General features: G+C 44.6%; 6 protein-coding genes and 3 long non-coding RNA genes across 18 annotated transcripts; 6 read left to right on the forward strand and 3 right to left on the reverse strand.

The window, feature by feature from the left end:
* Nucleotides 1–3,376: 3,376 nt before the first annotated feature.
* On the forward strand, nt 3,377–37,621 carry LOC133469136 (gamma-secretase subunit Aph-1b-like). Of its 3 annotated transcripts, XM_061755847.1 has the most exons (7): nt 3,377–3,650; nt 6,858–6,918; nt 6,994–7,028; nt 12,143–12,216; nt 12,620–12,742; nt 14,801–14,928; nt 36,958–37,621. In XM_061755847.1, exons 1-7 carry the CDS (start codon nt 3,538–3,540, stop codon nt 37,096–37,098), a joined length of 675 nt encoding a protein of 224 aa, XP_061611831.1. In that variant the 5' UTR covers nt 3,377–3,537; the 3' UTR covers nt 37,099–37,621. The 3 variants fall into 3 exon arrangements, with proteins under 3 accessions (XP_061611831.1, XP_061611811.1, XP_061611821.1); XM_061755827.1 differs by having other exon boundaries at nt 6,858–7,028; nt 36,958–37,583; XM_061755837.1 differs by lacking the exon at nt 36,958–37,621 and having other exon boundaries at nt 6,858–7,028; nt 14,801–16,114.
* LOC133469219 (uncharacterized) lies at nt 27,299–31,858 on the reverse strand. 2 transcript variants are annotated; one of them, XR_009785659.1, is made up of 3 exons: nt 30,562–31,858; nt 29,865–30,123; nt 27,299–28,574 (listed from the first exon to the last, which is right to left on the reverse strand). It is a non-coding gene; the product is annotated as an uncharacterized LOC133469219 (long non-coding RNA). The 2 variants fall into 2 exon arrangements; XR_009785656.1 differs by lacking the exon at nt 27,299–28,574 and adding an exon at nt 29,472–29,792.
* On the reverse strand, nt 34,414–41,891 carry LOC133469210 (uncharacterized). The gene is made up of 4 exons (XR_009785638.1): nt 41,501–41,891; nt 38,891–39,320; nt 38,463–38,543; nt 34,414–36,075 (listed from the first exon to the last, which is right to left on the reverse strand). It is a non-coding gene; the product is annotated as an uncharacterized LOC133469210 (long non-coding RNA).
* A 9,590-nt stretch (nt 41,892–51,481) lies between these two features.
* On the forward strand, nt 51,482–52,232 carry LOC133469226 (uncharacterized). The gene is made up of 2 exons (XR_009785660.1): nt 51,482–51,867; nt 52,193–52,232. It is a non-coding gene; the product is annotated as an uncharacterized LOC133469226 (long non-coding RNA).
* A 3,351-nt stretch (nt 52,233–55,583) lies between these two features.
* On the forward strand, nt 55,584–84,602 carry gpn1 (GPN-loop GTPase 1). 3 transcript variants are annotated; one of them, XM_061755591.1, is made up of 13 exons: nt 55,584–55,774; nt 58,490–58,583; nt 58,655–58,761; nt 59,748–59,785; nt 61,231–61,309; nt 61,382–61,476; nt 62,448–62,493; nt 67,924–68,070; nt 74,110–74,192; nt 76,135–76,174; nt 76,287–76,377; nt 80,471–80,572; nt 83,607–84,602. In XM_061755591.1, exons 1-13 carry the CDS (start codon nt 55,640–55,642, stop codon nt 83,711–83,713), a joined length of 1,164 nt encoding a protein of 387 aa, XP_061611575.1. In that variant the 5' UTR covers nt 55,584–55,639; the 3' UTR covers nt 83,714–84,602. The 3 variants fall into 3 exon arrangements, with proteins under 3 accessions (XP_061611575.1, XP_061611567.1, XP_061611585.1); XM_061755583.1 differs by having other exon boundaries at nt 55,586–55,774; nt 80,468–80,572; XM_061755601.1 differs by lacking the exon at nt 55,584–55,774 and adding an exon at nt 57,290–57,445 and having other exon boundaries at nt 80,468–80,572.
* A 3,620-nt stretch (nt 84,603–88,222) lies between these two features.
* Nucleotides 88,223–92,687, forward strand: LOC133469194 (stathmin-4-like). 2 transcript variants are annotated; one of them, XM_061755969.1, is made up of 6 exons: nt 88,223–88,471; nt 89,688–89,749; nt 89,820–89,936; nt 90,977–91,179; nt 91,259–91,363; nt 92,445–92,687. In XM_061755969.1, exons 2-6 carry the CDS (start codon nt 89,737–89,739, stop codon nt 92,451–92,453), a joined length of 447 nt encoding a protein of 148 aa, XP_061611953.1. In that variant the 5' UTR covers nt 88,223–88,471; nt 89,688–89,736; the 3' UTR covers nt 92,454–92,687. The 2 variants fall into 2 exon arrangements, with proteins under 2 accessions (XP_061611953.1, XP_061611962.1); XM_061755978.1 differs by having other exon boundaries at nt 89,820–89,924.
* Nucleotides 92,688–93,092: 405 nt separating this feature from the next.
* On the reverse strand, nt 93,093–104,255 carry LOC133469160 (interleukin-17F-like). 4 transcript variants are annotated; one of them, XM_061755902.1, is made up of 3 exons: nt 104,159–104,255; nt 94,798–95,000; nt 93,093–93,382 (listed from the first exon to the last, which is right to left on the reverse strand). In XM_061755902.1, exons 2-3 carry the CDS (start codon nt 94,992–94,994, stop codon nt 93,118–93,120), a joined length of 462 nt encoding a protein of 153 aa, XP_061611886.1. In that variant the 5' UTR covers nt 94,995–95,000; nt 104,159–104,255; the 3' UTR covers nt 93,093–93,117. The 4 variants fall into 4 exon arrangements, with proteins under 4 accessions (XP_061611886.1, XP_061611868.1, XP_061611895.1 ...); XM_061755884.1 differs by lacking the exon at nt 104,159–104,255 and adding an exon at nt 97,117–97,736; XM_061755911.1 differs by lacking the exon at nt 104,159–104,255 and adding an exon at nt 95,643–96,156.
* Nucleotides 104,256–104,413: 158 nt separating this feature from the next.
* gtf2a2 (general transcription factor IIA, 2) lies at nt 104,414–108,331 on the forward strand. The gene is made up of 4 exons (XM_061755990.1): nt 104,414–104,548; nt 105,311–105,415; nt 107,919–108,045; nt 108,135–108,331. Exons 1-4 carry the CDS (start codon nt 104,477–104,479, stop codon nt 108,158–108,160), a joined length of 330 nt encoding a protein of 109 aa, XP_061611974.1. The 5' UTR covers nt 104,414–104,476; the 3' UTR covers nt 108,161–108,331.
* Nucleotides 108,332–119,450: 11,119 nt separating this feature from the next.
* LOC133474497 (forkhead box protein B1-like) lies at nt 119,451–120,164 on the forward strand. Its single transcript, XM_061766288.1, has one exon. The coding sequence runs from the start codon at nt 119,451–119,453 to the stop codon at nt 120,162–120,164; it is 714 nt and encodes a 237-aa protein (XP_061622272.1).
* Nucleotides 120,165–126,880: the final 6,716 nt, after the last annotated feature.

Raw genomic sequence — 126,880 nt, forward strand, 5'->3', positions numbered from 1 at the left:
CCCTAACCCTAACCTAACCCTAACCTAACCCTAACCCTAACCCTAACCCTAACTAACCCTAACCCTAACCCTAACCCTAACCCTAACCCTAACTAACCCTAACCTAACCCTAACCCTAACCCTAACCCTAACCTAACCCTAACCCTAACCCTAACCACTAACCCTAACCCTAACCCTAACCCTAACCCTAACCCTAACCTACTAACCCTAACCCTAACCCTAACCCTAACCCTAACCCTAACCCTAACCCTAACCCTAACCCTAACCCTACCTAACTAACCTACTAACCCTAACCCTAACCCTAACCCTAACCCTAACTAACCCTAACCCTAACCACTAACCCTAACTAACCCTAACCCTAACCCTAACCCTAACCCTAACCCTAACCCTAACCCTAACCCTAACCCTAACCCTAACCCTAACCCTAACCCTAAACCCTAACCCTAACCTAACCCTAACCCTAACCCTAACCCTAACCCTAACCCTAACCCTAACCCTAACCCTAACCCTAAACCCTAACCCTAACCCTAACCCTAACCCTAACTAACCCTAACCCTAACCCTAACCCTAACCCTAACCACTAACCCTAACCCTAACCCTAACCCTAAACCCTAAACCCTAACCCTACCCTAACCCTAACCCTAACCCAACTAACCCTAACCCTAACCCTAACCCTAACCCTAACCCTAACCCTAACCCTAACCCTAACCCTAACCCTCGCCCCGGGCCCTAACAAATAACAACTTATCCTAACCTCTTCCTAAACTTAACCAATTTGAAAATGGACTATCTCAAACCGAGGGTCCTAATCCTAAAATTGATATTTGGAATACTTACCTGTTTGGATTTAAAAACAAGAGCTGACGTCATCGCAAAAGGATGGTGAAGGACCGCCTCCCCAAAAAACTAAGATCAGCCATTGGATCATTGACCCGGAAGCGTAGTCACGTGGTCTAAAAATAAAAGTAGGCGGAGACTCGGCCGCCCCCACCATTTTGCCCAGCTGCTCGACGAGAGAGAAAAACATCTCCTTAGCCGCTGAAGCCAACATAAACAGTAAGACGGTTAATTAACCACTTCACTAATAATAATTATTCGCTTCTTTACTTATTTTTCATGGTGCCCAAGCCTGAGGAAGACCCTAGAAGGTCGAAACGTCGCGACGGGCACTTTATAGCGCTTCCTTTTTTTTCCTTTTTTTCTCCGTTTGGAAATGACCTCATTTGGTTACTTCTCGCCACTAGAGGGCAATACAGCCCCGTACATTACACAGGACACACATAGGCCAAGAAGGGCACTCACACAAAAAGACAACACGTCGTTCTTTCTCTCTCTCTCTTTTTTCTTTCTTTAATCAAAAACTAAGAAAAGTGGATAACAGTAATAAAAATAAGAATACATTTATAGAAAAGAAAAACACAAAACAGCCTAAACAAAGGAGGTGACTCAAAAAAAGCAAAAACGTGCTGAATAAATAAATAAATAAATAAACAAAAAACCAAAAACAGCGTAACCAAAGGAGGTGACTCAAAAAAAAGCAAAAACGTGCCGAATAAACAAATAAGTCAATAAACAACAAACCAAGCTTGGGAATGATGAAAGGACAAGTGGTTCGCTGTGGGCGAAGACACGCCCGGACTGACCCTAAAGCCAAGAGGTGCAGATTCGGGGACCAACCGCCTCGGCACCGGGAGGGACGAGAACACTGGGGGATGGACTGTGCATTACCTCCTCCCAACATAACGGGAGGAGAGATCTTATCGCTCGCCCTAACCCTGGACCTTTACGTGGCTGAAGACAGTCGCAACCCTCCCTTGTACCCCCCTACCCACCCTTGAGGACTTGCAAGCTGCCAGAACTAAGACAAGAGCGTGCAAAATCCTCTCGGACCCTGCGCACCCCGGTCACCGGCTCTTCCGGCTCCTTCCCTCAGGTAGGCGCTACCGATCAATGCAAACTAGAACTAGTAGACATTCCAACAGCTTCTTCCCTCTTGCAATCAACTTCTTGAACAGCTAACTTACAATTCCATTACAACAAGCTGGCAATTTTTGGACTTGAGTTCGTTGTCACATTTCTGTATTATGTATTACTCGTGCACTCACTGTAGTTGTCTCGCCGTGCTGCACTATTTGCATATAGTGGCCACTCATGCCAGAGTAGCATCTGCTCCATTTGCACACTGATTGAGGAGTATCTGTAACATTTGCACAACCATTGTCCCAGATTATCGCACTACTCGTCACTTTAAACCGCATACACTCCTTGAAGTCTCAGTGCCCTTTGCACAATGGTCATTGCACCGGACTATTGCGATATTAGCCATTCGAACTGAGGACTCTGCATCTTTTTGCACAATTGTTGTTTGTTGTTGTTTTTTGTTAATGTCTTTATGTCTCCAAAGTGTTCTGTAAATTGACTGTCTGTTGTACTAGAGCGGCTCCAACTACCGGAGACAAATTCCTTGTGTGTTTTGGACATACTTGGCAAATAAAGATGATTCTGATTCTGTACGGAGGACCGCGTTTGAGGTGGACCCCGGCATCCCCAGGCAAGGACAGTTGAGGCGTGTGGGGTTACTTCAGTTGCTCTGATTTCTTGAATAGTTAAGTGGAGGCTCGTTCTGAAGTGGGAATGTTATTTTGTGTTTATGCTTACAATTATTTGTTTGTTATCCTGGGTTTGTTTCTTGTTTAATAAAGTGTTTGTTCAGTATTATAAATTTCAAATCAAATTACACACAGTCACACAGGCGCACACACTCGCGCACACACACACACACACACGCACACACCAAGGTTAGGATAATATACGAAAAGGAACTATATATTTTTTTTAAAACCCAAATTGAAAAAAACATTTTCGTCCGTAAACAAAATAAAAACGAGTCTTTTTAAATAAACAATAACTAAGTGAAACGGAATTCAAGGTCCCCTTCCCCAAATTTCCTGAAATTTCAAAATAAAAGCCTGAAATGGAATTTTCTTTTTTACCAATTTAGCTATAACTTCCTTATTTCTCAATGGATTTTCACCGTTCCTACTTCTACGTGTTCAACTCATTTCACTTCATTCACTACCATTCCATCTTACTGAACGTCATTCTACATCATTCAATAAGATTCAATAACATTCCATGTTATTTCTACCAGCATTTCAGCATTCACACACAATTTCTTCAGGAATTGCCCTTTCTCGTATAATATAATATAATATAATTAATACAATATATAATATAAAGAAATTGGTTCTCAATGTCTCAAAATATATATGGACAATATCTTGGAAACAAAAACACAGATCAACGCACTGCTGACGCAGACATTTACTAATAAAGTTTTGGTGTTTTTTTTTTTGTTTTTTTTTAAAACCTTCGGTCATGTGACATCATCACGAGCGAAGCCCCTGAAACTAGCGGAAGCAGAGGGACTTTTCGCTTCCCACCATCTACAATCAAAGCAGGCCGCTATTAATTAAATATCCGACAGAGCGCTCTGAGTCGCGCGGTTTTCTGCACAGTCATCAAGAATCACCGAAAATGACGGTGGCAGTGTTTTTTGGCTGTACCTTCATTGCCTTCGGCCCTGCAATCGCTCTGTTCCTGTTTACCATCGCCCGGGAGCCTCTGCGGGTCATCTTCCTCATAGCAGGGTAAGACCTGATGAATCAGCGTGGCATATTTCATGCATCGCTTGTCATTATTGGGACAAAAACACGTTTACACGGTTGTGCTTCGATCGATAAACTCCAGTCGCTGTGCAGCTAGCATGCTAGCCGAACGCACCATTAGCTTTCTCTGTTTTGATTAAAAAAAACACCTACCCTTCCGTTTCCAGTGATTACTTAGCTCGTCAGTTTAGTCATTCTCTTTGTATAGAGGAGCTGGACTAAATAGAGACTAACAAAGGTGTCTTGATGATTGTAAAGGGTGCGTGTCAGGTTTCCGCTCTTCTGTGAAAAGCACCCATTTAAGGCGGGGCGAATTTTACAATTGAAGGTTTCTTGACACATTTCTCACTGCGGTCAAGCCAGCCGCCCCTCATTTTGTTCATACAAGGCATTACGGCAATAGGTCGCCAACGAGCGGCGAAAGCCACCTTCAAAATAAAAGCCTCCCAATAATACGGATGTCAGTGCTCTTCGGTTAAGGAATGGAACCGGCAAAGTTAATTTGAATCTTGAGATGCATTAAAAAATCTACTTTAGTCGATATCTTAGGAAAAATACATTTGTTATGGACTGCACTTATATAGCGCTTTATCTACATCATCACAGTGCCCAAAGCGCTTTACAAAGCCTCTCATTCACACACACATTCATCAACCGATGGGCGACTGCTGCCATGCAAGGCGCTGCCAGGCCCACTGGGAGTAAATTAGGGTTCAGTGTCTTGCCCAAGGACACTTCGACATGCGGACAGTCGTAGCAGGGATTCGAACCTGAGCTGAACCTGAACTGAGCCAAAGCCACCCTAAAATAATCCCATTGCTATCGCAAGACAAGTCCAGATCCGTGTGACAGACCACCAAAAGAGGTGTGATGAAGATCTGATATTGTATTTCAAAATAAGTCTCTGAAAACTGCATATTTTGCTGTCATTCCCCCTGACTGGAAATATCTGTTAAGTCTTTTTAATGAGCTATAGTAACACCGGTCCAGTTCTCGGGGGCACTACACCACTCCAGGTCTCCAACAAAAGAGGTCCCATTCAAATCTGATGTGGCATTTCAAAATAAAAGTCCCATGAAATTGGTATATTTCAATGTCACTACCACGGATTAAAGAAATTCATTAAAAAAATCTATGCGTTATCGCAAAAAAAACCGATCGAAGCCACATGGCCAGCTTCTTTGATCGAAAGCGCCGCCGTTTGGGTTCCGGCGGTCGCCCGTGCACGTGGTGGCCAGAGGACAAAGGAAGGGGGAGGGGGTTGGCCGAAGCCACTCCGCAGCTGGAGCGCTGTTAGCAAAACACAAGAGAGCACGACCCAAGAGCCAGAGAAGAGGCGGGAGTCGACGGTAAAATACCCAGGAGGTGTGTCTATGAGACGGGGAGACTGAAGACCACGCCCGTCGACTAGAATTTTAGTCTACAATTTAGCCATAAAAATAGTGTAAAAATCATATATTAATATAAAATACTCCAAACCTTGTACTCTTACTCATAAATCAAGCACATAGAATGATTGTTTAAACTTCAGTTTTGGCAGATCAACTGCTTATTGTTTGGCTTCAAATCAAGACGAACAGTTCTCAAAATCTCACAGCTGGTCCCGCAAAGCCGACACAGTGACGTAGACATCAAGGCATGCATTTAGAATTTTTCTGCAGAGTTCGTGAAATATCAAAACAGACATTTATCTTCAGTTAAAGAAACCTTGAATGAGTCCCCACACATTGCAGTAACTCTCAAACGCCAGCAGGTGTCATCTGCATTCCAGCAATGTTCCCAGTGGTTGAGAGAGAGTCCAACCTTTTGGTCACTCTGTCACTTCAAAAGGAGGAAAGGAGTCTTTGATGACTGGAATCCAGATTTGACGTCAAGCTGCTCATTAGTTTAAGATCCGGGTGAGATGCCCAGGCGTCCTTTGGTGGCCGGCTCGCACAGCGGGGCGGCTTGGGAGAATGCAGTTTATCAAGTTGTTGGGGGGGGGGGGGGCGCAGTGACAACCGGGTCAGAGTCGCTACACTATTGACCTGAAAATTTCACCAGATGTTGGGGACAACCCAAGTAATCCATACATACAAATAAAGTAGAAAAGATAAGATCAGAAATTAATTTAAATTAAGTTAACTATTAGTGGAAGAGAGTGTTTTTTTTTTTTGTGATTTAGTTTTCATTTTTGTACATTCCATAAACCTGCCATTTGAACAGGGATGTGCAGACTTTTTATATTCACTATAGCTTCCTTTCACCTCCTTTAATAGTTGTATTACTGACTTTGTTTATTGTGTTAACAGAAATAATTACAGCGGTTGAAATAAGTATTTAACACGTCACCATAGAGTCATAGTGACAGACAGAACAAATGAATGGTCTTCCATTAGATGGCAGGAAGTACATACGGTCATTAAAGTATCCACTTTTTGTGACTTTTTTGTTTTTTTGGTGTGCCGTGAGATTTTTCAATTGTAAAATATGTGCCTTGGCGCCATAAAGGTTGGAAATCACGGCTCTCGTCTGATCGTGTATTCTAATCAGTCAGCTCAAACCAACATTACAACATGACAGAAATAATGGGTGCTATCTTACTGAAATGAAATTACTTTCTTGTAATTAAATCACCTACACCGAAAGTTTAGAGCAAGATTGGACAGAACGCTGGCATATTTACGTACAACCATTCACCGTGCGCTAGCTTGCTAGGCTGCATACCGTTTTGTTGCCTGCTTGCGAGACGTATCGGAGTACAAGATTTTATTGCAATAGTCTGACAATTGAAACAAGAAATGTGTCTTCTCGTCTGATGCGGGCATCACGTGTTGTCTGTCGGGGCACTGCTCACGTGTTTTCCACGGAAATCGTTCGATCGTGTTGGGTGGCTGAGCGATTGGAGCGCCGCAATTGACCGGGGATCTGTCCGGAGTGTGCCCCTCTTCTCACCCGAAGTCAGCTGGGTAATGTCAGCACACCTCTGAGTCTGTGACCCAAGGCACATGCTCAAAAGAAAATGTCTGGACCACTTCAATGGTTTCTAAAATAAACGCATCCACTTTCAAAGCTATGATTTCCTCCAAACGTCCAGTGTAATTGTTCAGGAACATCTCTGAAAATACACAATCTTCAACTCTAGGAGGAAAGTCCACCATGTTTTTACATTCTTTCACCTGTTTTTTTTGTGTGCTTGTTTGCTTCCAGAGCGTTTTTCTGGCTTGTCTCTCTCCTATTGTCCTCTCTGGTTTGGTTTATCTCCGTTCAGGTAAGTAATAAGGACAGTGCGGTTCAGCAGAAAGGACTCCTCATATTTGGCGTGGTGCTGTCCGTCCTCCTGCAGGAGACCTTCCGCTTCGCTTATTATAAACTGCTGAAGTAAGCTATCCCACACAGTTGTTATGTTTTTCCATAGTGCTGCAACAATACATGTCGTGGAAACCCGAAATATCAATGCCCGTTATGTCGTACAACTTGTAATCCACCAATATTTCTGGAAAAATACTTGAACGATAAAACTGCTGACATCCTGTGTGTCAGTCAGCATATTGTGTGAGTGAGGCTTCAATTCAGTGAGCTTCTTAAAGATCCTGTTCCATCAGAATCATTTTTTTTCTACTGTTTTATGCATGAGTCTGTGATGTGGTTTAAGTTGACATCGATGCAGTTTGTCGTTTGAATGCAAAAACCTTTGAATACCAAAACCTTTGAATACCAAAACCTCTTGCAGGTGACAGGATTTGAAATCGCTGACAGTGTTATGCAGTTTTGGTAATTAGTATTCCTATATTCATCTGCAGGGTTGGCACTGGGTCATGAAACAACGTGGCTAAACGGTATTAAAAAATCTCCTAGCCACACTTGTGTGTACTTAGCCACAACATCCCGTGTGTTTATGTGGCCGAACCTTCACACCTATCCAGTCCTCGCCACTGGGAGGTCTGTAAGCTTTTAACCATGTGGGCCCAATTGAAACTACCTCGTCATCAATCAAGACTAGGACTTTATGATTTGGGGAAAATAATTAGACTTTACACAGATCTTATCGGCCTAATCGGTATCGGCCGATAATTAGCATTTTATACTGATCGTTTTTTTTGTTTGTTTAAACTAACAACGTTTTTATGCTGTATGCATTCACGGTTCGCTAATTTTTTTTTAGATAGTGCTTTTTTGAAACGCATTTGATTGATTTCTTGAGCTCTCAGTACCATGAGGCACATTAGGCTGCAATTGTCGTTTCTGTTTTTCAGAAGTTACTGGCAAGGTGGAAGAAGCAGTTTTTTTTTTTTCTGCTGTTTTTAGTTTGCATTGATCGTTAGCGCCTACCTGAGGGAAAGAGCTGGAAGAGGTGGTGACAAGGATATGGAGGCTGCAAGAGGATACTGCATGCGTTTGTCTTAGTTCTGGGAGCATTCAAGTCCTCAAGGGAGGGTAGGGGGGGGGGTACCGAGGATTTTTTTCGGCAGTCCTGATTGTCCGTCGCAGTCGGAGTTTGCCCTTTTTTGTGGCAGGACCAAACCAGACTGTGATGGATGAACACAGGACTGATTCGATGACTGCTGTGGAGAACTGCCACAACAGCTCCTGTGGCGGGCTGTGCTTCCTCAGAAGCTGCAGGAATGACATCCTCTGCTGGGCCTTTTTGAGGACGGAGTTTATGGATCCCACTTCAGGTCCTGATAGATTGTAATTCCCAGGAAGTTTGTCTCGACAGTTGACACAGGGCAGATGGACAGTGTGAGAGGCAGCTGTGGTGAAGGATACTTCCTGAAGTCCACGAACATCTCGAGACTTTTGAGCGTGTACAGCTCCAGGTTGTGTTGGTCGCACCAAAGCTCCAGAAAAACAGACCTGTCACTGTCTTTGATGAGGCCAATGGCTGTGGTGTCACCTGCAAATTTCAGGAGTTTGACAGCTTGAAATTGTACTTTTCAAATCTGCAGTAGAAGGTGTTGAAGTCGTCAGCCAGTTATTTATTGTGCTCCACTTGGGGGTTGATGGTCGCTTGTTGTTGGTTAGTGAGGTCCTCCATTCGCAGAAGACTATTTTTCATCTTTTCTGCATAATTTCTCTTTGCGATGTTCATTTCTTTTGTGAGCTGGCTTCTAGCCTGATTGTACGAGGCTCTGTCCCCACTTGGATCGCTCTTTAGCCTGGCGAAGTTGCTGAAGTTTGGCAGTGCGCCACGGCTTGTCACTGAACGTCCGAAATGTCTTTGTTGCTACACGCATCTTTACAGACAGTACGATAGGATGTGACTGGCTGCCAGTTGAAGTTTCAAAGGCACTCCAATCTGTGCAGTCTCCATTGTTGCTTCATTGGTCCACTTCTTCACTGTTTTCACCACAGGCTTCACACATTGAAGTTGTGGCCGTATTAAGTGAATGAAACGGTGATCAGACGAGCCCAGGGATGCATGGGGAATAGCACCATGTGCGCCATTTACCCTTGTGCCCCTCTGGAATAAGTAGCGATATGAAAAAAAAATGCACAGGCTCTTAAAAGTGTCCTAAGTCGGTCATATATGAATATTTTTTTCTTTTCAACCTCTCAAAATGTTCAGCAGCTTCAGACCTATCCATCATTTTTTTTTATGCCCTCTATGAACAATAAAAGCATGATTGTGTTTTGACCCTAACCCTAAATATGCCATATTTTCATCCATCCATTTTCTGTCGCGCTTCTCCAAACGCGGGTCGCGGGCGTGCTGGAGCCCATCCCAGCTGCCATCGGGCAGGAGGCGGGGTACACCCTGAACCGGTCGCCGGCCAATCGCAGGGCACAAACAAACAAACAACCTTCCGCACTCACAGTCACACCTACGGGCAATTTAGAGTCTCCAATGAATGCATGTTTTTGGGATGTGGGAGGAAAGCGGAGTGCCCGGAGAAAAGCCACGCAGGCGCGGGGAGAACGTGCGAACTCCACACAGGCGAGGGCGGGATTTGAACCCGGTCCTCAGAACTGTGAGGCAGATGTGCAAACCAGTCCCCCACCGTGCCGCTATCCTCCCTGCTGTTTCCATATTTTCAAATAATAATAATAATTTAAAAGTGGAATATTTGATGTGAGGTAATTCGAGCCTCGAATAAGTCATAACAACATAGATTTGGATGCAATAAGAATTAATCTAACAAACCAAGTAACAAAAAACACCAACCAACTACAATGAAACAATAATAAAAAAAACAAAACAATGAACAACAGGGAATTGACTATTTCAACTATTTTAGGGTTTCTCAAAACAATCACCACATACACCTGTTGTGTTTTTTCTCAATTTTGAGCACTGATTAAACGAACGCGGTGGTCTTGTGCACATGACGCACTGCTTGCGCTTGCCGCTGCTGGATCAGCGTCTCATGCTACAATGCATACGTACTATTCACGTCGGTGGACCCTGGATGGCAGGAGAGCAAAAAATACAGGGGACGACAATTTTTGGACAAGTTGGGGAAGGCCCTCATCGCGCCTGCAATCGTACGGAGAAAGCATCTCCCCGGGCAAGAGGCTGCAGCCAGCCTGGTGGAGCAAGCTTACCGTGGGGGGGGGAGCAGAGCGATGAGGAGGAGCATATGGTAAAACGGGTCAAGGGCCACCTGAGGGACCACCGGCGGCAGGAGTAGGTGCCACAAACCTCCAAATAAATAAATCAGATGACCTCAGGTGACAACTACTCCAAGAAAGCTTTGACGGAACAAACAAATAATTGAAGCATAATTGTGCTTACTTGGTCCAGGTGATCGATAGCGCCTTTGCAGGCATTAGAGTCTAGGAGGATCTGGGGCGGTTTCTTCCCCTTTTCCGCTACCTTCGGCTCACCATGCTCAAAACGAGTGCATTTCCCCCCTTCTTAAGGACATAGGATACCAATGTCCTGTTTTTTGTGAACGCAAATCAGAATCCGAATCATCTTTATTTGCCAAGTATGTCCAAAAAAACACACAAGGAATTTGTCTCCGGTAATTGGAGCCGCTCTAGTACGACAACACTTTGGAGACAGAAAGACATTGAGAAAAAAAAAAACAGTCACTGAGCATTAAAGGGTTGCCAGTTATCTGGTAATGACAGTACATTATTATTATTTATTTTTTTGACAATTGTGCAAAAAGATGCAGAGTCCTCTAGCACTTAGAGCAAAGGGCGCCGAGACTTCAAGCGAGTAGTACGATAGTCTGGGACAATGTTGATTGTGCAAATGGAGCAGATGCTACTCTGGCATGAGTGGCCGGTATTGGTCAACAACAGATACGCAAATAGTGCAGCGTGGCGAGACGACGACAGTGAGTGCACGAGTCATGTAGAATTGGCCCCACAGAAATTTGACAACAAACTCAAGACAAAAAATTGCCAGCATGTTGCAATGGAATTGTAGGTTAGCTGTTTAAGAAGTTGATTGCAAGAGGGAAGAAGCTGTTGGAATGTCTGCTAGTTCTAGTTTGCATTGATCGGTAGCGCCTACCTGAGGGAAGGAGCCGGAAGAGCCGGTTTTGATTGTCCGTTGCAGTCGGAGTTTGTCCTTTTTTGTAGCAGCGCCAAACCAGACTGAGATGGAAGAACACAGGACTGATTCGATGACCGCTGTATGAACTGCCTCAGCATCTCCTGTGGCAGGCCGTGCTTTCCCAGAAGCCACAGGAAGTACATCCTCTGCTGGGCCTTTTTGAGGACGGAGTTGATGTTGATCGCCCGCTTCAGGTCCTGAGAGGCTGAGTAGCTGCTGAGGATGCTCGGGCTTGTTTCTTCGCACTGTACCGACCAGCGCCACCGTTTTCTACTGCAGCTCCGCAGCTAAAGTGAAGGATGTAAAAAAATAAAGAAAGAAATAAATACAAAATCTATGGTAACAGTGTGGCCCTCAAGTCAATTGTAGAGCTCCAGGACCACCCACATTCCCTGTTTTTTCTCCCTCTGCAGGTCTCCCCTGTGTAGACCTGAACTCCAGGGTCTTCATTTTGTGCTTTATCTTGGTGTCACCAACACCCTCATTGGAAACTTTACACTCCCACCTCTGGTGTGTAGTGGCAATGAAAATGCATTCTATGATAGGACCAGTTTAATCGAAAACAATTAGAGACAATGTACATAAGTAGGGGGTCTCCGCTCCAGCTTTCCATCAGTTTGGGGTCCTTTGTCTGGAACTTGGTAAAGACCCATGACGTAAACTATTAAAAAAAATAGATTGGGTATCGGTGGGGGGTGTTATCGTGCATTCCCTACTTTCTGTCCATAAGGCGTATTTAGGTGGAAGAAAATAACCTGAATGAATGAAAAAAAAATCGGGAAATGTTCTAATTGCATGGACAAAAGCCCCCCCCCCTCCGAAATGATATGATAACACTTTAGTTTATCTGCTGTGTCTGTTCCATTTTTCCACCTTCCCTCTTTTCGAGTAAAGGCTAATTGTCCCAGCGCATATCTTCAGCAACTGACATGCAAACAGTTGCTGCTTCTTGTTAACAATGTTGTTGTATGGCGTCTGTCTGCAGGAAAGCAAACGAAGGCCTCCTCACCCTCAGTCAGGAGGAAACCATGCCCATCTCTATCCGACAACTGGCCTACGGTATACTTCCAAAAATAACGAGATAACGGATTCAAAATCTGAGCTCAATTGAACAACCATGTTTTTGTTCAACTAATATGTTAGGCTATACTGTAAATTGCTTTCCATTGATTTAACTGTTGAAATCACTTCATGCTAATTCAGCTATGCAAAATCAAGACTTGGCCATTGAACTCTCACTGTACAAAATTATACAAAGATCATTATATTTATATTGGACAGATGTTTGATAACACATTATTTTGTCCTTAAAACAATACACCTCAGTAGTTACCTTTCAGAAATGATTTTGATTGTGTGACATATTTGAAATCTTCCCCATTGTGCGACTAATAAAGGTCCTTCTAAGTACAAACTCACCTGCCTGTCATACAGATGTTCCTTTACTTGTGATCTGTCTCAGTGTCTGGCCTTGGCTTTGGATTCATGAGTGGCGCGTTCTCCGTGGTGAACATTCTGGCTGACTCTGTTGGCCCGGGCACCATCGGGATCCATGGAGACTCGCAGCACTACTTTTTGTCTTCAGGTACCACTTCATTCTCCGCTGCATGGCCATATTATATGGAGACGCTTGTAATTCTTCCGTAACAACTCACTTACACTTGAAGACAGAATTACCAGACCCGCCCCCGACCCCATTAAAATTTCAGTTAAAGTATTTGCCAAGTGCTGTTAGAGAGCCCAATGCATTTTTAACACAGGTTTTCCAAGCATCCCACTTTCATTTTGGATTTTATACAGCGATTGTGTACCAATGTTCATTATCATTTTGAGATACAAGTACCGTAATTTCCTGTGTATAATGCGCATCTTCCTCCCCCCCCCCCCCCAAAATTGTCAAAAGTCAATAGTGTGCATTATATATAGGTATAGGGGAAAATGTTAAAAAAAAATTTTTTTAAAAAAAACCTTCACATTTTAGAAATGTGTGACGCCATCTAGTGGTTTTGAAAAAGCTGTACACTTTCATTCCAAAATGCCACCGCCACCTAGTGGTTATAAAAAAGGTATAGCCTTTAACCTGATGAATGAACAACCATCATTAATTCCTTTATGGTTATGTTTTGTTTAATGATAATGCCTTTCTAAAATGCGTGACCGTTTAATTTGAATCCCATTAAAATTAATTTAAATGTTTTTCGCCTGGTCCTTCATGTTTTAAGAATTGCATCCATCTTACAAATTCTTCCTAGGTAATCAAACATATGAGTACAACGTGCTTAACTTCAGAATAATTCTTTGGAAAAAAACTAACAAAATACAGATAATACTTCATGTTTTGATCATACGGGTAGAAGCAAAATCATGCATTGTAAAAATTCACTATACATAGGTAGAAGGGTTTTACAGAATTTTGAGGTCAACTTTGGGGGTGCGTATTATCCATGGCACCCATGGATAATACGCACCGCATTATACACGAGAAATTATGGTATGTGCCGTGAGTTCAATGGTAACTTTTATTAGCTCGTCAGTGTTGGTTTTCATTCATTGTGTGTTAGCGTTTAGCTAACGATTTTTGTAAACAAAAGCGAAGAACATTGACCATTCAGTAGGTGTAATTCTTTTGTTATGCAAGTTTAGTTTTGCAGTGAACTTTAAGTGAAGTGTCGGTAAACAACTAAGCAAGCAACAGTCACACTTACTCCCTGCTACCATGTTAGCACATGAGCAACCTGTTGTTGTGATCATGTGGGCTCTGCATGGCATCCTGGCGCCGCTGGATGGAAGTGCTGGAGCGGCGCATGGAATGGACTGCTTGTATAAAGGCTTCGTTATACTCGCGCGGATGGCGACCACGCTGACGTCACTGCGGCTGTCCCTCGCGTAGTTTGCCTTTATACTCGAGCGCAAGTCGAGCGCGCTGTTTTGAAAGTGTGCTGCAGTTTGACTCCAAGTTGGGGGTGTCGCTACGGCTGGTATTGGATAGGACACAACAGGCTGGAGTTTCCTCTGGATTTTTTTTGTCCATTTCCGGTAGCCGTTTTTACTTTCCTTTCAGTAGCAAGGAACAAAGCAACAATGGCGACCGCGACAGAACAAATGGACCTAGACGACCAGATGATACGTTTAGTTATGCTACAAAATCGATCGAGAAAGCGGCGACGTAGATGGTATGTAGAACCAAGGGGCACGCGGGTACGTCATCACAGCATGTGACTAAAACGGACCAATCATGAGAGATGATCTCCGCGGCGTTTGAAGCGCAGCAACTATTTTTGTCCGGTGCGTGGCAAGCTATGCAGAGGTTCTGCACGGGGCAATTCGTCTGTCACGTGATGCGATGCGGGCGTATAAAGAGGCCTAAGAGTGGTAAAATCAGAGATTTTAGTAAGATCCTGTATGCTTTTTTTAAATCAAGGACATCAGCGCGATTTACGATCTCAAAGATCAGATCGGGACAGCCCTACTCTTCATATGACAAATATCACAAAACTCACAAATCAGTTGAAATCACAAAAATCTCCCCGTTCTCCTGATTTATGTTTGACTGAGGCAAACTTCATAGTGTACGACAAACGGGTGAATGATGTGAGAAACGGTGAAATGTCCAGTATCATTTCAACTCTTTTCTCTTCCTTAGCATTCATGACGATGGCCATTATCCTTCTCCACATGTTCTGGGGTGTGGTCTTCTTTGATGCCTGTGAAAAGCAGCAATGGTGGGCAGTTGCTACCGTTGTCATCAGTCACTTGGTCGTTTCCTGTCTGGTGAGTGATGTGCGAGGGGAAGGCGGGTTGGTGGCTCACGCTGAGAAAACGCAAGATCGCCTACGCCGGCCGCTTTGCGATCATGTATCCAGTTCACATACTGAAAACCGAAAACTATCAAACAAGTGAAGCGTGTTTGTTAATAGCGGCACGGTGATGCACATTCACTCACAATGTATGTGAACCTGAAGAAGCACATTAAGCTGCAGTACAGTGGGTACGGAAAGTATTCCATTTTTCACTCTTTGTTATATTGCAGCCCCTTATTCAGACCCTTTACTGTGACACTCATTGAGTCCAGCTGTGTTTGATGATACTGGTTGGACTGGGATGTCACTTGATTACACACGCCACAGGGCCATCAATCGACCATATACAGCGGCTGAAACAACTTCATTTCTGACCTTATTTGTTCTACTTTCTCTGTCTGTATGGATTACTTGGGTTGTTCCCAACATCTGGTGAATTCTCCACGTCAATAGCACCGTTGGAAATATATTTAGTGATAAAAATGGTGACGTGTTAAATTGATTTCAGCCGCGCTATGTGAAATAAGCGTAAATGTTAACGCATGCATTGAACAAACTACTGGTAACAAACACATTAATAGCAAAGGTGAATATATTATATATATTTTTTTTTTTTGACTATAATAATTCAAATGAGGATAAGACGAGAGAGATGGGAACGCCACGCTAATCGCTAAGCTATCACATGACATCGCAAAACCCCCAAATTGATAGCATGCTACAGTACACTTGTCACCTCGGTCTGGCTGAAACCACATTGCAGCAGAGATGAGCCAACTGTGAAGAGCAAAATAGTGCATGTATATGGAGGGAAACCGTTCCATACAACGCTAGGCTGTACAGAGACGAATTGGTAAGTCACTTGAGAAAGCGAACCCATCATTTCAAAGTACATAACCTTTATTAGTCCCACCACGGGGAAATTTGCATCATTTGAGCAACAATACTGGATCCCGAAAATACAAAAAGAGCATGCAAGAGAAGACACTTGGCTCCAAATGTTTCCGGCATTACAAGGTTGATACAATAAATATATATAAAAATAAATGTTGAAGCCGTAATTTATGAATGATTATGGATTAATAATTATGTCGTGAAATGTAACATGTTCTTGTATGAGAAGCGCTAACGAATAAAGTTGGATTGATTTGATTGATGATCTTGTTCGGTGTTTGAACTTTCGGCCTTGGGCTCCTCGGTTGCAGTTTCAGTTTATTTTTTGAAAGGGGACAATGCAATTTCATAAAACACATGAAGTACACATGGTTAAAAAAGCCAGAATTAGCCAGAAGGCTAGTTTTCATCTGTAGTCCCCTGGCCATGATGTCAAAAAGCAGTCAAATACATCTACAAGACAATATTATACAGGATACATCATCAAACTATACTATTAAGAGAGAATAAAACCATCATTTTTTGGATCATAACAAAAAGACAACATAACATTCTTGTCTTTTAGTGTTGCCAGCTATATGTGTTAACTAGCCACATTTTCAGTTTTTTTGTGAAGGCCTTGTATGTTGTAAGCAGTTTAACCTCCTTAGGTACTGAGTTCCTCTCACCAGCGCTCCTCACTGACCAGGCTGACTTACTGAAAGTGCTCCTGCGCAGAGGAATGAGACAGTCAGCTCTGACAGAGCCTCGAGTGACACGCTCAGAGCTGTTTCTTTGGCTGATGAACTCAGCCAGAGGAGCTGGGGCCAGATCATGCAGTACTTTATAAATCAAATTTAAATCTGCAAATATGTGAAGACGGTCCCAGTTTAAAAGACTATTTTTTTAAAATTGCACAGTGATGATAGTGCCTTGGTTTTTTATCCATCACTTTAATGACTTGTTTGTACAAAACTTCCAATGTTTTTTTTGCATTCTTACCAGCCTGGGACCAACTGGTTATGCAATAGTTAAAGTGACTAAGAATCATCGAATGCAGGTAAATTTTTGCAGCTTCAGTTGACATTTCATTCCGAATTGCACGAAAATTTGCGAGGTTTAATTTGATATTTTTACACAATTTGTCAATATGGGCTTTAAAGGAAAGCTGTGAATCAATTATTAACCCAAGATATTTGTATTGGCTGACAATTTGCATTTTTTCTCCATTAACAAGTATGTCGGGGTCAGGTGATACTCTATTTTTTTAAATTAAATACATGCCTACAGTTTTAGAAACGTTTAGCTGTAGACAGCACTCCTGCAACCAAGTTGTGACACAGGACATTGTATGAGTGAGTTTAGCAGCAACAGTATCTTTGGAGCAACCATGAACAAAGAAAACTGTCATCTGCATACATTACACACTCTGTTTCTGAACAAACCGTGGGCAAATAGTTGATATAAAGACTAAATAAAAGGGGGCCTAATATAGATCCCTTGGGACTCCAGAGGTTAGCCAAAGAGACTCTGATCTGCAGTTAACGGATACAGATTGTGTTCGGTCATGCAGATATGATTCAATCCAGCTCACAGCTTTGCGAGATAAGTTAAATTTTGAGAGCTTGGTAAGAACAACAGAGTGATTTACTGTATCGAAAGCTTTCCTGAGGTCCACCCTTGTCGAGAGAAGATTTTATTTTCTCAATGAAGAGGCATGTAGCCATTTCAGTAGAATGCTTGGATCTGAAACCAAACTGCATGGCTTGGAGAGAGGGGGAGCTGCTGTTTAAATAATGGACAATCTAAGTTACAGCAACGTTTTGCATTTCGGCCTTATATTTTGAAATTTAATCAAATTTGGGGAACAGGAGTCATTAACACTGATAACTGTTGCTACTTCTGCGTGTTGAGGTCGTTTAAACCAAGCTTTTAATGACTCCTGTTCCCCACATTTGATTAAATTTCAAAATAAAGGGCCGAAATACAAAATGTTGCCGTAACTTGCTTATTTTTCAACGGATTATTACTGTTGCTACTTCGGTGTGTTGAGGTCGTTTAAACAAGCTGTTAATGACTCCTGTTCCCCAAATTTGATACAATTTCAAAATAAAAGGCCGAAATGCAGTTACGGCACAGCTTGGTTAAAACGACCTCAACAGGCAGAAGTAGCAAGTTATAATCCGTTGAAAATTAAGGAAGTTACGGGAACATTTTGCATTTCGGCCTTTTATTTTTAAATTTAATCAAATTTGGGGAACAGGAGTCATTAACAGCTTGGTTAAAACGACCTCAACACGCAGAAGTAGCAAGTTATAGTCTGTTGAAAAATAAGGAACTGATGGCAACACATTGCATTTCGGCCTTTTATTTTTAAATTTAATCAAATTTGGGGAACAGGAGTCATGAACAGCTTGGTTAAAACGACCTCAACATGCAGAAGTAGCAACAGTTATAATCCGTTGAAAAATAAGGAAGTTACGGCAACATTTTGCATTTCACGCTTTATTTTTTTTTTTTGAAATTTTATAAAATTTCTAGAGCATGAGTCATTTACAGCTTGGTTTAAACAACCTCAACATGCAGAAGTAGCAACAGTTATAATCCGTTGAAAAATGAAGTTACGCCAACATTTTGCATGTCGGCCTTTTATTTTTAAATTTAATCAAATTTGGGGAACAGGAGTCATTAACGCGGATTATAACTGTTGCTACTTCTGCATGTTGAGGTCGTTTAAACCAAGCTGTTAATGACTCCCGTTACCCAAATTTGATTAAATTTCTAATTAAAAGGCCGAAATGCAAAATGTTGCCGTAACTTCCTTATTTTTCAACGGATAACTGTTGCTACTTCTGCATGTTGAGGTCGTTTAAACCAAGCTGTTAATGACTCCTGTTACCCAAATTTGATTAAATTTCTAATTAAAAGGCCGAAATGCAAAATGTTGCCGTAACTTCCTTATTTTTCAACTTCTGCGTGTTGAGGTCGTTTTAACCAAGCTGTAAATGACTCCTGCTCTCGAAATTTAATAAAATAAAAAAATAAAAAGGCCGAAATGCAAAAATGTTGCCGTAATTTCCTTATTTTTCAACGGATAACTGTTGCTACTTCTGCATGTTGATGTCGTTTAAACCAAGCTGTTAATGACTGCTGTTACCCAAATTTGATTAAATTTCTAATTAAAAGGCCGAAATGCAAAATGTTGCTGTAACTTCCTTATTTTTCAACGGATTATAACTTGCTACTTCTGTGTGTTGAGGTCGTTTTAACCAAGCTGTTAATGACTCCTGTTCCCCAAATTTGATAAAATTTCAAAATAAAAGGCCGAAATGCAGTTACGGCACAGCTTGGTTAAAACGACCTCAACATGCAGAAGTAGCAACAGTTATAATCCGTAGAAAAATAAGGAAGTTACGGCAACATTTTGCATTTCGGCCTTTTATTTTGAAATTTAATCAAATTTGGGGAACAGGAGTCATTAACAGCTTGGTTAAAACGACCTCAACACGCAGAAGTAGCAAGTTATAATCAGTTGAAAAATAAGGAAGTTACGGCAACATTTTGCATTTCGGCCTTTTATTTTTAAATTTAATCAAATTTGGGGAACAGGAGTCATTAACACGGATTATAACTGTTGCTACTTCTGCGTGTTGAGGTAGTTTTAACCAAGCTGTTAATGACTCCTGTTCCCCAAATTTTATTAAATTTCTAAATAAAGGGCCGAAATGCAAAATGTTGCCATAACTTCCTTATTTGTCAACGGATAACTGTTGCTACTTCTGCATGTTGAGGTTGTTTTAACCAAGCTGTTAATGACTCCTTTTCCCCAAATTGGTAACATTTCTAAATAAAAGGCCGAAATGCAGTTACGGCACAGCTTGGTTAAAACGACCTCAACATGCAGAAGTAGCAACAGTTATAATCCGTTGAAAAATAAGGAAGTTACGGCAACATTTTGCATTTCGGCCTTTTAATTAGAAATTTAATCAAATTTGGGTAACGGGAGTCATTAACAGCTTGGTTTAAACAACCTCAACACGCCGAAGTAGCAAGTTAGAATCCGTTGAAAAATAAGGAAATTACAGCAAAATTTGGAAGTTTAGGCTTTTATTTTGAAATTTCATTAAATTTGGGGAGCGGGACTTGTTCACAGCTTGGTTTGAGTGAGCTCAACACGTCGCAGTTTGAACAGTGTAAAACACCAAGCCAGCGACGCCTATTATACATTTGGGCGTCGAATAAAGCGCAAAGTTTGCTAAACAATTGCGACCGCGGAGCAGCAACGCTGCCGCAGACGTCATATTTAAGAGACAGCCCCGCCACGAGGACGACGGCAATTGTGCGTTACAACACCGAAAAAAAACTCGAAACGCATTCGCACCGCTCGGGCAATGTGTAAAATGCCACGCCAGTGACGCCAGGAAGCCTATTGTGCATTTGGTCGTTAAGTAAAGTTCAAACTTTGCGCTACAAAATGGCGACCCCGCAAATACACTGAGCTGTATAAGCACAAACTAACCCTAACCCTAACCACTCACAAGACACTATCAGACTCCGGGTGGGTGCCCGAGTCAAACATGTCAAGAACGCGCTCAAATAAGTCAAGATACAGCAAAAACAACATTAATTGCTAGAGAGCGTGAAGCAGCACCCTCAACTTGACTGGAACAAATGAAAGAGAAAGTCACGCCACTCACCTCAGGCGTTTAAGCGATCCAAATGGAAATTGGTTTACTGCATTAACCAATCAGCTTAGTTTGCGTACCTTTTGGCGCCAAATGCGACCAAACAGATGACTAATTCCTAATTATTTCCGAGAACGGTCCAGTTCTCGTGCTTGATTGAAGTCATTCACGTGATGCCCAAGTCTGCTCGGAGGAAAGGTTGTCAAATGTGTTTCAGTTGCATCACAGTTATTATTTTTGAAATAACTCAATGGTTCAGGGTCACTACACACAATGGAAGTCTTTCATTCGAATGTTATATTTTCAAAGAAATTTAGAAAACAAATATTCCCCAAAAAGTTTGGATTCTGCAGCTTTTGCCATAAATGTAGTACAATTTTTACATAGTTGTTTAGTTTGCATTGATTCTCATGAGGCCACAATTTGGGTATAAGTGCATTAGTTTTCTATTTACAAGTGGAGGTATTTTTTACTTTATTTGCACAATGCACTGCAACAATCACTTAGTTTTCCAATACGGTATATTCCTTATTGGATGGATTCACAAACATACAAAACACACTGAGGCATTTGACACGCACACCTGTCATGCAATAGTCCAGCTGAAATGGATGGATAGACGGACCAAATTTGGCCCGATGCCCACAATATGTACTCTATATACACGTGCGCACAAAAGTTCTTCGAAAAACAGTACATCTTTAACACCTGGCCACACCTTCAGGACCAATCATCATGTATAAAATACTTTTTGGATTGAAAATGTCAGAGAGGTATTCATTTATTTTATTTTTTTTAAATCACTACGCATGCTACTTTGTGTTGAAAACAATCGGAGCTGGCACGCTGACATCTAATTATGTTAATGTTGCAACCTACATCGGCAGTGTGCAAGCACACATGTTCTCAAGACAAAGGCTATTTCGGTGGGTGAGGCTCTCAAAAAGGAAAGGAGAATAACTTGGTGGACAATATGGAAAGGGGGGCGGGGAAAGGAATGCTGTGTGAAAGCAACTTCAAGTAGACGGCCATGCAGCTGCAAATTTTACCTCACCAGGCCACGAGAGGGAAGCAAAGTAACCTGCTCAAAACAGTCCACGTTCCAATTTGTCTGCTAGATGACTTCGGGTGTGTTTTATCGGATGTTCCAACCTGAGAGCGAGCTGTTTGACTTCTGCTTGTGGAGCTTTTCCTTCTCCCTCTTCACCTTGGGCATGATCTTAAGCTTCATGCTGCTTTTGCTACTGGGACGCAAAGACCCCTGGATGCACACACAATCACGTGTGGCACAACGCACACAAGCACTTTGCACATATTCTTTTAAAAGATCTTTTTAAACATCGGACAAAAAAACAGTGGGTATAAAAGGGAAGAACGTTTTTACTAACTCAGTTTGGTTTCGATGTTTGGACAGTTAACATCACTTTTTTTGTACAAGTGCATTTATTTAATTCAGTGTGCCAAGACCTGAGGAAGGCTCCTTAGAGCCGAAACGTTGACGTTTGTTTTTTTTGTGGGTTTTGGTTGTTATGATTAGAAATATATTACAAATGTATACCTATTAATAAATAGCACATCTAAAACAAAAAATATTACATAAATAACAAAGACGACTCTATACAATTCATTTGGAAAAAGAAAAAAGAAAATTGGAACAAGGATGACTGGGGGAGAGTGGAAAGTGGTCCACTATGACCGGCGGGGCCAGCAGGCACGCCGCCAGGAATGGGGAAATGGAGACGGGAGATGGCGCAGGGGGATGACCGTGCATCTCCCCCCTGATCCCGGAAGGGGAATTATTTCCCCTATACTGGGAGAGGGAGGGTTCGGTTCCCCTCACCTAACCCTAACCCTAGCATAGAAATAAATAAATAAAGATATCATTGGGTAAAACAGAGATAAAAACCATTAAAATACTTTAACTACACATGGAAAACAATTAAAACACCAATACATTCGAACAAACTTTAGATAAAAAGTAAAAAAATCAAAAGTGGTATAAGGATTAAAAACAATTAAAAAATAAGGAATATAGTTAAAATACATTATAGGTGTAGTTTTCCAATAGGGAAACTCATTAAAACTAAATGGCATGGGGGGATTATAGGGTTAATGGAAAAAGTGAAAAATAAATTCGGTTCATTGTTGGGAGAAAAATTTATGCAAATGAGGGAGTATATAAAAGCCAGCGCACACTAAGAGCCTCAGTTCGTTTTTGACCAGTGTAGTGTGAACATCTATAGCTGTGCTTGGGGAATCTGTGTGCCAGGGACCTGAAGAAGGCTCACAAGAGCCGAAACGTCGTCCAGGCACACGGGGATACAATTCTTGGGGGGGTTTTTTTTGGTTGTTGTTGTGTTTTGGTTTTTTTCAATTGTTTTTGGTCTTTTGGTTGGTTATTATAAAAATACATTACAAATTGATACCTTGGCTAATAGATACAAAACAAAGCAAGCAATTCATTACTTATATAACCAAGGCGAATTCATTAATTATATAACCAAGGCGAACTCAGAATTGGTGGACCAATAATAAAAAAGTAAAAAATACAAAAAAATAAATAAATAAATAAATACTTACATCATAAGTGACAGAGCATGGGTTGGGATGGCCAGTGGACTACGGTCCGCTATGGAGGACGTGGCCGGATGGATCGTCAACAACAGGGGCGGCGGGAGGACGGGTATTGGCGCGGGGGGATGGACCGTGCACTTCCTTCCCAATCCCGGAGTGGGGATTATATCCCCAACCCCGGGAGAGGGAGGGATCGGTTTCATTCCCCTAACCTAACCCTAACCACACACGCAAAGGGTAAAACGCCAAGCCATCGACGCCACGAAGTCAATTATTCATTTGGCCGTCGAGTAAAGTTCAAACTTTGCTCAACAAAATGGCGACCACGTCGCTGCAGCGGCGACGTCATATTCAAGCGACACTCCCGCCACGACGACAATTGTGCATAACACCGCTAAAACACCACAAACACTCAAACTGCTTCGCGCCACACGCAAAGTGTAAAACGCCAAGCCAGCGACGCCATGATGTCCATTATTCATTTGGCCGTCGAGTAAAGTTCAAACTTTGCTCAACAAAATGGCGACCACGTCGCAGCAGCGGCGACGTCATATTCAAGCGACACTCACGCCACGACGACAATTGTGCATAACACCGCTAAAACACCACGTAAACACTCAAACTGCTTCGCGCCACTCGCAAAGTGTAAAACGCCAAGCCAGCGACGCCACGATGTCCATTATTCATTTGGCCGTCGAGTAAAGTTCAAACTTTGCTCAACAAAATGGCGACCACGTCGCAGCAGCGCCGACGTCATATTCAAGCGACACTCTCGCCACGAGGACGATGGTCAATTGTGCATTACAACACCGCTAAAACCACAAAAACGCTCGAGACTCATTCGCGCAAAGTGTAAACCCCCAAGCCAGCGACGCCACGAAGCCAATTATGCACTCAGGCGTCGAACAAAGTTCAAACTTTGCTAAACAATGACGAACGCGGAGCTGCAGCGCTGCCGCGGTGACGTCATGTTTAAGCTCCAGTCCCGCCACGAGGACGACGGCAATTGTACGTTACAACACCGCTGAAACACTCAAAACGCCTTCACACCACTCACTGAAACGTGTAAAACGCCAAGCCCGGGACGCCACGGAGGCTATTACGCATCTGGCCGTCGAGTAAAGTTCAAACTTTGCGCTACAAAATGGCGACCCCGCATGTTCACTCAGCTGTATAAGCACAAATTAACGCATGTCAAATCACTCACAAGACGAATCAAACATGTCAAAAACACGCTCAAATAAATCAACACACAGCAAAAACAACATTAATTGCTAGTGCTTGAAGCAGCGTGCTTACCTTGGCTGGAACAAATGAAGTCGAAAGTAACGTCACTCGCCTCACCCGTTTAAGCGATCCAAACCGGAAATAGATGTTTTGCATTAACCAATCATAGATGTGTTGCATTAACCAATCAGCTTAGTCTGCGTATATTTTGGCGCCAAATGCGACCAATCAGATGACCAAGTCCTAATTATGTCCTACAACTGTCCATTTCTCGTGCTTGATTGAAGTCATTCACGTGATGCCCAAGTCTGCTGTACTAGTACTAGTACTAGGAGGAAAGGTTGTCGAATATGTTTCATTTGCATCACAGTTTTTATTTTTTAAATAACTCAATGGTTCAGGGTCACTACACACAATGGAAGTCTTTCATTCGAATGTTATATTTTCAAAAAAAATTTGAAAACAAATATTCCCCAAAAAGTTTGGATTCTGCAGCGTTTGCCATAAATGTAGTAGAATTTTTACATAGTTGTTGAATTAGTTTACATTGATTCTCATGAGGCCACAATTGGGGTATGAGTGCATTACTTTTCTATTTAGAAGTGGAGGTATTTTTCACTTTATTTGCACAATGCACTGCAACAATCACTTAGTTTTCCAATACACTTTATTCCTTACTGGATGGATTCACAAACAACATACAGCACACACTGAGGCATTTGACACGCACGCCTGTCATGCAATAGTCCAGCTGAAAGCAAAGTTGTGTTGGGAAAAGACGCAAAGTCTGTTTATGACAGAACACCTTTATAGCTCCTCACTCTAAACATTTCAATAATCAACAATTAAGAGAAATGACAACTTCATGTTGTGTCAGCTTTGTTGCTCACAATGTATGTAAGGAGAAGCTGCGGCAAGCATTTTCATACAAACCGTACAAACTTACATGCAGGTATTAATAAAACTTACTTTTAAGTCAGACACGTTGGAAGCAGCAGCACATTTATCACACCATCAAGTCATTTTAATTTCCTAAGCTTATCTTTGTTACATGACGGAAAAACTGGCAACAAGCACACACTCGTGCAAACACCCAGCATTGCGGAATCATTGTTAACCCCATTAAATTACGTTCAAACAATCATTGATCAAATTAAATATACATGAGCTTTCTTTTTAAAACCCATATACACGTTGCAATCATATATTCAGAACAAGTTGATGATACAATTTCAAAAAGTTACACATTGTGCACAAACATTTTATCTTCATCAATAAGTGATTCATGAGTTGACTTAAGCTTTGGCTTTAAGCTTCAAATGGATAACGTGGTTACCATGGTAACACGTTGGCCCAGCGCATCAGTGGACACGGGAGCAGGAACGCCACAGCCATGGATCGCATCGATGGGCGTGCATTTTTACATTATATATTTAATAGTTCATCACAAATAAAAATTCATATTCTTCACCTAATTTGACGTAAACGCGTGTACACGCACATTTCCCCCATCAAGGAGTCTGTAAAGTGCGAGCCCAGACACAGTAAACTTGAAATGAACGCCACATTGCACACACCACTGGAGTGTGTCGCTCTACTTGGCACAACACCACAAAAGCCATGAAGGCAAAAAGGCAGCAGCGCACACTGACCAGCACCCGACGACAGTGGAGCTTGGCAATGCTCGACCGTGAGCGGAAACAAGCATGTTCCTGCACACGCTATCAGAATCAGAATCAGAATCATCTTTATTTGCCAAGTATGTCCAAAACACACAAGGAATTTGTCTCCGGTAGTTGGAGCCGCTCTAGTACAACAGACAGTCAATTTACAGAACACTTTGGAGACATAAAGACATTAACAAAAAACAACAACAAACAACAATTGTGCAAAAAGATGCAGAGTCCTCAGTTCGAATGGCTAATATCGCAATAGTCCGGTGCAATGACCATTGTGCAAAGGGCACTGAGACTTCAAGGAGTGTATGCGGTTTAAAGTGACGAGTAGTGCGATAATCTGGGACAATGGTTGTGCAAATGTTACAGATACTCCTCAATCAGTGTGCAAATGGAGCAGATGCTACTCTGGCATGAGTGGCCACTATATGCAAATAGTGCAGCACGGCGAGACAACTACAGTGAGTGCACGAGTAATACATAATACAGAAATGTGACAACGAACTCAAGTCCAAAAATTGCCAGCTTGTTGTAATGGAATTGTAGGTGAGCTGTTCAAGAAGTTGATTGCAAGAGGGAAGAAGCTGTTGGAATGTCTACTAGTTCTAGTTTGCATTGATCGGTAGCGCCTACCTGAGGGAAGGAGCTGGAAGAGCTGGTGACCAGGGTGGGGAGGGTCCGAGAGGATTTTGCACGCCCTTGTCTTAGTTCTGGCAACGTGCAAGTCCTCAAGGGTGGGTAGGGGGGTACCGACAATCCTTTCAGCAGTTTGGATTGTCCGTTGCAGTCGGAGTTTGTCCTTTTTTGTAGCAGCACCAAACCAGACTGTGATGGAAGAACACAGGACTGATTCGATGACCGCTGTGTAGAACTGTCTCAGCAGCTCCGGTGGCAGGCCGTGCTTTCTCAGAAGCCGCAGGAAGTACATCCTCTGCTGGGCCTTTTTGAGGACGGAGTTGATGTTGGTCGCCCACTTCAGGTCCTGGGAGATTGTAATTCCCAGGAACTTGAAGGTCTCGACGGTTGACACAAGGCAGCTGGACAGCGTGAGGGGCAGCTGTGGCGAAGGATGCCTCCTGAAGTCCACGATCATCTCTACAGTCTTGAGCGTGTTCAGCTCCAGGTTGTGTCGGCCGCACCACAGCTCCGGCCGCTCCGCTTCCTGTCGATATGCAGACTCGTCACCGTCCTTGATGAGGCCGATGACAGTGGTGTCTTCTGCAAACTTCAGGAGTTTGACAGTCGGGTTCGCTGAGGTGCAGTCGTTCGTGTAGAGAGAGAAGAGCAGCGGAGAGAGGACACGACCTTGGGGCGCCCCAGTGCTGATGCTGCGTGTGGATGAGGTGGCCTCCCCCAGCCTGACCTGCTGTGTCCTGCCCGTCAGAAAGCTGTAAATCCACTGGCAGATGGCAGGTGAGACGCTGAGCTGGAGAAGCTTGGATGAAAGGAGTTCAGGGATGATGATGTTGAACGCTGAGCTGAAGTCCACGAACAGGATCCTCGCGTAGGTCCCTGCACTGTCGAGGTGTTCTAGGATGAAGTGCAGTCCCATGTTGACTGCATCATCCGCAGATCTGTTCGCTTGGTAGGCAAACTGCAGGGGGTCCAGCAGGGGACCTGTGACACTCTTGAGGTGGTCCAGCACAAGACGTTCAAAGGACTTCATGACCACAGATGTCAAAGCGACAGGCCTGTAGTCATTCAGACCCGAGATTGCAGGTTTCATCATCATACTATCATTTAGTATGCCCCTCACAGCAAGCATCAGCTTAGACTAAACATGCTTATGCAAACTACAAATTTTTGGCCAACTTGATTTCTTGATTGATCCTATCGTGTTTATGAACGCACGGGGGGGATGGTTGGGAGGACCTGGGGGATTGGACAGCAAACCCGCGAGAGCAAGACGATAACAACAATTGGGAACTACTGGCAAAGCAAACATTCACATTGGTGCATTACATCTCGAGTCAGCTGATCATGAACCACCCCCATGACCTCTTTAGTGGAGGTCACGACAAGCCAAATAAAGTCAAAACCACTTGAGCACCTTGCATGTGCACATCATTATCAGTATTATTATCAGTAGTATTATTAACAGCTCAACACACAAATACAGTCAATGTTTTTCTTTTCTGTTCAAAATCCAAGATTTCTGCACATCGGCTTCTGGTGCCATTGAAGGTTGCGTGATGTAGAAACAAGGTGTCCCCGAAAAGTCTCATTTCAGTCTGAAGGCGGTTTCCATCGTGTCGTTTCTAAAAGATGTTCTGTACTCTGCTGCATGCGAGCAACGTGTAGACACTGTTTATGACAAAATGACAGAATTGTAGGCTCTTTCATTAGCACAGCAGGCCAGTGGAGGAGCAATGCGAGTGACCCTGCTTCCAAAAAAAAAATGCACAGTAAGGAAACGCAAAACAGCTAATCCTTGCCGCCTACGCCGCAGTCAGGACAGCGGGTGCCGGCAGATAAGAGCACGGCATCTCCTCACTCGCGGCGGTCAAGGTTAGGGGCCGGAAAAGATCATCAGTTGCCTGGCGATTCTGCTTCAGGAGTCGTACACTTGGCATCCCATGTTCCTAAAGCGACACGACAGCAAGCGATTACAAACTCCAAATGCGCGCTCATACAAAAACCACGCTGTATGCTATAGGTTGGATATCATTGGCGTTGGGTGGAATACTTGCATGTCCAAAACCATTACTTTTCAGGAAAACAAAATAACGACGTCTTTATTAACGCTGCATCATCAAAGAGCAAGCAATTTACAACGCTCAGTCATTTGGAAGAATAACAATCCCACGCGTGCTGAACAACAGTATCAATTGGTGAAAAAATAGGAAATTGAACAGATTTGGGTAAGTCACTGATGGTGTAGTGGTGTACTCGCCAGACTTTGGTGCGGGCAGCGTGGGTTCAGTTCCCACTCAGTGACAGTGTGAGTGTGAGTGCGAATGGTTGTCCCTGTCTTTATGTGCCCTGTGACTGACTGGCGACCGGTTCAGAATCAGAATCAGAATCATCTAATCAGAATCAGAATTCAGGGCGTAGTCCGCCTTTCGCCCAAAATCAGATGGGATAGGCTCCGGCGCAGCGCCCCGCAACCTTTACCGGGATAAGCGGTGTTGAAAATGGATGGATAGACGGACCAAATTTGGCCCGATGCCCACAATATGTACTCTATATACACATGCGCACAAAAATGATTTTCAAAAGTTCTTCTAAAAACAGTACATCTTTAACAACTGGCCACAACTTTAGGACCAATTATCATTTTAAAATACTTTCTGGATTGAAAATTTCAGAGAGCTATTCATTTAAAAAAAAAAAAAAAAAAATCACTACACATGCTACTTTGTGTTGAAAACAATCAGAGCTGGCACGCTGACATCTAATTATGTTAATGTTGCAACCTACATCAGCAGTGTGCAAGCACGCATGTTCTCAGGGCAAAGGCTATTTCGGTAGGTGAGGCTCTCAAAAAGGAAAGGAGAATACATTTGTGGACAATATGGAAAGGGGGGAAAAGGAATGCTGTGTGAAAGCAGCTTCAAGTAGCTGGCCATGCAGCTGCAAATCTTACCTCACCAGGCCACTAGAGGGAAGCAAAGTACCCTGCTCAAAACAACAGTCCAAATTCCAATTTGTCTGCTAGATGACTTTGGGTGTGTTTTATCGGCTGTTCCAACCTGAGAGCGAGCGGTTTGACTTCTGCTTGTGGAGCTTTTCCTTCTCCCTCTTCACCTTGGCATGATCTTAAGAGTTATGCTGCTTTTACTACTGGGACGCACCAACCCCTGAATGCACACACAATCACACGTGGCACAACGCACACAAGCACGCACGCCAGGGTGTTTCGCAATCCTTACCTCCTCAGCACAGTGCGTTAGTGGACAGATCCAGTGGATGTCATCCAGTTTGTGGAGGTCAGCACTCAGGCTGTTCAGGGTTAAGCGGAGCCCCTCTTCCTCAAGGAACTCAGACTGAGGAGGATCAGATGGCCAAAAAGTGGCAGCAGCTAGTGGCGAGAGAGGTTACCGGATGTTTTCCATCCAGAAGCAGGGTTGTCTCAGCCTGGAGAACTTTGCTGCTGTTGACAATTTCCACAGCTGTGCTGCGACTCCAAAACTGAAAATTAACAACACTGGTTTGAGTGATTTATCCAAAACCTACAAAACATGTATTTTTGGGAATTCAAGTCAAACATTTGGGGTTAGTGCTACATCAAAAGCAGAGTTGTGGCGCACTTTTCTTTTTAAATCCATGACATGTCAGGCCACATGTTCTCTGGACGACAGTAGAGTAGTCCTGTAACATTAGTCGAGCCCTGCACTCACTTTATCCGCGTACATCAGAATATGGTACAAAAATGGTATGAAATTCACACAACACACCGCGCTGTAAAAGCTGTATCACGGGTAATTTGCATTGATGCACTCTGGGATGGTTTGGGGTTGACACGTAACAGCGTCCCCGCACATCTCATGTACAAATGTGCTTTGAGTGGGTCCAACGGGCCGTCTGTAGTCCCGTCTGGACCCATCTGCCTACACCTGGTGTCCCTACCTCAGGGCTGGACAGCTTGGCCTCAGTCAGCACCGTGGCGCTGGCGTTGACGGCGTGTGCCAGCTCCTGCTCCACCAGCTTGTGGGTCTTGGCGGCCTCGCGGATCTTGGGGAGGAGTGAAAACAGGAAGCGATGATATATCAAGTGTTATAATAAAAACAATGGTATGTCAATGTCATGGGTGTGTGTTCCGGTTTTGGTCTTCCCCCTGTTTCACACACACCTGCTCCTGAGAGCATCTTCACCACCTGTGCCTCGTTCACCCTAATTACCCCTTGTATTTAACCGCGTGTCTCAATCCCTCTCGTCGCCAGTTCGTTGTACCTTGTCGTCGTGTTCCAGCATTCCTTGTTTCCACGTCACAGACTCACAGTTAGACTAGACCCTGTTCCGATTATCGACCTCGCCTCTTTGCCTCGTGGTTTTGGATACTGCTGTCTTTTTTGGATTGCCTGCCTGTGTACCGACCTATACCCGTATACTAAACCCCTCTCTTTTGAAACTGTCCGTTTGTTTTGGAGTCGTGCATTTTTGGGTCCTATCCTCTGTTCCGTTAATGACAGTCAAGTTAGGACATCATTCTGTTGGATATACGTTGATTTATATGGACATTACAAAACATTTGGCCAATATGTGGTTAATTTCTACATTGAAGCACTAAATGTTAGTGGTGTAAAAAGAAAAGCAAATACAAGGACAGCAGAGGTTATATAGGGAGGTGCACTTACTTGGGCTCAGTTCGAGTTGGTTCACCGGAGTGCGAACATCACAAACCTGCTGTGCTGTGACTGTGTGCCAGTAGACCTGAAGAAGGCTCAAGGAGCCGAAACGTTGTCTGAGAGCACACACAATTGGACCGAAAGTCGCAGCTTATTTCAGATTTGGCCATTTTTTTTGTTTTTTTGGGGTTTTGTAAAAAATAGGTTTTTGTGTTTTTTTTTGGCAATTATATAAAAATACATTATCAATACAGATCTAACCTAATAAATAGCATCATTGAAAACAACCATTATTATTTATATAGCAAAGGCGAATCCACCACAATAAATAAATAAATAAATACATATTACTGGATAAAAGATAAATAGACACACAAATTAAAAACACAAAAATGTGGAAAGGACAGTGGACCCAAGTCCACTATGGACGACGACGCCAACAGGCGCGTCACCAGGAACGGGAACGGGAGGACGGAGGGGAGCGTTGGGGGAAGGACCGTGCACCCCCCTCCCGATCCTGGAAAGGGGACTACGTCCCTGTGTCCGGGAGAGGGAGGGCTCGGTTCCCCTCGCCTAACCCTAACCCTAACCCTATTAAAAAACTAAATAATAATCACTAACATACTATACACAGGATTAAATTAATTAAAAACATATATATACACTATTTATACTAATTACATAAGAATAAGACTGGTGAATGAAGGGCATTGGAATAAATACGCTGGTAAAGACGAAGGAGGAGTCACTGAGACAGAGGCTATAAATAGGGAACCAGCCAAATCCGGTCATTTCATGTTTGTTTTTGAACGAGTAACAGCTCTTGCTACAACAGTAGGATCATAGAAATTGTGTGCTAAAACCTGAAGAAGGCTTGACATAAGCCGAAACGTTGTTGTTGGCACACACAAACATATAATTGGATAAAAACAAGTACAATTGAATAAAAACAACATTTGTTTGATAGTTTCTTTATTTTTTATTAAAATAAATTTTTGGGGAAAAATATTTTTTTTGGCATCTTTACAATAACAATCCATACATTATCAATACTATACCTGATAATTCATTGTAGAACATACAATTTATAAACTAGACAATAGAACATTATATAGCAAAGGCGACAGGAAAATCAGTAACTTAATGACAAAGACAGAAAACTAAGAAACAGATACAAAAACAATAAAAACTGAAAAATAACAATATACAAAAACATTACAAAAATATATACTAAAACAACAAAAAAAATTACAAAAATAAAAGTATAAAAAAAACAAAAAAAAAGTTCATAAAAATAAAAATTATACAAATCTACAACAAAATGATGGATGAGGGATGGACAGTGGCCCGGTATGGTCGCCGAGGCCAAAATAGATAGACAGGAGTTGGGAATCAAGGTGGAGGGAGATTCCAGGGGTGGAAGGCCAGTGCACCTCCCTTTCGCTCCGGCGGTCGGCCGGAGGCTTTTAACCATCGGGGTGGAAGGGTTCAGCCTCAATTTCCTAACCACTAACCTTATTTAATACGCAAAACTTATGCATTCATAAAATCAGTGCATCACCTCCAAAATGTGACCCCAAAACAGGATACAGCAGAACCCAGGATGATTACTAGAATGGTAGACAATTTGTCCAGCATGATCAAACCAGCTTTTCCAAATGCAGAAACACTGGATTTGATCATGGGCAATGCCAAAAATTGGGGGTACACCACTCTAATTATCCTAGAGAAACATTACACTGAGACTCTCAATGATGTGTTGGAGAACCTGTTTGAGAATAGGATTCCCAATTGGAAGGAACCTTTTGCAGTGGCCACTAGACGGGCCTATAAAAACTTGCCCTACATCAAACAAGAGGTCATTGACCATGCCAAAGCTGTGCTCACTGCAAGTGCTGCAGCACGCAACAACCAAGACGCAAACCCAACAGACCAACAGGAAGATGAGTCAACAATCGCAACACCCACATCAGAACTGACTATGAGGGACGAAGAGAACACAAACACAGTGACCTCATTACAAGTCGCAAGACCAGCTTCAATTGTACAACAGGATCCACCATCACAGCGCAAAAACACCACTACAACTACACGAACATCGTAAGCCTCTCCCTCCACTGCAGCAATGAGGAATGAAGCTCCCGGATCCAGTGCAACCCAGGACAACCGAACCGCCACCACAGTGGACATCCACCGCAACGATGAGAACACAAGTAATCTGACACTAACAACAACAACAACAACAACAACAACAAGGGGCACAATGACTGAAAGAAACTCTGACTGGTCCCCAATGCTGAAATCGGAGGATGGAGATCAACCAAGGGATTCAGCACCAGCCTCCCCCGTACCTGTGAAACCGAAGGAACAGAGCCACCCACGCTCCTCTGAAAACAACGCCTGCGTGATTCCGAAGGAGAGTTCGCTTCTGGAGATCTCCCTGGAGCTGGAGGAAGAGGCACCTCTGATTGACTTTGACCCGCAATCAACGGGGGATGATAGCTTCGAAAAGACACTACTCGACCTCACCGGGGAAAACACATCACCACCGACCCCCATACTCGAACCGCTTCCACCTAATTTGGGAAGTCAGGAACGTCCTACTACAACAACAACTGGAACTGCAGATTGTAGCTCTCACGCAAAAAATGTTTACTCCTACCCCTTCCACTCCTCAAAGGGATACCACCCAAGCGGCATCATTACAACCAACCCTCATAAAGGTCAAAGGACATTTGAACACAAAACAAAAAATGAGGGATTGGAATTTAACAATAACAAAAAGATACCTCATCATGGGAGATTCCAACCTAGCAAGGATACCTCCTTTCTCCAATCCTGATCTCCAGATAGAGAGCTACCCAGGCGGCAACCTTCGCCACGCAGCATCCATTCTCTCCAAAACGAAACATCTAACCCTGCTCAAAAAATTGGTCCTCTCCTTTGGCAGAAACTGCAGAGAACAGAAAATTAAACAAACGACAATAAAACAGATACAAACAGCAATCCGCGTGGCGAAACAGCAATTCCCAGCGGCAACCAAATAAACTTTTCCCACGAGCTCGCAAAACGCACACAATTACACCTCCGAAGGCTCAACAACTACATAACGACCAACACAAATTTTATTCCAAAAATTCACTATTTGGACTTCTCCACGGAGAAAGATGGAATACATTGGTCGAAGTCCACAGCAGCAGCTCTACTCGACCACATACTTAAACTTGTGAGTCCCCTTACTCCCAGGACAGAAGGGATCAAACCTACAACTGTTCGGAATGTGATCGTACTGGCAAAAGATGCGACTTTGTCTACAGCTCAATTGAGTCTTTTAGACAATGGGCTTAACTTCATTCCAACCTTAAACCCCCGAAACAAACAGAATATGATATCCAAAATTACCACAGAAGATTGATGTTGGCCTCCCATTTTAAAGGGACAAATAAAAAACAACACTACCCTTTAAACCTCCATCAACATGGACTCCAGCCATCAGTTCCTTATCAGACTCCATAAAAGACCTGTTCGAACAAGACAGAAGACACTTCCTCAGATTTTTCCGAACCAAACAAGAAAAAAAAGAACCTAACACAACAAGAAATCTCGGCACTCCGGGAACTACGCCAAAACAACCAAATTGTAATAAAACCAGCAGACAAAGGAAGTGCGGTAGTGGTCCTCAGCCCAAAACAATACACAACAGAAGCCTACAAACAATTGAATGACACCAACTATTACCGAAAATTGGAAAGACCAATCTTTCCCCAAACAATTCCAATGGTCAAGAAGATTTTACAAAAACTCTATGAAAAGAAATTTATTAATGCACAACAAAAGAAATACCTAAAAGGAGACACAGAACCGGGGACCAGGAGATTCTACATTCTTCCCAAAATTCACAAAGACCCACAACACTGGACTGTCCCTTTTAGCGTCCCCCCTGGCAGACCAATCGTGTCCGACTATAGTAGTGAGACGTACTACACGCCAGAATTCTTGGACTGCTACCTGAATCCACTCTCCACCAAACATGTCTTATATAAAGGATACATATCACTTTATTGAAAAGATTAAAACAATGGAAGTTCCCCATGATGCTACATTTTGACTATCCACATAAACAGTCTCTACACATGCTCAAGATTCGATGCCGTAAAAAAACATTTTTCAAAAAGGCATCCAGACGACCGGACAAAGAACTACTACAACTACTGGAAATAAATTTAACAAGAACCGACTTTGAATTCGACGGCCATGACTACCTGCAAACCAAGGGCACAACCACGGGCAAGAAATTCGCACCAGACTATGCCAACATATTTATGGCTGTTTGGGAAGAGAGAGTCCTCCCAAAATGCCCACAGAAACTTCTTCAATTCCTCAGATATCTGGATGACATTTGGGGAATATGGAATGGCCCACAAAAGGAATTGGAGACTTTTTTTAACATGCCGTCTATTGGAATAAAATTCATATTTGACAAACAGAAAATAGATTTTTTTTGGACACAACCACTTCCAAAGGACCAGGATTTAAGGAACAAAAAAAGTTGGACATCAAAGTTTTTTTGAAACAAACGGACACACATGCACTATTACATAGAGATAGCTTTCATCCAAAACACACATTTACAGGGGTAATCAAATCGCAATTATTGCGGTTTAAACACATCTGTACACAGGATGGGGACTTTCATCAGCGGTGAGGGTCCTCTTTACGGCACTCCGTGACAGGGGCTACTCCCGCTCATCCCTGAGGAGATGTCTTAAGGATTTTCAGAATCCGAGTCGACCACCTGGAAAAACTTTGATACCGTTAATTACCACATTTTCATCAAATAACAATTTCAAAAAAATGTTAAAAGATACAGCACTTGCAAATACTTAGCAGATCATCTCAGCCTACAGAAAAAACAAAAATCTTCAGGACCTCATGGTCACAGACAAAAATTTAAACCGTTGCAACCTAGCACGTCAAAACGTCCACGACCGACTTATTTCCAAAAACTAAATTACGTCTGTAACCGGACTAACAAAACTATTTTTCCTGTCCCTCAGACGTCCGATACCAGCACCTCTAATTGTGTGTACATCATCATCTGTGATTCATGCCACAAACAATATATTGGAGAAACCAAAAAATCAATTGCCACAAGAAAGGCACAACATCACTAACCCGACACCAGAAGAAGGCATACGCAACATTAGTCAGACACTTTATGGAACAAGGACTAGAGGCCTTAAAGGTCTCAGGCCTTGAACATAACACCTACTGGACAGACCAGGAAAGGGGGGGAAAAAAAGCAGAAAGCAAGTGGATACGACAATGAAGCACTTTGGATCCCTTGGGCTTGAATGAAAAATACAACAACTGATGAGTCCGTCTCGTGAACTCGGCTCGGATTTGACCTTATCTCCTTTGGGCCTGAACCAGGTTTCACTGACTACGCGGGGCAATTCGTCGGTCACGTGATGCAATTCAGGCGTTGTCGACCGCGGGAGTATAAAGAGGCCTTTATACATAATTGCTGGCCATCTGACCCTCAAGGGGGGGAGGGGGTTACGTCACAGTCTCCAGATCAGTGACTTTTTCAAACCACTACATCAAAATTGTTCAACTGTACAAGTGCCCGAGTTTTCAATTAATGTGTAACACAATGTTGTTCTGTCTGTTACAGAGGACTTGCTTCTACTGCTGTTTACATGTTTTGAGCAAATGCCGTACTGAACCAAGTGACTTCACACGATGCAGGATCAATCGACTGGGATTATATCATGATTTTGACAGGAATAAACACATTTTCACATTTCTGCATTGAACCCGTGTTGACAGTCATGCACGTGAGAATGGCGACTCCAAGCGGACCACGATAATACTGCAATGCACTTGATATACACACACTGGCAGCTGTATTCATTCATTACATTATTTGAAAGCATATTTATCTAACTTAATCATGTGACAACTTTGAGACCCAAAAAAATCTGTGTAGGTATTTGAAGAGGCGACAGATCACAGCAGTGTGCAAGACCGTACAACGGCCACAGCTAGAGTCAGTAAGCGGTTGATCTGTGAGACTGATGGAAACCAAGTACAGTAGCTGTGCTTGTGAATTAATTCAACCGCGACTGCCAAGTGACAGAACTTTTTCAGACAAAAAGCGTGACCAAAAAAGAAATAAAAGGTGTGACCTCAGTTGGGTGAGAGTATTTTTTTAAACAGATTTTTGCTCAAGAAAAGAGTATTTTTTCGTTGTTACATATTTTGTTATTTAATTTACGGGATTCGTATCGTATTGTATTTGACCACCAATGATTGAATCAATTCGATCTCTTACTCCTTGTACTAATTCCAAAACAATAGTCTAATCAGCTGAGATTGGCGCCACCACACACGTGACCAAAGTGACAATAAGTGGTTCAGAAAATGGATGGATAGATATTTTTAATATATATATTATAACCATCTATGCAAGTGTTCTGAATAAATAAATAAATAAATACATAATTGAAAAAATCTCTTCTAACCCTTCCCAAAATGTATTCAAACTTGGGTCAGAAACCATGATGCGTATCGAATCATTGACTGTGTATCATTACAGCCCAAGTGTGTGCGTGTGTGCATCGTAAGTCTTTAAGCTGGGAGATTCCTACCTCCTTGAATCACTGAAAGCGAGCCGGAAGTTGTGATCACGCAGCCATACTAAGGAGCGTCTAAACTGTTTGAAAGTCCAACCTCAAGCATCGACAAGCTTCCGCGGGCTAGCTTAAATTGAAAGACGTCTGATGATTCCTCAGCGGAAGACTTCAAATTGCACTTTAATGGTTTGTTTTTCTCATTCCTTGTTTTTTTACAAGTTGGTATTTCATACCAAAATGACCTAATTACTCTGGCTCATGGTTACTTACTCTGCCTCACCAACCACCTATTTCTAAGGTTTATGTATTATTTTGCCTGTCATTTTGTGAAATGTATTTGGGCACATTAAAAAAAAAATTAAACTGTCTGTTCTGGTGACCAGTTCAGGGTGTACCCTGCCTGGAGCCCAAAGATAGCGGAGATAGGCTCCAGCACGCCCGCGACAGTGAGGATAAGCGGAACGGAAGATGAATGAATGTTGTACACTCTTTTTGGATTCAACATAATTCATAAGCATATTATCAATACTTTACATATACTTACAAGTCACTCCAAATATGCGCTGCGGCAGGGGTGAGGGGTGGAGACTAGCTTGGGATAGACATATCAGGATCATCATTGCATCTGCAAAGTTGTGAAGAGCAACAGTGTTACTTGATATATAAAGCATTAAGTGGAGGAGTGGACATTTGTGGTGATCGTAACAATACAGCCACTCGAAGAATTCATTTGTGACGCATCAAAGACATGAAGGCATTTTTAGCATACGTCTCCATCAAATGACGACAATGAGCGATTGTCTCATTTATCACAAACATTTCTACCTCCTTCCGCCACGCTCCATCAATTTTCTCGCTTCTAAATGTAATTTATGGTGGGAGGCGCTAATATGTTAACAGAGGCGCGAAGAGCGAGGTTCCAGGAAGTTACAATTAGAGAAATGAGCTGAGCCTTGTGTGCAATAAACTCACATCGGTTAAATGTCCCTTCAATGTCACCAATGAATCGGGCATTTTGCCAACCACATCGGGAACAGATGAGGAGATAGACCAAGAAAAAAGTACATCCCTTCCTCCCTTCTCCAGCTCTGCTGAGACAGTAACATTTGGCCCTGTATTCACTTTCGTGTTCGGCCTGGTCAGCAGCAGTTTGGCTTTCAGACCCAACATCGTAATTGGTGAAGAAATAACTTCTTCCCTCTTCAAGGTTGAGGCCAGCCCTCCAAACATGATCATTTTATAATGTATTTTCCCATCTGAAATGGCGACTGCTGTATTTAGATGGCTGCCATCCATCTCCACAGTGCCAGCCGGTCTCATAATCCAAGTTTTGGCCCTTATTTGTGGCCTCATGGGCACAACCTTTGCCTTGAGCAACTTCGTTTCCTTTGTTGTTTGCATTCTGAAACAGAGTTAAAAAAAAATAATAATAATAATTAGCAACAACATTCAAGACACTGAATACACGTTTTCAAATATATTTTAATTATTGAAAGAGAATTGCTGAAAGCATCTGCAAAGATTTAGCACTATGTGGTACTCAGATGTGGCAATTTTTCACCATTTTCATTTTTTGGGGGGGTTGACGCGTCTAAAACGGTGCAAGGAGGAGTGGGCGACCAAGAACAACTGACTAGGAAAACAGACTGTGCAAGACAATCCTTCGCTTGTTCTCCTACCAAGTCCATCTGTACTGCTCCCAGACAGATTGAACTACCACGCTCAACAGTGCACAAGATCAATGACTTGACGCAAAATTCCATTGCCACCATTGACGAGGCCATACAGCCAGCATGGCAAGAAAATGAGTATGGTCTTGACGTGCAACTAATTGTGCCCACATAGGTGTATTAAGTGAGGTAAAATACTAAACTTTGACAACCACTGATTAAAAGCATACAAATCTGGTTAAGATATCTCAATAACTGCCTTTTTAATATTTTTTATTTTTATTTTTTATTTTTTTTTAATCTTAGACACTTTATGGACACTGTATATACAGTATTTTTCTCTACATATTTGACTTTTTTTTTTGCATGCATCCATATATTGTAGTATTTTGTGTTAGTTTTACACTTTTGAATACAAAAAAAATGATTATGGGAGGTATGTGTGAATGTGAGTGCAAATGGTTGTTTGTTTCCATGTGCCCTGCAATTGGCTGGTGACCGGATTAGGGCGTACCCCGCCTCCCGCACAAAAATAGCTGCGATAGGCTCCCAAGTGAGGGTAAGCGGTAAAAGAAAAATGCATTATGGGAGGGGTTATTTCAATCTAATGGCCTCTCTACTCTCAGTTCACTGCGATTGTACCATTACGTTCCAATAACAGAGTTCCTGAATGGTCCACACTGTAGCAGAGCGCATTTCCAATCCACCCTATTTGCAGTAGTAATGTCTTACTTGATAAATATGAAGGACATAAACCCATAGTAAAAGTACTGAAACTAGGACCATGAAATAACTGAAAACCTAAAGGTTTACTTTTAGATCAAATTCCATCCATCCATCCATTTTCTGAGCCGCTTCTCCTCACTAGGGTCGCGGGAGTGCTGGAGCCTATCCCAGCTGTCATCAGGCAGGAGGCGGGGTACACCCTGAACTGGTTGCCAGCCAATTGCAGGGCACAAACAAACAAACCAGTCGCACTCACATTCACACCTACGGGTAATTTAGAGTCTTCAATCAACTAGATCAAATTAATTGGTATTTTTTAATGAATAATTGCCCATTGTTGTTAATGTGAGTGCCAACGGTTGTTTGTTTCTATGTGCCCTGCGACTGGCTGGCAACCTGTTCAGGGTGTACCCCGCCTCTCACCCGAAGATAGCTGGGAACGGCTCCAGCACGCTCGCAAGCCGCATGAGGACAGGTGGTACAGAAAATTGATGGATGGATAAATACAGTTTTTTTATGTACTGCATAAGTTTGAATCATAATCCAGATTTAGTGTTGATAATGATTCATTATACTGTATTTTTTTTTTACACGTATAAAGTGAAAAGAATCATATGTGGTAGTTTTTTTTTTTTTTTTTTTTTTTTTTTACATAGTGCATTGGTATTTCCGATGAATTAATGCCACTTGAAGGTATTTTATAAATTTTAAAAAAACTTTATTCTTCAATTTAATTGAATGAATTTTGGACAAATCAGCCCATTTTGTCCGGCCCTTTAGGTACCCATGTGTGTGTGTGTGTGTCTATATTTAAAAAAAAATAAAAAAATCCACCATTACCCCATTCCCAGAATTTGAACGGTTTTAAGACGAAATATCACAATGTTGCGCAAAAAAAACAACAATATTGTACATGTACGAATGTTGACTATGCTTTCTTATATACAATATTTTCGACGAATTTGTTCATTCAGCTCAATTCATTCGGAGTACCAGCTAATGTAACTTAGCTATAGCAAGAGCGATACTGTACTACTTTTTTCCTACAAGATAAATTACAAAACAAATAGTTTCCACAGAACAGAAAAGTGTTAATTTTATAGAATTTGGCAATTAAGCGCTAACAGACAATACTTGTGTATAAAATGTGGGAAAAGTACGTTTCAGGAAGAAATGATTCGCCTACCTTGCACTTCTCAAGGTCAGTTCGAGCGAGTTCAGAAACGTCGTCGAGCCAGTAAACTCCCTTTTCCCCCGCCCACTTTTCATTGGAGAAAGCCCCGATACGGTAATAATTTGTTCATATAGAAAAAAAAACCAAAATACTGACCACAAACAAAGCGTTGTAGAGTCGGATGAAAGTGATTCAATTAAAAGTAGTGTGGCGGATTTTTTCGCCTGTGGTTCCGAGTCGGAGGTCACCCGGAAGAACTCCGACGTCCGTCGGGCATGGGATGAATGAGGACTAATTTGGGCTTATTCGATTTATTAAACAAGCGTTGGTGTCATAACAGCTGCTTACATTGCCAGAACGACGAAAAAGCCCCCGAAAACCCCTGGCTCTCAGTTTATCAAGGTTCTAATTCTCTGGGCGTGGAATTAGCCCCTCCCTGGGTGCATCCGGAAGATGGCCGTTCCTCATGACCATATTTGGAATCGCACCCGCCAGCCCGGTTCCCTCATCTTGTAAGATGCAAATCCATCCTCTTTGCAGACCGGGACGCCTGTTGTGAACCCAAGACATGTTACTATCTGGGCGGAGAATAAAAACCCTAATAAACATACAAATGCTTTAAGGAAGTCCTTTGATTTAAAACTTCAAAGAAAAGATGGTAAGCTTGAATACAGATCTCCAACCATTTGACCTTCCCAAAGGACGTCTGATTGTGTTACTATTCAAATATACTACAGTAGCCAGCGGCATGTCGATCATTTTAACTGAGAAAAAGTAATTACTACAAAGGCAGTTGATAATACATCACAACCAGATTTGTTTTATTGTAATCTGTCATGAAGGGAACAAATGACAGGACCAGGTCGGTAGGATAACTCGAAAGAAAAGAAACGGACGCCTTGTGGAACTCACATTTCTCAGCCTTGACATATAGTTGATTCTGCAGTAACCGCTGCAACACAGAGCGGACATGGATGGTGTGAGTCTCCTCATCCGGGGAGAATAGCAAAATATCGTCCAAATATACAAAAACGAACACATTCAACATGTCACGCAGGACATCATCGACAAAGTTCTGGAACACAGCTGGAGCGTTAGTCCAAAAGGCATTACCGAATACTCATAATGTCCCGTTAGTGTGTCGAATGCCGTTTTCCATTCATCCCCCTCCCTTATCCTGATGAGATAATACGCATTTTTCAAGTCTAGTTTGGTGAAAACCTTGGCTCCCTCCAGGAACTCAAAGGCGGTGGAGATGAGAGGAAGAGGGTACCTGTTTTTCACAGTTATGGCGTTGAGACCCCGGTAATCGATACAGGGTCGCAGAGTCTTGTCCTCCTTGTTCACAAAGAAAAATCCTGCTCCCGCAAGGGATGAAGATGGGCGAATGATCCCGGCTGCCAGTGATTCCTCCACATACTCCTTCATGGCCTTGTGTTCCGGCCCTGAAAGAGAGAACAAGCTCCCCCGTGGAGGTGTGGTTCCAGGCAGCAAGTCAACTGCACAGTCATAAGGTCTGTGGGGTGGAAGAGATTTGGCTTTGGACTAACCCTAAACTTCTTTCATGTCATGGTAACAGGTGGGCACCTGAGACAAGTCAGGATCCCCAGATGGGGTGTGTGAAATTTCATTTGAAGCACATCCCTGAACATTACATGGAGGCTTGAAACAGTTCTGGGCACATTTGCTGCCCCATGATAGAACATGCCCAGAGGACCAGTCAATGTGGGGGTTATGTAATTTCAACCATGGGTTCTGTTGGATTTATCTTACCCAACATTATAAAAAATAGACACAAAAGGAATGAAGACGCTGGTTTCTTTTTCTCATGAGGAGGGCGTATGGGAGATTGTTCAGATCACAGCCTCTCAACACGCTCTAAACAATCCCTCCCGTCGCTCCTGCATTTATTTGAAAATAGGAGGGTTTTTCCCAGACATAATGTTCTAAACAATAAGACACAACACAAAACATTGGACCAACACCTGTCACGTCCCCGACCACATCCGATCACGTCCTTGGTCCAGGCGCCCTTCCATCGGATGATGCTGAGTCATCTTTTCGAAGGCGAGACATCTAAAATCGTCCATAATACTAATGCAAGCTAAGCAAATAAATGATAACTTCTAGAATATATTTAACATTTCCCTCCTGTTTATCATGTATTTGCACAAATTCTCATATCATCTTACAGTCACTTCATTTCGATTTTTAATTGTAGAATCATTTTTATGAAATAAATACATTTACACTCAGAGTAAACTTGTCATAGATGAATGTTGTAGTTTAAACATCGTAATCACCTGGATCAGGAAACAAATCAGGTAAAACAACATCATCATCATCATCGTCATTATTATCAACCTCCAATAAAGGATAAATCTGCTCCATACGGTTCCATGTGGGTTATGGCTGTGGTGATTAATTTACTGATTAATGCCCGAATGCATGGGATACAACAACATCCACACAATGTCAGAATGGCTGCAAAAACAGCAATTGATATCAATATTGGTGAAATTAGGGTTTTATATTTACCAAAAACGTCCATTCAGCTGTTTCACAAGGAGTGTTGATTGAGGGTCCGTAGACCATCGATGGCTCTGGTCAAGCTGCCATCTGAAGCAGTATTGTTTGTTCTCCAAACATACCGCAAACACCTCCCTCTCTTGCGAGGAGCATGTCGACAGCTATGCGGTCTTTGGAACGTCCTTGAGCTGCTCGTGCACAGCTTCCAACCCACTCTGAGTCCAATTTCCTAATCTCTGTACATTGAAGTGGATATAGTTTATCCCATCAACATTTTTATTCATCGTACACCAACAGCATATGAAGTATTCAAATCCTCCTGCAACTTGGTCAGCTAATTTGTATTGATTAGGAACCCCACGAGGAACACCATGTATGTTTTATGTTGGATAATTTTGCCTCTGCCAGGATAAATCTCTTTTTTGTCAAGTATGTCCAAAACACACAAGGAATTTGTCTCCGGTAGTTGGAGCCGCTCTAGTACAACAGACAGTCAATTTACAGAACACTTTGGAGACATAAAGACATTGACAAAAAATAATTGTGCAAAAAGATGCAGTCCTCTAGCAGCAGTTTGAATGACTAATATCGCAATAGTCCGGTGCAAAGATCATTGTGCAAAGGGCGCTGAGACTTCAAGGAGTGTATGCGGTTTAAAGTGACGAGTAGTGCGATAATCTGGGACAATGGTTGTGCAAATGTTGCAGATGCTCCTCAATCAGTGTGCAAATGGAATAATACAATCTTGTGATAATTATGCCGGAACTATGCGCAACAAAGGCCCGGGACCCATGCAAACAACACAATCTTTTCTCGCTACATTTGCTGCTTGTTCCATCAATAGTAACCAATTGTTATTTTGTCCTGAAACTCCTGTGACAACAAGGAACCAATCATCAGTAGTTATGTTGTTAACCATTAAAATTTGTCTACCTTTCTTTGAAGTTTTCAATGGCATTTTTGGTTTAACACGGTTCCTATAACACAATACTACTTGGAAGTGGGGATCTTTTCCACCAGAATAGGCCCACAAGCTCACTATCAAACACATTGGGTGACTTGTATTTCAATATTAAACTATGGGCCGTTTTGCTTATGTTAAACTTCTTTCTTTGTTCTTTTGCTGTTCTTTTTGACCAACTGGACCAATCATAACCTGTTTCACCAATAAGGTGTTTCCATTCAAAACCTATAGTTGCATACCAGTCATATCTAAATCCCCAATTCTGCCCATTCTCTTGAGCATCATTGGTGAGAGCCGCATATGGAATTATGATTAAAGCAGCTTGATTTTGGGGGCACAAAATATTAAACCGTTTTGCCGCATTTGGAGGCCATGCCCACAATTTTGATCATCAGCTGTACTCCTTTTGATACGAGTTAATGATTCAAAAAATTTTTTTTATTATTATTATTGGGTTCGTCATATTGGTCCAGTTGGTAGGTGATTTTCTATCTAAAAAATGGGTTTTATCATTGAGGGTGGGACGTCCCATGTACCACAAAAACAAAACCAACATCATAGTAGCCAAAGTTGCTACGTAACAACTTATCGAATCTCATAACCAACGTGGGTGTGCCTTTCTGCTGAGTTCTCACTAAAAGGGTTGGTGTCTTTTTTCTTCACTGACCAGCAAGCGTTTTCAGAATCTACACATCTGCTCCCGCTTCGTTATCAGACTTTTGCTCACCTTCCCTGTTTGAGTACTCAGCTGAAATGACTCTTACAGTGTGTTAAATGAACCCACGTGTTTCTTTCTGCTATTTTTTAGGGCTGTAAAGTGTCAATCTATCTGTGCCACCATCCCTCCGGTTGAGACGTGACACAGCATGTCTCAATATAGCAGCCCATTTGATTAGTTTTTTTTTTTTTTTTTTTTTTTTTCCTGTGCTAATGTAAATTTCATTTTGTAGTTTTGCACTTTGTTTTTCCCAATAATTGCGTTCTTGTTGTGGAATACTCATATTGGCTATCAGTATAGATTGTACCATCTTTATTTATCATTAGTTTGCATGCCTCGATTAATGCTACTAATTCAGCAGCTTGTTCAGCCAATTCCTGTCAATCATGCTGCGTGCCTTCATCATTAAGGGTGTTAGTGTGGCTGGATTTAAGGTTGTGCATCGCTCAACAGTCAAATGTGGTTCTGATAGCAAGATGGCAATGCAAGATAAATGTCTTGCAGGTGATTTGCAATAGGAGAGCAGACACTGTATGTGGGACCTTTAGGGTGAACTGCTCTCTAGTTGAAAAATAAGCTATTGGTCTTAGCTTATCACCGTATTGTTGTGTAAGTACGGAGGTCATGCAATAGCTTTTACAATCTACCATTTGAATGAATGTTTTATCATTAAATTTGGAAGGCCTAGCGCAGCACTGGAGACCAAATGTTGTTTAATGTCACAGAAGGCCTTTTCTGCCTCTGTACTCCATTAAACAGGTGATGTCATTTTAAGGTTGTTTTCATATATTAATTTTGACAATGGTGCAACAATTTCTGCATAGTTTGGAATCCATGCTGTACAATAATTTGTCAGACCTAAAAATGATTATTATGTTTCTTCGTCTGTGGTTTAGGATTTTTTAAGACTATAGCTCTCCTGTCTTCTAATATAGTCTTTCCTCCTATACTTAAATTATGGCCTAGATATTTAACTTGTCTTTTACATCATTGCAATTTATTTTTGTTAACTTTATGTCCCTCTTCTGTTAGATGATGCAGTAAGGTCAATGAATCTTTGCATGTGTCTTCATCTGTAGATGCCAGAAGACATGCGTGTTGTCATAACTTGTGAATAATTAGTTAGACTTTCACAGTAACCTTGCGGTAATCTAGTAAATGTATATATATATATTTTTTTTTTCTCAAATGTGAATGCAAACCAAAATTGACTGTTATTTTCTATTGGTACTGAAAAGAATGCATTAATGCATTAATGTCCACTACTGTAAACACAGTAGCGTCTGGTCTTAATGAATTTAACAATGTGCGTGGGTTTGGTACGCATGCTCTGTATTACTGCAGCTCATCACATTCTTTTTTATCTTCTATTTTTGTGATAAGCTCCAAGGCTGCAGACAACAGCCTTTCCCACGTTTAACGGTGGCTTGTCTTTTATTTTTTATATAATTTGATTCCTGCAACGCGGCTATTTTTTGTGTATTTAACCAACCATTAAAGCCGTGTTCGGTTATCCCTGTCTCTAAATATAAAATTTTATCAGGATCCTGTTTCTTTTTTTCTTTTAAATTTAATTTAATGAACCTCCAACCTTTACACTGCAGTGTATTCCTGTTTTTTATTTTACTACTTCCTTTCCCCATTTGAAAGAATTTGGTTCAGTGTAATACTACCTAGGGTAGTCTAGAACACTGTTTCTTTTCAGTAGGACGGTGATTCAAATTTACTTTCTGTGGTAATTCTCACTTCAACTCTTTCGAGTGGAGAATTCTTGCCTTTGCATCCACAAAAGTCCACCGTTTACTTTCCCACTGTTTTGGTATGGAATGAAAAACCTAGTGGTTTCCCATTTCCCATTTACACTCTCATTCAAACAGTTTTCATTCACACTGGCTCGTCAGAGGACTCCGCCGTCCCATACGGAATTTAACTACGTCTGTCAACAGCTCATTAGAGGACTCCGCCATCCTATACGGAATTTAACTACGACGCCACGAAACGTTCCTAGTTTCTTTATTCATTAAACACGGAATTTAAGTACGTACAGGACTCCGCCGTCCTCGCGGAATATGTCGGACTCCGCCGTCCCTTACTTGCCAGTGACTAGTATTACACAAGGTTTATTAAACACGGAATTTAAGTACGTACAGGACTCCGCCGTCCTCGCGGAATTTCTGGACTCCGGCGTCCTTTTTCCTTAAAAAAATTTTTTTTTTAATTTAACTCACCAGTCGTCTTCAATCCTGTGGATTGTCGTCAACCTTCAGATCCCAGTTGAGGAGAACGAAGACCAGTCCCGTAAAGGCTCTTACTTGCCGTGGCCACGGTCTCTTAACTGGAAGTCGGCTCCACAACTGGAATCCTCGGGTGTGTTGACATCCGGCTCGAAGGACCAATTTAATGTTGGATTTATCTTACCCAACATTATAAAAAATAGACACAAAAGGAATGAAGACGCTGGTTTCTTTTTCTCATGAGGAGGGCGTATGGGAGATTGTTCAGATCACAGCCTCTCAACACGCTCTAAACAATCCCTCCCGTCGCTCCTGCATTTATTTGAAAATAGGAGGGTTTTTCCCAGACATAATGTTCTAAACAATAAGACACAACACAAAACATTGGACCAACACCTGTCACGTCCCCGACCACATCCGATCACGTCCTTGGTCCAGGCGCCCTTCCATCGGATGATGCCGAGTCATCTTTTCGAAGGCGAGACATCTAAAATCGTCCATAATACTAATGCAAGCTAAGCAAATAAATGATAACTTCTAGAATATATTTAACAGGTTCCCTAAAATAAGGTCAGGATTCATGGCGTCAAAAACATGAAAACTAATTCGTTCTGAGTCAGAATCAGGAAATGTCAAATGTGAGTGTTTGGGTGCGGTGAGTGATCTTGCCCATAAAAGTGCCATCTACAGTATAGGTGTTGCAGTGGAGTCTTACTTGAAAGGTTCTAAGGTGCCTACGTCTAACAAGGAGGGAGTTGAGTAAATTTTCGTCATAACCAGAGTTAATCCGCATTGTTCACGGAATGACCCAACTGCCCGCGGTACAAGTACCGCCCTTGCCTCAGCCGGCCTTGACGTTCCTCAGGGGAGAGACGGAACCTGCCTGCAGCTCAAAGTGGAGTTCGCACTGAGTGATGAACTGCTTAATATTCCCAGAATCTCCGGAGAACCTCTCCGGTCGAGAGAGCTGTGGGTAGACTGCAGCGGAGGTGGCAGGTGGCTGCACCTGGAAAACATTGGTACTGTGGTGGCATCGGGTGTTGCGCCAGCTGGTTCCTTCTTCTGAACCATATCCATTACAACTTCAAACTGTGAGACCACCCGTCTCATCATATTGTCCTGATGCTCTGAAAGTCACTCGAGATGAAGGTGGAGGGCCGCAAGCTGCTCATCCTGCTTCGAGAGGCGTTGACCCTGCGCTTGAACGGCTTTGCGCACCGGGTCTGAGTCTGCTGGGTCCATCTTATGGCCAGTTCGTTCTGTCATGAACGGAACAGAGGACAGGACCCAAAAATGCACGACTCCAAAACAAATGGACAGTTTCCCAAAAGGAAGGTTGAATAAACGAGCGTAGGTCGGTAAACAGGCAGGCAATCCCAAAAGGCAACAGTATCCAAAAAAGGTGAGGCAAAGAGGCAAGGTCAATAATCGGAACAGAGTCTTGTCTTACTAGGAGTCGGTGATGTGGAACCAAGGAATGCTGGAACGCGACGACAAGGTACAACGAACCGGCGACCAGAAAGAATGAGACACGAGGTTAAATGCAAGGGGTAATTAAGGTGAACGAGGCACAGGTGGGGAAGATGCTCTCAGGAGCAGGTGTGCACGAGACAGGGGGAAGACACACTCATGACATCACTACACTTGGCGATGTCATTGCTCGCGAGGAGGTGCTCGATTCCAACTGGTTCGCTGGACTTGGATGGCAAGCTTGACTGTAATGCTCTGCACTTAGGATTTGTATCGCTTTGCTTGTTCTCTTTTTCGTGTCCTGTTGTTTGGTCCCTTTTTCACAATACACGATTTCCCTATTCAGTCTCTGACGAACATTTTCCTGACCTCTTCCCTCAATCCGACTGCTTGGATGACAATGACGACTTAAACGAAGACCATGATTCATATTGCTCAGTCTAACTTTGTTGTATGACTGCCTTACAACCCGCTTATGAAGGATTTTCTGAAACCTGACTTGTGAATTTCTGGATGACTGTAGGGTTGTTTTTGTCAATGAACTATTATTTATTTATGTATGTATTTATTTTAACTTCGTTAATAGTTTTTGTTAATACATAGGGTTATGTCATGTGTGTGTGTTCCGGGTTTTGTCTTCCCCCCTGTTTCACACACACCTGCTCATGTGAGCATCTTCATCACCTGTGCCTCGTTCACCCTAATTACCCCTTGTATATAACCTCGTGTCTCATTTCCTCTCGTTGCCAGTTCGTTGTACCTTGTCGTCGCGTTCCAGCATTCCTTGTTTCCACGTCATAGATTCACAGTAAGACCTGACCCTGTTCCGATTATCGACCTTGTCTCTTTGCCTCATGTTTTTGGATACTGTTGCCTCTTTTGGATTGCCTGCCTGTGTACCGACCTATGCCCGTCTATTAAACCTCTCTTTTTGGAAACTGTCAATTTGTTTTGGAGTCGTGCATTTTTGGGTCCTATCCTCTGTTCCGTTCATGACAGAACGAACTGGCCAGAACATGGACCCAGCAGACTCAGACCCGGTGCGCAAAGCCCTTCAAGCGCAGGGTCAACGCCTCGCGAAGCAGGATGAGCAGATTGCCGCCCTCCACCTTCATCTAGAGGGACTGTCAAGTTATCAGGACAATATGATGAGACAGGTGGCCTCGCAGTTTGAACTTCTTATGAAATTTTTTCAAGAGAAGGAACCAGTTGGCACCACACCCAGTACCGCCACGGTACTTCCATGTGAAGTAGTCACCATGCAGCCACCTGCCACCTCCGCTGCTGTCTGCCCACAGCTCTCTCGACCGGAGAGGTTCTCTGGAGAATCTGGGAACATTAAGCCGTTCATCACGCAGTGCGAACTCCACTTTGAACTGCAGGGAGCCGCCTTCCCCACCGAGCGGGCAAAGATCGCATTCGTCATTTCCCACCTGACTGGTCGTGCGGAGGCGTGGGCTACTGCTGAATGGAGCCGCAATTCCGCCGCGTGTCATTCATGGGTTTTTTTCGTCAAGACTATGGAGCAAATTTTTCAATTTTCCACTCCTGATCGTGAGGCAGCTCGCTCCCTTGTCACCTTACAACAAGGCAAGCGCAGGGTGTCAGATTACGCGATTGAGTTTCGCATTCTAGCAGCTGAGACTCATTGGAATAATCGGGCGCTACTTGATGCCTTTTTTCAAGGACTATCCCCCGCCGTCAAGGATCATTTAGTCCCGCTAGACCTGCCACCCGACTTGGACACTCTCATCGCTCTCGCCCTCAAGATCGACAGAAGGCTTTTGGATCGCGAGCTGGAAGGAGATCGGCGGAAGGATGCTTCACCGCGCACTTGGAGGACGAGCCTCGGTGACAAGCCAAACCAAGGCAGATTCCCTGCTGCCAGTCTCAATCCACTGGCTAGCGTCACCACGGATGAGCCCATGCAACGGGGCAGGTTCCGTCTCTCCTCTGAGGAACGTCAACGCCGGCTGAGGGAAGGGCGGTGCTTCTACTGCGGTCAGTTGGGTCATTCCGTGAGAAACTGTCACGTCAAAGTTGCCGGTGCCGGTAGCCAGGGCACGGCAGAGGTGAGTCTGAATTTCATTAAGGAAGACCCTACACGGGTTCTTCCTAAAGTGACACTATGCTCTCCTGATTTATCTCAAGTGCCCACCTGTTATCAGGATATTAAAGATGTTTTTTCCAAGTCCAAGGCCAAATCCCTTCCACCCCACAGACCTTATGACTGTGCTATTGACTTGCTGCCTGGAACCACACCCCCACGAGGGAGGTTGTTCTCTCTTTCAGGGCCGGAACACAAGGCCATGAAGGAATACGTAGAAGAATCACTGGCAGCTGGGATCATTCGCCCATCTTCATCCCCTGCGGGAGCAGGATTTTTCTTCGTGGACAAGAAAGACAAGACCCTGCGACCCTGTATCGATTACCGGGGTCTCAATGAGATCACGGTAAAAAACAGGTACCCTCTTCCTCTCATCTCCACCGCCTTTGAGTTCCTGGAGGGAGCCAAGATTTTCACAAAACTGGACTTAAGAAATGCATATCATCTAGTCAGGATAAGGGAGGGGGATGAATGGAAAACAGCATTTAACACACCAACGGGACATTATGAATATTTGGTAATGCCTTTTGGGCTTACTAACGCTCCAGCTGTTTTCCAGAACCTTGTCAATGATGTCCTGCGCGACATGTTGAATGTTTATGTTTTTGTTTATTTAGATGATATTCTGATATTCTCCCCGGATGAGGAGACTCACATTATTCATGTCCGCTCTGTTTTGCAGCAGTTACTGCAGAATCAACTCTATGTCAAGGCTGAGAAATGTGAGTTCCACCAGGCGTCCGTTTCTTTTCTGGGTTTCGTCCTGGCTCAAGGTGAAGTCAAGATGGACCCTTGCAAAGTCGATGCCGTTATTAATTGGCCTACTCCCACGTCACGCAAAGATGTACAAAGGTTCTTGGGGTTCGCAAACTTCTACAGGAAATTCATCAGGAATTTCAGTTCTATAGCCTCTCCTTTGCATGATCTTACCTCGCCACACAAACCTTTTGTATGGAACCCGCTTTGTCATGCAGCTTTTCAAAGACTTAAGTCGAGCTTTACCTCCGCTCCCATCCTTACTTTGCCAGATCTCAAACAGCAGTTTGTGGTAGAAGTCGATGCGTCTGATGCCGGAATAGGAGCAGTGCTCTCCCAGAAGTCTCTCAAGGATGAGAAGTTACATCCTTGTGCGTTTCTTTCCAAAAAATTGACCCCAGCTGAAAAAAATTATGACATTGGCGACCGTGAACTGTTGGCAGTCAAGGTGGCTTTGATGGAGTGGAGGCACTGGCTAGAGGGGGCACATACTCCGTTTTTAGTATGGACAGATCACAAGAACCTTGAATATATTAAAACTGCCAAAAGATTAAATGCGAGGCAGGCTAGATGGGCTCTTTTCTTCTCTAGATTTAATTTTACGTTATCATACCGACCGGGTTCTAAAAATGGTAAGCCAGATGCTTTGTCACGCATTTTCTCCGAGGAGAGTTCTTTGTCCGACCCTAAGACTATTTTGCCTAAGTCATGCTTCATTTCCGCTTTTGTTTGGGACATTGAGACTGCGGTTGAAGGGGCTCTGAAAGACACTCCTAGCCCTGAAGATTGCCCCGAGAACAGGCTTTATGTGGTTCCGACCTTAAGGGGAAAAGTCATCCACTGGGCTCACACGAACCGAACGGTATGTCACCCAGGCATTGCCAAGACGCTATCGGTGGTCGAACAGCGCTTTTGGTGGCCTAATGTTAGGAGGGATGTTAGCGATTACGTCAATGCTTGCCAGGTATGTGCTGCTAACAAGGCCTCTCATCAACGTCCTTCTGGGGAGTTGCGACCCCTGCCAATACCACAACGTCCTTGGTCAGACATTTCCGTAGACTTTGTTACAGGATTACCGGCCTCTAAAGGCAATACCACCATTCTTACAGTTGTTGACAGGTTCTCTAAGATGGCGCACTTCATTGCACTTCCAAAACTCCCCTCAGCTAAAGACACTGCCGAGCTAATGATTAATCAGGTTTTTAAGTTCCATGGTTTCCCCAAGAATGTGGTGTCTGATAGGGGTCCCCAATTCATTTCGCAATTTTGGAAGGAGTTTTGTAAACTCATAGGTGCTACCGTCAGTCTGTCATCCGGGTTTCATCCTGAAACCAACGGCCAAACCGAGAGGCTGAACCAGGACCTGGAGACGGGGCTCCGATGTCTCGCTTCACAGGAGCCGCGATCCTGGTCTCAGAAACTGGTTTGGGTCGAATTCTCCCACAATTCCCTCCCCTCTGCATCCACTGGTCTATCGCCTTTTCACGTTGTGCATGGTTACCAACCATCTCTGTTTCCTGCCATAGCCCCAGAATCCACAGTTCCAGCGGCATTAACCTTGGTGAGACGCTGCAGGAGGACCTGGGAGCGAGCCCGCCAGATGCTGCTGCGCCAGGGACGGTCCTACAAAGCCGCTGCTGACCGTCGGAGGACACCGGCCCCGAACTACAAAGTGGGTCAGCGAGTTTGGCTTTCGACCAAACATATTCCACTCCGGGTGGAGTCCAAGAAGCTCGCTCCCAGGTTCGTTGGGCCCTTCCCCATCACAAAAATAATCAACCCTGTCACCGTGAAGCTGAGGCTCCCAAGGTCTATGCGGGTCCACCCTACTTTTCACGTCAGCCTACTCAAGCCAGCCCGGGAGTCCCCTCTGGTCCCGCCTTCCAGGCCCCCTCCTCCCCCCCGGTTTGTGGATGGGGGCCCTGTCTTCTCTGTGAAGCGGCTGTTGTCATCTCGTCGGAGGGGCAGGGGGTTTCAATATCTGGTGGACTGGGAGGGCTATGGGCCTGAGGAGCGTTCCTGGGTACCGTCTGCGTTTATCGTGGATGATTCGCTCATTCGGGACTTCCACGTTGCGCATCCAGGGGCCCCAGGGCCGTCTGGGGCCGGCCGTTAAGGGGGGGGTACTGTCGTGTGTGTGTTCCGGGTTTTGTCTTCCCCCCTGTTTCACACACACCTGCTCATGTGAGCATCTTCATCACCTGTGCCTCGTTCACCCTAATTACCCCTTGTATATAACCTCGTGTCTCATTTCCTCTCGTTGCCAGTTCGTTGTACCTTGTCGTCGCGTTCCAGCATTCCTTGTTTCCACCTCATAGATTCACAGTAAGACCTGACCCTGTTCCGATTATCGACCTTGTCTCTTTGCCTCATGTTTTTGGATACTGTTGCCTCTTTTGGATTGCCTGCCTGTGTACCGACCTATGCCCGTCTATTAAACCTCTCTTTTTGGAAACTGTCAATTTGTTTTGGAGTCGTGCATTTTTGGGTCCTATCCTCTGTTCCGTTCATGACAGGTTAGGGTTATATTATTTGTTTATAGTATGACTCTCCCGGTCATAGTGTGCGTACTAGTTGTCCATAGCTATGTTGTGACTACTAGCTGCTATTCGGTCAAGATAAGTTGAGTGCAGCTGGACAAAGATAGTTGTTTTGTTTTCTTTCTCCGTCTCTCTCACTTCGATATCACAAAGGGGATTTTTGCCTGGGCTGAATTCAGTAAGGGGGGACAACTCGTAAGACTCGTACCTTTTCCTCTCTTTGCAAAGACTTTTCTTTTTTTGTAATAAAACCCCACAAAAACAAGATTGCCTCCTTACTTATTCTGTCAGAAAAAAGATTTTACAAAACAAAACGCTACACAGGGGAGGCCAGATTTGAACCCAGATCCTCAGAACTGTGAGGCAGATGTGCCAACCAGTCGCCCACCGTTGCACCCATTACAACACAGCATTTGGAAATCTGGTGCAATGACTGTCAAATGTGCAGATTTTGGACGAAGTTTCTTTTGGAACATCAGCAGAGGTTGAATCCAGGCAACTGGGCTGTTCTTGTTTGTGAAAGACGTATCACCTGAAAAAGGCTTCTTCAGCAGGATGGATGAATAGCAATCTCAACATCAGATCTATATGGAACGTCCTTCCTGTATGTAATTCTGGGATACTGCACTTTCTCCCACAAGTGGCCTGGTTGCGTGAAAACAGATGATGATTATTATAGATTTCATATTATTTTCAATCCAAAGCGTTGTCTATTTAGTTGTTGTGCTTTTATTTTGAAGGTGGCACTCACCGCACGCATTTTGGGCGCGCATGCGTAACAATCGGCTTGCTCTTTATTTCGACTGGAGGTTGCCTGCGCGTACTGCGAAACTATGGCGGGCACCAGCGCAACTGTTGACGTTTTGTCGGACATTGACGAAAACATCGGGGAGAAGGACGACGGGAAAAAGGCCGTGTGTTTGCTCGTGCTCGGCATGGCCGGTTCCGGAAAGACGACCTTCGTCCAGGTAGCACGAGAAACGCTTCAAAGCAACTTAGCAAGTGCCAGCACAGGAATGCAACCTGACGGTCACGCAAAGTTAAAAGGGGGAACATTTTGGCAAACTGAGTAAAAAGGGGCTCGGGGCACATGGAACGTGCTCGAACTAGAACGTGCACTTGGATTATGTTTGTATTACGTATGCTAAAGCTGAAATGACGCGCGCGTCCGTGTGCGCTGCTTTTGGTTTCTTGGACTGCACACGAGACGACGCTTTCAGACATGATATGGGTACTTAACAACACGTGGCCATAACCTCTGCAGAAAATGCTTATTTGTGACCTCAAAGCAGGTATAACGTGGCCACAAAATTCGAATTTGTGGCCCAAAAGTAGCGGTGGCTTCAAACCGGACGTTGGTTTGGCAAAGCGAGAGCCCTTCCCATAGATATAAACACTAGCTACGCCAGCGCGCTGGTAGCAGCCCGGCTAACTGACGTGCCAACGTGGCGGACATGTCGGGGAGGTCGTTGTTCCCATAGAAGGCAAGGCATGGACACGGAAATTCAGTCGGAACGTGCTCATTCTCGCTGTCAACACACGTGCAATGCGCTGAGAGCTTTGAGCTCCCTAGCTTAGCGTCGCCATAAAAGCACGGAGCTCCAAATGGCCGTGTCATATCTACCTATACATATCTGTGATCGCAATTATTAAGTATGATTATTCCTCATGTTAGCGAAGAAAACATTTTTATTGCAATACTATTTAAAAAAAAATCGTAAATCACTTTTCAGTGCAAAATAAAACTTTAAATAAGAATCAACGATCGATTTATTAAAAAAAAAAAAGTACCCAAGAATTTTACATTTACCAAGTGCTAACAGAATAAATATGCCATTACAGACACAACGTGCAACTCAACGGAAGCAAATATTTATTAATAAAAGGCTAACAACGTTAGGCTTCAAGTGCCAATGTTTCATCTCAAAATTCCTGTCAATATCGTGGATTGTCAAATACATGAGCGGTGCCATTGTTCTGCTTCGTCATTGGTCAGTCGTGGTTGCAAAGAACTTGACAGTCGGGTTCCTCTTTATTTCCTCTCTGTGTTTTCCACTGCAGTCAAGCCATCTTCCAGTCATAAAGTCTAGCCGCCACGACGACTGTTCATACTATGCGTTTTGGTAACACGCCTCCAACGTGCTGCGAGGGCCAACTTCAAAATGAAAGACTAAAATGGCATCGATATCCGATGTATTACTTGTGAGGCCTTTACACTGAAGTTGGGTTCCGGCGTGTTAGCGTCATGCAACGATTGCGGCTGGTTTATTTTATTGTTTAGTTTATTGTTCATTCAGTGTTGGTAATGCCTTCTTGAAGAAATAATTGCGTTAGGGTTAGGTGTTCCCTTAACCTTGTGGGGCAGACACAACTCTGCTGTGACTTGTTGTTTAACGTCACTTGCCCGAAATCGAAACATGTCCAGAAAACAAATGTCCATCTCCTCATCTCCAGTTTTTGCTGCACCTTCTTCTCTTGGCATGTCTCGCTGCACCGAGTGACTGAGGCTGGGCACCCAGGCCGCTGCAGGATACGCTAGGCGCCGCTCACCTGTTTTAGGCAGCGTAATAAAACCTTAACCATGTGTTCAGCCCCTGCTGGTTGGCGGACTCATGTGCAGCAGGGCCCAAATTTTAAAGGTCAGAGGACAAAGATGTTATGGGGTCAGTTAAAATTCATATTTGCATTGTTTGTTATGTTATACATGCTTGTCATAAAATGAGGTTATTATTACGCGCAATTCTCCTTTTCCTTTGGGCTTGTCCTGTTCGGGGTCGCCACAGCGTGTCATCCCTTTTCCACGGAAGCCTATCTCCTGCATCCTCCTCTCTAACACCAACTGACCACGTCTTCCCTTACGACATCTCTCAACATCTCTTTGGTCTTCATCGAGCTCTCTTGCCTGGCAGCTCCATCCTCATCACCCTTCTACCAATATACTTACGATCTCTCCTCTGGACATGTCCAAATCAAGTTTGTTCTTCTTAGTCTAGCCATTTTGGCACGTAATTGTCACCTGGCTGTACGTGCCACCTCAGGCTCCATCGAGGGGGTTTTCTCAACAGCAGATGACATGTTTACTGCAAACGGATCGGGCCTGGCTACTGAAAATGGAGACAAACTATTTTCTAAAACCTAAAGAAAATTGAAAAACTTGAAATAGAATAAAGCTTGAGTACATTTAACTGGTTCATAGTGACTCTACAGCTCATATCAAGTCTCTATATATCTCTATTCTAAATGTTTGAAATGACACTGTAGTACTGCCTGTTAAAAATATATGAAAATAAACTTATGCATTTGGGACTTTTTTTTTTCCCCCTGTTGTGCCAAACCCGTACTGAACTGTGACCCCCACAAGCGAGGGAATACCGAACCGTGACGCCTCTGAACTGTTACGCCCCTATCAATAACACATTTGCCCAAATTGTTTGGAGGCAAATAAATCTTGCACGCTTCATCGTCATTGCACCCGCTAGCTTGTCACACCTCTGAACTATTCAAGATTTTGTCATTTTCCAATTTATATCACTGCAAGTGTGACTTTTAAGAGAGAGAAAAGAAAAAATAAAATAAAAAATAAAGTCGATGCAGCTCATTGGGAAGTGAGCAAATGGTTCGACTTGTTTTCTCGGGTTAGGTGCGCTTGGTTCCTTATCAAACGTGGTCCGTTGATTCCACAGAGGTTGGCTGCTCATCTTCACGCTGGCCAATGTCCACCGTATCTCATCAACCTGGACCCCGCCGTACATGACATTCCCTTCCCCGCAAATATTGGTAAGGTCGACCACAATGTCGGAGAGAGTGCTGTAGTCGACGAGCGCTGACCTTTCACTTTGACCTGGCAGACATCCGAGACACTGTCAACTACAAGGAGGTGATGAAGCAGTACGGCCTGGGACCCAACGGCGCCATTGTGACTTCGCTCAACCTCTTCGCCACGCGCTTTGATCAGGTGACTAGCACTCGACTGGCCGTGACTGACACACTTGACACCATAATTCCGGGGGGGGGGGGGGCGCGGGGCAGTGGGTGCTTGGAAAGGGGTGGCAAATTTCTGTACATTTTCATGGGAAGTTAAGCTTAGCAATTTTGAAAATATTCCAAATTGGAAACTTTCCATGATGATTAAAAGTTGTGGGAATTGACTGTGAATTGAGGGTCATTTATTGGAAAGGTGTCGCATTCACGCATAAATAGAAACCCTTTGTTTTGTCATAAAACAAGATTAGTCCCACCATGGGCAGGTTTGTATCGTTTCAGCAGCAGACATCCATGCAAGTGTGATCTGACTTGAAAGTTTTTATGGGTACAAACTGTTGCCTTTTCGTCCTTTTGTTTTCTTGAGTATAAAGCAAAACTTAAAAGTTCGAGAGCTAGACAGCGGCAGCTAACCCTAACCCCTTAGGCAACTCAAATATGTCTTAAAATACAACCACCAACTTCCTTCCATTTTCAACACCGATGATCCTCACTAGGGTCGCGGGCGTGCTGGAGCCTATCCCAGCTAACTGCTGGCAGGAGGCTGGGTACACCCTGGACTGGTTGCCAGCTAATAGCAGGGCACATATATACGAACAACCATTCCCATTTACACCTACGGGCAATTTAGAGTCTTCAATTAACCTACCGTGGATGCTTTTGAGAAGTGGGAGGAAACCGGAGTACCTGAAATAAACCCACGCAGGCACGGGGAGAACATGCAAACTCCACACAGGCGAGGCCAGATATGAACCCCGGCCGGCCGGGTCAGCCGAGGCAGCTGTACGAACCAGTCCACCAACGTGCCGCCTTCATTCTTTTTTAAAATTCCTTTTAATACCTCTTAATTCTTTTGAATTCTTCTTCATTCCTTTTAATTCTTCTTATCTTGAAAAATTCAGCAAATTTTAAAACCCCACTTTTGTTGACTAAAAGTTGTTTTTTGGGTGTTTGTTTTAGGTGATGCATTTTATCGAGAAGAAGCAGCACAATCACAGGTCAGTAAATTGATTAGAAATGATTGGATTAAGAAAGGCAATGTTCACCATACACGAAAGGCGTCTTTTTTCCCTTTGTTTTCAAAGTGCCACGTGAACGCAAACGCTCTGTAATTAGCCCATTGCTACCACGTTGCTGGTGTATAGCTTTAACCAATTGACGTGTTTGATGCAAAACATGTTATCGCTGTAGCTCTCAAAACCGGTTTTACAGCAATATACAGTGGCGCCTCGATAAAACGGACCCCGATAGAAGAGGTATCGGATAAAACGGACTGTCAGGAACAATGTGTCCAAAACTACTTTCCAATTGTCGCTCAAAGTGCCGTTGACAAAGTCTGTTATTTCCAGATTTGGCTGCTGTTGCTTGGCAGAGAATCGGGCTGACGTATTTCCGGGTCACAGATATTCAATACGACTCGATCCGAGCATAAAACGTGCCCCCTTTGCCAAGTGGCAGCCCTGTTCAGTTTGGCACATTTCCAGGCCATGCATTTGACTTGGTGGCCATGGTGGCGGTGATTCGATTGGAGTCTGGAACGCTTGTTTTGGGAAAGTAACAGTTATGTCGAGCTGTTCGTCTTTGGCAACGGATTTGGAACTAGAAAGTAGATTAATTCCTTGCAGCTCATGAAAGCGACTTAGATTCGACTGATGACTACAATTGTGCTAGTCATTATGATTTAAAAAGAGTAAGCACAGTTGTTTGATCATAAATGGCTTCACCCAAGCACTAGCCAAGAGTGAAAGAAACGTTTTGATCATTTCTATTCTCTGAAAAGTGGCCAATAAATCGTAAATTGTGCCAGGGTATGCAAACTTATGAGCGCAACTGTACGTCAACAATGTCACCACGTCGGTGTAATCGTGTTCTCGGCGCCCGTTCGAAATTTGTTTCTCTCCAATCTGCTTGTTTTACTTCTCGCTTGGAATCGCACACATGCCATGTAATTAGCGTCAAACCCGGTTTGTTGCAGCAGGGGATTTTTACCCCTCCCATGCATCGCGACCAATTGGAAACGTTCTCGTAATCCTGAGCAGCTGTTCTCACTCTCTGGCTCACATGTTATGCATGGAAGAGGCCAAGCATCCGTGCTTCGTCTGTTCGTTTGACACTCCCAGTTGAAGTGTAGCGTAAAACTGACGTTTTTAAAGCACGACAATTCAACTTTGTACACCAAAATGTTTGATCAAACCATATCGTTTCACTTTAACCCAAGTCCTCAAGATTAATTCTACCATTTCATGCAAAACACCATAGCTAGGTTAACGGAAATGAGCATAGCTGTTTGAATAATTCTACCCTTCAAGCAAGTACTACTTATATACACACACACACACCCAAATCAACGTCAAATGGGTTGGGTGTCTGGCTCAAGGGCGAGCGGACTAGCATTTTTCCAGCAACTCTTCATGAAAACGCACACCCACTTTGACTTGTACAGGTACGTCCTTATTGATACGCCCGGTCAGATTGAAGTCTTCACGTGGTCTGCGTCCGGCAGCATCATCACAGAAGCTCTGGTGCGTTGCCGCCGCCTCTACTCTGCTACTTGATTCGAATGGGTAGAAATGATTGCCGTATTTTCTTGTCAGGCGTCTTCCTTCCCCTGCGTGGTGGTCTACGTCATGGACACATCTCGCAGTGTCAGTCCTGTCACCTTCATGTCCAACATGTTGTATGCCTGCAGGTAGGTAACCCCACGCGTCCCACCTAGTGCTGGGCGTTATATCGAGCAGCTCGATTGGATCGATTATTTTATTAATGCTTGATTTGAAAAAAGGGGGTCATTGATTTTATGTTCTATCCTTTTCGCCACAGATTTTGTTGCCCTGTGAATCTTCCGCAGCAGCCGTTGTTGCATGGCGAAAACACGGAGGAGCGAGCCGGGGCACGTTAGGCATTAGGCTTTGGAACTAATTCCATTTATGCTGCTGAATTTTCTGTAAGTGCAGCTCCCGGCTCGCCGTCGGAAAACTGAGCTTCGTGCGGACGAGCGCCTGCATTTCACACGCCCGTGCACGCGCCCAGACACACACACACTCACACAGCCAATCAGACGGAGGGTCCCCGCTCTTCACTAACTCTGATTGGTTTAGAGACTATGATGAAACCCATTGTGTGTCTATTTTCAAGTCGCGGACATTTTTTTTCTTCCTTAAATGACTGGGCATCTGTACGCACCCTTTGTTTCCCCCACCGTTCAGAAAATTAGGGCGCCTATGCGACCAAAGGTAGTCTCGCTATAGGGTCCTGTTTCGTCCAAATAATTCATATGCCGGATTTCCAGCACCACGACAAAGTACTAAGCCATGCGTCCCAAGACGCAGATTGATCGTACTTTATGCGTCCCTACTAAGTTTTGTGCATCTCAGACGTGTGACGCACATCGAACGAGATCCCTGGAAATGCCAGCGAAAAGTCATTTATTTCTTGGTGAGGTTTATAATTGGGAAATAAACCTTCTGCCGTATAATGTAAATGGATTTCTTCTGGTCCGATTTTATACATTTATACAATTTATTACAATAAATACTTCAGTCATATTGAAAAGAGAAATTAGGGGGGGGGAAATCTTTAGGCCATATCGCCCAGCACCAGTTGCATATCTTTCTGCTTTCTATTCTTTACTGGTTATAACATCAATCCTTTCCTTTTCAGCATTCTCTACAAGACCAAACTACCCTTCATTGTAGTCATGAACAAAGTGAGACAATTCTTTCATACTTTTTGTCTCATTCATATGTGCTAGAGACCTTTTCATCAGGTTTGCAAATTGTAGGCACCAGGGTACTTCCGGGTGGCAGAAAAACCATTGCCTTCCGCTGTCCACAACTGGAACCATGACAAAAACATGCTGTTGTTGTTTTTGGGGTTGCACCATCAGGTATTCCCAAAGCTTTAGGTTTTTTTTTTCCCATTTAATTACAAAATAATACAAATGAATCCAGAAATACCTTGGGGTGAGTGAATGCGGCAAATAGTTGTACAGAGAAGATGGCAAGATGGAGTAGCCATTTGTAAAGGAACAGACTGGGAACCAGATCTCCATCATCAAGTTTGTGCAAGACCCTTTTCACATGTTTGCCACCCGGAAGCAAAAACGTGGACAAAATTGTTGATCGACTCTGTTAATGAAAGAAAAACCTGCAATGGTTACTAAAATAATATGAAATTGACACAAGTAAAAATAAATAAATAAGAATGGCAATGCCGCGCTTTTACAGTCTGTCCTCATACTGGAAATCAAGCGAGCTTTGCCCTTCTGCTCCACGGGAGGATTTTGTCCTCCCTGAGATCGCCTTAGCAGTAATGACACTTAGCCAATGAAAATCAGACCTCGCTTTTGAATAGTGATTCTACAGAATCCTTTTAAATTTATTGAAACTGGTCTGGACAAAAATTATACCCCTCGAAATGATGGAAATTATTTTCACCAAAGAGATGTGAAACTGGCAGCACGGTGAACGACTGGTTAGAGCGTCTGCCTCACAGATGTGAGGACCGGGGTTCAATCCCCGGCCCCGTCTGTGTGGAGTTTGCTTATTCTCCCCGTGCCTGTGTGGGTTTTCTCTGGGCACTCCGGTTTCCTTCCACATCCCAAAAACATGCAGGGTAGGTTGATTGAAGACTCTAAATTGCCCGTAGGTGTGAATGTGTGTGCGGATGGTTGCTTGTTTGCATGTGCCATGCGATTGGCTGGCAACCGGTTCAGGGTGTACCCCGCCTCCTGCCTGATGATAGCTGGGACAGGCTCCAGCGCGCCCGCCACCCTTGTGAGGAAAAGCGGCTCAGTAAATGGATGGATGGATGGAGATGTGAAACTAAGGTGTGTTAATTGAATTAGTATCACAGGGGTCTTCAAACTTGTGAGCCAACGTGCTTATTTTGAGGGTGACAATCACTGTGCTGTTTGCTGACATGGTGTGGACCACACTGAACATGGACCACAGATAGAGAAGTTGCCAGAGATTGGAAACACAATTCTCAACAAGCACGTTGAAGCTAGGAAAGGCTGTAAGAGCAAAAAACTTGATTTTTCATGAGACTACAGCTGCACATTATTCACAAGTCTGAGGTGCACAGGGACTGTAGCCGACCTCCCCGTAATTAACCGCAAGACAAAATTGTATGACAATGAGAAAAGATGGATAATATGAAAGGTAATTGAAGAGCCCAGAAAACCTCCAAAGAAATTAAAGGTGAATTCCAAGGTCGGGGTACATCAGTGACAAATTGCACCATCCATCGTTGTTTGAGCCAAAGTGGACTTCATGGGAGGTGACCATGCAGGACGCCACTGTTGAAACTCATAAAAAAAGCCAGATTGGAATTTCCCACAATGCATATTGACAAGCACATAGGTTCTGGAACTGTCTGGTCCTTTGATGAGACTTGACTGGAGCTTTTTGGCATGACACATGGGCTCTATTTTGACACATGCAAAAATGAAGCATACCAGGAAAAGAACACTGTCCCTACTGTGAAACATGGAGGAGGATCTGGATCTGCGGGGTCTGAAATATCTGTTATCGCATCGCCAAATGCGAGGTAAAATTAGCTCTTTAGCGATGTAGTCCTAAATTTCCATCGTTACAATATGCAATGCATGTTTTTAGTGGTTTATTTCTCGAAAAGCGCGTGGATTGATAACAGAAATGAAGTTGTAGCGGCGAGACGGCTTGCCGGCCGGACTCAGACATGCCGCTCGCGTGCGCGAGTAGTGCTGTGTGATTATTTTACGATGTGATTCATGGTATTATATTAAAACTTCAATCCTGCCATAGTGTTTATTTTGACATGTGAGTGAAGGAACGTATTGGCCATAGGGGTCAGGTGCAGTGCGAGCTGGACGGTGGCCAAAGGCAGGGACCTTGGCTATCCAATCCCTGGCTACAGAAGCTGGCTCTAGGGATGTGGAATGTCACCTCTCTGGCAGGGAAGGCACCTGACCTTGTATGTAAGGTAGAGACGTTCCGACTAGATATAGTCTGGCTTGCTTCCACACACTGCTTGGACTCTAGTACAAGGAATTTGTCTTCGGTAGTTGGAGCCACTCTAGTATGACAGCAGACGGTCAATTGACAGAGAACACTTTTGAGACATAAAGACATTGACAAAAAACAGTCACTGAGCAATAAAGGGTTGATAGTTATCTGGTAATGCCGATTTATTTATTTATTTACATTTATTTTTTTGAAAAATGTGCAAAAAGATGCAGAGTCCTCTAGCACTTAGAGCAGTTCGAAAGACTAATATTGCAATAGTCCGGTGCAATGAGCATTGTGCAAAGGGCGCCGAGACTTCAAGGAGTGTATGCGGTTTAAAGTGACGAGTAGTGCGATCATCTGGGACAATGTTGATTGTGCAAATGCTGCAGATACTCCTCAATCAGTGTGCAAATGGAGCAGATCCTACTCTGGCATGAGTGGCCAGTATTGGTCAACAACAGATATGCAAATAGTGCAGCGTGGCGAGACTAATACAGTGAGTGCACGAGTAATATATTAATTGGCCCCACAGAAATGTGACAACAAACTCAAGTCAAAAAATTGCCAGCATGTTGTAATGGAATTGCAGGTTAGGTGTTTAAGAAGTTGATTGCAAGAGGGAAGAAGCTGTTGGATTGTCTGCTAGTTCTAGTTTGCATTGATCGGTAGCACCTACCTGAGGGAAGGAGCTGGATGAGCCGGTGACCGGGATGCGGAGGGTCCGAGAGGATTTTGCACGCTCTTGTCTTAGTTCTGGCAACGTGCAAGTCCTCAAGGGTGGGTAGGGGGGTACCGACAATCTTTTCAGCAGTTTTGATCGTCCGTTGCAGTCGGAGTTTGTCCTTTTTTGTAGCAGCACCAAACCAGACTGTGATGGAAGAACACAGGACTGATTCCATGACCGCTGTGTAGAACTGAAAGTGTCCTTTTCAAATCTGCAGTAGAAGGTATTCAAGTAGTTGGCTAGTGTGCTATTGTTCTCAGCTTGGGGGGATCGTCACTTGTAATTTGTCAGCGATTGGAGTCCTTGGAAGGGATGCTAGAAAACGCTCCCGCTGTGGACTGCATTGTTCTGCTGGTGGACTTCAATGTTCACGTGGGGAATGACAGTGAGACCTGCAGGGGTGTGATTGGGAGGAACGGTCCCCGTGATCAGAACCCGAGCGATGTTCTGTTATTGGACTTTTGTGCTCATCACGGATTGTCCATAACGAACACCATGTTCAAGCATAAGGGTGTCCGTATGTCCACTTGGCACCAGGACACTCTAGGTCGCAGTTTGATGATCGACTTGCGGCCACATGTCTTAGACACACAGGTGAAGAGAAGGGCGGAGCTGTCAACTGATCACCACCTGGTGGTGAGTTGGCTCTGATGGTGGGGTAAGATGCTGGTCCGACCTGGCAGGCCCAAACGTATTGTGAGGGTCTGCTGGGAACGTCTGGCAGACTCACCTCCGTCCTGGGGGAGGTGAGGGACATTGAGTCTGAGTGGACCTCATTGCTGAGGCAGCCGAACGGAGCTGTGGCCGTAAGTTTGGTTTTGTGGCCTCAGTATTGCATCTCTGCTTTTTGCAGATGCTTTAGTTTTGCTGGCTTCATCCAGCCATGATCTCCAACCTCACTGGAGCGGTTTGCAGCCGAGTGTGAAGCAGTTGAGATGAAATTCAGCACCTCTAAAGCTGAGACCATGGTCCTCAGTCGGAAAAGGGTGGAGTGTCCTCTCTAGGTCGGGGATGAGATCCTGTCACAAGTGGAGGAGTTCAAGTATGTTGGGGTCTTGTTCATGAGTAAGGGAAGAATAGAATGGGAGATCGACAGGTGGATCGCTGCAGCGTCAAACTCGCAACTTTACATCACAATGAATTGGGACAAAAGTCACAAAAACGTCTCGTAGTATAACAAACACTAACCCCGTCTCATCGGTGGATAGGTAAAGGAGTCGATTTTATAGCATTTGATTCCATTCATTCCTCTTTTTGTTGTTGTCTAGGTTTTACTTTCATTTTTACCGGTTTCTTATGACGTTACTTTTCGTGCCAAAATGCTGACTTCCGGTACGTACCCTTCAAAATAACAGGCTCCAAGCTTAAAACAGGAAGTCAAGTTAAAACTTGCACATATAAAACATTTGATGTGATAAAACAGTTCCAATGCTATATTTAACTTTGAGCTGAAAAATTAATTGCTGAATATTAAGTCAATTGGGTTAGGTCCACACATGTTGCCTTTTAGTTCATAAGTTTGATATTGATACTGGTTATAAAGAACCCTGAGTCAAATGTTGATTTTAGTCTATGCTGCGGGCTGCTAAGAAAATGGATGTTTATAATTTGGACACCCTTTATTTAAACCATGCAAACTTTTTTGACCCACCCCCATAAAAGAATCCGAATTAGACTCGTTTGGAACCGGAATCAAAATGAGGAACCGGAATTGGGACCTGAATCGCTCAAATGCAAACGATGCCCTACCCTACCGACAGCGCACCTTAACGTCAACCAATAGGATTGCGTATTGTGACCGGCGCATCGCCTCCCATGCTTGCTGTTATCAACATACTTGGTCGCCGTTGTTAACATTTATTCACACGCACAGACCAATGTTTACTGAAGCTTTAGAGCATGATTCAGCAGAACACCGTCATGTTTACGTACAACTGTTGGTGCAAGCAGTAGCTTGCTTGGATTCTGATTGATCGGCTTCTCATTGAAAGTTATAGAAATTGCAATGATTGCCTCAAAACGTTGGACAACTAAATATTAGGTGAAGGGTACCCTCGATTTTGGCTAGGCCTGTTTCTTTAATTAGATTTTTAAAATGATTCTGTTGAACCACAATCAGAACTGGCCAAATATATGAAAAAACACAAGGGCGAGTCTGCTGAAGTTGGAGCCCATCCAGTACGATAACAATCAAAAGCAATGTCTGATTTTCATTAGTTAATTTTCAGATGATTTTTATTTATTCATTTAGTCAGTTTCAAGGTATTTCAGTGACCACTGTTTGTTTTTCTTTCATTGTCAACAATTTTGTCTTTGTGTGTAGTCTTCATTGCGGTAAAAAGTCTATTGGGTGTTTGTTGTTGTTGTTGTTGTTGTTGCTGCTTCCATCTTGACAAAGGCGTCCGTGCATGTGTTGCTGCAGACGGACATCATTGAGGAAAGCTTCGCCGTGGAATGGATGAACGACTTTGAGGCTTTCCAGGACGCGTTGAGCCAGGAAAGATCATATGTGAGCAACCTGACCCGCTCCATGAGTCTGGTCCTGGATGAGTTCTACTCCAACCTGAGGGTAACTGAGGCAACTTTGACTGTTCCTATTCTCTGAAGTTTAAGGGTGTGTTTGGAATTGTTCACTCTTTGACATCGGAAATCGGTCCTAACTGGGTTTATGTTCCACTAGGATTTGTTTCACACAGTATATTCAGGACCTAAACCATTTATTGATAGACCAGTAGCACAACTTTAGTCTATTCTAAAGCTGACTGGGAGCCATAGTAGACACTTTAGAAGGTTCTGGTCAGAACCCGAGATGCAATGTTCTGAATGAGATGCAGCTGTTAAATGCTCTTTTGGGTGAGTCCAGTCAGAAGAACATTACAATAGTCAAGTCTACTTGAGATAAAGATTACTTACTGGAAATGTAGTTGGTTACAATTACAATTTACACTGTTAAAAATCTAATATTAATGTAACTATTTCAATCATTTTTTCAAAGTAGTGTAACTAATTACATTTGATTATATTTTGATTACTTTTTTAAAATTTTGAATGAATGCCTCAACAGGACCCTTGGATGTGCATTTGGAATTAATCACTTATTTGTTCTTCACGGTGAAAGGTAATGTAGTGTGGTTTTAGAAAGAAGTGATATGAAAACAAAAATCTGAGCTTTTGCATCTTTTTTTCGCCAAATGTAACTGAAATTGTCCACCCATCCATTTTCTGTACCGCTTTATCCTCACAAGGGTGATGGGCGAGCTGGAGCCTATCCCAGCAATCTTCGGGCGAGAGGCGGGGCACACCCTGAACTGGTTGCTAGGCAATCGCAGGGCAAATTGTAATAACGGAAGTTTCCAAAAGCAACTTCAATTGAATTACATTTTCTCCCAGTTGCTCACGGATTGCAATTATATACATTTTGTAATTAAATTATATCCAATCTCGTTCCATGTAATTAGTGTATTTATTATTATTTATTATTTTTGTTTGGTGGTTAACCGTGAGATTTTTGGAATGTAAAATAGGTGCCTTGCCTCAACAAAGGTTGACTGTTGATAATCATTTGAACAAGCTTGGATTATGCATGAAGTTCACTCTATAAACTTCATCTTTGTGTTACTCGTAGCATTGATATACAGTATGCTTCCAGTCAGGTCCATAAGTATTGTGACTGGAAAACAACTGGAAACCAAGATGGCACCTACACGGGTGGACACCTCGGTATTGCGCTCTGTAGTATTGTCCTTGTTTTTGTCTCTTTCGTTCATCTTTGGAGACACTATGCGACTTGCGCTAGGGAAGACTTGCTAAACATTCGGGAGTCTACTCCGAACCTTCTTTCGGCAACTTTCACAAATCCACAAAGTTTTATCTAGGAGATACTTACCAGCGGAGCAACTGCATTCTATGGCGCATGGAGAAGGCGAAGACAGCGCCACAGAGGGAAGCATGCCGGAGTGCAAGTCGAGGTCCGACAGCGAGAATTTCGAACGGCACTTCCGTCGATTTGCCTCGCAAATCTACCCTCCCTACCGAACAAAATGGAGGAGCTTCATCTCACAAAGACCAGCAAAACCTTTTTATCTCCTGCCGCTCTCTGCTTTATGGAGACCTGGCTTTGTGAATGCATCCCCGACGCCGCCAGACTGCTGCCTGGCTTCCAACTACACCGAACGGACCGCGACACGGAGCTGTTGGGGAAAAGGGGGCGGGATATGCTTCTACAGCAACGAAAAATGCCACACTGATGTCACGGATCTCAGCCCTCACTGCAGCCCGAACTCGGAGTCGCAGTTTGTGTACTGTTAAGTCATTCTACTCACTGCACCAGTTTGCTTCATTCATACTCAGCTGTGTTTACACCCCCCACTTGAATACCTTATACTGCAGATTTGAAAAGGACACTTTCACACCGCAGACACACCGACGACCACCATCAGTCCTCTGACTCCCTCCTTCTGCATTGACCATTCACGAACAGGACGTGAAACAACAAAAGATCAACAAACCAGAAAGTTGGGAAAGGAGATAAATTCCTTGTCTTGTAACATACTTGGCCAATAAAGCTGAATCTGATTGGCATATTTTTTGTCTCAAAACACCACCACAATGGATTTGAAATGAAACAAAAAAGATGTGCTTGGAGTGCAGACTTTCAGATTTAATTTCAGGGCATTTCCATCCAAATCAGGCAAATGTAGGAATTGCAACAGTTCGTGTTTCTGCCTCCCACCTTTGAAAGGCTACCTCGCTACGTGCTAGCCTCGTGTATCCTTGGGTGAAGCAAAGTTTCCCGGTTAATCAAAACACCTCAGACAGTCACGAACAACGATGTAACTGACTTATCCTCTTCGCCATCTTGGCTAACTCGCAACTGTGCTCTGGAGTCTACACACCGCTTCGCATTGTTGGTAAATGAGGAAAAAGAATTGTGCATGTTACGAACCGAACAGAACACATGCGGACCGAAACGAAACAGTCAAAGCACAAAACCAGTCAGTATCTGGTGTGACCACCTTCGCATAGAGTCGATCAGGTTGTTGATTGAATGTCGGTCCACTCCTCTTCAATGGCTGTGCGAAGTTGCTGGATATTGGCAGGAACTGGAACACGCTGTCGTATACGCCGATATGTTCGTTGCCCATAACATACCCCTGCCCTTACCATAATCCCACCGCCACCATGGGCCATCAGCAAACCGCTCACCCACATGACGCCGCGCACTCTGCCCTAAACAGTGAAAACCGGGATTCATCCGTAAAGAGAACACCTCTCCCTCTCCCACGTGCCAGAAGCCTTCGAATGTGAGCGTTCGCCCACTCAAGTCGGTTACGATGACTAACTGCAGTCAGGTCAAGACCCCGATGAGGATGACGAGCATGCAGATGAGCTTCCCTCGGTCTGTTTCTGACAGTTTGTGCAGAAATTCTTTGCTGAAGCAAACCAATTGTTGCAGCAGCTGTCCGGGTGGCTGGTCTCAGATGATCTTGGAGTGAACATGCTGTATGTGGAGGTCCTGAACTGGTGTGGTTATACGTAGTCTGCGGTTGTGAGGCCTGTTGGATGTACTGCCAAATTGTCCTTTGGAGACGGCTTATGGTAGAGAAATTAATATTCAATTCACGGGCAACAGCCTTTTATTGTGGCCAGCCTATGGCACACCTGTGCAATAGTCATGCTCTCTAATCGGCATATTGATATGCCACACCTGGGAGGCGGGATGGATTATTTCGACAAAGGAGATATGCTCACTAAGCTCAGCGTCTCACCTGCCATCTGCCAGTGGATTTACAGCTTTGTGACGGGCAGGACACAGCAGGTCAGGCTGGGGGAGACCATCTCATCCACACGCAGCATCAGCACTGGGGCGCCCCAAGGTCGTGTCCTCTCTCCGCTGCTCTTCTCTCTCTACACGAACGACTGCACCTCAGCGAACCCGACTGTCAAACTCCTGAAGTTTGCAGACGACACCACTGTCATCGGCCTCATCAAGGACGGTGACGAGTCTGCATATCGACAGGAAGTGGAGCGGCTGGAGCTGTGGTGCGGCCGACACAACCTGGAGCTGAACACGCTCAAGACTGTAGAGATGATCGTGGACTTCAGGAGGCATCCTTCGCCACAGCTGCCCCTCACGTTGTCCAGCCGCCTCGTGTCAACCGTCGAGACCTTCAAGTTCCTGGGAATTACAATCTCTCAGGACCTGAAGTGGGCGACTAACATCAACTCCGTCCTCAAAAAGGCCCAGCAGAGGATGTACTTCCTGCGGCTTCTGAGAAAGCACGGCCTGCCACCGGAGCTGCTGAGACAGTTCTACACAGCGGTTATCGAATCAGTCCTGTGTTCTTCCATCACAGTCTGGTTCGGTGCTGCTACAAAAAAGGACAAACTCCGACTGCAACGGACAATCCAAACTGGTGAAAGGATTGTCGGTACCCCCCTAACCACCATTGAGGACTTGCACGCTGCCAGAACTAAGACAAGGGCGTGCAAAATCCTCTCGGACCCTCCGCACCCAGGTCACCAGCTCTTCCAGCTCATTCCCTCAGGTAGGCGCTACCGATCAATGCAAACTAGAACTAGTAGACATTCCAACAGCTTCTTCCCTCTTGCGATCAACTTCTTAAACACCTGACCTACAATTCCATTACAACATGCTGGCAATTTTTTGACTTCGTTGTCCCATTTCTGTGGGGCCAATTATGTATTACTCGTGCACTCGCTGTAGTTGTCTCGCCATGCTGCATTATTTGCATATACTGGCCACACATGCCAGAGTAGCATCTGCTCCATTGCACACTGTTTGAGGAGTATCTGTAACATTTGCACAACCAACATTGTCCCAGATTATCGCACTACTCGTCACTTTAAACCGCATCCACTCCTTGAAGTCTCAGCGCCCCTTGCACAATGGTCATTGCACCGGTCTATTGCAATATTAGTCATTCGAACTGCTCTAAGTGCTAGAGGACTCTGCATCTTTTTGCACAATTGTTTTTTGTCAATGTCTTTATGTCTCCAAAGTGTTCTGTAAATTGACTGTCTGTTGTACTAGAGCGGCTCCAACTACCGGAGACAAATTCCTTGTGTGTTTTGGACATACTTGGCAAATAAAGATGATTCTGATTCTGAACACATATTCAGACAGATTTGTGAACAATATTTGAGGGAAATGGCCTGTTGTGTATGTAGAAAAGGTTTTAGATCTTGAAGTCCAGCTCATGAAAAATGGGAGCAAAAACAAGTGTTGCGTTTATATTTTTGTTCAGTGCATATGTGTGTGTTTATACCGTGGGTACGGAAAGTGTTCAGACCCCTTAACCTTTTCACTGTTATATTGCAGCCATTAGCTAAAATCATTTTTCTTTTTTTTTTCCTCATTAATGTACACACAGCACCCCATATTGACAGAAAAAAACGGAATTGTTGCTCAGGACCTCAGACTGGGCCAAAGGTTCACCTTCCAACAAGACAATGACCCTAAGCACACAGCTAAAATAACAGAGTGGCTTCAGAACAACTCTGTGAGTGTTCTTGAATGGCCCAGCCAGAGCCCTGACTTAAACTCAATTGAGCATCTCTGGAGAGACCTAAAAATGGCTGTCCACCAATGTTCACCATCCAACCTGACAGAACTGGAGAGGATCTGCAAGGAGGAATGGCAGATGATCCCCAAATCCAGGTGTGAAAAACTTTTCATCATTCCCAAGAAGACTCATGGCTGTATTAGCTCAAAAGGGGGCTTCTGCTAAATACTGAGCAAAGGGTCTGAATACTTATGGCTGTGTGATATTTCAGTTTTTCTTTTTTAATAAATCTGCAAACATTTCAACAATTCAGTTTTTTCAATATGGGGTGCCTTGTGTACATTGAGGAGAAAAATGATTTTAGCAAATGGCTGCAATATAACTCACGAGTGAAAAATTTAAGGGGGTCTGAATACTTTCTGTACCCACTGTATACATCATCCCCTATACTGTAATTAAGGTTAGATTGATTCTTGACACAGCGACTGTTTGAAATCATTCACTCATTCCGTACTCCCTAATCACTAATGTGGGGATTTGTAGTTAGTGCACTATAAAGTTGACTCAGGAGTGAGTGAAATGCAAAATAGTTTTGGAACACTACTTGGGCACCGTTTAGTCATTGCTGGGAGATAATTACAGCATACGGAGGAATGTCAGACGGTGGACCCAGTGTAGTAAATTTTAGACAAACATATAACCTTCAATAACAGGGTTTAAGGGTCAACCAAGTGTATTTCACAAAATGAATCCAAACATTGCACTTGATGTCCAACCTTGTTGTGATGTGTTGCTCTGCTTATATTCAAGAGATTTTGATTCACAACAACTGAAAATCAAACAATAACCGGGAAACTGAACATTTTTGGATTGGCGCTATGCATCATGGGATGTATTTGATTCTCAAGTGAGTGAGTATTGTTGTTGCTACTTTTCAAGATAGGTTAGGTTCACCACTACCACTGTATAGTGGAGACCTTACGCTCACTAAACACTGAGACAGCGCTACAAAAATGGTTAGGGCCCTGTATACGGTGTGGATGAGGAGTGATTTGTGAACTAACTTGGCAATGCTTGGACAGGTGGTGGGCGTGTCCTCCGTAACAGGCAGCGGATTGGGCGAGCTGCTCGTCAAGGTGCAGGATGCCGCTGAGGAGTATGACAGGTAAAAATGTTCTCCTCTATTGCCTTGCAAACATTCAAGTCGTGGACAAAATGCTATTACAGTCACCAAGTCACCTATTTGCCACTTTTTCGGTAGGCCTGAACTAAAACTGTTGAGTGAAAAAAGGCGCCTTTTGGCACACACATTTGTATGCAAGAAGAAGAGATTGTCATGAATGAAGTTGACTGTATAGATCGACCTTTTTAAAAATACTGTATTTGTAAACAAAAGTTGCGAGGATACTCCCTGGTAGCAGAGAAGTGATTGACAAAAACTTGTTTTTGGGTTGTGGCGCCAGATATGCCCCAAAATTTAGGTAGGCTATTTTTATTTTTTTCCATTTTCTTCCAAAAAGTAATCCAACTGGATCCAGCAGACTGTGTGGGTGAGGAGGGTAAGGCCAAGGATGTCACTGATAGACAAAAAGACAGAGTTGCCACTTGTAAAGGGACAAACTGGACACTATCCTCATCATTGGGTTTGTGTTATTTAGAAAATTTTAGCTTGACTTCTTTTTGAGTCATTTAGAAAAACATAATAGCAAGCCTGCTAGTAGTACGCAAGCCGTTTGTGTGCCAGAGCGCCATAAATCTCAGCATCAATTAAGGCAATCAGCCAGTCCCTCAATGATCATGTAATTAACTACGTTTATATTACTTATTGTCAAGGGAACATATATATTTTTTTATTTGAGTTGAAAAGACAATGCCTGAAAATTCAAGTTCATTTCAGTCAAAGTTCAAATTAAGGAGATGAAGTAAAATGATTTTCATTCAATAAGGAGTTGTGTTAAGTTCTACTGGTACTTTTGGGGAATCATCAATACATATGAGTGAGGGGGTATTCGTGGTATGACAAAAATGTTCAGGGGGTGCACAAGACAAAAAAGGGTGGGAACCACTGATTTTAAACCATTCACGGTTTTCTCAATTGCTCTGACTTGGTCAAATGACATCGGAAGGGTTTGCTTAATCGCGGTGTCATCGGAGAACACCCTAAAGTATGGACATGTGATGTCCTAATGAAAAGTTCCAGGTGGCCTTAGGGTGAGAATTGTTGGGAGTATATTGCAAATGCTAAGCTGGAGGCTTTACGTGATCAGGATTTTTGGGGCCAATCACCGATCAGCAAGTTTAAAAAAAAAAATAATAATAATAATAAAAAACAAAAACGATCACTGACCCAATCACAAGATGGTGCAGTGTCTATTTAAATGACTTGTTCATTTACTGTATATACTTTGGTACTGTATACTGTGTATGTTTAAAAAATATTCTCTCGTCAGATCTAGAGTAGAGATCGAGTGTATTCTAATCAGTCAGGTCAAACCAACATTACATCACAAATAATGGGTGCGAAGTTACTGTCATTAAATGACTTCACACACACCGAAAACGTTAGCGCATGATTCGACAGAACGCTGGCATGTTTACATACAGCTGTTAGTGCTAACACTAGCTTGCTAGGCTACGTAACGCTTTGTTGCCTGCTTGTGAGCCGTATTGTATTAAAAATATGTGAACATACCTCAAGCAATCCTTAAATGAACGTCCTCTCCCGAACACCGGTGACCACCACCACACGGTTTTCCCCATTGTGTTCTTATAATACACGCGGCGCGATCCATTGTTGTGGTCTTCGCCATGGTAACCAGTGTATCCGGTCGCGTTTGAGTTGACAAGATAAAGCCCAGCAATCATAAAAGATGGGATGTGGCGGTATCAGAATACAAGATTTTATTGCAGTAGTCTGTCATAGTGCAATCGTGAAAGACCAAATTTGTCTTGTAGTCTGATTACGTTACATTACGTGTTGCCTGTCCCACACCGCCGACGTTGTTTTTTTTAATAACTTTATTTACTTTATTAAGCTTGCTAGCCAATAGCTACACTTGAACCATTCCTCAGCTTTCCTGTGTGTCATGTGTGCTTTTACTGCTCAGGGATTATCTACCAGAATACGAACGACTCCGCAAGCAGCTGGTGAGTGTTTCTCGCTCCCCGCGCTCTGTGAGCACTCGAGGCAGATGGCCGCCCCACAATCATGCTTGTGTTGAAGCTCTATTGCTAAGCGTGCTTTTCACGTGTGCATCAGATGGAGGCTAAAAGCGAAAAGCAGCAAGAGCAGCTGGAGCGACTCAGCAAGGATCTCGGCGTCGTCCGCATGACGTCGGCCTCTGTTACAGGTGAAAAGGGGGGGAAGTCCGCATAATGCCGGCTCTGTTGCAGGTTGGAGAGAGAAAAAAAAGCGTCTTCATGATGATGGCTTCTGTTGTAGTTTTTAGTGCCTTCTGTAATTTCAAGTGCATCCACGCTGATGTGCCCTGCTTCCACTAGCATCAGAGAAGTTTACAAAAGCACAGACAGTGTTGACAAGTTGGCTTCTTTTCAAAGAAGTGGATATGAGCAGAATGATTTTCGCATTGTTTTGATACGTTTCCTCAGCCGTTCCTGATGTCTTCCCAGAGACTTCAGTTAGCGGCCCACTCTCAGTGCTCGGAATGTGTTGAAATTGAGCGTAAAACCACAAGTTGATGCAAGTTTGACTTCTTGTTCCTCCTTTTTGGACTGGCAGTACACTGTGTTTGAGTATGGGACAGTATTTGTATTGTACAGCTTGTATTTTAATTTTTTCCCCCCAAAAGAAGTTGAACTGAATGTAGGGTTTATTGGGGGACATCAAATTGTGTGTAATTTAGAAGAAAACGATGAGTTGGAAGCCGCGCCTGCGTCACTTCCGGGTTATCGTCATTTTAAATTACAGCTTTATAAATCAAAATATTTGATAGATATGAGGGCCGCCACGTCATATTTTTACAAGTTTAACTTCAGGCGAAATGACGACAAACCTTTATAATCAGTCTCTCATCGGAAGGTGGCTACATTTTAGGAACTTTGAGTTCTAGACTTTCGAGAGGTTTCGTTCCGAACCCAAAAACACACATAATCAATGCAAGTGGTGAATTTGATAGAAAATGTAATAATAAAAAGGGGTTTCTACAGGATGAAACGCAGACAAACACAAAACAAACAAGATATCTACGAACATTAGCGAAGGAAAGTATTTGTGATGTGAGATGAGCAGAATGGGCGTGTAGTGAATGCATATAGCTGAGGACTCCTGGTCTCGTTAATATAAACCCAAATATGCACTAATCCGTACTTTTAGTAGACCGCAATGTTGGACTTGATGCAGGCGAGTCAGGCTCCTGAGTGTTCGGCCGGCCCGGTCCACACTGGCAACAGGTGGATTCGACGGGAGGGAGGAATGGAAAAACAGGAGCAGCCGGAGGCCAACGAGTTCTCAGGCAGGACGTCTCTCGGTGACGTTCGCCTCCGTTCCCTCAGACTGAGTTCGGGCCCCCAAGCAGGGTGGCTCCAAGCGCTCGCAGGAATCTGCAGCCGGGGATCGTCCCATGTGTCCTTGCAACCTCGGGTGAGGTGGGCGTCCTACCTGGCGCGGTCGTCGGCGAGTTGGTCGGTGTGACCAAAAAGGCTTCTGCACCAAGACTCCAAAAACTTCTCAAATTCTCCCAGCTCCGGCCCCTTTTATGGCCAGACCGGGCCAAACAGGGTGGTTTCACCCCCTCTCCCCCCCTCCTTTTCTACCACCTTTGCGAACACCGAGGGGCTGGACTGCCTTTTGGTGTTATTTTTCCATTGTAGCATTATTTTGTGGTTTAAAACCAGTGGAATAAAATGTGAATTATTGGGTTTAAGATAACGAGACCATTTTCCTCACCCTGCATCGGTCCACGCTCATCCTCTTTCATACCTGTAATGAATGTTTCAAATGCTATGTGGTGTGGAGAACATCACTATTTTCATGTGACATTTGTGGTGTGGGGTGAGACATTCAACAGATTTGACGTTAGACGTTCAAGTTTGCAACAATACAGTCATTAGTGGCGTTCATGTATAGTTCTTAAAATATTGACTCCCAGTCGAGTCACAGACTGTCTTATGAACCCCTGTCTGTAGTGTCGTTCCGTCGCCCGTGGGAGTCGCTGTTGCCTGTTCCAACTCCCAAGTGGCAGCTCTCAGCAGGGTGGAGGCGTCGCTGCGGGTCCAATCCTTCGACTGGCGGGGAGTTAATTAACTTGGCGTTCGGGGGCGAACCCAGCATCCGTGGGTCTCCCCTTTGAAGTCTCGGGCAGACGTGATTCACTTGATTCACTTAGCTTCGGCACGGCAAAGCAAATGTCTGTGTCTTGTTGAAGATTTTGGTTTATTGTGTTAATCCGTATAGAGTCTGCGTGTGACTCTGGAGTTACAGTCTACTCCGGCGGGGAGCGGCGGTGGTGCGAGGCTGGGGTGCCGGGTGGCATCTTTTGCGTGGCTTGTCCGCTACATGAATGTCATTTCAAAGCTTGTTTGTTTGGAGAAATGGCAAATCCAAGTGGAGGGGGAGTGTTGATTTTGATTGTCTTGTCATTTGTTTTTTCCATAATTGAAGGGGAAATATGGGGAAGACAAAATCTGATTTGACTTGAAGGCCGTATCGGCCTATGCCAATGCAAGAACACTATTCCTTTTTAATGACCTCTGATGGGTCAAATTCTGACAGGTCCCCTTTTAAAGGTCAGAGGACAAAGATTTAAAATTGTTTCTTGATAACTCTAGAACCCATTTACAAACCACATCTGTCATTTCGAAGTGATGATATGGCAGATATACAGCAGTTAAATCGATAAATATGATGCAGAATGCGCCTTCTGCTTTTTGCATCCAGCGCCTTCTGGTCTTCGTCTCTTTCCGGCGCTGTGACGTCACATGACGCAAAAACATCCGGTTCCTTCGGCGTTGTGTGCTATTGTTTCATGCTGTTGTCCTCATCCTTGTATATTTGTTGTCGTATGATTTAACAATGTCACGCTGGATTATTGTGTGGCATTTGGTTGTACAAATGGTTCAGGCGGCGGCAAGAGTTTTTTTAATTTTTTGACTTTCCAAGTGAAAAAGAAATACGTGACCAATGGATAGGCAAAGTCAATCGACAGGGGAAGAAACATGCTCAGCTATGGGGGGCCTAGCAAGCATTCCAAATTGTGCCGATCACTTCGAACCGGCGTGTTTTGAGTAAGACTTAGCAGAAAGCATTGGATACAGAGGCAGAGGCTAAAACAAGCTGCGGTGCCAACTATTTTTCCTACGGCCATCGGGACCTCCACCGCCAGCAAGAGAACTAAATCTCGCAGCCGCCACGACGCAGCAGCGAAGCGGCGCAGACGAGGTGAGCACTTCCTTGTATATACCTACGACTCTATTATGGTTACTACGCACTCGGGAGTAGGAAAAAAAGAGCCACGGAGTACTTTTCAGTACTGTCGTCTGTACTTTTGCCTATATGACAAGCCAACAGACACGGCAAAGACTGCGTGCGGCGTGTTATAGCGCAACTTGAGCGAGGGGCACACAGTATATAGGAATACTGCATCTTATGTAAAAGATTGTGCCGTGGCACTGAAACATATGAATATATAATGCGTATAGTCGTGCTAAAAAATATTGGCACCCCTGGCGTGGCATTATTTCAAGCCATGAGTGGATAAAAAGACATGCTTTTGATATACCGTCTCATGGAGCTCGTGGCCACTCTCTTTTTCTGTTGTACAGCTGCTACTTCGCTGCTCGTCGTCGTCACTGTCTGATTGCCTCAAACGTACGCTTTGACGATGCCAGGTTCAATTGGGTGCCCTGCGATTAGCTGGCAACCGGTTCAGGGTGTCCCCCGCCTCCTGCCCGATGATAGCTGGGATAGGCTCCAGCACGCCCGCGACCCGCGTGAGGAGAAGCGCGACAGAAAATGGATGGATGGATGGATGGATGGATGGAATTTCAATTGGGGGCTCTGTACGTCGAAATCCTCCTCCTCCACATATTCCAACACGTTGCTCGCCATTGCGTATCGTGTGTAGCACGCTGTGTCACTTCTGGTAGCCCTTGCGGTGGATAGAGTAACCACACCCCGGTGTCTGGAGCTTCGGGTATGTTCGGGGAGAACTCAATATGCGTTATAAAAACCACATTTTTAGCTAAACTATGGTTGAAAACTTGCTGGAAGTTACGTGCATGTATTACATAACATATAAACAATGCAAATATGAATTTTAACTGACCCCATCTGACCTTTAACCTTTGTGAATGTTCTCTTAATCCATTTTTATTATTGTTTTTAAAATTTGCTTGTGTTTGTATGCATGATTGAGCTCTAGCACTAGGCCGCCGCCCCCCTCCTGGTGACACATCCCACCGCCTTTGTCTTGTTTTGTGCAGAAGAAGCCTCAAATGTGGGCGGGCCCGGTGACCTCATCATGACTCGCGGCGACCCCGACGACGCAGCGGCAGCAGATAGCGACACGGACGACGTGGACCACAGCAGTAAGCTGACGGCCTCCACATACGACTTACTAGTTTCATCCCATACGTGACCGCTCCCAAGTCAAAAATCTGTCATTGCAAACATAGCGTTTGACTGTGACCATATCGTTACATTTTGGTCTAATCGACGATTTTTAAAACATTTTTGTATTTATTTTTTTCTCGTACGTACATAGTGGAACCTCGAGTTACAAACGTTATCGGTTCTTGAAAGGGGTTTGTAAATTATAAACATGAAAGCATCCACATAAAACAAACATAATTTTCCCATAAGAAATAATGTAAACATGAATATTTTGTTCCAGCCTCAACAAGTCCCAATTTTAGTCAAAGTTTGCACACTTTAAACACAATATAAAGCTATACAGTACTATATGTCAAACATCACGAGGGGCGATCGATCAAAAATCTCTTTAATGAACCAAGTTAGCATCAGCAAGCGGAGGCGTCCTCATTGAAATGGAGCGGCCCTGCCGACACGCAGCCAAACACTTTAAGGTCACCAGTCTCTCTTTGGTATGTTCACAGCCAGTCGGAAATCACAAAGCCCCTCCACTTGAACAACTACAGTAGGTTCGTACAATTATGAAGAATAAGAAAATGAAATCCGCTTTATCCTGACTTCTTGGCTTGTAGCAGCAGCTTCTCTTGACAACAAGTCAGGATATAATTCCTCCTCTTCTCGTAAACGATAGTCTCGGAAATGCTATCGCTCTGTTTTTCATTTATCAAAAACGAAAAACTTTTCCACTTGGTGCAGAGGTTTCTCTGTCCTTTCGAAGATACTTGATTCACTTGGCAATGTCCGCAGCAACAAAAATCGTAATTTTTTTTCCAACAATAGTGGCAATTGTCTTCTTTTTCTTTGTCTTTTTTTTAAGTGAGTCCCTCCCCTTGCCGCGCTTGTCCGGTGCTTTTCTTGGATGCATATTGAGCTAGCAAAATGTGAAAATAAAGGCAAAAAACACCGAAAAGGCACACAATGGCACACTAAGCAAAGTAGCAACCGACTGCCACGCTGGAGCGGCAGAGAGCGATCCACCTCCCCAAATTAGGCGCACCTCAAATTGGCAACACCGCCTGCCATAAAACGGTTGTATAAAATGTTGGCACGCTGCGATAAGTTTTATCCCATCGGGTAATAGTTTTGTCCGTTCTGTAGTTAATAAATGGAATATTTCGAACATTGAGGTTCTTGTACAACCCCAATTCCAATGAAGTTGGGATGTTGTGTTAAACATAAATAAAAACAGAATACAATGATTTGCAAATCATGTTCAACCTATATTTAATTAAATACACTACAAGGACAAGATATTTAATGTTCAAACTGATCTACTTGATTGTTTTTAGCAAATAATCATTAACTTAGAATTTGATGGCTGCAACACATTCCAAAAAAAGCTGGGACAGGCTCATGTTTACCACGGTGTTACATCACCTTTTCTTTGAACAACATTCAATAAACGTTTGGGAACTGAGGACACGAATTGTTGAAGCTTTGTAGGTGGAATTCTTTCCCATTCTTGCTCGATGTACAGCTTCAGCTGTTCAACAGTCCGGGGTCTCCGTTGCCTTATTTTACGCTTCATAATGCGCCACACGTTTTGAAAGGGAGACGCGTCTGGACTGCAGGCAGGCCAGTCGAGTACCCGCACTCTTTACTACGAAGCCACGCTGTTGTAACACGTGCAGAATGTGGTTTGGCATTCTCTTGCTGAAATTAGCAGGGGTGTCCATGAACAAGACGTTGCTTGGATGGCAGGGTATGTTTCTCCAAAACCTGTATGTACTTTTCAGCATGAATGGTGCCTTCACAGATGTGTAAGTTACCCATGCCATTGGCACTAACACAGCCCCATACCATCACAGATGCTGGCTTTTGAACTTTGCGTCCGTAACAGTCCGGATGGTTCTTTTCCTCTTTGGCCCGGAGGACACGACGTCCAAAATTTCAAAAAACAATTTGAAATGTGGACTCGTCGGACCACAGAACACTTTTCCACTTTGCATCAGTCCATCTTAGATGAGCTTGGCCCCAGAGAAGCCGCCGGGGTTTCTGGGTGTTGTTGATAAATGGCTTTTGCTTTGCATAGTAGAGTTTCAAGTTGCACTTACGGATGTAGCACGAAACTTTATTTACTGACATTGGTTTTCTGAAGTGTTCCTGAGCCCATGTGGTGATATTCTTTACACATTGTTGATTTTGATGCAGTGCCGCCTCAGGAATCGAAGGTCACGGGCATTCAATGTTGGTTTTGGGCCTTTCCGCTTCCATGCAGTGATATCTCCAGATTCTCTGAACCTTTTGATGATATTATGGACCGTAGATGATGAAATCCCTGAATTCCTTGCAATTGTACGTTGAGGAACATTGTCCTGAAACTGTGCGACTATTTTCTCACGCACTTGTTCACAAAGAGGTGAACCTCGCCCCATCTTTGCTTGTGAATGACTGAGCAATTCAGGGACGCTCCTTTTCTACCCAATCATGTTACCCACCTGTTCACCTGTGGGATGTTCCGAGCAGGTGTTTGATGAGCATTCCTCAACTTTCTCCGTCTTTTTTGCCACCTGTCCCAGCTTTTTGGGAACATGTTGCAGCCATAAAATTCCAAGTTAATGATTATTTGCTAAAAACAATAAATTACATAATTATCTAACATGAAATATCTTTTCTTTGTACTGTATTCAATTAAATATAGGTTGAGCATGATTTGCAAATCATTGTATTCTGTTTTTATTTATGTTTAACACAACGTCCCAACTTGATTGACATTGGGGTTGTAAATCAGGGTTACACTGTCTGTCTGTCTGTGTGTGTGTGTGTGTGTGTGTGTGCGTGCGTGCGTGCGTGCGTGTGAGAGAGATGATTCTCACTTCTCAATAATTGTTTTTCTCTGAGCACAAAGTGAAAATAACGACCAAGCGATGGCTTGTCGCAGTTAAAAAAAGTAAGTTGGAGCAGTGGCAAGTCAAGGTAGCAGTGCATCATGTGTGTATGTGCGTGTGGTGTGTGTGTGTGCGTGCGCAGAAGTGGAGGAGAGCAAAGAGAGGGACGCCTTTGGAAGTTTCCTACGGGAGAGGAGGAAGGTGGTCGAGGTCCGAAATCGGAAGAGCAGCTTGACGGAAGGTCCTTGACGTGATGTCTTCGGGACAACTGAAGCAAAACACAAACTCTTCTTTCTTCTATTGAGGAAGACAAAACAAAACAAAATGTCTTTCTTTTTTTGTTTTCCCCTTTGGTCTTGTGGGCAGCGTTTTGGACGGGTGGTTAGCACGTCTGCCTCACACTTCTGAGGTTGTGGGTTTGAATCTGGTCTCTGGCCTTTCTGTGTGGACTTTGCATGCTGTGCCCGTCCGCGCTCAAGTGACTTTTCTCTCCTGCGTTCACGTTGGCGACACATCGCGTCGGCCGTTCCTGACGTCTTCCCAGAAACTTCGGGTAGCGGCCCGCTCTCGGTGCTCGGAACGTGTTGAAATCGTGAGTAAGACCATCAATGTCGGCACTCTGGGTAACCGGTGACATTCTTTTTCTGGGTACTGAAAATGGGCCGGGGGTCCCGAATCGATCCAAACCCGAGGCCGCCGGCCACGTCATGGATCTCTCACTGCTCCCTCGGCCCGTGTCCTCCAACCGTCCGCGTCGAAGCGACCTCGTCGCTTGCTCGGTAAAGCTAGCGTCGCAACTGGAGCGGCTCATGTTTCGCCAGCTGCTTGCGCAAATGTCCCCTCTGGCAATGGTTGTTTTTTTTTTTGTTTTTGTCACTTGTTTCTGACAGGTATGACTCACAATTATAAAATAGCTTTAAAGTGTACCCTATGTATTATTTAGCTAGCTAGCCGTCTAGCTTTCAGTGTGTTCGTGATTTGACATTTGGAGCTTTTGAACATTTGCAACCTTTTCATTAGTTGGATGGCGTGTCTTTGTACGGCTGTGAGTTGTGGCCTACAGCAGCTCCTTGCAAGTGTTTTCATTTTGTGTTTGCGCTTTTGACTGTTTACCCCATTAAATAAACCTTTGAAAGTGCATTGACGACTGTGGCTCTCTCCTTGCCCACATCACACTACCTTAATTGCTCTTTTTCTTCTCTCTCTCTCTCCCCCCCCCCCCCCCACCCTTCTAATGCAGCAGTATATCTGAAGCACGCTTTTTACTCAAATTGGGCAAAAATTTACTGAGTGGGGGCATATCACTCGAACAACTCAATCGGGCAGTCGTAAGTCAAGGCACAATTGTTTTCCCTCTGAATGGGGTAGCTTTCTTCCGCAACCTCACGTGTGGTGTTCACTGCCATTCATTGGACATTAATACGCCGTCACATTGTCATATTACGTCATTTCATAATTTGGTCACATTCCGCCATATAACATTGTCACGAGACAACTGCTTTTTTTTTTTCTCGCTCTGCTTGCTTCGCTTTTCTTGCTGATAAGCTTGTTTTTCTTCTAGAAACAAATTTAGAAGCAGCCACTCCTGGATATTTTAAAACCTGTCAGACTGTACTTTTTCTTGTAGATAGTCAGTTGTTGCTATATTCCAATATTTTTACCCTCTCACCATTACGTGAGGGTGGCCTGCTAATTAGCACAAGCCTGCTATTAGCAACAAGACCAGCAATCAAGATGCCTCCCTTTTCCACTGAGGACTATCACAGACTGCTGCAGGGGATGTCAATGTTGTGTATTTTGTAACCATTGGAAGTGACAATGACCTATGGGGTCCCTCATGGGTCAGTTCTTGGACCCCTCCTGTTCAGCCTGTATATGCTACCCTTGGGTCAAATTCTTCAGAACTTTAATTTTGACTGTCATAGCTTTGTAGATTACACACAGTTACATCTAGCAGTGTCTCCAGATGACTACAGTTCAATTGAGGTGTTGTGTCGCTGTCTAAAACAGATAAATGTCTGGATGAGCCAACTTGTTAATTCAACCACAACAAAACTGAGATAATTGTTTTTGGCAATAAAGAAAAAAGGATTGCTGTTTGTAAATACCTGGAGTCACTCTCTTTAAAGACCAAGTCCGAAACCTTGGTGTTCTGATAGATTCCGACCTGACTTTCGACAGTCATGTCAAATCAATTACTAAAACTGCCTTCTACCATCTGAAGAACATATCCAGAGTGAAGGCTTGCATGTGTCAAGCAGACCAGGAGACGCTCATCCACGCTTTTATCTCCAGTAGAATTGACTATTGTAATGGTCTTTTTTCTGGACTCCCTAAAAAGAGCATTAAACAGCTGCAGCTCATTCAGAATGCTTCAGCTCGGGTTCTGACTAGAACCAAGAGGTCAGAGCATACTACGTACTCCAATTCTAAAGTCTTTACACTGGCTTCCAGTCAGCTTTTGAATAGATTTTAAAGTTCTGCTACTGGTCTATAAATCACGAAACAATTTAGGTCCTGAATACATGAATGAAATGCTAATGGGATATAAACCCAGTACGTCTCTGAGATCAACAGACTCGGGTCAAAGAGTGGAGCACAGAGTGCAAAGCAAATAGCATTTAGCTATTATGCTGCACACAAATGGAATATGTTGCCAACAGAAGTGACATCAGCCCCAAGTGTGCATGTTTTTAAGTCCAGGTTAAAAACTCTTCTTTTTCCCCACTTTTAAATAATATTTCTTGCACTGTACGCTGTTTTAATTATATTTTTTTCTCTTTGTTTTAAATGTTTATAAGGTTTCTTTTTCTTTGTTTTTAAATGCTTTTAATCATGTAAAGCACATTGAGTTCCCTTGTGTAGGAAATATCTAAATTTGCTTTGCTTACGTCACGTCATGTCATGTCATGCTTTCCAACTGCCCCACGTCAACTGTCGAGACCTTCAAGTTCCTGGGAATTACAGGCTCTCAAGACCTGAAGTGGGAGATCGATATTAACTCCCTCCTCAAAAAGCCCCAGCAGAGGATGTACTTCCTGCGGGGTCTGAGGCAGCACGCCCTGCCACTGGAGCTGTTAAGGCAGTTCTACACCGTAGTCATGGAATCAGTCCTGTGTTCTTCCATCACAGTCTGTTTGGCGCTGCTACAAAAAAGGACAAACTCCGACTGCAACGGACAATCCAAACTGCTGAAAGGATTGCAAGTACCCCCCTACCCACCCTTGAGGACTTGCACGCTGCCAGAACTAAGACAAGAGCATGCAAAATCCTCTTGGACCCTCCACATCCTGGTCACCGCCTCTTCCAGCTCCTTCCCTCAGGTAGGCGCTATCGAACAATGCAAACTAAAACAAGCAGACATTCCAACAGCGTCTTCCCGTCTTGCCATTAACTTCTGAAACAGTTTACTAACAATTCCATTGTAACATTTTTGTCTTTGAGTCACTGCACCAGACTATTGTTCTATTAGTCATTTCAAACTGCTCTAAATTGCTAGAGGACAGCATCATTTTTCAAAATTGTCCCCCAAAAATACAATAAATTATACCAGCATTACCACATTACTGGTAACCTTTTATTGCTCAGTGACTCTGTGTTTGTTTTTCATGTCTCAAAAGTATTCAATTGACTGTCTGTTTTGGTACTAGAGCAGCTCCAACTACCGGAGAAAAATTGCTTGTGTTTTTGACATACCTGGCAAATGAAGATGATTGTGATTCTGGTGTTGAAAGGACCCCCTTGACAATGAGATGCATCTCCGGGGGTTATCCTTGGAAAGAAATACATACATCAACAAATAATGCACAATATAAAACATGTTTTCTGACTTCATGTGGATACATTTTTATTTACACTGGAGAAAGAGGGGAAAAAAAACAAAAAAAACAACAACAATATAGGTATACGATATTTATTATTTTCACACACCGACCATACTCCGTGTTACGGCATAACGACACAGTGCCATAAAGTATCATGTCTTGGTGCGTGTTTTCTTACTTCTATGATAAAGCACACAGTTGTTGTTCACGGATGAGTGGACGTAATCATCTGACGATAACTCTTCACTTTGTGTCCCTGCCCTTGTTTCACATTTCACTTGGAAATGTGAAGTGCTGAGCTGAGCAATGCTGCCCTCTGCTGGCCAAGACTAGCATCCCAGAAGGAATTGCACAATGAATGATGTCCAGTATTCATCTTTACAGTCTTTTAAATGTAGTATTTAGAGTATTTTTTTGTCAAGTAAAAAAGTGAAACTGGATCTTTTCCCACAGCACGTGTGCTTGCTCACGTCACGATGACGTGCTCGGGAATGGCCGATTGGAAGATTGTCAATCATCGCTTGTGACCCGCCATCCACCAAACGTGCCTCCTCTGTACTTTGTTTTCAAATGCTTTTAATCATGTAAAGCACATTGAGTTAGCTTGTATATTAAACGCACTCTATAAATAAATTTGCCTTGCTTCTGCACTTAAGCACATCAGCGGTGAGCACTGAGCAGGGGCACGTTGTGGGGATTTGGACGCCTTGCTGGAGGGCACGGTGGCCGGGACGCCATCCCCTCGATTGCAAAATGTGCAAAGAGTGGACTTGAAGTCGAGGACCGCCCCTGAGGTTGAACCAACAAGAAATACGAGGCAGAAGGCAAGCTCTCGAGGGGAGCTCCCTCGCAAGCCCCGAGTGGCTACTGGTGACATCATCGCTTATGCTGTGGACTTCCCTTTTTTTTTTTTTTTTTTCCCCCCTCACCACAGATGCGCAGGCTGGATGACATCATTTTGCAGAAGGCGCCGCAGTGCATGACGGGAGCTGCGGGGAAGGAGCCAAGCCGCCGCCCTCACATTTGCTGCGATGTGGCCAATGAGAGGCCAGCGGCCGTGCCGGCCAATGCGACGCCTCGTAAATGATGTCATATAGCAGCTGCTGTGGTCCTGATGCTGCGGAGGCGCACATCGTCTTCATTCTCACCCTCGTCTTCACAGCTAAGGGCGACATTACAGCTGGTGAGTGCTCAAGTCTTGCACTTTATTACCATCAGTCGTCGTATTATGATCATCGTATCGGCTCTTTTATCCGCTTGTTTCGCTGCCTTGTTGTCTTTGTCAGCAATTTGATAAAATGTCGTTCACTTTCCGGGTGAGAAAATGACATCGTGGCTAAATGAATAAACTCAAATATTAGGAACGAGGATGACAATGAAGTCGAAATGAACCGAGGTGTCCTAATCCAGAAAGGAAAAAGTACTTCCTAATTTAAAGTGCAACCCAACTGACCAAAAAATGTTTTGTAAATGTGACACATCATAGAAAAGAGTCTTGTTAACAAGCCGGACAATGGATGGATGAATGAATGAACGGATAGAAAAAAAAGAAAAAAAAAGCAAAGTATGTGATATCAGCCTTCCAAACGGTCAAGAATTTCGACATTCTTTCAGCTTCCAGCCGCTGGGAGCTCTGAAAGTCCCGCCTCCCCAGAACTTCCAGCAGTCAATCAAATACACGTACTTACTTCTCACGTACTTCTTTGTCTCACAGCTCCTTTCCAGCGACAGCGATTGCACACGCTTTGAGTTGGCGTGGTAAGCCACGCAGGCGGGACAATTTTGCCTCCTTTGAAATTCCGAAGGGTGCGCCATAAGCTGTCGCAGCGGTCCCCTTGGATGAATTTTTGCTCCGCGAAGTGCGGCAGCAACAGGCCGTCAGCCGCCCGTAACGGTGTTGTGCCGGACGTCCGGCGGCTTCATCGGGGTCGCTGCCTCGCAACACGATGTGCGCGGTGTCAGACGGCAAGACAAATAAGAGCTCAAATAAGACAAAACGCATCACACTTCAGGCAAGATGAATTAGCCCCGCCCACAAAATCTGCAGAATTTACAAGGTGAAAGTTTGAAGCCATATCGCAACAATTCAGTACTAGTTTGTTCTCAGTCTTTGCACGTTCTCAGCACTCGTATTGAGAAATAAAACATAAAATGAGTTTGGTTGCACTTAAACAAATACAAGTCAAATACTGTTTGAGAAGAACTTTAGGTACATAATTGCTTCGATATGATGACCGATGCCCTGACCCTGACCCTAACCCTATAATTGAAAAGTTGAATCCCGTCCGGTCTCCATGAGGCCATTCTGGCTTTTTGCATCTGCCCAGCCGGTATTATGATGCCGGATTGATGCCTATTATGTAATAACTTCAATATTGAACCTGACTTTGGTCTGCCAGGTGCGCGATTCTCTGTTGACGTAGCGCCAAAGTCTTCTTCCAGAGCACCATGACGTTTTCAGGTGCGTTTGGGTTCAAACTCTTCATTTGTGTTTTTGTGCACTTGTTCACGTTTGCGTTTGCTCCTCTCAGCCCACAGAGAGAAGTTGCGAGAACTCCCCCTGGTGTCCTTATTGTGCTCCTGTATTGTCCAAAAAGCCCCTGACGCCGCCGCCGCCGCCAGCGCCGAGAAGGAAGGTCAGTTCATAGGTCAGCTCACAGCCTGACCTTACCTCACGTAACCTCACCTCACGGAGGAAAGCTGTCAGCTGCTCTTTCTGGCCCGAGGTGACCAAAACATAGCAACAGAATTTGAAAAAGACTCTCAATATCGTAACCTATCGCTCTGCGTGACTGGGGCTGTCGTGATCAACTCTTTTTAGAATCGGTTATTTTATAGCTAGTACGTCGACTAACCGAGTAATCGGAAGTCACGACTTAGTGCGCGTCTGCAACAAATGTCCGTGCGAAAAACATGGACACCGCAACCGAAGAGCTTTCCAGGTGGTGCAAATGTTCTTTTCATTGCTACGAGGCAGAAATGTTCGCGTCGATCAATTTTTGTGGTCGACTTGGTCGATTTCTTATTTTTCCCAACCCTGGCCGTGACGCCATTCACGCTACGGCGGACCCAGGAAAATAGCGCCCGCAACATTCGCCTGCTGAGAAAACATCAACAAACAAGTTTTTGGTACACCACGAGTGACGTTAATCGTTGTTGACTTGTTGTTTGTCTCGTCGTATTAGAAGGTGCGTGTAACCTCGCTATCCTGTCGGCTTGTATTTATTTTCTTTGAAGTCGGCTTGCAGGGTGCGTTTGAGTCGTGACCTCGCGGGCGTTTGCATTGTGCTACCGAATGACGACGGAGCGAGTTGCGAGTGCGCCTTTCTGCTGATTGCTTATTAAGGCGTACTGCGTCAGCAATGAAGTTCTTTGACTTTTTGGGGACGACTCATCCAAACACTATCATCTGACTATTGGTTAGGAAAGAGTACTGTGTTGGATTACTCATCACTAAAAGAAGGGTCGTATCGGGGCAAGGCATTACTGGCATCTTCGGTCAAACATCGTCATGATGAATCCGTGATCAAAGCGCAAAAATGATGTTCAGTAGGTGCGTCCTGTTCACGATGTTCGTCGTGATGTTCCTTCTTTCCGAGATACTCATCATAAGTTTGCGCACAGCTGCTGACATGGGATGTAAGCAGCAGAAGATGCCAGTGATGTTTTTACCGTCGTTCGTCCGTAGGTACAGTGGACCTGAAGCTGGGCGCCATCCGCCACCTGGAGGTGACGGAGGTGAGCGGGCATGCGAGCGGCCGGGCCTTCCAGGTCATCCTCAAGCCGCCCAGCTTCAACGACGCGCCGCCAAAGGCCATTGCGCCGCCTCGTCGCAAGCCGTCGCTGCAGGAAATCCGGAACAAGCGGGACGCTGCCCACCGCACGGGAAGGGTCGGTTGAGCCCAAAGTTTGGGTGTGCGTGACTTTGAGCTCCACGTTTACGTGCGTACGTGTCTCGTTCTCGTGTCAGGAGGCGGAGCTTCTCAAGCACTTGGCAGGGATAAGGGAACCCGAACGGCAGGTCGCCAACAAGCTCAGCGAAGACGTCAGCAAAGACGTCAAACCCTTGGCGGAGGTGAGATGAACTTTGCTTCCTTTTTAGCGTTAGCTGATGTCGTTACTCGGGCCTTTTTCCTTCGCCGGATAGAAAATGGCGAGCGCCGAGGTTGAAGGAAGACTGCCGATAGCGTCTTATTGAACAGCGGGCGTATGGGCTAGTATCGGAGTGAGAGAGGTTAAGTCCTCTGCCTGCTCGAGCCGACCTCTGAGCCCAATTTGAAAAGTTGTTTGTCCTTCTCTGCTCGAGCTTCCGTGAATGTGTTTGCACTGTTAGAGATCCTCACGGGTGTTCCAACCTCGAATACCGGGTCTTTTATTCTGGTCGAGATGATTCTTTAATGATCGGGCCAGATGAAAAGTTTCACAATGTTTTTGAAAATACAGAGTGAAACAAGAAGGGTGGTTAAGGTTCAGCGCTGAGGTCTTCCACACGCAGTTCCAATGGCGCCGAGAGCGCGGTGCTCCGTTTTCTATGAATTTACGAACGCGAGGGATACGTCAGCGTGTCTGCCATATTGAATGTGTCAGTTCTGCCTCCGACAACGCCCCGAGTTACTGAAGGTTCCGGGGCGCAGAGAGCGCACCCGGAGTGAACTTCCCAACTTACCTCCTGTTGGTATGTTGGGAGTGTTTTGCAACTACTACTTTTTCTCTATTTTTTGATACTTTGTACAATATTTGTATCCATTGCTCTTCCCTTCTCTCAATATAATAAGTCTGTTTGAATTGTTTTGAAAGACCTTCAAGTTATGCTATAAAAACACCTGCCTACGGTGTATTTAAATTTCGACAGTATATCGTGGGTTTCGCAGTGAGCAGGAGTGTTTTGGAGCCCTAACCCCTGGGATGGAGCTCCGACTATAGTTCAATTTGGTTCAATCGGAAATTTCACAAAAAATGCCGAGCGTTTTGTGAGTTGTGAATGTGAGCGTGGGCCTCTATGGGCCACGGTTTAGTTCTCGTCAGAATGGTAGACTCCGGTAACTATTGTCCAGTTTTGGTTTGGGCTGGATATCTGCGTGCAAACGTTCCCGTCCGCCCACTGGGCAGACGGTGTAGCTGCGCGCCAGCACGCTGACGCTCGTTCCAATCGGCAGGTGTCTTGACGAAGCGTGCGATCGCAACACCGGCTCAATTTCAGCGTCTGCTTCGAGCGGGACAAAGACGAGCGTTTCCCAACGCGAGTCACTCCAAGAAGAGGAAGTGAGACCGACGCGCCCTGGGTGGCGACGGCACTTCTGCGGGACGGCGGTCACTGTTGTCACCTGCTGCCGACAGAGGGCGTGACAGCAAAGTCCACCTTGCTTCTATTTGTAAATAAAGACGTGAACATATGCTCATTGTGTGTGCTTGTGGAGTTCCTGTTTTTTGCATGTTACGTCTCGCTCTTGTCAGCTGGCTTGGCGAGATTGGTTAACTGATTAGTAGACTTTACACCCATTCGGTATCCATTTGGGCTGATCGGTATCGGCCGATATTGAGCATTTTACGCTGGTCGGCTTTGTCATAAGACATTTACTCCGCGTCGCCGCCTGCACAGTATACTTGAATCCAAAAGCTAGATTAGATTTTGAGCCTTGTTGCGTGTCTTTTGAGTAATTAGGGAGTCCCTAATCAGCACTTTGGAATTTTGGATGGACTGCAGTGTCAACTGCAGATTGTCTTCTTACTGACACCGGCAGTGAGGCGAGCGTTTTCTGTTCACTAAGACACGTTGATTCATGATATTTTATTTCATACAGTCAGAGTACAAGCCGCTCGTGCATTTGGTCAGAGTTGTTGTTGTTGTTGCCGCCGATGATGATGTCTGACGCACGTGCATCCGACGGCGACGAGGCGCGGCTCCAAGCGGTAGCGGTGAGCGTCGCGTCGCTCTGTCGCTCTGGAAGTCTCGAGGCGGCGCAGCAGCAGAACCTGATGCAGGATGGGTCGGGACTCGAGCCGCAGGTCCTCCACGCCGTTCGAGTCCAGACAGCCGCGGAACACGCAGCGGGCCTCGGACACGGGAGGGAAGACGGACGCATCCTGGGACACGCTGATCGGCACACGGCAGACGCACGACGCGCTGTCACAAACACCTCTTGACCTCTCAGCATACGTGTGTGTGTGCGTGTGTGTGTGTGTGCGTGCTTTTGAGTGTCTGCCTGTCTGTCTGTCTGTCTGTCGCTGCGAGTGGTTGTATGTGTCTCTTACTGCCAAGGGTGAGGATGGTACCCGGGACTGGGGGACACACACGTCCCCTTCAGATTCATTATCCCCTCCACTTTCGCCACGCACAATTTAAAAAGTATATGTATTAAAAAAAAGTAAAAAAAAAACAACCTTTTCCTGAAGTCCGATCTCCAACTCGGCAAGGGAAACGAATTTTACAAGTCAGACGTGACTCGTGTTTATGTGCTTCTCGTCTATGTTTTGTTTTACGTTTGAGGCTGGGAAGCGCTGGGAGCACTTTCAATTCCGACTCTCGTGGGAATTCGGCAAAAGTCTCACACCGCACCCTGTAAAACACGAGGTGTTTGTTCTATGTAAAACAAAAGAACAATCGCCACAATGTTTTACATTTCTCTTTACGTGGCTAGATAAGTCTTGTGGCATGTACTCAAGACGAGCTGATTTGAAATACATTCAAAATAGCAGTGGAAATAGTTACATCTTTCTAGTTCAACGTTCAACGTTTCTAGTTCTAGCCAACGCCTCCTTTTTTTTTTTTTTTTTTTTTTTTTTTAACAGTACCCAGCCGGCCCAAACCCTCACCGGCCAGGGTCCTTAAAGTAGCAGGTGGCTGTGCGGTGCCTGCTGTATTTTTCAGTAAAAAAGGAGGAACAAAAATAAAGAAACAACAAACAATGTAAGTATCTGATCATTGACGAGATGTGGCAGCAAACGCTATAACTCTCCCACCGCCATCTCTACCGCGTCGGGCGGCCACTTGGCGTGTTTTGCCTCATAATCACCTGTGATTGGTCGGTCACCTTTGTTCTGTAAATGTGGAAATGATTCACAATACAGTGTTATTTCTGTTTGTTTAATTTTTTTTTTTTATAGAACCCAGCACCAATTTGTCTTGGCTGTGGTGGGCTCAGGGTCAGAAAAGGCTAGCGGGAGGTCACTTACTCATTTTGTAACTCGTCTCACAATAATAATATTGAGAATCGACACAGACAGAAATAATAAGTGGCATTTGCTCTGACCTGAAGTATAGGTAAATGGGAAAAAAAAGGCTGTAGGTGCATACCATATATATATACACACACACACACACAGTATGTACATACAGATACGCTCTCAGCCTCGTCCCCATGCTCTCCAGTTCCCAAATTGTATCTGCGCCTTTGCTGCCTGGAGGCCGTCCGTCTGTGCTCGTGTGCGTGTATGCTTGTGTGTCCGCCTGTCAGTCTGTCTGTGCATACGACTGTGTGTGCACTTGTGCGCGCGCGCGTGTGTACCTACTTGTACGTCCACGGTGAGATGGAGCGGTTGTGCAGCGGTCGGAATGTTTCGGAAGGAACGAGGACGTCGGCGTTGAGCTCCAGGGCCACCGTTTTGATTGGCGCCTCCCGCGTTTTCCTGTGCGCCTTCGCAGACGATTTCGATTGGCCGTCTGCTTCCACTATGGCCACGCCCTCCGTCATCAACACCATCGTCATGGCCACCTAAAGACATCACATGACTCCTCAAATAAAAACCTGCTGATTATACTTATAGTCAGTGTCTCACCATGCTGATTATTGCTGATGCTCAATATCGATGATTGAATATCGATGATAGCAGAGAGCAAACATAAGTCAGATACGATGGACTTTATATCCCTCTTTAAGTCCTTATCAATATTGAAAGCTGGTCGAAGTCATTCGACCAGAGGGCCACGGCCCAATATGAAAACAAATCACGTGCACGCGCCTTCCTCTTCACTCTGCACACCGACACACAGCTCCAACCTCTTCATCAAGTCTGCAGACGACAACTGTGGTGGGTCTCGTCAGCAAGACTACGGGAGTGCCTGGCCGGGTGTTGCACGGAAAACAATCTCTCCCTAAACGTGGGAAAAAAACAAGGAGATTGTTGTGGACTACAGGAGCGCGCACTCCCAGCATGCTCCCCTGAACATCGACGGCGCGCGGCATCGAGCTCTGGGGAGCGCACGTCACCGAGGACCTCTCCTGGACCAGCAACATCTCATCGCTGGCCAAGAAAGCTCACCAGCGTCTCGACTTCCCGCGGGAGCTGAAAAGAGCCGGAGCCCTGACCCCCATCGTGTGCTCGTTCTACACGGGGACCATAGAGAGCATCCTTACCGGCTGCGTCACGGTGCGGTACGGAGCCTGCGCCGCATCCCGCTGCAAGACTCTTCATCGCATAGCGAGGGCAGCGGAGAATATCATCGGAACCTCTAGTCCCTCCCTGCGGGACATTGACAGCAGCTGCAAAGCGCCCCGCATAGCGGGGGATGCCACCCGTCCCTCTCACAGCCTCTTCAGTCTGCTGCCATCAGCGAGGAGACTGCGGAGTCTGCGGGCCAGGAGCAACCCGCTTGAAAGAGTTTTATTCATCAGGCTGTCAGGAAGCTGAAGTCTTTGCCCACTCTGCCCCCTCTACTTCTTCTGTCCTCTGCCCACCTGAGCTCTGAACCCCCACGCACACGCGCATGCACGCATCCACACCACCCGACACTACCATCGAATTTGTAAATGTCTTTATGTGCCTTGGGACGCAGACTTTGACTTTTTTTTGCACGTCTCCTAATCTTGGACATTTCTACATTCAAGTGATACTTTTTACACTGTATATAAACCGTCGTTTTGTTTAGCTTCTTTCTACCGTCTTTTGTAGCACCGTTTATGTATGTGCTCTGCATACTGTAGAATTGACAAGAAAAGTACCTTGTACCTTGTACCTTGTACCTTGTACATTTGTTTTGCAAAAGATCCACTTAAAGCACAGCTCGAAAAAGACTCGCACATCTTTGGCAAACGACTCCTTGCCAGGTGCAACACAGATCAAGCACAACGACGCAATTCTGAAATCCAGCAGAACTGAACGCCTGATTCAGCTCAAACTTCAGACAATCAAAGAGCACTAAAACGGAACTTCTACTGATAGCCACCAAATCTACATGATCCAAAATCGACAGCTCCTCCATCTCAATAGATTGCTCCTTGGTTCCCTGAAGATTCTGGGCGGCGCACAAAAGCGCTCATCCGACTTTTACATAGCGACTCGGTTCCTCGTCCGCAGTATTTTTGCAAGTCTCGGGCTTTCGGCCTCCCTCGCACGTCCCTCCCGAAGCTCGAGTTGGTGCGCAACTAACCCTAACCCTTTCCGTCATCAAACATCGAATTCAATCCAAACTCAGCGCTGACCTTGTCCGGTCCTCATTCTCAGATCGCCCTCCTCCTCATTTGAGCATTTTGCCTTTTTGATGCACGGCGTCCTTGAGAACCTCAGAAAGGGGCTTACAAATAAAAAGCGTGATCACATTTGTCTAAAACACAGCTAAAAGATATCCTCAACGTAAAACCCAACTACAGAATACAGTCAATTCAGCTAAAGCACAAAATGTGTCTCAACACAGCTCATATGCGTACGATGGCATTTCTATAAATCACCTTTTTTTTTTTTTAACAAAAGCCAAGCACAAATAAAGCGGTCTGCGGAATTTGCGGTGGGGCGTTACCGGTGACCGGTCGCTGGACTGAACTCCTCGTCACACTGCACCTTTGGCCGGTTACGAGGCCGGGTGCCGCCGACAACCGGACGGCCGGGTCTTACCGTCACGATGGCGCCGTTTAGCGTGGAAAACATTCTGGTCGCTCGCTGGAATCTTCCGCTGTCGCTTCGGAGGCTTCTCAGGTTTTGCTGGAAGTCGAGGCGTGCGAATGAAAAGACCGTGTCATTCCTCGGAACCTTTATCCTGATTCGTCGGCGCTGATGTCATCTTAAAACTTCCTCGCAAAACCGCACGGGCCGACCGGCCTGCGTGACGCAGCACGACGCTTGACCCACTTTCACACACATGAAAGATTTTAGGTCATTGTTTGCATTTGATCTCGTCAGGTTCCAGTTTAGGATGAAAGGACGGTGGCTTCCAGAGCCCCCGCAGACAAAACCCGCGTACTTCCACAGCTTGCGGGTCACTTCCTGTTGACGTAGCATCGGGTGAGGCACTCCGCTCCCGATGTGTATTTAGCGTAGGATGTTGTAAATGGGGCTTTGAGCAATGTCCTGGCTTTTTCCAACGCTTTCCCTGCATCAAATTCCAAATGAGCAAAAAGGTTTATGGGTTTATGAAATATGAAATAACGATGAGATGTGATGGAGAACGTCGCACGTGTGCCGCGGACCTCAGTGATGGTCTGTATGGAGGATGGACAGGAGAAGAGCGAGAACGGGGATGTGGTTGGAAAGTCAACAAACCGAAGAGTAGGACCGAGTACAAAATTGAACGCAGTCGACAGTATGCACCTCTGCGCACTCCGTCCGCGCACCAATGGATAGTCGAGCTAGGTGGAGAGGGTTAGCGCTCGACACAGGAAGTGAATCGTGTCAGAGAGTCTGACCTGGTTTACATATCGCAGCATCATCGCATTTTCTGCTTTTTTCCACCCACCTTGCAGCTCGATGCCCGTATATGACGACTGACATCCTTTCGTTCACCACTGCTGCATTCAGTCATCATTGAATCCAAAAACATTGTCTTCACATCCCTCTGATTGTTGGCTGACATTTCCGACATCTCTCTTCAACAAATCAACATTGTATGCATTCATCATTCCTTCACGTCTGCTCAGTAGAGGTCCCTTGCCTTATAGTATTGATAAACATACACTCCTGCTAATTGGGCTAGTTCTATTCTTCTCTCATTCCACCATGAATCTAGTCTGATGTTGTAGGTCAGGGGTGTCAGCGGCTAACCCAGCCCGGCCCGTCAGGCGGTCCAATCCGGCCTGTGGGGAAAGCCCACACTAACTGCAATTGTTAAAAATAACTCCTCCTCATCCTCCTTGATCTGGCTGCAGCTTTTGATACCATCTCTCACACCATCATCCATCCCCCATTGACATTATCCGTACACCCCTCCAGTGATTCAGTTCTTAGCTGTCCGGCCGCACCCAGTTTGTTCAAATGAAATCATTCAAATCCCATCCGTTCGCCATTTATTCTGGTGTCCCCCAGGGCTCTGTCTTGGGCCCCCTCCTCTTTATCACCTACATCATACCACTTGGCAATATTTGCCCTAAATTCAACGTACACTTTCACTGTTACGCGGATGACACCCAGCTCTAACACTCCACCGAACCTGCCGCCACTCTTCCTCTTTCCTTCCTTTTTGACCGTTTTTCTGAACACTGGTTTTCATCCAACTTTCTACAACTCAACAGTGATAAAACGGAACTCCTACTCATAGGTACCAAGTCCATGCTAGCCCAAATTGACAGGTCTTCCATGACACTTAATAATTTCTCTGTTTCTTCCTCCCCTCGGGTTAAGGGTCTGGGTGTCTTCTTCTCCTTCCAAGCACACATGAACAACATCACCTGGGGCCTCATGGAGAAAGACTTGTCCATGTGCAACATCGACATTGGTTGCACATGATTAAAATGTGCTCAAATGAATTTTTTGAGGAGATGATGTCATTTGAACACATTTTAATCACGTGCAACCGATGTACGCTCAAATTAGGTCAATTCAAAGGACTCTTTTTATCAGTCTGCACAGGTGCAGCAGCAGCCGGTTGTTGGAGCGTAATTGCGTCGGAGACCCCGGGGATGCCGGAGGAGACACCGGGGACGGCGGACGTATGCCCCGAACATGTAGCACGTGGCTGTGGCTGCGACTGCTTGTCCTCTCCTGTCTATTAAAATAATTGAGTAATCAAACAGGAGTCCACATTTTTGATGTCCTCTTTGATATACTGATGTGCTTCTATTTGAATTCAAAAGATTTGTTACAAATACCATACATACAACATTGACGCATGAACCTTTCTCTCGTAGGGCTGAGTGTAGGTTACTGTATGAACACATTTGTTGTGAGTTATGAAAATACATGGTATTAACCTTGTGGGGTCATCATAGTCAGCCCCGTCCTCCCAGCACCCCTGAGAGAGCAGCGTCACCCATGATCGCAGCGATTCTCTCCTCGAACGGGGTGAGGCCCTACGCGCCGGTTCTTCCACCTTTTTTTGGCCACACTTTGGCGGTGGGCAGCCGTCCTCCGCTTCTTTTTTAGTTCAGCGTGTGCGCGCTATTCTGTCTCCACAGCATCGACAGCCGCACACGCGCTGTGCCAGAGGATTTTCTTCATTACCTTGCTCAGTTTCCTTTTTTTCTGATCACGCAGAGATCGGCATCTCAGGTGCAGGGTTGATTGAAATATGATTTGCATATTCAAACGTGGGCGTGGACAGGGAGGAGTCGGCTACTCCAACACGTGCGCTCATTTCCACGTCGATTGGGATGTACGAAGGAAATGTGCTTGGATTCATGAGTACGCAGAGTTGCATACATCTGAATATTTTTGTGCGTACGCCATGTTTTAGGAGGAAATCCACGCAAGTCTTTGTACACGAGGCCCCCGGTCTGTATACTTTCACTTGCAAAACATCAGCCATCCTGCAGATCTGCTGTTGGAGCCTGGGTGGCGCTTTGCGCCCTCTCGCTCGCTCTCTCTCTCCCCTCCATCCCTCCATCCATCCCTCCATCCATCCATCCATCCATCCATTTACTTTACCGCTTCTCCTCCCGAGGGTCGCGGGCTGCCGGAGCCTATCCCAGCTATCTTCGGGCAGGAGGCGGGGTACACCCTGAACCGGTCGCCAGCCTATCGCAGGGCACAACCAGTCGCACTACGGGCAATTTAGAGTCTTCCATCAACCTAGCACGCATGTTTTTGGGATGTGGGAGGAAACCGGAGCGCCCGGAGAAAACCCACCCAGGAGAACATGCAAACTCCACACAGGCGTGGCCGGGATTTGAACCCCGGTCCCCAGAACTGTGAGGCAGATGTGCTAACCGGTCGCTCCCCTCTCTCTTTCCGGCACATTCCTCGCCTGCGCATCTGTCACCAATCAGCCCTCGCTACCACCTGCATAAAAGCCTGCCAGATCCCAGAAACTCTCGCCAGAGTATTGCAGCCTCCCTAGCGGTACCACGGCTCCTCAGTCTCCGCGTAAGTCTACTCAATTCTAGTGATGGTGAGATGAAGCCCCACGAAGCATCGATACTTTCAGTCAACCGTGCCGGCAGGTGTAGCGACACTTCATTAGGAATCATTTACTCTATGGCGCCCTCGAGAGGGCAATAAAATGTACTACAATCTAGTTGCCACCTCCAAAACAAGTGATAGGGCCACAGTGAAACACAGCATTAGAAATAGGAATGCACTTTTGTTACTTGTACTAGTGCTTGTAATTAAATCAAGAGAATGAAAACCCCACTATTTTTCCATGGTTTTTATTTTGATAAAAGTACTTTCTCTAAAGAGCCAGGACTAAGGCGGCTGCGCTTTTTTGTGAGCGTTTATTATGTTGAGATGCTGGGAAGAAAAAGGAGCAATGTCAGCATTCAAGCCAGCCAGGTTTCTTTTCGTGAAAAAGTCTCTGGAGCATATTCAATGTACTATTGCAACGTGTCTCCATTATACGTGATATACGACTCTCTTGAGCACAACAGACACTTTGCCTGTGGCAAACACACGCACGCACAAAATGGTTTATACTTTGTGAGCACTGAGCAGACATTGTGCAATTTTATAGTTACTATAAGACAAACCTTACTGGGAGTGAACAAGTCAAACAGGGGAAACCGTTCCTTTTGTCGCACCTAACTGAAATACAAGATGTGCGGGTCGACTCCATTGCGTTTCGCTGTGCCTTATATTTCAAATGACACGCGGTTCACGCGCCAAACCGCTTCCTGAATCAGTCAGGCGGTACGGTGCTTCAAGAAGGTTCGAACGGCATCGCTTACGTCATCGAAGCTCCGAACCGCACTTCGCCTGGATCTTTGCTGATTGCTCGACGCGCACTTCGAAGCCTCGACACAGACCGTAACATCACTATTCAATTCCTCGTGTCCTTTTCTGACCTCCGTGTCTCTCCTTGTCCTCAGCGTTCCCTCCGTCTTCCTTGCACCTCGGCCGCCAAACCGGCCGCTTGGCCACGAATTCCCTGCCTCAACAACTCGCCGGCACACCTCAAGGACCATCTACATTTGCCTCTTTTCAATAAACTGTTCATCACAACCTCTCAGCCTCCACCTGCTCTTGGGTCCAGTCTCCATCTGATCGTAACAAATCATCTCCGTCCAGGGACCTTAAGTGCCTTGAAAGGCACCTATAAATGATCCAATGATTTTCTTTAGCAATGGCTAAAATTACAAGTATCGGTTGAGCGTGTTAGGGTTAGGGAGGTCTATGACTTTTAGATCACCCAATAGACACAGATTAGGAGTGAGTGGCATCCTGCAGTTCAAATCAGAGGTGAGTTTCTGTGGCCGGGGGTCTCATGTACGAAGACTTCGATGGATTTCCTACTGAAAGATGGCGTACGCTCAAATCCAGAAAACGTCATACGCACAAAAATATCCAGATCTGTGCGTACGCATGAATCCAAGCACATTTCCTTCGTACGTCCCAATCAACGTGGAAATGAGCGCACATGTTGGAGTAGCTGACTCCTCCCTGTCCACGCCCACACCTGCACCTGAGATCCTGATCTCTGCATGATCCGAAAAAAAGGAAAATGAGCAAGGTAATGAACGATCTCCCGTTCCATTCTTCCCTCACTCGTGAACAAGACCCCAAGATACTTGAACTCCTCCACTTGGGGCAGGATCTCATCCCCGACCCGGAGAAGGCACGCCACCCTTTTCTGACTGAGGACCGCGGTCTCAGATTTGGAGGTGCTGATTCTCATCCCAGCCGCTTCACACTCAGCTGCGAACTGCTCCAGTGAGAGTTGGAGGTCACGGCCTGACGAAGCCAACAGAACCACATCATCTGCAAAAAGCAGAGATGCAACACTGAGGCCACCAAACCGGACCCCCTCTACGCCTCGGCTGCGCCTTGAAATTCTGTCCAGAAAAGTTATGAACAGAATCGGTGACAAAGGGCAGCCTTGGCGGAATCCAGGTTTTGCGGACCAAACCACAGCTGCCCCTCAAGCTGTCCAACTGCCATGTGTCAACCGCCGAGACCTTCGAGTTCCTGGGAATTATAGTCTCTCAGGAACTGAAGTGGGAGATGAACATCAAAAAGGCCCAGTATAGGATGTACTTCCTGCAGCTTCTGAGGAAGCACAGCCTGCCACAAGAGCTGTTGTCCTGTGTTCATCCATCACACTCTGGTTTGGTGCTGCTACAAAAAAAATGAAAACTCCGACTGCAATGGACAATCAAAACTGCAGAAAAAATTGTCGGTTCCCCCCTACCCGCCCTTGAGGACTTACACGCCCGCCAAAACTAAGACTGGAGCATGCAAAATCGTCTTGGACCCTCCACATCCTCGTCACCACCTCTTCCAGCTTCTTCCCTCAGATAGGTGTTGTCGATCAATGCAAACATTCCAACAGCTTCTTCCCTTCTTGCCAGTAACTTCTTAAGTAGTTAACTTACAATTCCATTGCAACATGCTGCCAATTCTGTCTTGAGATTGTCGTCACATCTCTATCGGGCCAATTATACATTACTCGTGCACTCACTGTAGTAGTCTCGCCACGTTGCACTACTTGCATTTCTGTTGTCGACCAATACTGGCCACTCATGTGCTTGAGAAGTATCTGCACTATTTGCACAATGAACAGATTGTTGACAACTCTTCCAGATTATCGCACTACTAGTCACTTTAAACTGCATACATTTCTTGAAGTCTCTGCACCATTTGCACAATGGTCACTGCACCAGACTATTGTTCTATTAGCCATTGCAAACTGCTCTAAATTGCTAGAGGACTCAGAATCATTTTGCACAATTGTCAAAAAATAATAATAATTGTACAGGCATTACCACATTACTGGTAACCTTTTTTTGCTCAGTGACTGTGTTTTTCTTCATTTTTTTGTCTCCAAAGTATTCTCTGTCAATTGACTGTCGGTTGTCGTACTCGAGCAGCTCCAACTACCGGAGACAAATTCCTCGTGTGTTTTGACATACTTGGCAAATAAAGATGATTCTGATTCTGATTCTGATAAGAGGTGCTCTCATCTCTACAATTTTCTCTTTATTTATTGAAAGATTATTCTTCAGAAATTTAAATTTAGATTCTAACTAAATACCTCATTTTACCCATATCACATAAGGCTAAAGAAACACACTTCAAAACCTCAAATGATATTTACCCCTGTAATGATTTTTCAAGACAAATATTCAAAATTGATTGAAACAACTGCGTTTTTTTGGAACTCTGATATAGGGACTTTACGACATTTGTTTTTTGATTGCAATTATACAATTTATAATTGTTTTGGGAATCATTCCAACAGTGGACATCCAAAAAGGACAACATATCACAAAGCTGGAATACAAGGAGATTGAATATGGATTCATAATTAAAATAAATAAAGTGAAATAATGTATGATACCATAATTATTTTTGGCGAAATAATTCACTCATAGATGTAGATTTCTAAAATGTCACTCAGCTTTTAGTTTAAAAGAAAGAAGTTAAGAATTTTAGGATAATGTTAAAACTTCTTAAAACCAAACAAACATGGATTGTATATAATTATATGAAGGTTTTATTTTCGGATTAGACCTCTTTCTATTTTTTGTCTTTGCAAAACGGTTACGTGTACTGTTCTGTACGGTTAGGTTACCTGTGGGTGGACCACTCGATCGCAATGCACGCCTGAACGTGTGAAGAAGAAGAAGAAGAAGAAGAAGAAGAAGAAGAAGAAGAAGAAGAAGAAGAAGAAAAACAAGAACAAGAACAAGAAGAAGAAGAAGAACGAAGAAGAAGAAGAACAAGAAGAAGAAGAACAAACAAGAAGAACAAACAAGAAGAAGAAGAAGAATTAGAAGAAGAAGGAGGAGGAGGAGGTCTCCTTTCTTGGCCAGTGTGCGTCGCCTTTAGCCCGTTAGCTCTTCGTTTCAGCTCAATATTGTCTCTGTTGCAGCCTTTGCTTTTCGAGAGCATGGCGTACCAGTTGTACAGGAACACGACGTTGGGGAACAGCCTGCAGGAGAGCCTGGACGAGCTCATTCAAGTGAGCAACCGTGCGTGCTAACGCTACTGAGCTTCCGGAAGCCGTCTTAGCCGCCCTCACGCACGTTTACGACGACGTGAACGAGGCGTTTACAAGAAATCTGAATTCTTGGGATTCATACGCAGTGTTCGTGTTGGAAACATAGCCGTGTTTAGACGGAGACGCCTCGTTGAGCGGGTTGGGCCGTTGCTGCGGTAGGTCAGCGCGTTCGCCATATTGGATGTGGAAGTTCTCTCTCTCTCTCTCTCTCTCTCTCTCTCTCTCTCTCTCTCTCTCTCTCTCTCTCTTTTATTTGGGAAAGAGTTGAACAGATGTTTTATTTCTTTTTAAAACAAGGTGCACTGTTGACATTTAACACATTTTTAGAAATCATCCGTGATTTATATCACTAACTCATGGCACTAAGGAAAATTCATTATCGAACTGGCACGCCCGTGACCAGGAAGGTGGAGAAGTGCTACAGAAAAGGGATGGCCAAATTCATTGTTTAGTCAAACCCCTCTTGCGCTGTGATCTCCAAGCAGTACGTGAAGGAGGCGGCGTCTCCGCTTTTCTACTTCCACGATGTCCATGTGCCACATCTACGTGTGGACAGTATGGGAGCTGTGATGTCGATGTCATTATGGCAGAAATATATTTTGGGGAAAAAAAATGAAGTCGACATAAAGGCTACATGAGTGAAATCGGCGTGCTACTTTGTGAGACAAAAGTGCAACGAGAGACGTGTACCAAAAAGTTTGTGTATGTGTATGTCCGTGTCAGACGCAGCAGATCACGCCTCAGTTGGCTCTGCAGGTTCTTCTTCAGTTTGACAAAGCCATCAACACGGCGCTTGCCAACCGCGTTCGCAACCGCGTCAACTTCAAGGTGAGTCCACACTATTTATTGTCCATCGTTGTCGTCATTCAGCCTCTTACGCCTTTGCGTTGTGTGGCCATGCTTGCCTTGTGTGACAATGTGGGTTGCGCTGTCGCGTTTGGGTGGGCGAAACGGTCGTAAAAGGTGGTGCTTCCTTAAAACATGAACTTTGTCCCTGAAAACGTCAACAAAATGGTATCCTGCCTGCCCACTCTTGGCAATTCAAATAAGTGTGTCTGCGACCCTTTCACAGGTCCAACGGCGTCCCGATACGGCCGATGCCGACCGTGCCCGTCTTTGGAAGTGCTGATGTAGCAGCCTACAAGGAAGTCTGGAGGCTTTCCCCGCTCAGTAGAGCGGAACTCGGCAATTATTCATTTTTTGTAGTTGCAAAAGAAAGCTTTGCTTATTTTAACAGGGTTCCTATGCAACTATGGAAAGTGTGGGAAAGTATGGCATTTGATTGAATACAGTTCCAGCTATGGAAAAATATGTTTCCAAGACTGTTGCAACAGTTCTATTCTGTAAAGGAATAAAAATCAATATCATACATGCAAATCAGTCGCCTTTCGGCGCTCTTCGCCGTTTTGAACTCAAAATAGGCCATTTATGTGAATCGTGTAGATCCGAGGAGTTTTTCTTGGGGGGTCGCCGTCCCTGTCGTCATGGGCTGTTTCGTACTCCTTGAACGCTGGCAGCTGGATCCATTCCACACATCCACCATCCACACAGATGTAATTGTGAAAATAATATGCGGCCTGAGGTTCCGCCTGTGCGCTCGAAGTCACAGGAGTTGACGAGGCCAGAAAAATACTTCCGCCGCTTCGGCTGTTAATAAGTCATGGTACTTTTACTCCGTTACAATGATCTAAATGTTGCTTGGTACTTTTATTGATCAATTATTGCTTAACTATTTCGCGTGCGAGACTTCCACTTCCGCATCGGACGCTGTTTGCATCATCCAATTTAAGCGCTAGTGACGTTTAAGTCTAGTTCACCAATCAAGCTATACAAAAAAGTCACATGACCTCACACGACGTCTTCCATTGGGCTTCCTGGACATGGGTATTCATACTAGATAAGCCTGCCCCGCTGATCGTCGTGTGTACGTGGCGGCCATGTTGGGAAGTCATTGTTACCATGAAGGCAACTGCGCGCTACTCTTGTTTCCATTTAGATGACCAAAAACAACAGCTTTCATGTATCGTAGTACTTGTATATGTCCGGCACTGTCTGCCCAAACGTGGATATTTCAGCTCACTTATAACTTGAGAAAACACCGTGCAGTAAATTGCAGATGTTTTTTTTTTTTAATGTAATTTTGACTGTGCATACACACACACACAGCAACATCAGAATGTGTACATTCACATTTTATTTTGTAATTAAAAAAAATAATAATGTTCGTGCTGTGGTAAAAAAATTTTTTTTTAAGTTACTCACTATTTACTCAGTACTTGAGTATGCATACTTTTTACTCTTAAGTAATTTTGACTTGAGTCCCATTATTGTCAAATAACAGTGGTCTTACTTGAGGACAATGTTTGGCTCCTCGACCCACCTCATCTCTTGCTACTCTTTCGTTAAAGCAACATTTTGGCTCACAGTGTTGGATTTGTTGGACTGCTCTTTTGTATTTTCACATTGAGGTGCTGCGGGTCGCGGCCCGGTTGCGGTCCCGGCGAGCACACGTAACATCGGCGACAAGAGTTGATCCGCTAGTACATCTTGCATTAATTAGGAAACGCGCCTACAATTATCTAATTAGTTTACGGATGTTAATGTTAAATGTATTAAGCGACGGCGCGCTGTTAAGGATTATGTCACAAGACAAAAGGAACTAACTTCAAATTCCGAAATGGCCAATAAAAACAGAAAAATATTGTACTTAATCTTTTCCTGGAGGATGCGCTTGGGATTTTAGCCTTTGAAGTTGGTAATAGTGCAAAATGAAGTGAAACGGACGATGATTTTAGTCAATTCTTTTCAAGGAAGAGAGTATGCTACTCATGTGGCACACCTTGAAGCAGGCATCGGGTGCAGGTGGAGATGGGCAAAACAAAAAAGCAAAGAAATGTGGCAAATTGAATTGTCTGAAATTTGTACATCAACATGTACTTGCGCGCTGTAAATAAGTTTTCCTGCGTGAGTTTTATTTATTTATTTTTTTGCCTTATTGTACTGTAGCTCCCTATTTTTATGTACTTGTAATTTATTTCTGAACTATAATTCTTACAAGAAATGAACATGAGAAGAAAGTGTATTGTATGGAGTTTTATTGAAAATTCGATATGGGCCAGTTTCTCAAGCCGCCCGGAACTCTTGTGGGATGGAAGACATAGCTTCTCGTATTCGCCCTTCAGGTTCTTCCAAAGTCCTCGCTTTGGCACAATAGACTTGCTCCTTTAATCATGGAACATACACAGAAAAATTGAGAAAATGATGACAACATGAATAAATAAGCATTTTAAAATAGGGAGTTACTTTTGTTTTGTGTTGTTGTTGTTGCCAGGGTCCGCTGAACACTTATCGCTTTTGTGATAACGTGTGGACGTTTGTGTTGAACGACGTGGAGTTCCGAGAGGTCACAGACCTTGTCAAGGTCGACAAGGTCAAGATTGTGGCGTGTGATGGAAAGAGTAAGTGGTCGCGCATACACCTTGCTCTTCTACTTTATCTTTATTATAATCATTGTTATTACAGTGAATTGTTTTTTTTTCTTTTTCAGATTCTGGCTCCAATGCTGCCGAGTGAGCACACCCATTGCCGTGACACTCGGGTGTACATATGCGTATAATTTTTGTGGACGTGCGTGCGTGCGTGCGTGTGTGTGTGTGTACGCACGCGCATACCAACCTGCAGCATTTTATTTTATTATTATTTTTTTTTACCTTGTTGAAGCTTAAATAAAATGGGCACAATCCACGTTTCTTTTTGATGGCTTAAGAGTAGTGGTGTGTGATACTGCATATTTTGGTATCGATCCGATACAGAGTAAATACAGGCCCGTTGTCGCCGATAATGATACTTTTCAATAATTAAGGTAGATGTATCATCAAACTGTCAAATCTCAATAAATGTTCATGATCTTGAAGGGATTTGGTGATGTTGCCCTTTTTCTTAGTTAAGACCCAGGACAGAATTAGGGCAAAGTTTAGTGGTAAATCAAAAACATGTTATCTAAATATTACAGTAACAACAACATTTCCCCCCATTGTGATGTCTGGATTTGTTTTCTTAAAGCGCACAAAGTAATCACTGGAGGAAAAAAAAAAATTCAGAAACTGTGATATAAAAATTCTCCCTTCATTGCACTTTTCTGGATTATTTATATTTTTTTTACTTAAACAATTGTTCACACCACAAATGCAGCCCTATGGGGGGCACAAGCCAGTGCAAACCGTAGGCCGGTCCCAAGCCCGGGTCAATGCAGAGGGAAGGGCATCCGGCTTCAAACTTTGCCGAACAAATATGAGCGTTCATCCAAAGAATTCCATACCGGATCGGTCGTGGCCCGGGTTAACAACGTCCGCCACCGGCGCCGTCAACCTGCGGGGCGCCGTTGGAAATTCAGCTACTGTGGGTCGAAGTCAAAGAAGAAGAAGAGGTGGAAAAGCGGGTTCTTCGGCAGAAAGAGAAGAGGAAAGCACACAGCCAAGAACTGAATGAGGGGACTTTGAATGTTGGGACTATGACAGGAAAATCTCGGGAGTTGGTTGACATGATAATTAGGCTTTGAAATGATTTGACCATGGTGTAGATGGGAAGAGAAATGGAGTCGGGCTTATTTTTAGGGAAGAGTTGGCTAAGAATGTCTTGGAGGTGAAAAGAGCATCAGATCGAGTGATGAGGCTGAAACTTGAACTGTGTCATGTGATTAGCGGCTATGCCCCACAGGTAGGATGTGACCTAGAGGGGAAGGAGCGAGACAAAGTAGTTCTGAGCATCCCAGACAGAGAGAGAGAGTCGTGATTGGTGCAGATTGTAATGGACGTGTTGGTGAAGGAAATAGGGGTGATGAAGAAGTGATGGGTAAGTACGGCATCCAGGAAAGGAACTCGGAGGGACAGATGGTGGTAGACTTTGCAACAAGGATGCAAATGGCTGTAGTGAACACTTTTTTTCCCCAGAAGAGGCACGAACATAGGGTGACCTACAAGAGCGGAGGTAGAAGCACGCAGGTGGATTACCTCTTGTGCAGACGATGTCATCTGAAGGAGGTTACCGACTGTAAGGTAGTCGTAGGAGAGAGTGTGGCTAGACAGCGTAGGATGGTGATGAGGAAGATTGGGAAGAACCATGTGGTGGAAGCTGAGACAGGACGAGTGTTGTGCGGCTTTTCGGGAAGAGGTGAGACAGGCTCTCGGTGGACAGGAGGAGCTTCCAGAAGACTGGACCGCTGCAGCCAAGGTGATCAGAGAAGTACTTGGTGTATCTTCTGGCAGGAAAGGAGAGAAGGAGACTTGGTGGAACACAGTGGAATACAACGTTCAGGCATAAAGGTGTCCACAAGTGCACCGCAGATCGGTGATCTGTTAATTACTGATTGAGTTTTATTTGATTTCTTTTTCATCGAAAACATCAGGAAAATTCAATTTGAAACATAAAACAACTTTTTGATCCTACTGTATCGTCCTATCCCCGTTTTGTGACCATCTGTTACGCCTAGGTTAAGGCTAACTAGACTATTTCTAAGTACTGTATTAACCTACTCCTTTTGAAAAATGATATTGATAATAAATGAAAAATCTAGTTAATGGCATAAGTAGCCTTAGCAGGTTTTTGAAGTAGCTGAAGTTCATGACAATAAAAAAGGTGATTCTTCTTCTTGGAAATATATTGGCTGTCGGGTATGCATGCGGGGGATGGGTCGGAGACCTCGGAATTCCGGAAGCTTATGTATGATAGTCTCATGACTTCTCTTTCATCCTCAGGGAAGAAGGGCCGCACACACGCCCACCCTCACGTGCCCGTTGTACATCACAGCCTCATTCCAAAAAACCGAAGTCCAGACCGAACTCAGTGGATCCCTAACCCCAAGTCAAATGTGTGACGAGACCTTGTCTTGTTCATCTGTTTATTGACCACCCGCGTGGCATGAAAAAAAAGGACGCTTCACACACGGGTATAATTCATCTGAAATGTGAAAAAACGTGAAAATAAATGTCTCAATATTGTGTCAGCAGTGTGTTAGGTTCAAGACTGCACATGCGCAGACTCGTCTTTGAGGGCGGTCCTGTAGAAAAATGAAAGCTTTAGAAGTCTAAAAAGTCCCTCCCTCACTCAGTCGTCACACCTGGAGACAACCTGTTGACATGCTGGTTTAGCCGTATGACCTCGGGTGTGTTTCAAATGAATTGATAGAATGTAAACATTGTCCTAATATTTTGAAATACATATGTTATGAATTAACAAGCAATTGGATTCTTTTTCAAATTGAAGAATACGATCTTTACCAGTTTTATATGAAGAATACCATCACAACATGTTGATGTTAATGTTTTTTGGGTTGTTGGAAGACCAACTCAAGCAATGGATTCATGAGCAAAGAACAACCGGGAGAAGCGTCTCTACGGTCACCGTTCGACTCGGTGCAACAACTCGGAACTTGCCATCATTCCGGGAGGCTTGACGAACCGCTGGACATCTGTGGAAACAGGGCCTTCAAAGTGAAGTGAGCCACGGTGGCGAACACGGCAGCGCCGCAATTTGTGAATGGATGGTGGATGCTCGGGCTAACGTGTCCGCTTGCACTGTTGTTCGAGCTCTGCTAAAAGCCGGCATCATTTGTGAGGAGCCGCACGGCAACGAGACTGACTCGAACCCGGCGTGTTTGATGGAGAACTTGGCCAGCTGTTCATTTTGGATACAGAACATGAGGACTTTGATGGATTTGTGGATGAGGATTGGTCCAAAAATAACGCGAGTACATTGTTAAATACTTCAATAAAGTACAACCGAACTCAGTTTTGCTCCCGCTGCCTTTTTAAAAACATTGTTTTAGCGTGCATGCATGCTAGCGTATGTTTTAAGCTAGCGTATGTTTTACCATGCCTGCGGCGAAATTAAACGATGCGCCTTATGTATGTGCTAAATGCAGAAATAGACCCCGGTACTGAAACTGCGCCTTTTAATACGGTGCACCCTCTGGTAGTGAAAATACGGTCTTTTTTTATTACAATATAATGTATCATGTAACGGTAATTCGGAGAATCTGACTGAATTATGTTGTCAATATGTCGATTTCAGTTGAAAACAACGGACTCCGGGCGCTCCGCTTTCCTCCCACATCCCCCCAAAAAACATGCATTCATTGGAGACTCTAAATTGCCCGTAGGTGTGACTGTGAGTGCGAATGGTTGGTTGATTCTATGTGCCCTGCGATTGGCCGGCGACCGGTTCAGGGTGTACCCCGCCTCCCGCCCAAAGACAGCTGGGATAGGCTCCAGCAGCCCGTGACCCGCGTGAGCATAAGCGGTCAAAACAAATGGATGGATGGCTGCATTTGCGCACGTGCGTTGGTATGCATTCGAATGCGTTTGTAAGCGTTTGCTGAGCTGGCGGAAGGTGGAGATGAGCTGAGCTCATTATTTCCCTCCATTGAGATGGCGGGTCATTTCGCGCACCGCGACTCCATTCTCAGCTTTCCAACTGGGATTTATTGTACTCGGACCACTCGTCAGGAGGACCAATGGGAGCGGTCGCGGGGCTCTGCATTTCCGCAGCTCGATGAAAGACTCGAGCGATGAGGAGTTTCCGAAATGAGGAAGACACCTCCGCCGTCGTCCATCTGCGGGAGCTCCGCGCTCATTAGCCACACAATTAACTTTTGGAAATGACGCCGGCGACACGCACGCACACACACACACACGTGCCCTTTCTTTGTCTTGACTTTGGGTGTCAACTTGCTTTTTCGTTTTTTTGTCTGAACTGTGTGTAGGAACAGGACACTTTGTAACACTCCCACTGTTATTTTGTACCGCGATGGCTTTTTATTGGAAGTGGAATCGGCCAGAATGACCTTGAGAGGGGACAGACAGACAAGCAAAAACACAGCAAAAACAGCAGAGAACAATAACGTCGTAACAACAGCATATGGCGACGAGCACGTTACATGTACCACTTGTCTGGTCTCCGATGTGAACGGCGAACTCGGCGCCGCACGCTGTGAGGAAGGTACGCCACCAGAGGCAAATAGGGCAGGACAGGACATGGGAAAATGGGACAGGGGAGGGAAGGACGGGAGAAGACTGTTCAGGACGGTTCGGGTTCGGACAAGACCGTTCGGGACGGTTCGGATCGGGACAGGTGGGTGGCATTGAGCCAAGCAGGGAGAGAAAGAATTGGAGTGCAAATGTTCGGGACGCGAAGTCATGATATGGGGATTTTCCTACTCAGGATAACCACGAAGATGTTGACGGTCACGTGTGGGCGGAGCCTCTCCAGGCTGACGACTCGCCACTCGGGTCCAACTGGACGGATTGTACGTCCGCGCTCAGGCGACGCTTGCCTCGTCAGCGGCGCTTTCATTAACAGAGAGTCAGTGATGTGCAAATGAGCGCATCACTTCTGCTTGACTTACATTGCGCTGGAGGTCGTTATGCTAATTAGCCACCGTTTATTAGCGCATTAGCGTCCTGTTCATTTATTCACATTTGCACCTTCGACAATTAAAGCTTTGAACCGGCAGGAGGTAAGAAGAAAAATGAAAACTCCTCTCATATGAGAGGTCGCTTCCGTGCCGGGTCACTCAAAATCTTGCTAACGTTAGCGTCTGCTTGTCAAGCACAAAAACTCCCAACAAGTGAACATGAGCGTCAGCATCTGAAATTGGAGACCATTTTGACGCTTGGCGTCGACGGCTGCATTTGAGCCAAACAGAAGAGAAACAACGTCGCTTTCCGGCATCACCTTCCATCATCCTTAATTGATATTCAACTTTTGAATCTTCATCATCTTCATTCTGATCTTCACCATCCTAATCAACTTCACGTTCGTCAGTCAGCCCGCTGTTGTGGGTGCGGCGGGTGTAAATCCCGCTCAAGCAAACATCTCGCTCGCTTTCGTGTGCCAAAAGCTTGCGACGGGATTAGCGCACACGCGTCGGGATTAAGATGTCCCTTTGAATGATGTTTTACGCTCGCACTAAGTTCCGAGTACATTCAAGTCCATATCGTTGCTAATGACCAAACTTTTTCATCAACACGGAAACTTTTCTTTGTGTGAGTGCAGAAAAGACGTTAAACAAAAGCGGGAAAAACACATACCGATAATCGGGGCCCTTTTCATCGTTTCCCCGGCCCCCTTTCTGAAGTCAGATTATCATCATGTGTGAATATGATAGCGAGCGTGGGCTGTGTTAAGCCCCATTTTTCCTTCCTACTCTGCTCAGAAGCAGTTATAACCCTGTTTAAGGATTTCCATGGCAAGGGCAAATCCTAATGTGTACTTTCCGCTGAGCCAGGGACGACGTGATTTTGTGTGCACAAATTTTAGGGGCCACTTCTTCATGTCAACGTTCATAGCGCCCCGCTCCTCGAGGCTACAAGCGCAAAGCAGAACTTTTCTCCCGCAGGCCGCCATACATATTGAGGAGCATCTCGGTTGTCTTCAACACGCATCGCAGAGCTTGCATCGCGAAGGTTCCACAGACGAGCTCTAACGTACTTTTTCCTCCGCGGAGGTCTTTCAGCTCCTTGACAGTGATGCATGAAAATGGCTGTGTACCAGATGATCGTTAGCAAAATGAAATCGTCAAATGTTTGTTTGGTTATTTCTTGATTAATCTCCTGTACTGGAACTATGCGCTTAGTAGAACCTTGGTTTGCGACTGAAAGTTGACTTTTACACTGAAAATAGTCTTGTTATTGTCAGATGGCACACGACCCAGGCTTTAGGAATCAAGAATCTAGATTGAGCATGTTGAGGAAGGGTGGCCAGCTATCTACGTATATATGTCATAGATTTTTTCTAACCCAATATATTCTATGATGAGATTTAGTATACATAAAATATCACACAGCCATAAGTATTCAGACCCTTTGCTGTGACACTCATATATTGAACTCAGGTGCTGTCCATTTGTTCTGATCATCCTTGAGATGGTTCTACACCTTCATTGGAGTCCAGCTGTGTTTGATGATACTGATTGGACTTGATTAGGAAAGCCACACACGTATCTATAAAACACCTTACAGCTCACAGTGCATGTCAGAGCTTATGAGAATCATGAGGTCAAAGGAACTGCCTGAAGAGCTCAGAGAAAGAATTGTGGCAAGGCACAGATCTGGTCAAGGTTACACTACAATTTCTGCTGCACTTAAGGTTCCTAAGAGCACAGTGGCCTCCATAATCCTTAAATGGAAGACGTTTGGGATGACAAGAACCCTTCCTTGAGCTGGCCGTCAATCGGGGGAGAAGAGCCTTGGTGAGAGAGGTAAAGAAGAACCCAAAGAGGCTGTGGCTGAGCTCCAGAAATGCAGTTGGGCGATGGGAGAAAGTTCGAGAAAGTCAACCATCACTGCAGCCCTTTATGGCAGAGTGGCCCGACGGAAGCCTCTCCTCAGTGCAAGACGCATGAAAGCCCGCATGGAGTTTGCTCAAAAAAACACCTGAAGGACTCCAAGATGGTGAGAAATAAGATTCTCTGGTCTGATGAGACCAAGATTGAAATTGTTGGCCTTCATTCTAAGTGGCATGTGTTGAGAAAACCAGGCACTGCTCATCACCTGTCCAATACAGGCCCAACAGTGAAGCACGGTGGTGGCAGCATCATGCTGTGGGGGGTGTTTTCAGCTGCAGGGACAGGGAGACTGCTTGCAATCGAACAAAAGATGAATGCGGCCAAGTACAGGGATATCCTAGACGAAAACCTTCTCCAGAGTCCTCAGAACCTCAGATTGGGCCAAAGGTTCACCTTCTAACAAGACAATGACACTAAGCACACAGCTAAAATACCGAAGGAGTGGCGTCAGAACAACTCCGTGACTCTTTTTGAATGGTCCAGACAGAGCCCTGACTTCAACCCAATTGAGCATCTCTGGAAAGACCTGAAAATGGCTGCCCACCAACGTTCACCATCCAACCTGACAGAACTGGAGAGGATCTGCAAGGAGGAATGGCAGAGGAGCCCCAAATCCAGGTGTGAACATTTTATGAGCTGTATTAGCTCAAAAGGGTTGTACTAAATACTCAGCAAAGGGTCTGAATACTTATGGCTGTGTGATATTTCAGTTTTTCTTTTTTAATACATCTGCAAAAATTTCAACAATTCAGTTTTTTTTCTGTCAATATGGGGTGCTGTGTGTACATTAATGTGGAAAAAAATGAACTTCAATGATTTTAGCTAATGGGTGCAATATAAAAAAGAGTGAAAAATCTAAGGGGGTCTGAATACTTTCCGTAGCCACTGTATGTACTTGTGTGTTCACGACCCTTGCCCTGCATGCTTCTCCTGTCCTTGCCCTGTCCTTCCCTCACAGGGTGTAGCACGACTGCCCCATACAACACTCTTTTCTAATGTTTCATTGTTCAAGATATGTCATGATTTACTTTTCTCATCTTGCTTACCGTTAGTACTTTGTCCCCTCTCGAAAGTTTGTTCTGACTGATCGACTCTGATTATCAATACTAAGAAACCACAGCGGCAGCTTAAAAACTCCACTGTTCCGGCATAAAAGGGATATAGATCTTCCATTCCGCTTGACCTAACAGCCACATGACAAAATTCTTATTATTTCTTTTACCATAGATCCATTTTACGAACCATTCGGTCTATGACAAGTTTTTAAAAGAAAAATTAACTCCAGTTATATACTATTTAGGCACGGTGGGCGACTGGTTAGAGCGTCTGCCTCACAGTTCTGAGGACCCGGGTTCAATCCCCGGGCCCGCCTGTGTGGAGTTTGCATGTTCACCCCGTGCCTGCGTGGCTTTTCGCCGGGCACTCCGGTTTCCTCCCACATCCCAAAAACATGCATTCATTGGAGACTCTAAGATGCCCGTAGGCGTGATTGTGAGTGCGAATGGTTGTTTGTTTGTAGGTGCCCTGCGATTGGCTGGCAACCGGTTCAGGCTGTACCCCGCCTCCTGCCCGATGACAGCTGGGATAGGCTCCGGCGCGCCCGCGATTCTAGTGAGGAGAAGCGCGACAGAAAATGGAAGATGGATGGATGGATATATACTGTTTCCGGTTTAGGAACAGTCTTGGCATGGCCACAGAAGGTTCAGAACGTTGTGCTTTTTCTCGTGCCGCATAAAATCATTGGCTCCATGCTTCAGGTATCTGATTGTTGCCTAAGATGGCCACCACATCCCACAATGCAATGCAAAAGATGCGCTGCATTGTGGGAAAAGGCGGCCATTTAGGGCTCCCAGTAACCGCAGTGAACATAAACTTTACCGTTCCCAAAAAGTAAAAGTAAGCACAGTGATTTGCTAGCAAACCAAATGTTATTTTTTAACCTATTTCTATATTGCACAGTGTCTATGAAGCACACGTCAATGAAAATAGCGTGTGGAACAGATTCATTGCATTTTTGTAGCTTCATTCACAATGGGAAACAATACATCGCTTTGCGACCGTTTTGGTTTGAGAAAGGGGTCACGCAACAAATCCAATTTGTCTGTTTTATTTTGGGCAGTATTTGATACTGAAATGACTTCATTACGGCGGCACGGTGGACGACTAGTGCATGCGTGCTAGGTTAACCGAAGACTCTAAATTGCCCGTCGGTGCGAATGGTTGTTTGTTTCTATGTGCCCTGCGATTGGCCGGCGACCGGTTCAGGCTGTACCCCGCCTCTCGCCCGAAGACAGCTGGGATAGGCTCCGGCAAGCCCGCGACCCGCGTGAGGAGGAAAATGGATGGCTGGATGGATGGATGACTTTATTACACTGGCTCATCAAAGTCCGACAATTAGGATGTCATTTTGTCAAAGGCATTTGGCGACATCAAGAAAATCCCAACGTTTAGATGGTTAGGAACTGTTTTTGCATCCCATGTAATACAGTCAGCGACATAGCAACACTTTTCACATACCTATATATGTATTTTATTTAGGTATTAATTTATTTCCTATTACGTCTTTCACATACAGGTAAAGTACTTGCAATTTAAGCTTGGTATACACAAAAGGATTTTACAAATCTTACAGTGTCGGTCGCGCTGCGCGTGATGTGCGTCGATAATCTCAACACAGAACAGCACACACAAAAAGATTCTGTTTCACCACCGTTCTAGAGTCTAGTCCACAAAGACAGAAATCTCACGTGATGAAGAAGAAACATAGCATCAAGCGGGCAGGCAAGCAGGCGCGAGGAGGGAATGATGGTGTTTAACGGAAAATCCCGTACTAAAAAAGAAAAGACTGTGGGCAAAATCCTGGAGGCAGCAAAAAGCGGACTCCCTTCTCTACTGCGCAAACGAGAGGTGAGTTATCAAACGAAGCTAATGACTACTGTTATAATCCTTTGTGTTCCGGGTGGACATCTTTTATTTTAGTTATGGCCGCTTCTTGATTCTTGACATTAGGGTCAGGGTTTCACATCACAAGTCAACGAGTCATGACTCGGAACAAGTCGGCTTTCCCCGCACACGCATTTCATGGTTTCAGGCCTGGTACGCACGCGAGGATTTTTTGGGATCTGCTACAGAACCCACACATGAAGATAAAAAAAATTCCGGCATTTCACAGTTATGGCTGTATTGTCGGTCATACTGGACACCACACAAATAAAGATTCTGTTCCGCCACGAAGAAGACGTAACATAGTGTCAAAATATCGAAGAGGACACACGAGAGGAGAGTAAAGAAAAGGACGGTGGAAAAATCTCCAGCTTTCCACAGCTCCAGAAGCTGGTCCTCCATTTCTGCAGTCTGCCTGCGGACTTTGTGTTTCGGGGTGTGAACCAGGTGACTTTACTGCTAAGCTTTTATTTGGAAGCCCTGACTTGAAGGGCTAGCGGCTACGTCGGCCCCGATGTTTCCTGAGTGTTGCCGAGTGGCGATGTCATCGATTAAAAAGCTCGCTTTGGAAAATACGATGTTTGCTTTGATCAACCGACGCTTCCTTGTCCGTCAGTCAGGTCACTTTTTGACTGGGTGCATTTCCGTTCCGCGTCAAAAGTCCCAAAATCATGACACGGGACAAGTCGGCCTTCCCCACACGTGAAGATTTTTGGTAGTAAATATCGAACACGTTTCATATTTAAGATTGCCGCTTATCGGCACAAATCCACTCTTAACACACCTCAGACCACAGAATCGTCTTATAGGATAATCTGAGAAGACAGAAGGCGGTCTGGCGTTCGTTTGTCGTCCTCGGCCCTTGGAAGGGGCTAAATCGGGACAAAAACAGCCCGATCATCGTGTGACGCGTGTACCAGGCTTTAATCGTCGTCTGCGTGCAATGAGGACATGGAGAAGCAATTTCTCATTTTTCGTTCCCAGGCGGAATCTGTGGTGGGAGAAGCCAACCTGTAAACTGAGGAGGGAAGATCCGGGAGTATTCGAGAAATGTCTGTTTGGGTCACCGCGTGTCCACCGGTAACGATAGTGAACGCAACCACAACTGAGTTCACATTCAGCCTCACTTCTTCCATTTCTAATTCTTCTGGCGCTCCTTTCTTGTAATTAACAAGCAGAAGTTAATGAATGAGCGGCTGAGAGAGTGTTACTAAATAAGAAAGTTTGAATGAACGTGAGTGTGAATAAATCTTGCAAGAGGGAGTGACGTGCGACGAAAGGCACGTCCCCTTTCTCATTCTTTGGCGGGTTGCCGTGCCGTCACGTCAATAATGTCGACACCCGCCCTACCTAACTCCGCCCCCTCCTTTCAGGATCATGACAAAGAAAAAGCGTCCAATTAGCGGACTGCGGCGCCCCCCGCCCCCGCCCCATCATCCCGTCTCCCCAACTTTATTGCCCGCACGCGTCAACCTTCTCACACTCTTCACACTCGTCCGCCGACCGGAGCTCCGAGTCAGCGAGTCCCGCCCGGCGGCCCCCCACCTCACCTATGCCGCGGTCGGGGCGGCGGCCGCCATGCCCCGTCCGTCGCGGAGCGCGTACAGCTCGCACAAGCCGCCGTACTCGTACATCAGCCTGACGGCCATGGCCATCCAGAGCAGCCCGGACAAGATGCTTCCGCTGAGCGCCATCTACCGCTTCATCTCTGACAACTTCCCCTTCTACCGCCACAACACGCGGCGCTGGCAGAACTCTCTGCGCCACAACCTGTCCTTCAACGACTGCTTCATTAAGATCCCGCGCGGGCCCGAGCACCCGGGAAAGGGCGGCATGTGGGCCCTGCACCCCCTCTGCGGGGACATGTTCCAAAACGGGAGTTTCCTGAGACGCCGCAAGAGGTTCAAGGCTGCGCAGCCCGTGGCCTGGGGCTGCCCACCGCACCCGCACCCGCACCCGCACCCCCACCCGCCGCACCCGCCCTTCAAGCACCCCTTCGCCATCGAGAGCCTCATGGCCGGCGTGGGCGACGAGCCCGCCCGGCAGCAGCGGGACCGGTGCCACGTGCTCCCCTCAGACCGGATGGGTTCGCCCGCAGTGCCACTCGCAGCAGGAGACTTTCTCCTTCCGGCTTTGGTGCCGTGTGACTACGGCGGGCTCGGCGGGCACGCGCTTCCCGCCGTCCCGGTGCCTGTCAAAGCCACGCACGCTCTGCTCACCCCTGGCCTGCGCCCCCCCGAGTCGCCCTTCCTCGGCCATGCGGCCCCCTTTCCTGAGGGTGCCCTCCTCTAAATGACTGAGCGAGCGTGGCAAAAAGCAAGCAAGCGTCTTTTCGCAGGTGACCTTTTGTGCTCTTTCACTGCAAAAGCAGAATTGATTTGTTGCCTTTCAAATGTTCTGCTTGTCCACCGAATGACTGACGACAGCAAACAAGTTTTTTTTTTTTCAAACAAACTTTTCCTCAAATTCTGTCCAAAGCACACCTGCGCGTGTGTTTGAGTGTGCGTGCCTGTGTGAGTTGCGTGTTTGATGCATGAAGGGGACATTTGCTGCTCTTTCCTAACAAAAGTGAAATGAGTTTGTTCGCTTTCAAATGTTCTGCTCATCATTGGAATGTTTGTTAGGAGGATTCATGTTGATGGGAATATTTACAATCATTTCTGACTTTTCATGAGTGAAATGTGAAATGAGTAATAGTAAATATTGTTTACATCAACAAACTATCGCAAAAACATAACATTTCATAACAGTTCTGCAGCTCTTTGAAAATATTACTGTTGTTGAAAATAATGTGTAATTTGTCCATTTCAATCATTTCTTCGAATCATACCAATAATCTCATATTTTCTTAATAAAGCAATGGAAAAGCATCACGTTAAGTTCTCGCTCTCTTTTTGATGCTAATTTCACATCACGATAAAAAAGACATGACAATCCAGTACAACATTCACACACACGCACGTGCACACGCACACACCTAATAATAATCATAATAATTCATTTTTTTGTTCTTGTAATTAAGGTTCCTGCAGCTGTATGTGGGTGGATGTTTTGAATGTTAAAATGTTCAAAGTATATTTGTTGTTATTCATATCATTAAGTGTGAAGTTTATTAGTTAGCATCAATTACTTATGAGTTATTCACTTCTATTATTTATAACTAGATAGGGAATTTATTTTTTTTTTAATCGTAAAAAGCCCACGATATCAACATTTCTACGTAGCGATTAGGGAATATAGGGAAGGCGTGAACAATTCCGAACAAATGTGCACTAAAAATCTTGTGATGATGATTAGGGAATGAAAGACACAATTGCTGTTGCGAATCATTCCTTCATCACTTTGACAAATATTTTATATCTATGTAGCGCACATTATGCTGGGTGGCGCGGCTCAGAGGGTAAGCGTACGCCCCGCGACCATTGGTCGCCGCTTTGTTCCCCACCCGCGAACGAACGGGCTCGGGTTGTTTGGTGGTGATCAGAGGGGCCGTAGGCGCGGAATGGCAGCCCCGCTTCCATCAGACTGCCTCCCACAGGGCAGCTATGCCTTCACAAGTCACTTCTCACCACTGGAGTGTGACTGCGGCGTCAATGAATCGCGCGCGCAATAATGAAGCATTTTGAGCTCCTTGGAAAAGCGCTACAGTATAGAACGCATTCTTATTCTAGTCGACTCACCACAGCAGTGAAAAAGGCTTTTGTTCCGCGTCAACTGGTATACCTTCTGCGGTAAATAACGAACAAACACATCCATGATAACGTGCTAAGCACATTGTGTGCGTCCGTGTTGTGATGTGTTGCTCGACTTATATTCGGGATACAACTCACACATTTGTCTCGTGGCCAAAATCAAGCAATACCCTGAAATGGAAAAGCATTTTTCTGCATCTTGGGATCTGTTGCTTTGCTCGTGACCGTCCTTGATGACCACTTTTCAAGATGTCTTGTGAGCTAGCTCGAGGGTCCTAATAGGGGATAAGCTTTACTCCCAACAATTCCAACAGCGCTCCAAATGTGGGCCACGACCGTCTGTAGTGGATCGTAGGCAGGGGTTCCAAACACAGCTTGTCCCCTTTCCCATCGACCATCCTTGGGTACTTGCATAACTGTCCTGTTGTCATCTGATTGTAATTCCAACTGATTTCACAAGTTGCTTGCGCTTTGGGAATGTTGGGAGACTGACTCTTAGTTGGAATGGATGCGATTACAAGGGGGAGACCCCCGTACAAGTACAAGCGGGCGATGAGAAGACTCATATGGCTTTTGAGTCTTCGTCCGTTTGGCTTTCAGGAATCTTTATTGTTTGCACCATTTGCATGTGGAGAGGTAGAAAGGCTTTGAGAGCTAAAGATCTGGTTTTGGGAACGCCAAGTCAGGGTTTGGGACCTAAACCTCTGGGTTTAGCACTTAAACATCTGGGTTTTAGAGCTAAAGATCTCGATTTGGTACCCACACATCTGTGTTTGGGACCTAAATATCTGATTTTTGGGAGCTAAATTTAGTTTCGGGACCTCGAGCTCAAATGATTTACCTTTGGGAGCTTGAGATCTTGTTTTGAGACCGAAATAAAGATCTGGGTTTTAGAGATAAAGATCTTGTTTTGATACTTAAAGACTTTTGTTTAGGACCTAAATATTTGACTTTGGAATCTAAAGATCTTGGTTTGGGGACCTAAGGATCTATTTTTAGGAGCTAAAGATCTGGTTGTTAGTGTACTGTATGAGGTCTGTTAGTTGACCTCTTTGCAAAGCTAATCAACTCTGGAAAATATTTTTCAAGGCAGGTTTTTTGTGTGTATTTTGGTAATTGTGTTCTTCATGCGCCTCGTAGCTGTTTTTTAAAAAAAAAAACATTTTTTTTTTGAGGAGGGTGCTATTATTATTGCCTGTAGTTGTCAAAGTGTTGTTGTTGTTTTTTTTTGGGGGGGGGCAGGACTCCTCTAAAATGAGCCCCCCCCAACACCCCCTATGTTCCTTTCTTGTTTTTGTTTTTGTTTTTGTTTTGAATTGTTTGTCTCCATCTGGGCGTGCTGCTGCGACGCTTCCTCGCTTGGACTTTTTGCATTCAAGTTGTTTCATGAGCGACTTTGTCAATTCTCGCTTCAATTCGGCGTCGATCCGTCAGCTGGAATTTTGCATCGACTCAAAAGTCGTCAGTCGGCCGAGATCGGTCTCGGTCTCGCGACCACAAACACTCGAACTTTCGTTTTGATTTCCGTCAAACGTCGGACGTTTTTATTCCACGCGCACCCACGCGCGCACGCGCACAGTGTGCGTGTTTGTGATCACGTGACCTTGTGGTGTGTGAGTTCCCATTTGTGTTTGTTGTGTTGACAAAGGACACGAGAGACATTTTCACTTTATTTATTTTTAAAATTATTATTCATTAGTCGGCAAAGTTAATTGGCTGTCAGCAGCTTCGTTAAGTCGGCCGCCCGTCAGCACTTGCATGCGCTTCTCAAAAGCAACACAGTTTGTGTGTGTGTGTGTGTGTTTAGTAATGTGTTTACGGTACGTGTATGTATTTACAATTTGTATATTTAACGGGCATGTTTGCATGTTAATTTGTGTGTGCAAGTTCATTTTGTCTGTGTTTCAACAGTATTTCTCAATTGCTGACAGACAAAACCCTCGATTGTCTGATCTAAACGCTCAGTGACCTGAAGCACCTTATCGAATCGGACGGACACTCCTAAGCACTTTTCACATCGGAAGGCACAACTTGCCAACATATTTTCACCCACTAAAACCCATTTTGCACTCTGACGCACTTCTGTTGCATCATGGTAAGTACTGGTAGCAAAAGGGAGACTCAAAACAAGCAAAGGTGTCTCAACTTAAACATAGCAACTCAAAATGGATCACACTTGTGGCTAATGATATGAAGAAACCAATATGAGGCACTTGATGGTTGTTGAAGTTTTACTATGGATGGAGACAGTCAGAGCGACAGAGGCAGACCGAGAATAAGGAGTGGTCGAGGAGCAAGAGGAGCTAGAGGAGGTTTAAGACGAAGAACATTTACAGACTGTATTTCAGACATGGATAACTTTTGGAGAACGTGTTCTTTTCCGCCGTTTGACAATGAGGGAAGCCCCAGTTGGCCAAATGGCTTTTTTTCCTCATTTTATATTTGTAGGCCTAGTAGTAATTATAGTGGAGTGGAGGTTTCAAGAAATGTCTTTTAGCAATTGAGAAAAACTGGAATGTGTGTGTGTGTCTTTGCTTTGTGTGTATTTTTGTGCGTTCAATCTTTTGTTTGAGGGTTTCATCTGTTCAGTGTGTGTGTTCAATAATGTGTGTACGTGTGTGTGTGTGTGTGTGTGTGTGTGCTTGTGTGTGCACAGAAAGCATTAGCACTGGTGTGTGATTAGTATTTGCGAGGAGGAGGCGATCGACGTAAAAGGCAAGTGGGCGTGACCGCGGTCACTGGCCATCGAGTCCAAAGACATGATGAAGAGCAAAGATGTGATGAAGATGAAGATGTGAAAAGCAAAGATGGAGTCAGCCTGAGATGGCGTCTGCGTCTCTCCAAATGTGTCCAGTCGGCACATATTAACCCACTTTACATGTCACCTTTATCATCATCGTCATCATCGTCATCATCATCATCATCATCATCATCTTCTTCCTGGCTGCTTTTCTTTCTTTGTTGTCCCTCATTTAGGCAGGAAAACAGTCACATTGAGATTTGCATCTCTTTTTAGAAAACAAGAACAAAAATGTGTCACTCTATAACGTCTTACACAAGCCGATGGCGTAAAAGGCCTAGAGGCCCTGCTGCCATCGTGTGTGCGTGTGGGTGTGAGGAAGGTGGTTGCAGGCAGTGGTGCATTTGAGTGCAGGTGTGCAAATCAAGTAATTGCGAACGCTGTGCAAAAGTTTGCTGTGCAGTTGCTTTCTGAATCCAAACAAGCAAGCGGGAAAAACTTGAAAGTGTTCGGCGAGGAAGAAACGCGCAGTTGCTGGCGGCGGCGTGTTGTCGAAAAGACAAGCATGAGAAACATGTTTGTCTCGGCGGCGTCTGTCTTGGCGCTTCCGTTTAGAGCGCAGAACAAACGTTTATGCAAATGATAGCGCACCACCGAGCGAGTCACCCGCCGCCGCCGGGACCGAGCGACACGTCAACTAGCGAGTCGCGACATGAAAGTTAGCGCCACACCCCGACGGCGGCCATTAACGGCAGGCGACATTTGCATATTCCTAACAAGCAGACAAAACTTGAGAAGAAGAAGAAGAAGAAGAAAACACGGGTGCCAGCATCGCACTGTGCGGGAAAGCCCTCCCTGTTGCCTCTATTTTGCTCTTGGATGGCACAACCGATCCCCTCAATGGTCTTAACAACTTTGAACTTCATCTTAGCAGAGACTCTTCTGTCACACAACACAGCTGCCACCTTCCTCCACTCATTCCGACCTGCTTGGACCCTTTTCTTCACTTCCTGACCACACACACCATTGATCTGGACTTTTGACCCCAAGTATTTCAAGTCCTCCACCCTCACTATTTCTTCCCCCTGTAGCCTCACTCTTCCTTCTCCGCCTCTCTCATTCCTGCACATACAGTTTTTTCTGTCTTACTTGGGCTAATCTTCATTCCTCTCCTTTCCAGCGCTTGCCTCCACCAGTCTAAATGTTCTTCCACCTGCAGATCACAATTTCACCTGCAAACGTCATGGTCCATGGGGATTCCAGTCTACTTCCTCATGGATTCCCGCATTTCCTCTCTGGGTACTCACTTTCTCTAGATCTGCAAAGACACAATGTGGCTCCTTCTGACCTTCTCTATACTTCTCCATCAACACCCTCAAGGCAAATAATGCATCTGTGGTACTCTTTCTTGGCATGAAACCATACTGTTGCTTGCAAACGCTCACTTCTGTCCCGAGTCAAGCCTCCACGATTGCTTCCCATAACGTCATTGTGTGGCTCATTCCTCTATAGTTCCCGTAACTCTGCACATCACCCTTGTTCTCAAAAAGGTGACAATGGTGAGGGAACACTATCTGACTTCTGTGGCTGTGGCTGCAAATTTGATTGAGATTTTACAGAGCACTAACCTAACCTGCTGACATGCTATCTGCACCATATGATTTGATTGTTGACAATTTTAACACCAAACTGAAGTCAACACTCAACACAGCGGCTTCTTTTAACTAAAACGATAAAAATAAAACCTACAGCACTGTGGAGAAATGGCAAAATCCAAACTGACAAAAAAAAGTGCACAGAGGTGGTGGAGAAAAAGCAAGTTGACAGTTCACCATGAAATTTTCCATGAACAATTCAAAACCTACAATAACACAGTCAAACAGGAACGTATTTCTAATTCCTCAAAACTCATCACAGACACCCGAAAAATAAAAATAAAAAATAAAATCCCAAACTCACTTTCTCCTCTTTTGACCTCTTAACCCACACCGATTTTAAAAAAGCTCCCATGACACCATCAGGGATACATGTTCCTCCAAAACACATCAAATTGTGTGTGGGGTTTCCCAAGGGTCAATTTAAGGTCCAGTTCTCCTTAACCCAGAATACAGGCTTCCCCTTGGGGAAGTTACGCAGATGACACACAGCTGTACATCGCCGTGTCTCCTGATGACACAGGGTCAATTGATACGCTTCTTAACTGTATTTTAGATATTAAGTCATGGATGGCAGGGAATTTCCTACAGCTCAACCAGGACAAAACAGAGGTTTCAGTTATCAGTCCTGAAGGCACGAGAGAGAAACCGTTACCAAGACTACACAATTTTAAACCCTCACAATGTGTTAAGAACCTGGGTGTCATTTTTGACTCTGGGCTTGATTTTATTCCACACATCCAACCACATTTTTTTGGAGGCACAAATTAACAAAACAGAAAAACAAATATTCTGTGGTTGTAAATTAGGTGCCTGCACCGAGATTCTGAAAAAGTACTACGAAGCCACGCTGTTGTAACATGTGCAGAATGTGGCTTGCCATTGTCTTGCTGAAATAAACCAGGAATTCCCAGAAAAAGA

The sequence above is a fragment of the Phyllopteryx taeniolatus genome, chromosome 2 (genome assembly GCF_024500385.1).
Source record: "Phyllopteryx taeniolatus isolate TA_2022b chromosome 2, UOR_Ptae_1.2, whole genome shotgun sequence".
Taxonomy (NCBI): Eukaryota; Metazoa; Chordata; class Actinopteri; order Syngnathiformes; family Syngnathidae; genus Phyllopteryx; species Phyllopteryx taeniolatus.

Coding starts and splice junctions, on each gene's coding strand:
- LOC133469136 (XM_061755827.1), top strand. CDS start 3,538: ATGACGGTGGCAGTGTTTTTTGGCTGTACCTTCATTGCCTTCGGCCCT. Junction 7,029..12,142: donor GCTTATTATAAACTGCTGAA/GTAAGCTATCCC, acceptor GTCTGTCTGCAG/GAAAGCAAACGAAGGCCTCC. Junction 12,743..14,800: donor GCACTACTTTTTGTCTTCAG/GTACCACTTCAT, acceptor TCTCTTCCTTAG/CATTCATGACGATGGCCATT.
- gpn1 (XM_061755583.1), top strand. CDS start 55,640: ATGGCGGGCACCAGCGCAACTGTTGACGTTTTGTCGGACATTGACGAA. Junction 58,584..58,654: donor TCCCTTCCCCGCAAATATTG/GTAAGGTCGACC, acceptor TTGACCTGGCAG/ACATCCGAGACACTGTCAAC. Junction 76,175..76,286: donor AACGACTCCGCAAGCAGCTG/GTGAGTGTTTCT, acceptor CGTGTGCATCAG/ATGGAGGCTAAAAGCGAAAA.
- LOC133469194 (XM_061755969.1), top strand. Junction 89,937..90,976: donor GAAGGAAGGTCAGTTCATAG/GTCAGCTCACAG, acceptor GTTCGTCCGTAG/GTACAGTGGACCTGAAGCTG. Junction 91,180..91,258: donor CTGCCCACCGCACGGGAAGG/GTCGGTTGAGCC, acceptor TTCTCGTGTCAG/GAGGCGGAGCTTCTCAAGCA.
- LOC133469160 (XM_061755884.1), bottom strand. CDS start 97,149: ATGTTTTCCACGCTAAACGGCGCCATCGTGACG. Junction 95,001..97,116: donor TAAACGGCGCCATCGTGACG/GTAAGACCCGGC, acceptor TGATGTCTTTAG/GTGGCCATGACGATGGTGTT. Junction 93,383..94,797: donor ATCTCACCGTGGACGTACAA/GTAGGTACACAC, acceptor TGTGCCGATCAG/CGTGTCCCAGGATGCGTCCG.
- gtf2a2 (XM_061755990.1), top strand. CDS start 104,477: ATGGCGTACCAGTTGTACAGGAACACGACGTTGGGGAACAGCCTGCAG. Junction 105,416..107,918: donor GCAACCGCGTCAACTTCAAG/GTGAGTCCACAC, acceptor TGTTGTTGCCAG/GGTCCGCTGAACACTTATCG. Junction 108,046..108,134: donor TGTGGCGTGTGATGGAAAGA/GTAAGTGGTCGC, acceptor TTTCTTTTTCAG/ATTCTGGCTCCAATGCTGCC.
- LOC133474497 (XM_061766288.1), top strand. CDS start 119,451: ATGCCCCGTCCGTCGCGGAGCGCGTACAGCTCGCACAAGCCGCCGTAC.